The sequence below is a fragment of the Perca flavescens genome, chromosome 6, assembly GCF_004354835.1.
Source record: "Perca flavescens isolate YP-PL-M2 chromosome 6, PFLA_1.0, whole genome shotgun sequence".
Taxonomy (NCBI): Eukaryota; Metazoa; Chordata; class Actinopteri; order Perciformes; family Percidae; genus Perca; species Perca flavescens.
In genome coordinates this window covers 5,874,182-6,018,360 of record NC_041336.1, presented here as the reverse complement: position 1 = coordinate 6,018,360, position 144,179 = coordinate 5,874,182, and the positions used below count along the sequence as shown (strand labels likewise).

The 144,179-nt window shown below is 40.5% G+C and overlaps 6 protein-coding genes and 1 long non-coding RNA gene across 10 annotated transcripts; 4 read left to right on the top strand and 3 right to left on the bottom strand.

The window, feature by feature from the left end:
• Nucleotides 1-4,062: 4,062 nt before the first annotated feature.
• On the top strand, nucleotides 4,063-18,627 carry tp53inp1 (tumor protein p53 inducible nuclear protein 1). The gene is made up of 4 exons (XM_028580616.1): nucleotides 4,063-4,256; nucleotides 8,647-9,037; nucleotides 15,113-15,707; nucleotides 17,929-18,627. The coding sequence occupies exons 2-4, from the start codon at nucleotides 8,803-8,805 to the stop codon at nucleotides 18,149-18,151; spliced, it is 1,053 nt and encodes a 350-aa protein (XP_028436417.1). The 5' UTR covers nucleotides 4,063-4,256; nucleotides 8,647-8,802; the 3' UTR covers nucleotides 18,152-18,627.
• Nucleotides 18,628-26,622: 7,995 nt separating this feature from the next.
• Nucleotides 26,623-40,198, top strand: ccne2 (cyclin E2). 3 transcript variants are annotated; one of them, XM_028580236.1, is made up of 12 exons: nucleotides 26,623-27,082; nucleotides 28,654-28,692; nucleotides 29,188-29,269; nucleotides 29,409-29,462; nucleotides 31,756-31,895; nucleotides 32,853-32,988; nucleotides 34,228-34,374; nucleotides 34,944-35,039; nucleotides 37,076-37,210; nucleotides 37,307-37,418; nucleotides 38,133-38,290; nucleotides 38,830-40,198. In XM_028580236.1, exons 2-12 carry the CDS (start codon nucleotides 28,679-28,681, stop codon nucleotides 38,938-38,940), a joined length of 1,185 nt encoding a protein of 394 aa, XP_028436037.1. In that variant the 5' UTR covers nucleotides 26,623-27,082; nucleotides 28,654-28,678; the 3' UTR covers nucleotides 38,941-40,198. The 3 variants fall into 3 exon arrangements, with proteins under 3 accessions (XP_028436037.1, XP_028436035.1, XP_028436036.1); XM_028580234.1 differs by having other exon boundaries at nucleotides 26,624-27,082; nucleotides 31,753-31,895; XM_028580235.1 differs by having other exon boundaries at nucleotides 27,027-27,082; nucleotides 28,657-28,692; nucleotides 31,753-31,895.
• Nucleotides 40,199-44,215: 4,017 nt separating this feature from the next.
• Nucleotides 44,216-54,292, bottom strand: LOC114556797 (pancreatic secretory granule membrane major glycoprotein GP2). Its single transcript, XM_028579842.1, has 11 exons — nucleotides 54,209-54,292; nucleotides 53,842-53,980; nucleotides 53,466-53,562; nucleotides 52,968-53,030; nucleotides 52,600-52,808; nucleotides 51,955-52,083; nucleotides 50,676-50,863; nucleotides 49,897-50,051; nucleotides 48,523-48,768; nucleotides 46,011-46,173; nucleotides 44,216-44,236 (listed from the first exon to the last, which is right to left on the bottom strand). Exons 1-11 carry the CDS (start codon nucleotides 54,251-54,253, stop codon nucleotides 44,216-44,218), a joined length of 1,455 nt encoding a protein of 484 aa, XP_028435643.1. The 5' UTR covers nucleotides 54,254-54,292.
• A 49-nt stretch (nucleotides 54,293-54,341) lies between these two features.
• Nucleotides 54,342-56,276, bottom strand: LOC114557702 (uncharacterized). The gene is made up of 3 exons (XR_003692827.1): nucleotides 56,258-56,276; nucleotides 55,158-55,225; nucleotides 54,342-54,444 (listed from the first exon to the last, which is right to left on the bottom strand). It is a non-coding gene; the product is annotated as an uncharacterized LOC114557702 (long non-coding RNA).
• Nucleotides 56,277-77,841: 21,565 nt separating this feature from the next.
• si:dkey-22o22.2 (neural-cadherin) lies at nucleotides 77,842-107,576 on the bottom strand. The gene is made up of 15 exons (XM_028579841.1): nucleotides 107,420-107,576; nucleotides 105,600-105,835; nucleotides 101,518-101,795; nucleotides 100,447-100,661; nucleotides 96,466-96,593; nucleotides 95,243-95,370; nucleotides 93,222-93,333; nucleotides 91,722-91,902; nucleotides 90,461-90,627; nucleotides 88,285-88,549; nucleotides 86,134-86,314; nucleotides 84,259-84,509; nucleotides 81,016-81,163; nucleotides 79,815-79,881; nucleotides 77,842-78,489 (listed from the first exon to the last, which is right to left on the bottom strand). The coding sequence occupies exons 1-15, from the start codon at nucleotides 107,574-107,576 to the stop codon at nucleotides 77,842-77,844; spliced, it is 3,162 nt and encodes a 1,053-aa protein (XP_028435642.1).
• Nucleotides 107,577-111,797: 4,221 nt separating this feature from the next.
• Nucleotides 111,798-125,528, top strand: LOC114556619 (pancreatic secretory granule membrane major glycoprotein GP2). The gene is made up of 14 exons (XM_028579613.1): nucleotides 111,798-111,830; nucleotides 112,265-112,332; nucleotides 112,826-113,091; nucleotides 114,653-114,794; nucleotides 115,092-115,188; nucleotides 115,550-115,612; nucleotides 115,772-115,980; nucleotides 116,394-116,522; nucleotides 116,922-117,109; nucleotides 117,732-117,884; nucleotides 118,002-118,246; nucleotides 118,736-118,898; nucleotides 124,608-124,730; nucleotides 124,983-125,528. The coding sequence occupies exons 2-13, from the start codon at nucleotides 112,296-112,298 to the stop codon at nucleotides 124,698-124,700; spliced, it is 1,785 nt and encodes a 594-aa protein (XP_028435414.1). The 5' UTR covers nucleotides 111,798-111,830; nucleotides 112,265-112,295; the 3' UTR covers nucleotides 124,701-124,730; nucleotides 124,983-125,528.
• An 8,626-nt stretch (nucleotides 125,529-134,154) lies between these two features.
• LOC114556618 (uromodulin) lies at nucleotides 134,155-141,334 on the top strand. 2 transcript variants are annotated; one of them, XM_028579612.1, is made up of 14 exons: nucleotides 134,155-134,227; nucleotides 134,696-134,763; nucleotides 134,976-135,238; nucleotides 135,465-135,603; nucleotides 135,907-136,003; nucleotides 136,748-136,810; nucleotides 136,970-137,178; nucleotides 137,571-137,699; nucleotides 138,089-138,273; nucleotides 138,930-139,081; nucleotides 139,171-139,416; nucleotides 139,987-140,140; nucleotides 140,840-140,962; nucleotides 141,195-141,334. In XM_028579612.1, exons 2-13 carry the CDS (start codon nucleotides 134,727-134,729, stop codon nucleotides 140,930-140,932), a joined length of 1,767 nt encoding a protein of 588 aa, XP_028435413.1. In that variant the 5' UTR covers nucleotides 134,155-134,227; nucleotides 134,696-134,726; the 3' UTR covers nucleotides 140,933-140,962; nucleotides 141,195-141,334. The 2 variants fall into 2 exon arrangements, with proteins under 2 accessions (XP_028435413.1, XP_028435412.1); XM_028579611.1 differs by having other exon boundaries at nucleotides 135,907-136,021.
• Nucleotides 141,335-144,179: the final 2,845 nt, after the last annotated feature.

Genomic DNA, 144,179 nt, shown 5'->3' with positions numbered 1-144,179 from the left:
TGACAAGAAAACCCTACAAAAGTCATTAAAAGAGTTCCTTCTGGGGGAATTTCTGAGTCTCAGAGTCGGCAAATCTGCCATATTCTGCTTTGAATATCAGGTAATTGCAGTTTAAAAAAACACATTCCTGTGTTCTTGGTTTGGAGCACAACTAGGTGGGCCAAAAATGTATTGTGAGCCCAAATTGATATACGGCCCGGATCTAAATCTACAAGGGGCCGGGTTTGGCCCGCGGGCCTTGAGTTTGACACATGTGGTCTAGACCACACTCTGTAATTTACAAAGACCCAACAATTCCCCCCCAAGAGCAAGCATTTAGTGCGACAGTGGCGAGGAAAAACTTCCTTTTAGGGAGAAACCTCGGACAGACCCAGGCTGGCCAACCTGCACCACCAAACATAACAAACAGTCTTCTAGCGTTCCAGCCAATAACCGACGAGAAGGATTTGGGGGTGGGGGGAGGGTACGGGATGAGGAGGAGGGAGGGGCGAGCTAGCCTCCGTTTTGTTTGCCAATACTTTGAACGTCAACAAGAAGTGACATCACCCAACATCGCTTAGATCAGTGTTTCTCAAATGGGGGTACATGTCCCACTAGGGGTACTTTAGAGTACTACAGGGGGTACGTGAGATTATTTTTTTTAAATATGTTAATTTAAAAACATCAGTCATGCATAATTCCCTGAACAATTACACAGTAATAGTAAATTAATTTAGTAATGTATTTTAAACATTTGAAGTAGCATTTAAATGTTTTTCAGTTGCAAAGTTGATTAGTCAATCAGACAGGGGTGGTGCAGCGCTGTAATGTACCTCTTTATACAGGCTTTTTTACCCCCCAAAAAATGCTTTGCGCTGGTCAGGGGTTACTTGGCACAGAGAATATTTCATAGGGGGTACATTATTGAAAAAAACCACTGGCTTGGAGCACCTTTAATAATAGATAGATAGATAGATACATACATACATACATACATAGAAATGACTCTGTTACAGCAGTAAGTTACAGGAACATACACACATACTCACTCACACACATACAGGAAATATACTAGAAATAATGGATAAGATAGCAAAAGCAGCACGGTGGCCTCACAGCAAGAAGGTCCTGGGTTGGATCCCTGGTCCTGGTCCCGGGCCTTTCTGTGTGGAGTTTGCATGTTCTCCCCGTGTCTGGTTTTCCCACCACTAAAAACATGTGCCCCTTCCCTCTATATATCTATATATATATATATATATATATATATATATATATATATACACAAGTGGAGAATAAAATGTAAAACCTACATACATAGTATATATAACAAAGTAAAATATGTATAACATTAAATATGTACTAAACAGTGTAGCATCAGAGTGCAATATTGTAAGGTGCGAGGTAATGGCACACAGCTGTGAATTGTTGTACAGGTTTATGGAATGTGACAGGGGTGACTTTTTGAGATGCACTCCGACATGATCTAAATCTGCAGCAGTCTGCATTTCCCTGTAGGCCTTTTGTCTGAAGCTAATGGCCTTTGCTCCAGATTATGGACTGAATGGAGGGCAGTAGGAGGGGGAGGGGTAAAGTGATGGGGAGGGGGGTGGGGTTGGTTGAAGGCTGAGTTCCCTAAAGTCACCCTCTTGATTGTGAAGGGGCCTTTTGAACCCACCACTGACCCAGATATCTGCTCATAGCTTTATCCTCTATAAACAAGATGTTTTTTTTTAAACAGGAGGTCAAACCCATAGGCGGAATTTACAGGGGGATTTTTTTAAAGGGGGACAACCACCCTCCCCCCCCAACATTATGATAATTTCCTTTACATAAATAATGACATTTGCACCATATGTTGATGCAGAAAAGGCACAAATTGTTCCAGAAAAAAATTACCAGAATGCAGGAAATGTCCTACCAGACTCGTGTCCTACAAGACTCTGGTACACTAACCTGGTCCTACCAGACTCTGGTACATTAGCCTGGTCCTACCAGACTCTGGTACATTAGCCTGGTCCTACCAGACTCTGGTACACTAACCTGGTCCTACCAGACTCTGGTACATTAGCCTGGTCCTACTCTGGTACATTAGCCTGGTCCTACTCTGGTACATTAGCCTGGTCCTACCAGACTCTGGTACATTAGCCTGGTCCTACCAGACTCTTGTCCACTAGCCTGGTCCTACTTTGGTACATTAGCCTGGTCCTACCAGACTCTGGTACATTAGCCTGGTCCTACCAGACTCTGGTACACTAACCTGGTCCTACCAGACTCTGGTACATTAGCCTGGTCCTACCAGACTCTGGTACACTAACCTGGTCCTACCAGACTCTGGTACATTAGCCTGGTCCTACCAGACTCTGGTACACTAACCTGGTCCTACCAGACTCTGGTACATTAGCCTGGTCCTACCAGACTCTGGTACACTAGCCTGGTCCTACTCTGGTACATTAGCCTGGTCCTACTCTGGTACATTAGCCTGGTCCTACCAGACTCTGGTACATTAGCCTGGTCCTACCAGACTCTGGTCCACTAGCCTGGTCCTACTCTGGTACATTAGCCTGGTCCTACTCTGGTACATTAGCCTGGTCCTACCAGACTCTGGTCCATTAGCCTGGTCCTACCAGACTCTGGTCCACTAGCCTGGTCCTACCAGACTCTGGTACATTAGCCTGGTCCTACCAGACTCTGGTACACTAACCTGGTCCTACCAGACTCTGGTCCACTAGCCTGGTCCTACCAGACTCTGGTACATTAGCCTGGTCCTACCAAACTCTGGTACACTAACCTGGTCCTACCAGACTCTGGTCCATTTCATTGGTCCAGAGAGTCTGGCCACTCTCCATTGACAAGTGTTAACTTCCTTGAAGTACTCTGTTGAAGTTTAAAACTACTGGATCTGCCCAGAGCCACATTCTTTGTAAAGATTTTTACAAAGGTTTTGGGAGGTTTTGGGCCCGATTGGTGGGATTGTTGTGGACGAAGTACACATGAGGATACACTGGTAAGAGCCAATGAGGTTTAACCATGTATCAGCTCATTTAAATATCTCACGTTACTGTATTGTGTCAACAGGTAACTTCATGTAATATTGCATAAGGTGTTTTCTTTTGTAGGTTTCAAATGTTCCACCAACACAAGTTCCTTCCTGAGACCATTTAGCAGAGCCACCGTCACTGCGTCCGGAGCTTAGCGCTGCCCGAGACGACTGTGATTGGTTGAAAGAAATGCAAAAACAACCCAGAGTGTTTTTTTTTCTGTTCTATCCCAGAATGCATCTGTGTATAGGCAGAACTTACTCCACAGCGCTGTGGAGATAAGAGCTGGCTATGCCGGACTAATAAAGGTGTATCATATTTTATCTTATCTTGTCCAACAAAGTCAAATGGATTTTATCTCTTCGATCTTATCTTTTACTACAGGATCTGAATACTTTCTCTGTATTTTTCCACCAGTTAGTCTACTCCATTTAGGTGTTTCTGTGTGCCTGTGCTATTCGGCAGGGAAAGCAAATTACCAGTAATCGGTGTCATTTTTTTAAATTAACATTTAAAATAACAAATTAAAAGTGTATAACAATCGCTGTAAGGGCACAGCTTGGTTTCAGGACACAAGCTGTCCTGTTAAACAAAAAAACATTAAGCAACTTTCTTTTTTTTTTTTTTACACACTTTTGCTCTATTTTATGACCCCATTATGCAAACTTTTATAAGTGTTCCACTAAATGTTAACATCAGTTGCTGGATGCCCAGAAAACAGGAAGCCCTTCAGCTCAACCCGGATGTTCTGCTTATGTAATATGCGTCTATTTTTTGGGAGGAAAAAAAAAACCCACATTATGTCCTGTTATTCCTCCCAAACATGAGAGAGCTTTGCCCAATCATGCCTTTCTCAGGGGAAGGAGGAGGAGGGAGGTAGCAGTCACAGCCACAGCCTGTAACGCCTCTTGTGATTGGCCGAGCTGCTCTAGGCCCCGGCCCCTCCGATAGGCTGCTCTCGGCGACGTCACTGCGATCAGCTGTTGGAGCTCCATAACAACAACAAAAGAAGGAGCAGTCGGGAGGAAACGGACTGAAGGGAAAAAAGAAAGAGAAAACCGCACTGTGACTCCCGATGTGCAGTCCTTAAGATTAACGTTTTTTTTATATATATATTTTATTTCTTCCGCGAAGAAACCTCCAGTTTTTCTATTTTTCGAAAAGTAACGCGTCTACCTCAGTTTTAAGGATTTTTTTGAACCAACCGTTGGCGTTTACAACCGTTTTCTCTGCCTGCAGGTGAGTTCTTTGTTTTCTTCTCGGCGACCGTTGACGACTCCGGTGCCTCTTATTCTCACGCTAATGGTCTTTTTCACCCACATTACAGTAATGGCACTTTTTACTTTAAGAAACAGAGTTAATATGAAGAAGTTACGTTGCGTTTTTCAACCTTTTACGATGCATTTTTATTCGGCTTACTCTGCAGTGTTATAGCTAAATATTCTAGCCTGTGTAAATGCTGTAGCTAGCTAGCGCTACTCTTCGCTCTGCAGAACTGGGTGATTTTCCACGACTAGCTAAACTAGAGTACGTTATTTGTGTAGTCTGGGAAATATGTTCGCACTTGGCAGTATGTTACAGGAGATAAAAGTTTAACAAGCTACGGTCCGAGCTGCCAAGCTGGTGTAGAGTTACAGCCTCCCCCCCACTTCTCTTTTGTAACCAACAAAACCGTCCGACAGACAAGGCTGCTGCCCTAAATTGGACTCGGTTTGGTTTTTATTTGTCTCTCGGACAGCTTGGTGAATCATATCAGCGCTACCATAGTTAGCCGTGTGATTAGTCCCTCGACATGAGAATCAATCGATAACCAATTTGATAATTGGTCATTTATCAAGTAAAAATGTCAAACGTGCACTATTTTGAGGTTTTTCCAAGTGAGGATTTGCGTCTTTTTTTTTTCTCATGTCGGCTTTTTGGACTGTTGGTCGAGCAAACCCGATACATTTGAAGATGTCACCTTGTTGTGATTGTCATTTTTCACAAATTTGTCATGTTTAAAATAATAATAATAATCGATTAAATAACAAAATAAGAAACAACACTGGAATAAACGTCAGTTGCAGCCCTCGTTTCTATCACCACAATAACTAAAACCTAAAATATTTCAGTTTACTGCTTATTAACCCTGTTTTATAGCATTGTAAGTTAATTATTATGGGATTTTGAGAAAAGACCAGACTTAACGTACATGTATTACTGATCATAATAGTTTACAATGACAAAGTCCTCCATAATCCAATTTACCACATTCAAATTTACTGTCATGTTTGTTTCGGCTTAACAGAAAGACAGACAGGTAGAGGCTATCTATTGTTTTCCACACACAAAAAAGTGTGTAATGTGGGTTTTATCTTCATGAATGTGTGTAATCCTGCAGATTTAAGGGGTTTTAAGCGTCTTTTTTCCACTTGGATGGTTAAATAGGCTGATGTAATGGATGCATTAATTGCCACAGCTAGATCTATGACTCAGTGACCCCTTTAACGGCATTACTCGCATATAAACCCACACCCAGAGCAGCTTTCCTTTTGTGTTCGGTGATTATTATGATGATACATTCATATTTTAGTATTTAGGTGTCCTGGTAGGGTGGAGGAGGAACAGGTGCAGCACATTATCCGCCTATTTCTGCTGTTGTTGAGGCGGTGACAGTCCTTCACTTTAAACCGTATCTCGATGTTTACAGAGGCGGGTTTCCACTTTTTGTTCTGCAGTACCAACAGCGCTCTCGCTCTCTCAAATTCAAATTTCTTTAGAGAGAAAGATAAAGGGTGGTGGAGAAAGAGAGGAAAAGCCTCTGTGACGTAACGGGCTACTGTCTATGGGTTGAAGCCATAAAGCCGAAGCCATGGAACCGTCTATGCCATGGAACTCTGCTGCTGTTGCTACTCCTTCCTTCCTTGGCAACCGTTGTTGGGGCTTAACTTGTTGTTAGCTAGCTAGCTGTTGCCTTCGACTCTGAGCTAGCTTTATTTTATTTAGTATTATCAGTTATTTCAGTGAACAAATGTGTATATATATATATACATATCCTTTTTAGTGTAGTGTCTTTCTGATGTTGCCTCGCTCTCTCTACTAGTCTCTACGTGTAATGAAAATGGCAACCGAGAATAGGACCGCATAGACGGTATATAAGAAGGAAATACCATAGGGAAATACGCGCTGGTACGCTTCGAATCTAGTGTGCGTTCAGGTGCTGGTGGAAATAATCCGACATTTGAGTTTCACCAAATTGTAAACATTTCTTATAAGCGCCTTTCTAGTTACTCGGGCTGTAACTAACGATTTTTTTTAAATTTCTTATTGTCAATTAATTCATCGTTAATTTTCTCGATTAATGGATTAGTTGTCATAAAGTGGTAAAAAAAAATGTGGATTAAAAAGTCCAAGAAAACGTCCTCAAATCTCTTGTTTTGTCAGCAACTCAAAGGTATTCAGTTTGTTGTCACAGAAGAGTGAAGAAACTAGAAAAAAATAAAATGTAACATGCTGACATCAGAGAATTCTTACTTTTTTTATACTGTGTATTTAAAACGTCTTCTTGCAAAAAGAAGCAAAAGCTTTTATTTTGTATTGTTTTAAGTTATTAAACCATCTCAATTGGTATTATTAATGCACTGTGGGTGGGGGGTGAAAGGCCACCGGGGGACACTGCACCCTTGGCTTTAACCCAGTGATATTGTGCCAAAAGGGAGCCTCCTTCCCTTTTTATACAGCAGCTGCAGGGAGACAGTGACACTGATCACTTCTTATTCTGTCCACTAACGCGTTCCTGCCATGAAAGAGTGAACTGAGAGCAGCGGAGCGGCTGCCAGCCAGCTGTGTCTGCACACAGCACATCTCTTTATTTACTGTGGAGTCAAACACAGACAGGACGGCCTCTCTCTCTGCTCCAAACTGCAGCTGCTTGCTCTCCTCCATCAGGCCTGACAGGAAATTCATCCTGCCTCAGCGATTACAGCCCGATTATGTGTTAGGTCTGGGTGTCGATTCCGGTATCGGATACAATCTCTAATAAGCTGAGTTATTGCACAGGGAACAAAGGAGTTTGTTTTTTACTCCTGTTCCTCTTGAACCGAGGTACTCTGACGGCATAAGGGGCGGAGGAGAGTTAAAAAAACAAAGTGATGGGGGAGGTTTGTGCAGTTTAATATAGACCAGAGTACTGGCTGGTCGAAGATAGCTGTCAGGTGGACCCAAACACTCCTTGTGAATCATCATGTTGCTCTGTAACTGCTGGATTTTACAGACTTCATAAGGTGCAAATCTGTGAGATTGTTGATCTGTGTTTATTCTATTAAAAAAAAAAAAGAAATGCTGAGCAAAGCCTCTCTCGTCTGTTTTAATTTGTATCATAAACTGCAACTCTGTTTTCCATCCTGAAGATTTATCTGTGTGGCCCCACCTTGAACCAATCCTCCCTTCTCTTATCTTATCTTTCTACTTTCATGTCATTGAAGTGAAAGGAGCGATTGTTAGAAAATATACCTGTTAACGTGTCTCCTTAAACCTTTTTAGAACATTGTGATCCGAACTGTGCTTCGAGTCACACTTTTGTTTTGTTTTTGGAGATCTCGTAACTGCTTTCAGAATCAACTCCCAGAGGTCCAGCCAGCAGGTGATAGGATACGAACCGCAAAAAAATCAAGATCAGATTTGTTTCTTAAAAAGATTTATTTTTTTCAGCTTGTTTTGCTGCCCACAAGTGGCCAACATCTTAGTTAATGCCGCTTAAAGTCACAAAAAGCAGGACTTGAGACTCAAATTTGAGACATACAGTGCCCAGCGTAAGTGAATACACCCATGCTAAAGTTGACTAAAAAGAGGAATACAAAAATCATCTTTTAGAAATTGATCTTAATGCATTAATTTAAAAAAAAAGAGGAAAAATCCAGCCTTTAAAGACACCAATTTTCTTTGTGAATGAATAATTTATCGTAAATAAATAAATGTTCTTCCTTTTAAAATACAGGGGGCATAAGTACACCCATACTCATGGATCCAGGATACAATGCATACTGATAAAGTTCCCTTGGCCTTTGGAATTAAAATAGCCCCCCCACATCATCACATAGCCTTCACCATACATAGAGATTGGCATGGTTTGATTCCAGTTAGCCTAATAGCTGGTTTGATTTGCATTAAGAGATGATTTTATGCAAAGTACCCCATGCCAATCTCTAGGTATGGTGAAGGGTATGTGATGATGTGGGGGGGCTATTTTAAATCCAAAGGCCAAGGGAACTCTATCAGGATGCATAGTATCCTGGATCCATGAAATAACTGGCCCTTAAAAATAAACATACCTGCCTCTATGGGAATTTAACATAGGGGTGGACTGACTTATGCCCCCTGTATTTTAAGGAAGAACATGTATTTATTTACGATACATTATTCATTCACAAAGAAAATTTGTGTCCTTAAAGGTTGGATTTTTCCTAATGTTTTTTAACTAAGGCATTAAGATCAATTTCCAAAAGATGATTTTTTTTTTTTTTTTTTTTTTTTTTTTTTTCCTCTTTTTAATTAACTTTATCATAGGTGTATTCACTTAAAAAGTAAATGTGTCTTTTCTTTGTTTTTAGCATTATTGATTAAGTCTCTCTCTTTCTTTTCGTCCTCTCAGGGCTTGTTTTGTACCCTTTTTTTGCACTCGTCACAGCGACCCGTTGAGCGATGTCCAGCCAGTGTCTGCTGTCCCGCAGATGATCCATGACCACACCTCATTGATGCACTTTAGCACCTTTCCGACGCCTTCCCCCAGCCGTGAACCCCGCAGCTGATGACCAAAGTGCGCGCCACACCTCTCCGCCGTCGCCCCGAGCCACGCGCCTCCCCCCAGCCCCTCCCTCAGCCTCACGCCCCCGCGGGACGTCCCGGGATGTTCCAGAGGTTCGCCAGCGCTCTGTTCGGGGACGACGCGGAGGAGCTGAGTCGATGCGGCGGGCCTGGAGACGGCCGGGAGGACGAGGAGGAGGAGGACGATGATGAAGACTGGATCCTGGTCAACTACCTGGGTGAGAATATCGCCGCACTCGCACACGTGCTTACCTGCTGTGTTTAAAAAAAAAAAAAAAAAAAAAACCCCAGAGAAATCTGCAGTTCCAGTTGAAATTGGTCTCACATAGCCAGACCTAACTTCACAGCGCTGTGGAGTGAGGTCTGGCTACACCACAGATGCATTCTGGGATAGGAGAAAACTTGTTCTTGTGGAAAATTTGCACCCAGCAAAAGAAAACGCCACATTCAATATTACATGAAGTCAATTGTTCACACAATACAGTAACGTGAGCTGTTTAAATTAGCTGGATGTGGTAATCTACAGATTAATCCACCTCAAATTTGTGCAAAAAAAACACAAAACCAAATGGAATCTGTTCAGTTCAGGGAGAGTGAGCAAAAACCCCAGACCACGAGATCGGTTTAAAACACTCAACATCTGCTTTTCAGCTAGTCTTTCCCAAACTTAAGGCGGAGGACAGTTCCTGCGCGGAGAGAAAATAAACCTACATGCTCCCAGTCCTTTAGAGAGATACTGTATAACTTTAGCCTGGTTTTAATGGCTGCTCAAAGTCCAGCCAAGTTCTCTACATCAAAAAAAGATCCCAGTCAAAACATACACACACACACACACACTCACACACTCTTACAGCAACATAGAAAACACCTATTTTGATTTTGTGATACCGTACATTAGATAAATATTGGTCTTTACATTTTAGATATTGGTACAGCAGTAGATAGATAGATAGATAGATAGATACACACACTGTATACAGATACATGACACGCTGCAGTGACTTCCAGACAGCTTTGGTTTGGTTCACCCGTCGCCGTCCTGACTTGACTTGTCTCAGATTCCACGGCCGTGTGAATATTAAGGGTGGGGGAGGCAGAGGCCGGCCCGGTGGGGGGGGCATCGGGCAGTATATGGTAGTCAACCTGTGAACGTGCCAAACAAAAGCTCCTGGGGAACCAGAGGAGGTAAAAATAGATCCTGGTGGAGCTGGAGCTCCCATTCTGGGGCCTGTGGAGGTGGACATGTATGGGCACAGAGCAGCCTCCAACACCCCCTCCCCAAATAAACCCACTCCATCACACACCTGGATACAGGGTCTGGTTTCTCCCAGGTGCATCATAAAGTTACAGACTTGTTCGTGAAGTCTGGCACAGCTCTGCATCAGGGCTGCAACGAACGATTACTTTTCATTGTCGTTTAATCTGTTGATTCCTGGACGAATGGAGTAGTTGTTCGGTCTTGATGAAAAATGTGGATCAGCGTTTCCCAAATAAAGCCCTAGATGAGGTCCTCAAATGTCTCGTTTTGTCCACAACTCGAAGATATTCAGTTCACTGTCTCAGAGGAGAGCAGAAACTAGAACAATATTCACATTTCACAAGCTGGAACCAGTGAAGTTTGACTTTTTTTTTCCACAAAAGTTTTTATTCTTTCATGATAGCTTATGGTCTAAATATTTGTTGTCGTTGCCAATATAGACTATTTAATGTTGCGAAAGTTCTTGTATGGCTGCGTGTCTTCAGACAAGTCTTAACATTTGAGAGCTTTGGCCTCTTTGTTCAATGGGGAAAAAAAAGAAGAAAATGACACATTTAGAACTGAAACCTACTGAGGCGTCAGCACTAAAAGTCAATATGCAACCCAGCCTTTAAAGGAAACTGAGCCATTTTGCAGTAACTGCATGCAGCCCAGCATGTATGAATATGACCGTGCACACCAGCTGCACGCTTGTGAACGTGTCCGCCTTTATAGACCGACAACAGAAACTGCACGCACCGTGCAAAAGTGTCCAAAATGATTGAGTTAAAATGATCTAAAGTTGGAAATCTCCGCTTGCGTGCTGCCAATTTGGGTGGAACGGCTGATTTGACTGTGACCCATTCATCTTAAATCGGGGTAGTGGGGGGCACCTGGGTAGCACGTTTTAGGCCTTAATCAACAATAAAGGCCTAAAAATGCCAAAAAAAAAACATCCATAACAAAGGTGTGTGTGTGTGTGTGTGTGTGTCTCTGTCTGTCTTTTGTTGAGATGTATAAAATGCCAAAAAAAAGCATCTATAACAAATACAGGTAGGGTGGTGGGTGTAGGTGCAGATTCAACTTTTGTCGAGATCTATTAACGATCTGACGGACAACAGTAATTGTGAAATATAAAGTCTACTCGTGCTACATTTTGGGGTTAAAGAACACAACAGGGGGACCCTCCCACCGCCGCGCAACCCTGCGGCAAAATCGCAGGATCGCCTTTTCTAGTCCGGTTGGAGGTGAAGTCGGCTGCTCGCGTGCAGACTCTGAGCCCGCATGTTTGGTAGAAGGTCAGCCGGTTGGTTCATAATCCACCCTGACCTCGCTAACCCGACACGACAGCCTGTCGATGTCTCCAAAACGCCGTTGGTCCTCGCTAACGGCACCACCGCACTGCTGCCGCGGACACCTGTTGTCCCCCCCCCCCCCCACCCGCACCTGAACCTCCTTGCGGACTCTGGAGGAAGAGATCGGCTGCTGATGGACTCGGACGAGCGAGCGTTTTAGAGGATGAAGTGTGCAGCGGATCAGCTGGCAGGCGCTGAGTCAGCACTCGGCAGCCTCTCAGGCCCGCTGTTGCGTGTAAACAAGGATTCCTCTGTGAACTCGTGGGAGTTTGTGTCCAAGTGGAAGTGAGCTCTCAAAAACTCTGGCTCTCATGCACAGCGACAAGCGAGTTAATTACTGTAAACAGTGGGAGCACAGGGCTCATTTGATGAGGGCAATGAGTTCCCTTTTTGTTAGTTCACTCCTGTGTTCTGTGTTTGTGAGTTTAACTCTCCAACATAGCCAGTGGCGGAAGAAGTATTCAGATCCTTTTACTTAAACCCCCCCCCCCCCAAAAAATGTGAAAGTATGTAAGTGTCATCAGGAAAATGTAAAAATCTAAATCCTCCCATTTTTAGAAAGTGTAAAGGACCCAAACAGTTGTGTGTTTAATGGGCTAATCATGCCAGCCAAAATGGAGGCACTGCATCACTTGTTTTTCTTCAGCATTTAATGTAAAGCATATTAATTCCTGTCCTGTTTCATTACATTGAATACAAATGCTGCGACACATTGTTGTTATCGTCTTCTCCGTACATCATGCTGACTCCGTGTCAGAACAGACAACATCATTCAGGAAGTTACAACATCACTGATCAGGATGTGTGAGAAGCAGAAGTTCACTAAGACTCTCACAGTGGACCAGACGCTCTCATCCAGGACTGCAGCAGGACTTTAAACATTTGTTCAGGATGAAGAGAATAACCACTGGATATATCTGGTAATTCAACATATCCAGTGGTGGAAGAAGTATTCAGATCCTTTACTTCAGTAGAAGTACTAACACCACACTGTAAAAAATACTCTGTTACAAGTTAAAGTCCTGCATTGGAAATGTTACTTCAGTAAAAGTCTGTAAGTCTCACCAGGAAAATGTAACAATCCTCCCATTGTAGTGTGTGTAAAGGATCCAACCAGTGGTGTGTTTAAGGTCTCATCATCTCAGCTGGACTTGTAGTCCGTTATATTGTCGGCTAGTTTACTTTAGAATCAGACACCAGATTTTATAAACTACATGTGCTTAGTGTGCAGAGATCTTAATGTGTAAAGTAACTAGTAACTGAAGCTGGAACAGATGAATGTAGTGGAGTAACTAAAGTAACTAAAACTGGAACAGATTAATGTAGTGGAGTAACTAAAGTAACTAGTAACTAAAGCTGTAACAGATGAATGTAGCGGAGTAACTAAAGTAACTAGTAACTAAAGCTGTAACAGATGAATGTAGCGGAGTAACTAAAGTAACTAGTAACTAAAGCTGTAACAGATGAATGTAGTGGAGTAACTAGTAACTAAAGCTGGAACAGATGAATGTAGCGGAGTAACTAAAGTAACTAGTAACTAAAGCTGTAACAGATGAATGTAGCGGAGTAACTAAAGTAACTAGTAACTAAAGCTGTAACCGATGAATGTAGTGGAGTAACTAAAGTAACTAGTAACTACAGCTGGAACAGATGAATGTAGCGGAGTAACTAAAGTAACTAGTAACTAAAGCTGGAGCAGATGAATGTAGCGGAGTAACTAAAGTAACTAGTAACTAAAGCTGGAACAGATGAATGTAGCGGAGTAACTAAAGTAACTAGTAACTAAAGCTGGAGCAGATGAATGTAGCGGAGTAACTAAAGTAACTAGTAACTAAAGCTTGAACCGATGAATGTAGCGGAGTAAAAAGTCTAATATTTCTCTCTAAAATGTAGCGGAGTAGAAGTACAAAGGGGCATGAAAAGAATACTATCACTACATAATAAAGGGAAAAGCCCCCAAAAAATAATCATTTAAATAAAATAAAAATACATAGTTCGAATAACTTCAAAAATTCCTTTGCATCCATATTGCTTTGTTTTTAAATAGTAAAATTTTATGAAAACACATTTCTGATTTAAAAAAATATATATATTTTTTATTCATGACACAATTCCAATACTTTCTTTTTCAATAATTATGTATTGACCTACATAACCTTTCAGTTTAGGTTGTGCTGTTTTTAGGGATATGAAGCATTTGAAGATCCTCCAAGAAATAATAATAATAATAATAATAAAATGTTTGTTTTGCAGAGTTCCAAGGGTTAAGCCATGAAAATGAGTTATTGTTTATTGTCTGGAGAAAAGCAGCAGGTCCAAATCGAATGGAGAAGCGTTATTTTTAGTTCCCAGTCTGCCAGCTTGAGATCGCGTTTCCTCTCATAACTTCCTTTCGTCTCTGTGAATCATTACGAGCTGATTTTTATTTTTATTTTTATTTTTTTGGCACGCAAATGTCCGTGTTGCATGCGCAGCGGTGCAGGACGTCGGCACGTTGACTGTGCGCGATGATTGAAATCCTCCACCATACCTTTAACCCTAACCCTCACCCTAACCATCACCTAATTCTAACCCTAGTCCTACAACCAAGTCTTAACCCTCAAACAGCCCTTTAACTGTGCAGACCCCACAAATGTACTGTATTCCCCGGTTTTTGGACCCCACGAATATAGTAAAACAAGCCTAAACACACACACACACACACACACACACACATGCGTGCAGGCTGTGGTTTCAGTTGGACATGATGCTGAGCTGTCAGCTTGCCCCACTGTGCTCTCTGCATCCAGAAAATGATTGTTTACATGTGACAGCTGCTGCTGCTGCTGCTGCTGCTGCTCCGACAGGTCACAGTGCCGCCTGCTGGCACACTGAATATATTACACCTCCATCAGCAGAGCAGCAGCTGGTCAAGTAAGTAGCCTGTTGAAAGACATTTAACAATCAAGATATTTCATAATGGAATACTACTACTACTACAGTCGTTCCAATAGCGATAGCAGTATCAGAAATGCCTCCAATTGCCAGCCTAAAATGTTGGTATTGGCGAATACACCAATCTGATACCATGTCATTTAGCCCTGAAAAAAAATCTACTTTTTAAAGTAAATAATAACTTTATTTATGTTCTTTTTCCGTTATGACTGACTGTCAATACAGGGGGCCGCAGTGTTTCCGCGAGGCGTAAACGTATACAAAAGGATATTCGTTTTTAATCCAAAACGTAGCAGTGTAGCTGTCTCCTCCGTCCTAAGGTGATGGGGGGGGAAGAAAAAGTAAAAAACCTGTTATTATCACTAGGGCTGTCCTCGACTAAAGAAGTTCTTAGTCGACTAACACTTATACGATTTTGTCGGCTAATCGATTAGTTGATTTAATTGACAGAGCTGTGCGCTTTGAGAGGTGGTTAAGACTAGAAAAGCACAATATAAATGTAGTTAATTAACCATCTGTAAAACTGAGTTTCTCCACAATTAATCCTGCAAAAGCACCACTTTAAATCTTGTGTTTACCATAAATGTGCTCAGAAGTTTCTTGGAAATAAGTAATTAAGCATGAATATGCATAAAAAATGACTAATCGACTAAAGAAATCTTAGTCGACTAAGACCAAAACTACCGATTAGTCGACTAATCGACTAAGAGGTGGCAGCCCTAGTTATCACTCACACCATGAATTCTTCTCTCTCTCCGTCTCTGCAGCTGAAGCCTGCTCGGCTCAGTGTGGCGACGGCCGCTCTGGATCCACCGTTAGTCCTGAGGAGGAGGAGGAGGAGGAGGAAGACATGGTGATGGTCCCCTCCCCCATGGCCAGCCCCGCCATCCGCTACTCCTCCTGCATCTCCCTCAACTCCACGGCCGACAACGACCCGGACGGAGGGGCAGAGGAGGAGGAGGAGGAGGACGATGAAGAAGAAGAAGGGGACAGCAGCTTCCTCCGTCTGGATGCCGGCTCTCTGGAGGAGAGCTGGTTCGTCACGCCCCCGCCGTGCTTCACCGGGCGCGGCAGCCAGCCGGGCCTCCTGGAGACCAGCCCTCTGGAGAACCTGCTGATCGAGCACCCCAGCATGTCGGTCTACGCCCGCCACAGCACCCCAAGGCTCGCGCTCAGCACCCTGCCGCGCTCCCTGGACCTGGACCTGGGCCTGGGCTTGGGCTTGGACCTGGACCTGGGCTTGGACCTGGACCTGGGCTTGGACCTGGACCTGGGCTTGCTGCCTGAAGACGCGCCTGCCGCCTTGACTCCCTCCGCTGGGAAGGAGAAGGGCAGACGCCTTCTGGACGGCCCTCGTCACCGGTAATTATTACAGGGTTCATACTAGGGCTGGCAAAAAAATCTATTTGATTTAAAAATCGAGTTGGTAGGTCAAATTGATTCATACTTTCAAAAAATTTATTTTTTAAGATTTTCTTTTTTTAATCCAAATACAGTATACATAATTTGGATCTTTGTTGCACACTGCACAGTGACTTTTCACTTAGAGAAAGGGTTTGCCTGTGCAATTTTGTTTATGTTGATGCACTTTAATTTAATTAAATACAATAAATATATATTTTTTAAATATTTACAGTTTGCAGTTATTTTGTTTTAAATGGAATGGGAATTGAATCGTAAATCAAGTTTTTTTTAGGGTAACAAATCGTCCAGCTGTAGTTCATACGCTTTGGAAAAAAAAAGTCAAAGTTATGGAATTTGAAAAATGCAAATTCCATAACAGGCCTGGAAAGTTTTTTTGGAAAAGTCATGGAATTATTTTTTAACACAGCATAATAATATGTGATTAATAAATGTATTTTCACCTCGTCTTAACCTCAACGTTGTATTTGGGGAGCGATATTATGAATCCCACTATGAGCCACATAAATTGTCATTCATTTTATAGTTAAACCTCTTTAAACTTTAACACTGATTTGTATTCTTATTGTATGATGTCGACTGACATTTTCAGGAACACACAGTCGTGGAAATTTGCCAAAAAAGTCATGGAAAAGTGTTAAAATGCGTATGAACCCTGATTATAAATTAAACGTCTTTACTCTAGGGCTGCCACCTCTTAGTCGATTAGTCGACTAATCGGTTGTTTTGGTCTTAGTCGACTAAGATTTCTTTAGTCAATTAGTCATTTTTTAATGCTTATTCATGCTTAATTACTTATTTCCAAGAAACTTCTGAGCACATTTATGGTAAACACAAGATTTAAAGTGGTGCTTTTGCAGGATTAATTGTGGAGAAACTCAGTTTTACAGATGGTTAATTAACTACATTTATATTGTGCTTTTCTAGTCTTAACCACCTCTCAAAGCGCACAGCTCTGTCAATTAAATCAACTAATCGATTAGTCGACAAAATCCTATAAGTGTTAGTTGACTAAGAACTTCTTTAGTCGAGGACAGCCCTACTTTACTCAAAGGGTAACGTTACGTTTTTTCAACCATGGTTTGGTGTCTAAAGCTGCTTTCCGACTGGAGGGATTTTTGCAGTTCCTAGAACCGAACCCTCCTAGAACCCTTTTTTTTTTTTTTTTCTTGTGTTCCGACTGGACCAATTTGGGGATTATTAAGTTCCTCTTCATGTAACTCTTTCAGCTCCTACTTCAGGGCAGGGGAACCTATAGGTCAACAAGGCTCGGGTTTCCGGTACAGACAGACCAACAACGGGACAATTTTCGCCATCTTATTCATCACTAAATTCACTTTTGACAACGTTTTAGTGGAGAAATGAACTGTTTAGATTTCAGATATAGGCAGCCTTGGGAAAATTTATGCCGAATAGACAATTTGCTTCAAAGTTTTCAGAGATGAGGAGCTCCATGAAGTGAGGCGACAGCCGGCAGGCGCCTGCCCCCGCTCTCGTAAATAAGAGGCTTTTATTTCGCCGTTGACGGTTCGTTTGCATCATAAAATTAACGGGAACCTGTGGTTAACTGTCTTTTTTGGAGTTAAACTCCACAAGCGTGGACACACACACACACACACACACACACACACACACACACACACACACACACACACACACACACACCCCTCCGCAGCGCAGCAGGCAGAGTCGTGGGAGAGAGAGATACAAGTTTCTCTTTTCGGTAGACTTGTTTAAATTATTCTTCAAATATGCTATATACATTAGATTTAGTATAAATAATTTTGTATATAGTCCCTATGGCCACTTGGCCAGGGTGAATGCAAATAGCAAAACCGGTTTTGGGGGAGAGTAGTTAGTAGAACTGTTCCTATAACTACGCTCCTGGAACTACTTGGTTCGGAAAGAGGCTAATGTGACTGATGAGAACAACAATCTTTGAAATCGGTCCAGTATTAACAATCTGCAATAACTCCGCAATTGCACACCTTCAGTTTCAGTCCACTAAAAGTGTTTTTACCACTACTGGTTTGGAAATAGTAACGCGTTAGATTACTCGTTACTGAAAAAAGTGGTCAGATTACGTGGCATCACTGGTACTCCGTAATCCTCCCAGCTCCGTCTAACAGCCCTCTCCTTCCGTCTCTGTCTCCCCCTGCAGGCCGGAGGTTGCGGTGGTCCAGCGGCGCTCCAGCCTCCACTCGGCCTGCTACGTTGCGGCGCTCTCCGCCCGGGCCGGCCTCCTGCAGCAGCGCTCGGGTAACGCCACCCAACGCACCCAGCCGCTGTCCCGCAACGCCCTGCGGCGCCTCAACCTGCTGCGCCCGCCGAAGGCCAGCACTAAGCACCTGCACCAGCCCAGCCAGAGACACCTCAACTACTGAGGCGTCCGGATCACCTTCATCATCATCATCATCATCATCATCCTCAACCTCCATCCTGTAAGCATTACGGAAAACTGACACTGGCCACCGCAAGAAATCCACACCAGCAACATGTCTTCAGCCATTAGTCACGCCTCTCCGATCTGTTCTCGCATCTGATTGGACGGTGAAATAGAGAAAGTGGCTGGTGATTTTTATTTTATTTTATCAGCTCATGTGGCCAGTGGGTGCAACGTTTCCCCCTCTTCCTTCTCTTCCTCCATCAATCCTTCCTCCTTCATGTTGATGTTGGGAAGAAAAGAAAAGATGTTATCGTGTGTCCCCCGACATGTCCTCCTCCCATCACCTTTGTTTTATTCTCCTTCCGCTGGACCAGTTTGCGTCCAATCACGAGAGAGGAAGAGATTTCGCAGGGTTGTCCTCTCTTTCTCCTTCCCTTTCTTATTCTCGTCTTCACCCATCCATCCTCCTTCATATTGATGTTGAAAAGAAAAGATTTGTCATCATCATCATGACGTGTCCCCAAACATGTCCTCCTCCTCTGATCCTTGTTTTACTCTCCCTCTATTGGACCAGTTTGCGTCCAATCACAGAGAGGAAGGGCTTTCACGATGTTGTCCATTTCTCTTTCTCCTTCTTTCTCTCTCTTTACTTGATCTTCATGGACAACTGTAATGTGTAGAATCAATGCTGTAGGTCACTTTACTCAGCGGCAGGTTCACAGCGTGGCAGGACGCTCGCTGTGATGTCACGGCCCCGTGTTGCAACTTTTTTGGGCCGACGCGACGGGGAGACATTTCAGATCCCGAATCGCACGAACGTGAACAGTACCGCAGCAGCACAACGGTGCCATTTAATCAGTGCAGCGGAGTTGTGATAGTGTTCCACCGAAAAGTTGCCCGTAGTGAGCGTGGTGCGCGCTAGTTATGAAAGTTATGAAAACAATGAGTCAAAACTGTAAAGGAAAAAATCCCCTCGAATAACCCGACACTGTTATAGTCAGCAATCTGTGGAAGGGCTGAAACTAAGGATTATTTTCACTGTCGATTATTTTCTCGATTAGTTGTTTGGTCTATAAAAGGTCAAAAAATTATGAAAAACTAGAAGAAACTACAAAATATTTCCATTTAAAAAGCTGGAATCGGAGAATAAAATGGAAAAATTTCCATTAACTCTTTCATCTTGCTTTGTTTATTTTTATTCGAGACAGCGCAAGTTCCTACTTCCTACGTTTCCCAGGATGCATTTTCACAACCGCAACAAGAGAACCGGTCAATTAAAGGGACCTTCACGTACTAATGATGAGGAGTACAACTCACAGTTGTATGTAGACGACAGATTTATTTATAACAGAATATCTGTTACAGACCGGGCCTGTGGAGATTGAAAGACGTGGCTCTTTACCCAGGCAGGATTCTAGATTATGTCAAGTTGCATTATGGGAAATGTAGGATCCAGTGTTTTTGGAGTTTGACCCATAGACATGACTCAAAGTTAGGATATCTCTGCCTCTCATGCTTCAGTATCGGCCTTTTTAAAGTACCCTTTTACATATAAAACATTATAAAACCTTTTTGTTTCCAGTTTTTTTAAATTTTTAAGTGATTTTAATTTCTTGTCGTAGTAGAAACTAATACCAGCAGTTTGCAACAAGACATTTACGTTTTGAATACAAACGTTTTGTGACATTTTGGCAAAGTGAAACGTCACACTAACATTCAGCATTCAGAGATTTTTTTTTTTTTTTTTTTTTTTTTTTCTTCTCTGAAACTGGAGGGTTAAGTTACCGAAAACCGAGAGACGGAACAGAGAGTTTCATGAGTCAGTTCTGGCTCAAACCCCAACCTGTACTGTAGCTGCTTTGCCTTTCTGCTCTTGGTGGTCTAAGATGCATCTCCTGGCCATTAGATTGCCTCCTCGACTCTTCCACTTGCCTCCTTTCCTCGCGTCTTAGTCCCTCCCACCGAGTAGGCACGGGACAGATGCGAGGAGAGAGACAACGAGCAGAGTTTTTTTTTTTTTTTTTTTTTTAAGAGGGATGAGATCTCCTTTCCTCGGAAGCGTCACATGAATTCGTCAGCTGTTTGGACGGAGTTAGCAACTCCTGCAGCTGCACGGCTTCCGGGAAGGCTGCTCTCGGTTTCCTCGCCTATAGCTCCTCGATGCTCGGGGCAGAAATAAGAGCTCTGAGACGGCCTTCACCGAGGAGGGACAGAACATCTTACGGTTCAGCCGAGGAGCTATCTGATAAGGGCCATGAGATGCAGCTCATGACGTAGATTTTTGAGTTTCCCTCGCTCCCGAAATCTGCGGAAAGGGACCTCGCGATGCGACCTCATGTTTATACGTAGCCGACATTCACAGTTATTCCGATTATTCCAGTGTTTGTTTGGAGCATTTCGATGAGATTTTCTCTGATGTCCTGCAGCGTCACCTTGTTGTTGTTGTTGTTGTTGTTGTTAAAAGCGCTCGTCCTGCGGCCGCCTGGCTGAACCTGCCTCTGACTTTGTAATTCAGTAACTTTTCACAATGTTTTTTTTTTTTTTTGAGAAAAAAATGAGAAAAAAAAGACTGTAAAAATTACTGGGTTAAATATCACTAAACGCCTTGTTTTAACGGTAGCTTTGAGATAAATAGAAAATGTAAAAAGACAAAATGTATTTAAAAAAAAAAAAAACTTTAAAAAAAAACTTCCAAAATATTTTTTTGAAAAGGAAAAAAAAGAAATAACATATCAGTATGAAGTTGGTATATATGCGTCTATGGTTTCTTGCTTAGGTATGTTTGGTTATGTTAGTGTGCAAACTTGTTGCATGGTTGTAGAGTTGTGTTAGTGTGATGATGGTGGGAAAAAAAAAACCTAGAAAATGGAAAAATAATTTTTATTTTTTTTTTCTTAAAAAAATTGAATCTGCAGTCTACTTCTCAGGGTCACAACCAATCACCTTTTACTCTTTAGAAAAATGCAGATTTACTTGACGGCTGATGATTTCTTTGTGCGTGATCAGACTTCCCTCGTGAAAAATGTTTTGTGAGAAATAATCGACCTATAGTTTAGTTTATCTTGGTCCCAGGGCTGTGAAAACGAAAACTCTTGATGCTCTCAGTCGACTGTTGGAAACCCATCAGGACGGAGAGAAACTGTTTATATTTGACCTAACATGGTTTTTAGAAATGTACTTTATGCTTTTTATCTGTTCTTTTTTCCATGTTAACTTAGTTACAAACCAAAAAAAGTAGCAATGATCTTTTAACCTTTTCACTAGTTTTATAATACTGATTTTTTTGTTGTTGTTGTTGTTTAACTTTTTAAGCGTTTGCTAACTGTTCTCGGCCTCGGTGCTCTGAAACGGTGGACTGTCTAATGTTTAATACGTCTGCTGTTGGGGAAAGTATAGAGCCCGGGCCGAATCGCCACACTGCAAACTGTCCATCTGACCGCTGTGGATTCACGTTTCTGTCCGGAAAAGAAAATAATAGACGAAATGTTTGAATGAATTTTTTTCTTTAAACGCGCAAAGTGAGTAAAAATTACAAGATGGAAAGTCAAAAGTATTACTTTTAAAAGTCTAAATAATGAGATAATGAGCTTGAGAGCCTGTATTTATCTCATCATGACAACTTCTCAACTTATAAATGTGACATTAAAGGCCAAAAAAATTGACTCGCTATCTCAGGATTTTGACTTATCTCAAACTACATATACATTTCCCAAATTTTGACTCACAAAATTTGAATTACTGCATCAACATCAAGGACGTAAAACGAGCCAGATTTGAACCTTCTCTCAAACATTAAACCTTCACATCTCATAATTTTGACTTACTTTGAGTGTTTTTATTTTTCACACATTACTTTCTTTTCTTGGCATGAATGGACTTCCGTACCGAATCTCATGTTGAAACTTTAAATCATAATCTTTCCGAGGATGTGTTGAAAATCTGCTCAAAATGTTATCAAATGATCTCAAAACAGGAGAAAAAGGCTAGACCTTCATATTTGGTCGACTTATTCCCGAGTAATCCATCCTCGGTGATTTCAGAGTCTATTTTTATTGAGTCAAACGTTAAAAAACGAGCGGAATAAAGGCTGTTTTATGAGGTTATTTGCGAGGTGTCTGCCGGCCAGTTTGTTATGTTAGCAAAGCTAACTTTAGCACAACTGCCCACAAAGTACTGCTTGCTGGCCAAGTGCTAATATCAAAACGCTACTGACATATAGACCCTTTACAATCGGTCTCAATGCGAAGTTACACATTTTTGGAGAATCACGTGGAGCGACGGTGGAGGGCTCGGAGGGGGGGGGAGCACTCATCTTGTGGAAATAAGCATTTAAAGACTAATGTGAGACCAATAAGTAGCAACGCTATCTTTAAATAGACCGGCTCTGTTATGAGCTCTATTGTGGGACATTTCAAGCGCTCTTGGGGGCCCCTCTGGTAGCCACGGGGCCCCTAAGCAGCCGCTTAGTTCGCTCATGCGTCGGGCCGGCTCTGGTTCTCGTCGACGCAGAGGGGTCTGCAGAAGCATAAAACAGCCTTTTTAGTGAAGTGATTTATAAAGAAGTTCAGAAAGTGGATCCTGTTTTGAAGAAAGACAAAATCTATACACTTGTGTAGTACAAACGCGCAAGAGAAAAGTTGTTAAAGCTCGGTACAGATCCAGCTGTGATGGAGACTTTTTGCAGTGTGGTTCCTGAAGCTCCGTCTGACTTCAGTTTGTCTCGGTGGTTTCCATGCCGATGGGACAGCAGCATTATTAACGTCCGCACGGTTGGATGTAAATGATCGCATATAGTAATAGTTGAGTGGTTCTCTCTGGTGTGTTTATGCTTCGGTCTTATTTCTCAAATGTCTCTCTCTCTCTCTCTCTCTCTCTCTCTCTCTCTCTCTCTCTCTCTCTCTCTCTCTCTCTCTCTCTCTCTCTCTCTCTGCTATGGAGCTTTTCAATCATAGCCAATGTTAGTTTTTAAAAGGCAAACTTAAAAGACAGAAGGGATCGGAGGAGACAAACATGATGATCGGTCTCCTCCGGCTGTCAGGTGCCTTTTTTTTTTTTTTTTTTTTCTTTTAATTCTCAGTTCATCTCTCCATCATCAAACTAACAGGGATTTGTAATGTTTTTTTGTTCAATGCCTTTTGAAAATTTGTGGATCTCGTGCCTTCCAGGTTAAAATGTTGAAATGACAATGCATCAATGAAGAACTTGAACTCCCTTTTTTTTTCCTATTTTTTTTTATTACGTCCTGAGTGGACATAATCTATCATTTAAAGAAAACACACACACAAACGGACATCAGAAACCAACTATGCACCACTCGGAGGAAGCTTGTTTACTCCGCCTGCCCGCCCGCCCGCCAAGCATTTTATAATGACTCAACAAACCAGACAGAATGATGTAGCAAAACCTCTTTTCTCCTTGTTTATTTAAAAAAGTTAAAAAAAAAAAGTGTGAAGAATATCTGTGGCATTTTTATTTTTCACCATGTGTTTTTTTTCTGTTTTGTTGCTTTTATTTGTGTAGTTTACTGGAATAATACAGCACTTTGCCAAAAAGGAAAAAAAAGGTTGTAGGACTTTTTAGGGTTATCTTTTTATTTATCGACATAACTGGTGTCCATCTTTGTATTTTTGGATGTATGACCGATCAATTCACTCTGTTCTGATGTCAACAAAAAAGCTAATTAAAAAAAGTGGGGTCATCTGTTTTCAGACTGTAATAGTTAATACATGTGATCTCTCTCTCATTAGCCTATAATAAATGTTTTCATACGCAGCTCTCCGGTCTCTGTTGGTTTGTTTGTTCAGCCCTCCATAGAAGACAAAGCAGTCTTAACCCTTGTGTTGTCCTTCTGTATAATAATTCATAATTTTTTACTTTTTTCAAAATGTTGAAAAAAGTGCCAAAAGCATAAAAAAGAGCCAAAAATGCAGAAAAAAAGCACCAAAAACTCTATTTCACTTTTGATCTGGATAGACAACAACTTCATGGTTGAAGGGAAGACGACACAAGGGTTAATAGCGTAGTATTGTATGCACCACAAAAAGGTATTTAGGTCCACCGTACACGTCATTGTAGGCCCAGATTAATATGCAACTTCATTTCATACAATATGTAGTAGGGGGGTCCCTGTTCCGTCTCTCATTCAGCGAAGGGGTCCTTGGCCGAAAAAACATTGAAGACTCCTGGTTTTAAGGGTTAAGAACTAACAAACTAACCACTGTAAGCGATGGAGGCAGCGGTAGGGCAGTCTGGTGGCTTTGAAGAGAGCAGAGATAACTGCTTCAGTTCCCCGTCGTAAAGGGCCGTCTGACAGCAAAGCACAGCGCTGAAAATACTCTTAAAGGTCCCATGGCATGAAAATGTCACTTTATGAGGTTTTTTTAACATTAATATGAGTCCCCCCAGCCTGCCTATGGTCCCCCAGTGGCTAGAAATGGTGATAGGTGTAAACCGAGCCCTGTATCCTGCTCTGCCTTTGAGAAAATGAAAGCTCAGATGGACCAATCAGGAATCTTCTCCTTATGAGGTCATAATGAGCAAGGTTACATCTTACCTTAAGAGACTTCAGATACAGTATTAGGGGACCACTAAGGTCTATATAAAAGAGACTTCAGATACAGTATTAGGGGACCACTAAGGTCTATATAAAAGAGACTTCAGATACAGTATTAGGGGACCACTAAGGTCTATATAAAAGAAACTTCAGATACAGTATTAGGGGACCACTAAGGTCTATATAAAAGAAACTTCAGATACAGTATTAGAGGACCACTAAGGTCTATATAAAAGAGACTTCAGATACAGTATTAGGGGACCACTAAGGTCTATATAAAAGAGACTTCAGATACAGTATTAGAGGACCACTAAGGTCTATATAAAAGAGACTTCAGATACAGTATGAGGGGACCACTAAGGTCTATATAAAAGAGACTTCAGATACAGTATTCGGGGACCACTAAGGTCTATATAAAAGAGACTTCAGATACAGTATTAGGGGACCACTATGGTCTATATAAAAGAGACTTCAGATACAGTATTAGGGGACCACTAAGGTCTATATAAAAGAGACTTCAGATACAGTATTAGGGGACCACTAAGGTTTATATAAAAGAGACTTCAGATACAGTATTAGGGGACCACTAAGGTCTATATAAAAGAGACTTCAGATACAGTATTAGGGGACCACTAAGGTCTATATAAAAGAGACTTCAGATACAGTATTAGGGGACCACTAAGGTCTATATAAAAGAGACTTCAGATACAGTATTAGGGGACCACTAAGGTCTATGTAAAAGCATCCAAAGAGCACCACGTCATGGGACTTTTAACACTGCACTGTATGCGTGTCACATTCTCATTAGGGGCTGAGCCCCCCTGAAGGTCTGATCCTAGAATCGCCCCTACTTCAGATAGATATATACAATATTATTGTCTATAATCATTTGACAGCTGTGGGTTACCTATTACTTTGCAGATTAGGATTTTGAAAACCTAGAACAATCACATACAGCATGTTATATAGTAGGTTAAGCAACTCAAAAGTATACTAACAAAAGGTAGAACTTGTTCTCCAGCCAGGTCAGCTACATTTAAATGCTGCTTTTAGCATCCTCAACTGACAGTAACAATATTAAGAAATGGAAGTATTTAGCTAATAATCCTTACGCACTTTAACTTGAGTAATAATGTAATTGATTAGTTATTGCTACTTTTACTATAGGCTAAGTTAGTATAGGCTTTGAATACTTCTTCTACCTCAAACTCTTACCAATATTTTCAAACACTGTTCATCAAGGGTTAGCACGAGTAAGTTAAAGTGATCATTTTCAGTGTTGATTGGTTGTTTACATGCACATCAGGTCCTTACATTAAATAATTAGGTTATTAGGTTGAGATTAGAATAGCAAACACAGGAGTCAATATTCATCAGCTGTTGGGTTTTCTTATCCACAATAGTTTTGACGCCTTTTTATGTTTTTTTCTTTGTGACGTTTCTGGCGCAGTTGCGACCTTTAAGACGCTTTCGTCGACGTTTGTTGCGCTTTTATCGACCTTTTTGATGCTTTTTCGACGTTTTTGGCGCTTTTCTCGCCAAAGACGTAGTGAAGTAAACCGTATTTACCTCTGAAATGTGGAAGAGTGGCAGTTTAAAAGTAGCATGACATGAAAACACACCATTAAAGTAAAAGTACCTCAAAATGGTGCTTAATACAGCACGCGAGTAACTGCAATTACTTACTTTACCGCCAGATATTGCGTAGTATTTAAATATCTTATTTTTAAGACAAGAGTCTGTTTATAATGTGAAATAAAGCCACACGTCAGCAGCAGTTACTCTCCATCAGCTGTTTGACAGCAGCTCCACGTGCTCTTTCTGTTTACATTCTGCAGAGGAAGCACGCGGCAGTCGCTGCTCCCTCTCCCATTGGCTCGACGTCACGAAGACCCCGCCCACAGGCGGGACTCGTACGCGGAAGCTGTCTCGGTGCCGCGAAAAAGTAGCCAAATAACTACACGGAGAGTGGATATTACCGTACATTTTCGGTGTAAGGTGGTTTCTTTGCCTGTCCGGAGTCGTTAAAGTTTAACCGGAATGAACGGAAAGCGGTTTTTATTTCAAAAAAACCTTCCTTCGTTATGGCGTCCGTTAGAAATGAACGTAAGCTCTGCTGAAACACGGTAAACAAGCCGTTTAATCGCGTTTTAACGCTTCCAATACGATGTTAAATTCAAAAGAGGTGTATGTGAATCACATTTAAACCCTTCGTTGCTGTTCGTTTGTAAAAAATCTCAGCCGAGATCTGAGTATTTAGCGCGTTTCTGTGAACTGGTAACGGGCATGCGCAGTGGGCAGCGGCAAGCCGATGCGGATATAAGGGATTGGCGCCGGCGCCACAGCTGATGCATTCATTCATTGATCACCGAGGAGGTAAGACCCCCCGAGCCCGCAGAGCGCATTAACACTGAAATATGTAGTGTTAAGTCTTAATGTACTCTTGGGGTTTTTTATTGCACATTTCCATCTTAAATATCCTTCTTTCTCGGCGTAGTTTGGTGGTAAACGGATTTAAATCTGGACAAGCGAAGGACTGCAGCCATAACTTAGTCTTACCTTGTATTTCTATGTTATTTTAATGGCTTTTTCTCTACTCGTACCATCGAGTTTACCTCGCTTGAATGTGACGTGATGTCCTAGGAGTGTGTTTAGTGATATTTGGGGTTTTAGTGGCGTTTATTCCTACAAACACTGAGTTCTGCTCCTGTTACTTTAAAACTCTCAGAAAAGATGCTTTTTATAACTTGTCTCTAATTGGCCCCAGTTTTTCTAAACCGGGCAACTATTCAGCTGTTTGCATGCAAAAGCAGAAGGACATCAGTTTATCGTCATATCTGGGTTAGTTGGTTATTGTTGACCTAGTTAGCGGTTGCCCGGCTAAGTTTGCTAATTACTGTAGCTCCCCTCCATAACTTAGCCTCGCGGTGGTCTCGGTTTACTTGGCTTTAACGGCCCTTGTCGACGTTTTAAAACTGCTTGTGTTCACACATGATGTCCCCGTGAGTTTAATCTAGCAATAGAGAGCGGTTTAAAGTCGATATAGCTTCTATTAAGCGGTCATTTTTACTAGTTTCCCCCGCAAACCTGGAGGAGGTTCTGCGGAGGCAGGGCTCAAATCCTCCCGCTTTTGAGCTTCAGAAATTGGCGCGTCTTTGAGTTTCAATCCCCAAATAAAGTCCATATTTTCGCGTTTTCCTGCAAACAACCTACACTAATGTCGTCTACAGATGTTCGTCTATTCACTGTGGATGATAAACGTTGGTTAAAATGCAGCATTTTTGAGCTTTTTTTGTTTGAAATCGAGGGAGCAACCAGCCCCCCTCCTTCTTGGCTGTGCTTAACCACACTAGCTTACAGAGCTAGTCTGGCTCTTTTTATATTAAGTTATAAATGCCTTTACCCGTTTGGCTCTGGTTATCATAATCTTATGTGGAGCTTTAGCTTTCTTAGTCGACCATTACTGCTCCTTGAGCTACTTTTGCCTCCTCTTTTTTTTTTTTTTTTCTTGGTGGTCACAAGCTAACCTGTGTCTTTCATCACAAGCTAACTGCCACCAGGTCCGAACTGAGCGTATAAAATGTGGTCTATTGGGGGTCCTTGTGTGGCTTCTCCAGGACTTTCCAAGAGCCAGTTAGTCTCTTTATAACATTATTTAGTAGTTTTCCTTGGCTCTGGCCTGTTACAGGCTTATACAACCTCATCAGGGTGGCACACACTAGTGACCTCCAACATGTTGTATGTTGGGGCCCAGTGGCTCCTCAACATGGCCACAGAACCCTGTAACAGATCATGAAGTGCTTCCCAGGCGATTTAGAGTAATTATATTTTATAAAATCCCTAATTCCTCATCCTATCTGTAGCCCATGCTGTCACATGTCTGTCTATACTGTATATGTGTACTTTTTTGGATGTAAATCTCACCTGTTCCCTTTTTTTCTTTTCAGCAGAGCCATAAATACACTCGACACAATGTTCAGACGCAGGTAAGCAGCTGGTGTTTGTCCTCAAACTGTGGTGTGGGGGCCAACATGGGGCCTCCATACCAAGAAGGGAAAAGTCCAGTTTTAATAGAGTTGCGGTGTGATTAGGCCAACGTGTGTATCCAAATATTCTTGTAACGTTTCCATTTTCTGATATTGATAAAGACTAATGTATGCATTCTCACAGAACATGGGACAATTCACAGGTCAAGTTTTCAGTTGATCTTGAGCCGAAACACAATTTCAGACAAATTTTAGTGGCATGACAAACGTTAGATCAGTCGCCAGTATGATTTCACTAAACGTCAGTGTTAGAGTTCACTTGCATTTCCTTTTTAAGTCGTGTAAATGTCACCCTGTTTCGATTACAGGAACTTTAGCGAGATGAGACGATTAACCGCTGCGACTTGAAACCCATATTTGATAACCCAGTTGTGTGTGACTGCCGGTGTCCGGACCTAACGCTGTGAAGCTGACTTACTTCATTTTTCATTTCAGCGGTCGCATCACTTTGCAAGCCAGAGATTCCAACACACTCGAGCCGACCGTCAAAGCCCCACTGAAGAAAAGGAAATCGGAGGTTTGTGTGTGTTTTTAATACTCTTATTTGATTCCTAGTGTGTATTTCTTCTAGTAATTTCACCTTCCTGTGAAGTTCGTTGTACTTTTTAGTTTTTTTACCGTACTCACCAGTTAGTTATTTTTATTTTCTTCTCCAGCCCTCCAAGAAAAAGCTACAACCTGCTGCTAAGAAACAAAGCTATGAAATACAGGTCAGTGTGTCCACGTGTCATTAACTCTGAATGTGTGTGTGTGTGTGTGTGTGTGTGTGTGTGTGTGTGTGTGTGTGTGTGTGTGTGTGTGTGTGTGTGTGTGTGTGTGTGTGTGTGTGTGTGTGTGTGTGTGTGTGTGTGTGTGTGTGTGTGTGTGTGTGTGTGTGTGTGTGTGTGTGTGTGTGTGTGTGTGTGTGTGTGTGTGTGTGTGTGTGTGTGTGTGTGTGTGTGTGTGTGTGTGTGTGTGTGTAACTGATAAGAGTTAAAAATGGGATGTGTGGTACTAGTTTATCTGTTTTCCCTCCTTCCCTCCCTCCCAGTGAGCCCTGCCCTGTTTGAAAACTGTGTAGTTGTAATTGGAGTGTATTTTCAGCATATTATTTGCAGTATAACCCTTCTGTAGACAGTCCTCATACTATAGTTTTCTATATTTAGAGCAGCGATTCCCAAACCAGTGGGATATGTACCTTAAGGCCGTTTTGTGGTTCTGCGTCGAATCGCCAGCGTACCCCCGCAGACCCCTTGGCGTCTACACCGTAGCCTGACGTGCACCTCCCGGGAAATGCAACCGCACGTTGCTCGGCCGTGGCTCGGTAGCGTTGCATCTCCTGGTTCTCCTTCTCCATAAACAACCTGAGATCAAGGACAGGGTTAACTTCTCCTGCTCCAGATTTCCCACCGTGGTCAGAGAGAACAGGGGAGACACTTTGTTTCTCTCGCTATGACTCTAGAGTCACTACTCGCTCTGAATCGCCATCGCTCTCTCACTTCTCCCTTGCTCTATCACCCACTCCCCACACACATGCACACACGTATGCCGGCTCAACTCGCCTCAAGTATAAACACCAGGCCACTTACGTAAGCTACGGCGAAAGCTCTGCGTGGAGCCTCTGCAGAACCATAAAACCGACTTCAGGGTGTATGTGGGAAGACCCATTAAGTCAACTAACACCTGAACAATACGTGCTGCAGTTAACTAAGCACCAAAGTTTAGCCGAAGGTAATAAGTGGTAGACATAACTAACGGTTAAATTGAGTAGCTAAAGTAATGGAGAAACTGTTTCAAAATGGCTAGAAGTTGGCTAACGGTTGAAATAGTTGGTGGTTGAAATGGTTGGCTTACTGGCGAAATTAACAGTTGAAATGGCTGTCTAAAAGTAATGTTGATGGATAAATGGTGAAACCTTCAGCTTCACTCCAAGTAGTAGAATCCTTGGAGGTTAGTAGTACGATTGCTGACCTAACAAACCTAAATATTGACTGTTCAATTGTATAAAATGATGAACAATATTCACATATTGCATAATGACAGTGTTATACATTTGGAACACTCATTGGGCGTTGATGAAGGGGTAAGTTCATCTGACAGGGCTTTGGGGGGGTGCCCTGGTTGTGTTTGGGGGGGGGGCACTGATTTAAAGCATCCATTTTGTTGTACTCTAAATAATATAGAATAACTCCTTTTTTATATTTCTTTGCATTTTTCTTTTTTCGCCAGCTTTTGTCCCTGATATGCCCCCTACCCACAATCTATGTACTGAGCGAAGCACCTCAAAGTAGTTACTATTACTTTATGAGATTTATCTTGGTGATGAGAGGTCATGTTAAAGTGACTCGGGAGTTTGTACAGTCACCATGCAGTGCCTTCATTTCACCACAAGGTGTCACCACTGGACTTAACTGGAAAATGAAGTTCACAACGTCAATACTTTAGCGCATGTAATGACACAAATGCATACAGCAACACGTAGTGAGAGATGCACAGACTTGTTAATGCAGGTTATGGAGCAATAAGGTCAATCCCTTGTCGACTCTCTGTACTGTCGACCACTAGGGCTGCACAATGTAGTTTCATTATCGCCATGTCCATATCAACTAGTGCAATATACATATCGCAGAAGGCTGCAACATATCGCGATAGACACTACAAGATTTTTTTTAAATTTTTTTTTGTTAGTTGAAAGGAAATATCAATTAAAAAAAAAAAGCAAATTAAAATGTAACTCATTCTTTTTAAGTAGTGCCTTTTTATGTTCAATTTCAAGAATATGTTAAATGATTTAATTTGTTTTAAATTCAACAAGCAATTTGTTGTATTTTAGAGCAACACTAAAAGCAACAGTCAGTCACTTTTAATATCTGTTTATATATTGCAAGTAATATTTGTTAATATAAGTTATGGAGCGATTAGGTCAATCCCTTGGAGACTCGTACTGTCGACCACACAGCCGGTCTGAATCTTCCTGTTCTTTATTCATCTTCTGCGTCTTGTTTTTTTTTTTTTTCCCAGAAGTGCTGGTCGGAGGACGGAGCGAGTCCATGCGTCCTCATCGAGACTCCCCACAAAGAGCTGGAGCCTGCAGATCCGTCCAGCTTCAAGCAGTACAGATTCAAGAACCTCTTCATCAAGGCCTCCCCCATTCCCTGCCTCAGGTGTGTGTGTGTGGATTCTTTACTGGTCTCACGATTCGGGTTACGATTATCCTGTCAACAAATGGGTTATCATGATGCGTCTTCTCCACACGGTCTGTGTGCTTTTACACCTCCAATGAGGCGGCAATTACTCAACACCTCACGCTGAGCAGCTTAACCCCTTCTCCCCCCCGACTCTGTATTTGGAGTCTACTGCCTTCGTTCAGTTAATTCTGCTTGTAGTTGAGACTTTAACTTCAAATCAGTGCTTAGCTCAAATTGATTAGATGCCCTGAAACTGGATCAATTCACAAACTAACCCTAATAACCCTTTTTCAAAATCTTTTTAACTAGAGCGTCAAAGATCAATTTACATGTCAACTATTAATTTAATCACCAACTATTTAGGTATCGGTTGGGAGACTTTTTTTATGTATTTTTTTTTTTTTTTCCATTTTTTAAAAAATCCTAAATTGAACAAAAGGAGACATTTTAGGATGTCCTCTTGGGCTTTGGAAACACTGGGTCCCCTTTTTTTTTTTTTTTTTTTTTTTTTTTTTTTTTTTTTTTTTTTTTCTGACCTTTTTAAGAGACCAAACAACTCGCACGATAAATAACAAGTAATCGTCAGTTTCAGCCCTACGCATTTTAAGTTAATCAGGTTTTATTGTCAAACGTCTTGGTGTTTGGTGCATAATAAAGTAAAAGAAAGTAGTGCAAGAAACAAATGTACAGAATAGAAATCCTTTGTACATATATTGGTATTAAGTGAGAGAGCTGGACAGTTTTTAAAGACGTTGCCTACATGGAACAAAGAAAAGGGGTCTTCAGATGTAAAACTATTGAGGTTATATTTCTGTCAGATCACCCAACAACAAGTACAATGTTTGCTTTGCATACAGCTGAGAGATTTAAAAACCAAGATAACTGCTCATGAAATGAGTATTAAAAAAACCCCACCCGTTCTTTGTCTTGCAGCTGGGCCAGCTCGGACGACGTGTGGATCAAAATGCTCAACAAGGAGCTGAAGTACGTTCACGACAGGAGCTACCTGCAGCGGCATCCCAAACTGCAGCCCAACATGAGGGCCATCCTGCTCGACTGGCTGTTTGAGGTGAGGACCCGAAATGTTCGCTTACACTTCACTTGAAGGGTGACCTGACGCTGTCATGAAATGTGTCACAAGTCACAAACGTTTATGACTTAACGCTTCTTTTAGTAGGTGTCATGTAGGGTTAGGCTTCATGACAGTGTCATGTCACCCTTATGTCGATACCGTCAAGTGTTGCCAAATATTCTTTTTGATTCCTCTTATTGGTCACAGACCTTAAGATGCAGAATCTCCTGGTAACCATTTTAAGTAGTCAGCCATAAGGGTGTGATAACACTTAGTCCTCGATCCATATATTGATTTTTAAATCTTTCGACGATCCAACGTCATAGCTACAAATGTCGGTGCACGCAACTGGGCTCGTGCATTGGTCACAGGCCCCTGATTCCAATCGGGTCTTTTGCAGACTTTGTGATATCAGTAAATATTGTATCTCTTGTCTGATTTTTGAGCTATCGTATTGTGATTTTACACCCCCTTTTTTATATACGTTTTTAAGTGCAGCCATAGGGGTGTCAACGATTCAATGTATCGATTAACTTAAATGAGCCAATATTATCAATACATATCGTCATTAAGATGAGCCTTTATTTTGAAATTCCCAGTTTATATTAGGGCTGCTCGATTATGGAAAAAATATAATCACGATAATTTCGGTCAATACTGAAATCACGATAATTTAACACCATTACTCGTTGACTTCTGGAAAGATGTTGCAATTATTGAACTTAAAAAACTGGAAAAAGTTAAATCAACAGTTTAAAAAAAAAAAAAAAAAAAAACACAACTGAAATTTGCCTTAATACTTTTCCTATTTAAACTTTATTTTTTCATTCAGAACACGAGAAAATAAGAGTTTACTTGCAAAACGTAATGAGCTAAATAATTGTTTTTCTCGATTATTCTGTTTTTTTGATTATTGGGAGCCGAAATCATGATCACAATTAAATTTCGATTAATTGCACAGTCGTACTTTATATTTTATTTATTTTTATTTAAATGTCTGGAAGACCTCAGTAATTGACGAACCATGTTTTAGTTGCTGTATGTATGGCAGCCCCCTGAATGGAATTTCCTCAATCGTATCGGTGCAGTCTTTCTAATATCGGTAAACATTGTATCGTTGTCCGGTGAATCTATTTATAATATGGTCTGGTGCTAAAACATGTGCTTTACACCCCCCGTCTACGTACATTACTCGTAAAGATTTCTCCGTTGGTAAAGCGCTCTCTGTGCGTGCAGGTGTGCGAGGTGTACGCCCTCCACCGCCAGACGGCCTACCTCGCCCAGGACTTCTTCGACCGCTTCATGCTGACTCAGGAGAACGTCAACAAAGACTACCTGCAGCTCATCGGCATCACGGCGCTCTTCGTCGCCTCCAAGATAGAGGTGGGTCTCCCCTCCGCATCCTCCGGTGCACGCTGACAGAAACCCCAGCGAGTGTTTCATGCATGTTGATGCATAGGCTGCACACATTAATATAAACCAGAATTCAGCACATTTCCAAATGTTACAATGTAGCGCTACAAAGATTAATCAATTAGTTGGCAACTATTTAGATTTATTTTTTGAATAAAGGGGAAATCTTCTCTGATTCCAGCATCTTAAATGTGAATATTGTTCTAGTTTCTTCTCTCCTCTGTGACAGTAAACTGAATATATTTGAATTGTGGACAAAAGAATTTTGAAGACGTCATTTTGGGAAACACTGATCCACATTTTTCACTTTTTTATTTTTTGACATTTTAGAGGCCAAACAGCTAATCCATTAATCAAGAAAATAAACAACATAAATATAATCTTTTGTTGCAGCCTTGGCTACAATTTTATAAATGTGTTTTTTACCTTTTTTTTTTTTTTTATGTGGTAATTAAAGTCCGGACTAAATAGTCATCTAGATGTATAAATTGTAGTTCGAATTGCTGTTTCTGTTAATAACTTGCTTAACTCATCTTCAGGAAATCTACCCTCCTAAAATCTTAGACTTCGCCTACGTCACAGACGGCGCCTGCGATATTTGGGACATCCAGCGCACAGAGCTTCACATACTGAAGGTATGGGTTTTTTTTTTTTTTTTTTTTTAAAAACCCATCAACATCTAGAATACAAAAACAGTTTGACCAAAATGTTGAAAGATGAAAAATGCCAGAACTACTGAAAGATCTCTCTCTCTGTCTCTGTGATATGGAGCTTTTCAATCATAGCCAATCTTATTTAGTTTTTAAAAGGCAAAACGTAAAAGACAGAAGGGATCGGAGGAGACGAACGTGATCGTCTCCTCCGGCTGTCGGGTGCCTATTTTCTTAATTCTCAGTTCATCTCTCCATCATCTCTCTCTCTTGCGTGTAACCAGTGTGCATTCAACAGCCTCTTTGGTTGTTGCTTTTAACACGATGTAAACCTGTGCACTATGTACAGTGCCTTGCGAAAGTATTTGGGCCCCCTTGAACTTTGACCTTTTGCCACATTTCAGGCATCAAACAAAAAGATATAAAACTGTAATTTCTTGTGAAGAATCAACAACAAGTGGGACACAATCATGAAGTGGAATGAAATTTATTTGATATTTCAAACCTTTTTAACAAATAAAACTGAAGAATTGGGCGTGCAAAATTATTCAGCCCCCTTAAGTTAATATTTAGTAGCGCCACCTTTTGCTGCGATTACAGCTGTAAGTCGCTTGGGGTATGTCTCTATCAGTTTTGCACATCAAGACTGACATTTTTGCCCATTCCTCCTCGCAAAACAGCTTGAGCTCAGTGAGGTTGGATGGAGAGCGTTTGTGAACAGCAGTTTTCAGTTCTTTCCACAGATTCTCGATTGGATTCAGGTCTGGACTTTGACTTGGCCAGTCTAACACCTGGATGTGTTCATTTGTGAACCATTCCATTGTAGATTTTGCTTTATGTTTTGGATCATTGTCTTGTTGGAAGACAAATCTCCGTCCCAGTCTCAGGTCTTTTGCAGACTCAATCAGGTTTTCTTCCAGAATGGTCCTGTATTTGGCTCCATCCATCTTCCCATCAATTTTAACCATCTTCCCTGTCCCTGCTGAAGATAAGCAGGCCCAAACTATGATGCTGCCACCACCATGTTTGACAGTGGGGATGGTGAGTTCAGGGTGTTGAGCTGTGTTGGTTTTACACCAAACATAACGTTTTGCATTGTTACCAAAAAGTTCGATTTTGGTTTCATCTGACCAGAGCACCTTCTTCCACATGTTTGGTGTGTCTCCCAGGTGGCTTGTGGCAAACTTTAAACGACACTTTTTATGGATATCTTTAAGAAATGTCTTTCTTCTTGCCACTCTTCCATGAAGGCCAGATTTGTGCAGCATACGACTGATTGTTGTCCTATGGACAGAGTCTCCCACCTCAGCTGTAGATCTCTGCTCTTCATCCAGAGTGATCATGGGCATCTTGGCTGCATCTCTGATCAGTCTTCTCCTTGTATGAGCTGAAAGTTTAGAGGGACGGCCAGGTCTTCGTAGATTTGCAGTGGTCTGATACTCCTTCCATTTCAATATTATCGCTTGCACAGTGCTCCTTGGATGTTTAAAGCTTGGGAAATCTTTTTGTATCCAAATCCGGCTTTAAACTTCTCCACAACAGTATCTCGGACCTGCCTGGTGTGTTCCTTGTTCTTCGTGATGCTCTCTGCGCTTTAAACGGACCTCTGAGACTATCACAGAGCAGGTGCATTTATACGGAGACTTGATTACACACAGGTGGATTCTATTTATCATCATTGGTCATTTAGGTCAACATTGGATCATTCAGAGATCCCCACTGAACTTCTGGAGAGAGTTTGCTGCACTGAAAGTAAAGGGGCTGAATAATTTTGCACGCCCAATTTTTCAGTTTTTTTATTTGTTAAAAAGGTTTGAAATGTCCAATAAATTTCGTTCCACTTCATAACTGAGCCCCACTTGTTGATTCTTCACAAACAATTAGTTTTATATCTTTATGTTTGGAAGCCTGAAATGTGGCAAAAGTTCAAGGGGGCTGAATACTTTCGCAAGGCACTGTGATACGATGGTGCCGTATCAGTCTCGGCTTGTGTTGACCTGTATGTTGTCCTCGTCCTGCAGGCGTTGAACTGGAATCTCTGTCCGGAGACGCCCATCTCCTGGTTGAAGCTGTACGCTCAGGTGGAAGCCCAGAAAGACGGCGAGAACTTCCTGGTGCCGCAGTTCTCCCAGGAAACGTACATCCAGATCACACAGGTACCTTCATACTTGCACAAACCATCCCTGGTTTCTTTATTTTTCTTCTAAAGAACCCCTCATACTGACCTTTTGGTGTGTGTGTGTGTGTTGCAGTTGTTGGACCTGTGTATCCTGGATATCCACTCGTTGGACTACAGCTACAGTGTTCTCGCCGCGGCGGCCTTCTGCCACTTCTCCACGTTTGACGTTGTTCATAAAGTCTCGGGTGAGTTTGGTTTTCCCATCCTGAATGTCTGCTCTTAAAGCTGCTACTTGAACCACAAGTTGTAGCTGTAGTGAACAGATCTTCACTCAATGACAAAACTTGAGTTTCTTTTTTTTTTTTTTTTTTTTTTTTTTTTTTTTTTTTTTATATCTAGAAACTTCATTTTATTTTTTTCCCCAAGAACAAGACAATGAGGTGACTTGCTCGACATGATAAACAGAAAATGAAAATACGATTAGATACTTTATTCATCCCGAGGGAAATTTTAGCCATCCATTAGTTTAGACAACCATAACGCAACAAACACCCATATATCTCACATACATAAAAATCACTCACAGAAATGTTGTTAACAATTTGTAAAGTGGTTACAAAGGTCTGGTATGGACTGACCATGTGATGCAATGACCACGATAAGATGCTGTGGTAGAGTTTATTGCAGTGTGCAGTGTGTGTGTGGGTCCTCGGTGTCCATGATTGTCTTTTGAAATCACAAAGGTCCTTCTGATCCATGACTTAATTCATGAAAAGCCAGGGTATTTTAAGGGGGAAGGATAGTCTTCTACTTTTTACATTTTTCTGTGGGTGTTTGTACTACTTTAGGCTTTATTTTTTTTTTTTTTTTAAATACTGATGCTTTTAATAGCTTTTTCAAATTGAGCTTTACATTTTTATTTGACTCTAAATCCTAACCCGTCGGACTGTGTCTGTCAGGTCTGACGTGGGAGGGCGTGGCTCCTTGTGTCCGGTGGATGAGTCCCTTCATGGACGTCCTGCGATCTCAACCCACACCTCAACTCAAGATCTTCTCCAAAGTCAAACCTGACGCCCGGCACAACATCCAGACACACGTGGCTTATCTGGACCTGCTGGTGAGCAACACACACAGCTTCTCTAATTAAAATCTTTTTATGGAGAGGCAGAAGAGTTATGACTCAAAGTCATAAAAACCCATATCCGAGCACTTAAGGGTGTTTTTTACAAAAATAAAAGGCCTTCAATTAATTTAACACTTAAAAGTACACTAACGCTTGTTGGCTCAGAACTTTAGCCTTTTTCTTTTTTTTCTTTTTTTTTTTTTTTTCTTTAAATCTTCAGTCAGCTGATGTCAATTAATGAAATTCCCAAATCCATCTTTCAATGGTAATATAATGCTAGTTCTTTTTTAAAGTAAAAGATTACTTAGAGTGACCTTTTTGGGGTTCAAGTCTAAAGTTCTATGCACTTGAAAGATACCAAAATAAAAGCAGATGATTGTTTACTGTGTAGGAAACACTAAAATAAAAGCAGCATGATTGTTTACTGTGTAGATTTTCAGTCATTAATGTTCAAAAGTTGACTTATGTGTGAAGCTGTGGATATTTAGGAAACCTTCGCGACTAACGTTAACTTTTTGTTTTCTATCGTGCAGAGAAAATCTCACGACCTTCGGCCTGACAGCCCTGGCTGTCAGATGTCTCCCGTTGCCGTGGGAGCGCTCCTGACTCCGCCCAGCAGCACAGAGAAACCAGCCAATCACTGAGCAGGGCGCACTACCTCTTAGTACAGTTTGACCTGAAGTGACGTCTCTGAACGCATCAGCTCGTCGCCAACCGGACACGATTTTTAGAAAAGCAAATTTTATGTAGCATGTTTATTTTTTTTAAACACTAGATCTGGAACTCATGTCGGCCTTTTTTTTATTAATTTTGGTTTTCTGAAACTTGAGATTGTCAGGAATTGCTGTTCTTTGGACAGTGTGTGACTCTGGTTAACTAATACTGGTTAACGGAGTTTTAGACTGACGCAGCAGCGACTGGAGTCCACTGATGTTAACGATGTGGGATCGCCAAACGCTCTCGTTGCTTGGTTGAGAGAAAACGGAACATTTTAAAGTATTTATCTGGGAGTTTTACTGGTGCTATTCTTGAAATGAAGTGTAAATGCTTCCAGATGGTGCTTCAGTCAGATTCTCAGGAGAATGAAAAGGAGTAATTTCTCGTTTTCTACATTACAATATTTTATTCAACGGTCTGAAATGGGGTTAGGTTGAAATATTATCCCCTCCTAAATCCCCATTCAAATGTATGTAAACTTCCACGCTCCTAATTGCGGAAACAATGTGATTATTCTACGACGATTGTGATTTTATTTTTTTTTGCTGCATGAGCCATACCAATAATCAGACACTTTAATTGCTGTTAACATCCTGAAAACTGCAGGGGTGTTGAACAGACCTGACCGGTTTGTGTGGCTCAATAATTCCCCTCTTCAATCGGGTGATTGTTGCAACCTTGTTGCACATTCTTGTTACATTCCTGAGAAACTTGACTTGCATAGGAAAACTGCAAAGTTTTTGCTTTTCAAAGTGCTTGTATTTATTAAGCCTTCAGTATGTAAAAACAAAATGTCTGTCTATAAGTTAAAAAAAAAAATTTCTGTGATGAATGAGCTCAGTTTGGTCGCTGCCAAAGGCAAAAGCTATTTATGATTTTGCTATGTGACACATTTTTGATGTTTAATTGTAGAAAATGTGCCCTAGCCTGTCCATTCTTAGTGCCTTTTTAAAAAAATATGAACTGTACAGCTACTTTACTTAAGCTGCAGCGAGCTAAAAGTGTGAACAAACCTGTGACTGTAAACCTGAAATCTCTACAGCTCGATCGAGACTGCAGTGAACAAACTATGTAAACTGTAGATGTTAAAGAATTTATGTTTTTTGTAAATACAATAATTCAGAAATGTGTAATTTCTTTTATATTGGAATGTTTTAAATAAATGAAAGGAGTTTGGTATGTTAAGTTTTCTGTCCTGTGTGAATGTATATTGTCTAAAAAGTAATAGTTCAGAAAAGTCTTAAAATAGTTGGAAAATAAGTTGTATAACAATACTTTATTACCACAGTCTTGTCTCATTGCCTTCGGCAGTTTAGGTAACATGCAACTGGCATAAACTAAATGTATGTTGTATAAACGCGCAAACTCTCCACAGTGAGCAGAAAAGACCCTGCCCAAACGTGGCACCGAACAAGGGTGCTAACCACGGGCTCACTATGCCACTTATATTAAACCTAAAACTTTTAAAAGCATTAAAGCATAGTATGTCGAAAGAAAAATGAAGTCCTTAAAGTCATAGTATGTAGAAAAAAAGTCAAAGTGTAGTATGTCGAAAAAAGTCTAGTATGTCAAACAAATTCATAACAAGTCTTAGTATAGTATGTGGAAGGAAATCATAAAAAGTCATATAGTTTATTGGAAAAGTCATTGTATGATGTTAAAAAGTCAGTATAGTATGTAGAAAAGTAGTATGTCAAAGTAATGTCATAGTATGTTGAAAAAAGTTTAAAAAAAGTAATTGTAGAGTATGATGAGAAGTTATAGTATGTAGAAAAAAACTAGTAAAGTCATAGTATTGTATGACAACAAAAGTAGTAAAAAGTCATAGTACAGTATGTCCAAAAGTCATAGGACAGTATGTCAAAGAAAGTCATAGTATGTCTAAAGTCAGTATAGTATGTCAAAGTTTTTAAAGTCATTGTAGAGTATGTTGAGATAAGTCATAAAAAAGTCATAGTATAGTATGTCGAAAAAGTCATAAAAAGTAATTAAGTATGTCGAAAAAACTAATTATAGTACGTCGAAAAAAGTCAGTATATTATTTCTAAAGTCTTAAAAGTAATTTATGTCTGTCATAGTATACTATGTCAAAAAAATTCTTAGTATGTAGAAAAAAGTAAAAAAAACTCATAGTATAGAATGTCAAAAAAGTTATGAAAAACTCATAGTATAATATGTCGACAAAAAATCATAATTGCTCTTTTTAACAAATTTACAGGAGATATTTTAGAACTTTGCAATTCTGATCATAGCAGGTGGATTATGGCTGTTGTAAAAAAAACATATATATATATATATATATAATGGCATATTTAAAGTTTGAATAATTATATTGAATGAAAGTCTGACTATTGAATAAAAGTCAGAATATATTGAATGAAACTTGAATATATTGAATGATCCTTAAATATATTAAATGAAAGTCTGAATATATTGAATAACCTTGAATATATTGAATGAATGTCTGAATATATTGAATAAAAGTCTGAATATATTGAATGAACCTTGAATATATTGAATGGCAGTCTGAATATATTGAATGAAAGTCAGAATATATTGACTGAACCTTGAATATATTGAAATTAATGTCAGAATATATTGACTGAACCTTGAATATATTGAAATTAATGTCAGAATATATTGACTGAAAGTCTGAATATATTATATGAATGTCAGAATATATTGAATGAATGTCAGAATATATTGAGTGGAAGTCTGAATATATTGAATGAAAGGCGTGTTGAGTGAGCCTGATGAAAGGGACCTACCTGACCATTGAGGTTCCTTTCATTCGGTCTTACATGATGAAAAAGTAAATACACTTCTTCATTGGGAGAACGGTACTGGATACGGTTACCATTACTAGTGTTTTGGCCCATACATGCATTCGCCAGTGTGTTAATAATCTCTTCATTGCTTATAATTGCTGACACTAGATTTCTTGCTGATTCGCTCATAGTGTCACGTTTCGGTTAGGATTAATCACAACGAAAACACAAGATGGCGGCAGACAATGATGTTAGATTCCATTTCAACTTTCATTCAACATATTTGGACATTCATTCAATATATTTGGACATTCATTCAATATATTCAGACTTTCATTCAATATATTCAAGGTTCATTCAATATATTTAGACTTTCATTTAATATATTCAGACTTTCATTCAATATATTCAGACTTTCATTCAAATATTCAAGGTTCATTCAATATATTCAGACTTTTATTCCATATATTCAAACTTTCATTCCATATATTCACTTTCATTCAATGTATTCAGACTTTCACTTTCATTGAATATATTCAGACTTTCATTGAATATATTCAAACTTGTGCACGTTTAGGAAAATATATGTATATATATGATTTCCTAAACGGCATGCCATAATATATATATATATATATATATATATATATATATATATATATATATATATATATATATATAAAAATAATGTAAATATAAAGACGCATTCTTGATTAAAGGTGGGGATTTTCCGGAGAGAATATCCTAAAACTCACAGTTTAAAGCTACACGTTGAGAGAAGTTGTCAATAACAGATGCATGTTTTGTTTTTAAACCCAAGCAGTAAGATGAAGAGTTTCCTTGGTGTAATACTAGGTGTACACAGCAATCTAGGATAGATTTATGGTTATTTTGTATGCAATATTTATCCAAAGTCTCACATTGCTATTGCTAGGAGCCTAGTCACTTTAGATAACTTATAAAGATGTTTTTGAGGACATTTCAGACTTAAAAACAATATAATACACTAATTCACTTTAGTGACCATGACGACATAGATGGTGTCTCAACAATGTAAATAAAACCAATAAAGAGCAAGCAAATAGGTTCTGATGCCAAAGATTTGGCTAAAGAATAAAGGACTGAAACTCATGTTTGTTTTCACCCACTCCCTTTATTTAATTTTTATTTTTGTAACAATCGTACCATAATAATTGTACAACAGCATGTCTCAGTGTAATTACAGCCACAGTTTAACTGACAACCTTCATTTGTAGTTCACAACATTCACATCAGTATTTTCCTTCCACTGGATCTCAAAACCTTCTCCCTGCAAAGCTTCTTTTAACTTCACGTCACCAAAACTCAGAAATTCTCTTTCTGCATTCACGAGGTAGCATTTAGGCTGTGTACATCTAAAAGAAAGCGGTTAACATTACATTAAAGAAGAAATATTAGTAGAAATATCTCCTATAATTGGCATGAATCATTGGGTCAAATTCATCAGATTCTGCAGAGTTAATAATTGCCATCTCAGGTGAATTAACGTCAGTGTTATGACATTTATATCACTTTATATCTTGTTTTCACAGCAACGATAACTTCAAACATTCTTTTAAAACCGGTGACATTTCAGGCTCCTTCCACTGGATCTCAAAACCTTCTTGCCGCAAAGCTTTTTTTAACTTCATGTCACTAAATCACAGAAATTCCGTTTTTCTTTTGTCTGTCGGGTAAAAATGCAAACCAATGTCCCAAATGATTGGGGGGAACATGATTTGACAATAACTCAACTAAAGACAAGACATTGCCACTTAGTATACATTAGTATATATTGCATACAGTACCTAAATCCCTTCTTTGATTAGTTTTCCTTCATAACACACTGGCCACAATAATTTTTTTAATTAAAGATTGTTGTTTCATTTAAAAATCACACACAAAATGTGCATGAATCTGTGTACTGAATCAGCATCACACGGATTCTGCAGGAAATAATATCTCAGGTGGATCGAAACGATCACCTTTCAGATGCTCAGTGACATCTCAGGCTCTTTATGGGGACGAAGCTTAAGTCAGGAACCATCTGAGGAGACAGACAAAACTGTGACGAGTCATGATTCATACTTTGTCTCTTGATTCTAGGTTGAAATATCAAATATAACTCTCCTGCTCCTGACAGGATGCAGCCTTTAGATTTTAATCACAGCCCGCAGGACAAACTTTACATTTTTAACTCTGATAAAAGCTGAATTATCCCTATGATCAAAATCCCCTCGGACTTAAAGAAGTAATACATCTGTTAAAGACAAATTTAATTCATACATACCATGTAATCGATCAAAAAGGGGAGCGATCTTTAATTATTCCAGGCCATAGTGATGAGGGCTGGGTTTTCATCTGCTCTTTTAGACCTTAGAGATCTGCGCCTCCTGCTACCTCCGCTGCAGCTCTGTCAGAACGAGAGGATGGGGAGCTGTCAGACTTTACGGAGGTCAAAACTTAAGCTTCAGGTGTATCCTTTAAATATTTATTTTACATTTTTGAAATGCATAATTCTAGGCGTTTGGTGAAATGCCGCATGACGCTCACTTTTTTGGTACTTTAAAGGTCCCATGACATGGTGCTCTTTGGATGCTTTTATATAGGCTTTAGTGGTCCCCTAATACTGTATCTGAAGTCTCTTTTATATAGACCTTAGTGGTCCCCTAATACTGTATCTGAAGTCTCTTTTATATAGACCTTAGTGGTCCCCTAATACTGTATCTGAAGTCTCTTTTATATAGACCTTAGTGGTCCCCTAATACTGTATCTGAAGTCTCTTTTATATAGACCTTAGTGGTCCTCTAATACTGTATCTGGAGTATCTTTTATATAGGCCTTAGTGGTCCCCTAATACTGTATCTGAAGTCTCTTTTATATAGACCTTAGTGGTCCTCTAATACTGTATCTGGAGTATCTTTTATATAGGCCTTAGTGGTCCCCTAATACTGTATCTGAAGTCTCTTTTATATAGACCTTAGTGGTCCCCTAATACTGTATCTGAAGTCTCTTTTATATAGACCTTAGTGGTCCCCTAATACTGTATCTGAAGTCTCTTTTATATAGACCTTAGTGGTCCTCTAATACTGTATCTGAAGTATCTTTTATATAGGCCTTAGTGGTCCCCTAATACTGTATCTGAAGTCTCTTTTATATAGACCTTAGTGGTCCTCTAATACTGTATCTGAAGTCTCTTTTATATAGACCTTAGTGGTCCCCTAATACTGTATTTGAAGTCTCTTTTATATAGACCTTAGTGGTCCCCTAATACTGTATCTGAAGTCTCTTTTATATAGACCTTAGTGGTCCCCTAATACTGTATTTGAAGTCTCTTTTATATAGACCTTAGTGGTCCCCTAATACTGTATCTGAAGTCTCTTTTATATAGACCTTAGTGGTCCCCTAATACTGTATTTGAAGTCTCTTTTATATAGACCTTAGTGGTCCCCTAATACTGTATCTGAAGTCTCTTTTATATAGACCTTAGTGGTCCCCTAATACTGTATTTGAAGTCTCTTTTATATAGACCTTAGTGGTCCCCTAATACTGTATCAGAAGTCTCTTTTATATAGACCTTAGTGGTCCCCTACTGTGTTTCAGAAGTCTCTTTTATATAGACCTTAGTGGTCCCCTAATACTGTATCAGAAGTCTCTTTTATATAGACCTTAGTGGTCCCCTAATACTGTATCTGAAGTCTCTTTTCCGAAATTCAGCCTTGGTGCAGAATTACAGCCACTAGAGCCAGTCCCACGATGAGCTTTCCTTAGGATGTGCCATTTCTGTGTCTGTAGCTATTGAGGAGGAGAGAGCCTTGACCAACTGCCACTTTGCTCGTTTGAAAGCCATGATGTCTCTCTCTCTCATGGGTGGGCCAAATTCTCTGGGCGGGCAAAACAGAGAAAGGGGAGGTAACCTTGCTCCTTATGACCTCATAAGGAGAAGATTCCAGATAAGCCCATCTGAGCTTTCATTTTCTCAAAGGCAGAGCAGGATACCCAGGGCTCGGTTTACATTTATCACCATTTCTAGCCACTGGGGGACCATAGGCAGGCTGGGGGAACTCATATTAACGTAAAAAAAAAAACTCATGAAGTGAAATTTTCATGCCATGGGACCTTTAAGAACAATTTTCTGATGATTCTTCTGTACGTATTACTGGTAGTAAAGTAAAGTAAAGTAAAGGAGTATTTCCTCCACCACTGCTCACCGGAGCGCAGGAGCTGCCATGTTTGGGGCACAGCTCCAGTTGGCAGTGCAGGTAGAGGTCGCCAGCTTTCCCAGAGAACTGGAACATGTTGAAAGAGAAGACGTTGGATGTTCCCAGTCCGTTTCCCTGCACCCTCACCGTGTGGTCAGCGGGGTTCGGGCATCTGCTCAGAAACAGGAAATCAGACATGATAATAAAATGCATTAGCAGCTGATCTTTACCAACCCAGTCTCAAGGCAGTTCGTGAAATGTTCACATAATTTAATCTATTGACTTTTATCTCGTTTTTTTTCGTGATGGTCAGCATGTTTCTTAAACTAATGTATTAAGAGCGACTACAGTAGCAAGTAGTATGAAAGGCCGAAAATCTGCATAGGGAGGTTGGTTGGGATGGTGGACGGGTCAAACAACACAGGACTTTCACCCAGGGCACCGGGAATCGTGTCCCGCGTGTCACATTTCCTAAACCAAAACGTCGCTATCTTCTTTACCTAAACCCAACTGTCCCGTTAATTATTTACCTAAACCCAACCGTCCCGTTAATTATTTACCTAAACCCAACTGTCCCATTATTATTTATCTAAACCCATGTGTCCCGTTCTTCTTTACCTAAACCCAACTGTCCCGTTCTTCTTTACCTAAACCCAACTGTCCCGTTCTTCTTTACCTAAACCCAACCGTCCCGTTCTTCTTTACCTAAACCCAACTGTCCCGTTCTTCTTTACCTAAACCCAACTGTCCCGTTCTTCTTTACCTAAACCCAACTGTCCTGTTCTTCTTTTCCTAAACCCAACTGTCCCGTTCTTCTTTACCTAAACCCAACTGTCCTGTTCTTCTTTACCTAAACCCAACCGTCCCGTTCTTCTTTACCTAAACCCAACCGTCCCGTTCTTCTTTACCTAAACCCAACCGTCCCGTTCTTCTTTACCTAAACCCAACCGTCCCGTTCTTCTTTACCTAAACCCAACTGTCCCGTTCTTCTTTATCTAAACCCAACTGTCCTAAAACCCAACCGTCCCTTTCTTCTTTACCTAAACCCAACTGTCCCGTTCTTCTTTACCTAAACCCAACCGTCCCTTTCTTCTTTACCTAAACCCAACTGTCCCGTTCTTCTTTACCTAAACCCAACTGTCCCGTTCTTCTTTACCTAAACCCAACCGTCCCTTTCTTCTTTACCTAAACCCAACCGTCCCTTTCTTCTTTACCTAAACCCAACTGTCCCGTTCTTCTTTACCTAAACCCAACTGTCCCGTTCTTCTTTACCTAAACCCAACTGTCCTGTTCTTCTTTACCTAAACCCAACTGTCCCGTTCTTCTTTACCTAAACCCAACTGTCCTTTCTTCTTTCCCTAAACCCAACTGTCCTGTTCTTCTTTACCTAAACCCAACCGTCCCGTTCTTCTTTACCTAAACCCAACTGTCCCGTTCTTCTTTACCTAAACCCAACTGTCCCGTTCTTCTTTACCTAAACCCAACTGTCCTGTTCTTCTTTACCTAAACCCAACCGTCCCGTTCTTCTTTACCTAAACCCAACTGTCCTGTTCTTCTTTACCTAAACCCAACTGTCCTGTTCTTCTTTACCTAAACCCAACTGTCCCGTTCTTCTTTACCTAAACCCAACTGTCCCGTTCTTCTTTTACCTAAACCCAACTGTCCCGTTCTTCTTTACCTAAACCCAACTGTCCCGTTCTTCTTTACCTAAACCCAACTGTCCTGTTCTTCTTTACCTAAACCCAACTGTCCCGTTCTTCTTTACCTAAACCCAACTGTCCCGTTCTTCTTTACCTAAACCCAACCGTCCCGTTCTTCTTTACCTAAACCCAACTGTCCCGTTCTTCTTTACCTAAACCCAACCTGGAATTCTTCCGTGGGTCCATCGCAGAATTTTCGGCGATCGTGTTCATTTCACGCCCGACTGGCAGAACGAATTGTGCTGTGATCACAAAAGATGCTTCCCTTTGAAATGCATTAGTTTAGAAAACGTGCTGACCATCATGAAAAAAAATGAGATAAACGCGTCCATGTTCACGAATCAATAGATTAAAAATGACGTGAACATTTCACAAACTGCCGTGAGACTCTGTTGTCCTTACAGCGGACAACGGTGCGTTCACACAGAGGCGGAGCAAATATTGGCGTTCCTTTTATCACAGTGGTGGTGGTGGTGATAAGATAACGTTGCACAGAAACGTTTTTGTACGTTGGAATGAAAGATTATCCTCACAAAAGTTGTTTTTCTCTTTACTGATGTCAGCTCTCTCAAAAGTAATATTCTAAAGGGTGACCATTTTCCAGTAAGATATTTGTACTTTTAATCAAGCATTGCTTTCAAGTACTTTATACAAGACAGATTTTTCAGCATCTGGAAAATTTCTTGCTCAAGTCCAAATGTTTCTACTCACTGCTGCCGCAAATTTGCGTCTTTGCATTGACTTTATATGTCCTGTAATTTCGCCGCACAATCGGGGCGAAAACACCGTGGCCGTGATTGACCCCAAGAGCTTTATCTCACCCGTTGATGATGAGGTCGTATCGCAGACTTGCATTTGGTGACGGCTGGTTGGTCGCCCAGCAGGAGTCGGTCACCAAGGAGACCAAGTTGTAGTCCAGCCCCCCCGTCATCAGCTCCACCCAGACCTTCTGGTCCAGCACCAGCTCAGTGTTTGGCCCGACAAGATTCACGAACTGAGCATCGATGTACGCATTCATCATCAGAGTGTAATTCCAAATTCCAGATACAATCTCCTGCACCACGGAGCTGGAGACACACACACACACACACACACACACACACACACACACACACACACACACACACACACACACACACACATTTCAGCTTTCTTAAACTCAGTGGCAGAAGAAGTGCAGACCCTTTACTTAAGTAAAAGTACTAATACCACACTATAATAATAATAATAATAATGTGTAAAAGTCCTGCATTGAAAATGTTATTCAAGTATAAGTATGTAAGTACCATGAGGAAAATGTAGCCTACTTCATTTAGTAAAGAAATGCCGGAAATCCCACCATTTTAGAAAATGGAAACGATCCAAACAGTTTGTTGTTTAAAGATCTAATCCACGTGTCAAACTCAAGGCCCGTGGGCCAAATCCAGCACCTCGCTAATTCTGATGCGGCCAGCATATCAATCTAGGTTCACAATATATTTTGGCACACCTAGTTGTGGCAAATTTGCAGACTTTGAGACTCAGAAATTCCCACAGAAGCTTTGCTATTTCAGGCTGTGAAAGAGCTTGTTGTGAGTCAACTGGGTGGTAGCCTACTTAGAAAATGTAATCATGGTATTGCTTGATTTGCTAAATTCTAGGATGGCTTTGGAACTTTTTTGCTCACTTTTTCAGGGACTTATGTGGACCCAACTGTAAGTGAGAAGACTATATGAGACATGCAATAATTGAATCAAAGATATTTTACTTTTTCGATTAAATAAAAGCATGTCAATAAACGCTACATGTGTGGCCCTTGATGTGATTCTCTTTTTCCAGTGTGGCCCTTAGTGAAATTGAGTTTGACATCCCTGGTCTAATCATTTCAGCTGGACTTGTAGGCTGTTGGATTTTTGAGATTTGTTTTTTTTAGTTTAATTTCTAATAAAACATTGTGTTTTGTGTGCAAAAACTTTATTTTGTAAGTAACTAAAGCTGTCAGATTAATGTTGTGGAGTAAAAAGTACAGTATTTCTCTCTGAAATGTAGTAAAGTAGTGGTAGAAAGTGGCATGAAAAGAAAAGACCATGTGAAGTACCTCAATATTTGTACTTAAGTTCTTACTCAGTTCTTGAGTAATTGTACGTAGTTACAATCCACTGCTGCTTTAATTTGAACTATAACATGTTAACAACCAGGTGGCGCTCCACACACACCTCTCTTTGATTTTGAAGGACACACTCCTGATGTCTGGCACTGTGTACAAGCAGGAGAAGTCGATGCTGACTTGGTCGTGGCGGGTGATGACGTCCGTGGAGCTGTTCTGCAACGTGATGGTGTTCTTGTAGATGATTTGGCTTGCGTTGTTGCTCTACATTGTGACAGGAACACAGACGGGGTTTGAGTTCATTTAATCACAGCAGTCAGATTCTTTTCATGCTCACCTGTGACATTTACAATCCAGAGAGAGAGAGTCCATATTTGTATCATGCTGTTCATAAATCACATATATCTTTCTATCAGAAATAAAGTAGAAATAACAAGTGGAAAAATACGGGGGATCGGAGTTTGTGTTTAGCGGAAAACACAAGACTTTCACCCAGGAAACAGGTGTATGTGTCCCGGGAGTACTACTTAAAGGGGTCGATGTTTTAATCCAAACCAAAGTCTTTGGCGTTTGAACATAACTGCCGTTTCTGCACAACGGACACCTTTTGTTGGATAAACTTGGCTAAAATGACCTGTCTTGGACTTTACCATCCACTTGAGTTAGATCGACTTTTAACGCTATATATTAACAGTTATTGTTCTTGGTGTGGACGGGCCTTTTGTCTACTTTAAATCTCTGTTTAGTCTCTATCATACCAAACAGGGAAGCCCAAACTATAGAGAAAGTAACAATTTGTGGCCTGGCTGAGACTCCTCATTACTTTGCCGTGAATCTACAGTGAAGTCATCAGCCAAAACAGGAGCAAAACACTAGGAGAGCACCCACCATGACCTCAGTCCCGCAGGTGTTGCTGCTGTCAAAGCTGAAAGTCACCATGTGGGTCTCGTTGTCCAAGTGTCCTTTGCAGCTCTCGTCTAGGAGGCGTAAGGTGGTGTAGTCGATCTTTTTGGCGCTGAGCAGACATTCAGCCAGAGTAAGAGTGGCAGAACTCCCCATGCAGACTGTCGGGTCACCTGAACACCCAAAGGGACAAAGAAGAAGTTACAAAATAAATATGACCACTTCAATATAGATTTACTATAATTAAGTCATATCTAGTTTGTGCTGATGTTGTTTTTCTAAACTCAAATGTATCAGATTCTGAGCTATAATGGAGGCAGACATAGAGCTCAACAGTGGGGTTTCAGAAGTAACAACCCCGTTGATTTTCTCCATAAGGATTTAGATTATCGGCCATAATGTCTAAACCATGCAAGGTAGACTGACCACGAGCTATGGGGTTATGTAACGAAGGTTTCTCCTTCGGTAGAAGCCACAAGTAGTAATAATAATAATAATAAGAACAATACATTTTATGCATTGGCGCCTTTCAGGACACCCAAGGACACCTTACACGCATTAATAAAAACAATAATAGAAGCACAACAAATGTATCAATAGAAAAATCCTGTAGTAAGTAAAAATCAAAGGTATTCAACTATTAAAAACAATGATGTCAGTAAAATCAAGGTGGGTATAGTGAAAGCTATGTTGGGTGATGGCAATCTGAACAGATGTGTTTTAAGTGTGATTTGATGAAGAGAGTTTAGTGCAAGTCTGTGTGAAATGGGATTTTTTTTTTTCGCGATGTCATGGAGAAGTACTACACCACCCACAATCCTAAGCGTAACAGCAATGACTCTGATTGGTGGAGCTCGCTGTTACCATGAAAATGTTAACCGTACCCGCAAACCCGCAAATGGCTATAGTGAGCTGCTACCATTTAAATCTATCGTTTCTGTACACAGTCTTGTTCTTTTGCGCTGAAACAAATGTTTGGCTTGGTTCCAGGCTTAAAACTTTATGTTGGCATTTAATGAAAACATCAATGGAGATATCAAATGGGGAAACCCAAGAAGAGCCATTCTAAAACTAGGCGGTCACTGATGGGCTCCATACATTCAGTTTTTAATTGAACACTAATCAGGTGTCACAGACTCTGCACAAAACCCCACATCCAGAACAGCAGTTCAGCAACAGCAATTTGCATCTTTTACATGTATCACCAGGTGCTTTTTAAAGTTGTAAAATCTTCCATTATCATGCCACATGTGGTGCACTGTACCTAAAGAGTTTGTTGGTGTGTACTTGGCGGCAAAAAGAGCCCGACAGAGGCATTGGGGTTCACCGTTGTTCTCGTCGCAGAACTCGTTATCACTGCAGTACATCTCCATACAGGAGACCTGAGGGACAGCTGCACACACACACACACACACACACACACACACACACACACACACACACACACACACACACACACACACACACACACACACACAAAATAACACTTAAAAAAGTAGATCCACTTGTTTAAACTCTACTCTGTGTTTTATTTGAGTATTTCATGTTTTTATTCAACATACTCAACTTAAGTAAGTCTTTAGAGTCTCAACTTTAGAGCTTCAGACACAAGACTTAAAAAAAAGTATACTAATAAAAAAAATAGATAAAAATATTAAACATTAAATAAATGTCACACATCAATATTAATTCTGTAACTTTTAGTACTTAGTGTCTTTTGCTGACAATACTTGAAATGATTAAGTAGAAGCAAACTAAACAAACCCTGATCCAAATTTGTAAATATATTTTTACTACACTTGTACTGTAGATACTTAATTAGCTCTTAATTTAAAGGTTGTGTACAGTGATTTTAACCCCAATTTACTCTTTTTCTGTCAATAACGGTGAAAGTGAATGACAATCTTACGGCAAACGGTCGGTGACCTCCAGTCGCCCAGTGTGATGTTGGGGTTCAGACCGCAGGTCTTGGCGTAAGAGAAAAAAAACTGGCAGCTGAGAGCGAGGCCTTCCTCGGTCTGGAATTTGCAAGAAGTTTCTGCGCAGGCGGTTATGTAGGGAGCTGGGTCAACTTGGCTGTGGCAATCTGTGAAGGGTGCCTGCATCAGGAGATTACAGCTGTTCCAGCCATGCAGAGAAGAAGAATGAGAGTCAGTGACCAGTTTTCTGAACAGTAGTATCATCCCTGGGCACATGACAGTGTAATCATTGAAATGTAGGATTCCTGTTTTAAGGATGAAAGGAGTGTTCAGTGTGTTTTGATGGGTCTGTTCTTACTGTTCAGTTGTAATGTTGCAGTTGGTCGTATTGTTGGGTGTGTCGCTGTACAGGATCTCGCAGCTAGGGGGTGAAAAATCACAATGTTTATTTACGAAACCTTCCAGGTTGAAAACTGCTGCATCCCGTACGTACAATTTAACGGCACCTTTTTCATCTAACATGCATGTTTGATGCTTTCATATGTCAACACGTTCACTAACGTTAGCTTGGAGAGCTAACGTTCCTACCCCCTAGTTGGATGCACAGGAACGTTTTCTGTCCTCATATCTAAACCAGAGAACGTAACAGTTGCAGTTTTCAACTACTTAGTTATGTTTTAAAACACATTGTGGTTTAGCTTAACTATATATATCACATCTCTGCAATTCAAATCAACGGCCATTTCTCTACCCGGAAGTTGTTTTTGAGTTAGCGCGGAGTCACAGTGATTCAGTCTATACAACATTAATAAGCAGGTGATGTCAGTCTGTGCATCACGTTAAGACTAGGCCGTACCCAGCCACACTGGAGGAAGACTTCTCTGCAGCCAGATTGAAGGTCTGATTTCCGTTGATGGGGTTACCACACAAGCCTTCTGAAGCTGTAGCAAGTCCTGGTGAATGACAAATAAAGACAAGTCAATAGACTTTGAACCAGACAGCATGTCATTCTTAAACTCAACTTTGTGAAAAGTACAGCTGCAAAGAATAATCTGATTAGTTGTGAATTATTAAATTAATCGCCAACTATGTTGATAATCGATTAATCGGTCTGAGTAATCTTTTATGAAATAAGTACAAATTCTCAGATTCCAGCTTCTTAAATGTGATCTACAGACTAATCGACAATGAAAATAAATGTAAGTTGGAGCCCTAGATTTAGTTTTCTGTACCTGCGATTAGTGCAGTGTTGCCATCAAAAAAGATTTGGAGTGAAACACCAGCAAAAATGACTCCATCCTGGTCCTTGTAGAACAGCATACCGTTAATCAGCTGAGCCGTGGCATTGATTGTTTGTGTTTGGCCATTAACCTACATCACAGCAGATGAGTGGAGGAAACACTGACTCAAACATCACAAATACATACATGAATGTAAACAGCTTAGTCAGAATATTGTCTTTTTAGAATAAAGGCAAAAAACTGAATATTATGTGCATGTAAACGTAGTCATTGACTGATCAAACCAGTTTTAAACCAAGTTTTAAACAACCCCATAAATACACTGTTACTTCCTTTTAGATGGATTGTGGCAGCTTACCTGAACTAGTCCCCCTTGTCCAAGATAGATTGTTGAACCTTCCATAGTTATTGTCAAGGAGTCCAAAAATGGCACATCTGAACGGCTTCGCTCCCGGAAACTTGCCAAGAGTTCAAAAGTGCCATTTCCTGTCAGTGTGTATGTACAGCGATCCGGGACCGACTGGATTCTGTTGAAGAAATCGATGACGGTGGAGCCAGTCACAGTGCACACAGGGGATGCAGTGTGGACCACACCTGATGGAGATGGAAACAGACAGAAGGTTTATCCTATGTTAACCCATTCTCATGAGTGGGTTCGTGACCAGACTCCATTTAAATAAACAGTAATTTTACCATCCAAATACGCACTTTATTCAAAGTGGACAGAAAGAAAATAAAACAAAAGCCGTCTTGGTTCATCTTTCCACTGATCCAACAATCGCCACTCTGGTTTGGTTTAAATAAACCCTTAATTCACCCATTTACATGTGGAGATATGCTGGTTCTATACACGCTAAAAGTAGTGATTATTTACATGGAGTCTGGTGGGTTTGGTGTTTTTTCATGTTAAACAAAAATGATCTTACTCTTTAACAAAAAGGTCTATCTCTGTAAGGATCCTTTCCATAATGTTGTCAGACATTAGACTCATGATCTGAGCCTGTCAGTGGCAAAAAGCACCTTGAGTGGACAGAAATTGAAGGTGCGCAATTTTCCATTAAGGTTACATTGCAGTTTGTTTCGCCGCTGCCGACTGAAGCGGTCTTGCTCAGTATTTGACCAATTTGAAAGATTGTTGTTCCCATCAGTCCTTCGACACAAAACATGGGAAAATGTGTCCACGTTGCTAAAAAGAAGAAGTTACCCTTTAAAACCCATGCAGTGGCACCGTGCTATTTCATCAATCACCTTTAAACTGAAGGTTGTGTGTATTCTAAAGCACAGAAAACATTTTAAAGGCTGCTTACCTGCCAGCAGGAGGAGCAATGCAACCGACTTCAACATGATGAAGTAGTAGCAGTAAAGTGGCAGAGACCTGGGAGGGATACAGGTCACATAGTAAGTGGCACATCGCGTTATTCAGTAACCCTCAGGGGCGTAGCACAAAATTCTTCAACCTGTATAATGGCATTCTCTGTGCTTTTTGGGCTCCAGCCCCAAATGTGGCCCCCCGTTTTTCTGATGTTCAGATACATAAAGTATAAGGGATGGTTTTGATGATTGGATTCATATTAATGCCTAAATTATCAAATTTAAACAAAATAAATGTAAAACGAGTGACAAACCAGGTTGTTATAGTAAATATTGTAATTTTTATTAACTAAAACTGAATTAAAAAAAAAAATTATTTAAGAAAAACTAAAAACTAAACTGAAACTACATTTCCAGGTTAAAATAAGATGAAAATATAGTAAAACCAAACAAATGAAATCCAAAAGTCCAAACTCAGCTGATATGAGTTCATTCCACAGTGCTAGAACTAAAAGACAAAATATTTGAAGCTTTTATCAAGATTTGGTGCACAATCAGGCGTCCAAATCTGAAATAATTTGTAGATCGGGCTTTGAAAGGAACCAAAATAAATTTGAAATTCTAAAAATTAACAATTCCATATCATCTGAACAACTAGTGCATTTTATCAAAGTCACTAGAATCTCCAAATGGGTTTTTAATTTGACTTTTTTTCATGGATGAACTGAGTTGCCACGGAAATATCTTTTGGAAACTGCAATAGTGGTGCCTTTTATATTCAATTCAATGCTCAATTTGTTCAGTAAAAGAATGATTTTCTTTAATTTGTTTTAAATGCAACAATCAGTATGTCCTATTTAGAAAGAATACTAAAAGCAGCACAAATGTAGAACTGAGTACAGTGTGATATGTTTATTTATCGCAAATAATGTCGTTAAGGGAATATTCAATCACATTATAGCCCATTTTCCTCATATCGTGCAGCCCTAATCTGGATATAATCAGATAATTGTGCCGTCGCCCTTAAGGAGCGTCACTATGGACAAAGTCTACATGATGCCAGGCAGAGAGAGGAAGAGTGTGCAGAGCATCTTACCGTGTGGTGTTCAGGTATAGCAGCAGGTGGATGGAGCTCTGCAGATGGATGTCGGTGTTGAACCACTCAACTCTCCGTAGGATGTGCCTGCTGTCTCTCTCCGTCTCTTTTTATGCTAGTCCTTCTCGCCCCCGCCCCTGAAGAATGATGTACCTAAAACATTCTCAAAACGGTTTTACTCCCCAAACTGGCTTTTTGTTGCCCTCAGCCATCCACTGCAGTCACTGCCCTTCACTTAGTAGTTTTTTCACAGAGGAATGTGGAAAGAGGACACTCAGCGCCTGTTCCTCCCTCATTACCATCACTGAACCTAACCCTCGAGAAAGGGTGTTAACCACAACCGCTCCAGTGGAGCAGCAGATCAGACTTGTTGTACTGGGCCAACACATTTCCATTAATTTGTTCTCAAGGAATTGCACAATGTATAATTTGTTGTTTGTTACTCTGTGTCACCTCCTACTGTGCAAATATCCAATTTCTTAGTCAGCTGCACCTTATCTCATCTGTATATCGGTATATCACTTTCAGAAATAGACCCTTGAAATAACAGAAAAGGTACTGGCAGCTCTTCACCCGGACTTTGTGCTGTAATTAAAAACGGAAATTATGTGTAGTACCTACAGTTAAAATACAGAACATTTTCTGTTTACTGTTAGGCCTATACAGAAACATTCAGTTACACTTTACTTGAAGGTATCTACATAAGAGTGACATGACACGGTCATGAACGGGTCATAAACACTATTAACTCATAAATCAACTCAATTACCTCATGAATGTTTACGACATAACTCTTCTTTTAGTAAGTGTCATTCGTTTCTTGTCATGACAAGTTATGGTTAGGGTTAGGGGGTTAGGGTTCATGTGTCAGTCACTCTTATGTAGATACCTTTAAGTAAAGTGTTACCAAATACTATCATACAAGGCTGCTCGGTTAGTAAACTTGTGAAAAGATTTTTTTTAATGAATAAAATGTCAGATCAACAGAAGAACATTTAATCAATTATATTAGATTTCTTTCGGGAATAACAATTTAAGGGCATTTTTATAAACCTAAATGATTCGGTGGAGCAGTAAAGGAAAGGAAGGCACTTAAATAACAATTCTAATAAAATGAATATAATGCAGTAAGGCTCTCAGTCGGTCTGTGTTGCTTTAAAATACTGTATGTATTCTTATTTAATGTAAGCTCTGCTGAGTCAACACACATTTAGACATGATGTACTCCCCCGTCCACTTTTGTGTCTTTAGTTTGGGGAAGTACTGTCACCTCTTTTCATTTTTTCTCTAAAGTTCCAAACTTTCTGCTTATTCCAAATAGGCTGTCTATGTTCTGAGATTTGGAGAATAGTCGTAATATTTAGAAAATAAAGTCACAATATTTCAAGAAAAAAATCCACCTGCTGTAAAGTCTCAATAACAAAGTGATGAATGTTCCTGGATTTCAATATATATAGATATTCCAGTTGGGCAGGTTTCCCAGAATGCTGTATGATCGCTCCTCTCTTCACATGTCCGTTACCTTAAAAGTGGTCCAAGTTGAAAATACCAAGTACCTATTATATTAATGAAACGTTTAACCTAAATGCATTATAGGGGCTTTTAACCAGTAACAACTCCTCCTATTCCTTCACCGTACTGACACAAAGGTTTTATAAGCTTCTGGTTCCTTTAATATCAGATTTTTGAATGGTCTGTAAATCCTGAATGCCAAAAATAAGGGCGTAGGTTTTTTATCCAACATTGGTGGGGATGGGACACATATTAGGTTTAAGTGGGGGTCTGGAGGTTCTCCCCCCCCACACATTTTGAGCATTAAATGGAGGCATTAATGGCATGGTTTTATGTGGTTAGCCTAATAGCTGGTTTGATTTGCATTGAGAGATGATTTCATGGAAAGTACCCCATGCCAATTAAATAATATCCTGGATCCATGAAATAACTGGCCTTAAAAAATAAAAATCTGCCTGCCTCTATGGGAATTTAACATAGGGGTGGACTGACTTTTGTTGCCAGCGGTTTAGACATTAATGGCTGTGTGTTGAGTTATTTTGAGGGGACAGCACATTTACACTGTTACACAAGCTGGACACTTAATACTTTACATTGTAGCAAAGTGTCATTTCTTCAGTCTTGTCCCATTAAAAGATATAATGAAATGTTTACTAAAATGTGAGGGGTGTACTCACTTTTGTGAGATACTGTATGTCACGATAAGATATTATTGCGATTTTTCCATTTATTATCTTTTTTTCCAACTTCACATTTTTCCCAATTTCAAATGATGTCCCAAAAGGAAACTTTGTCAACATCTGTTTTATATAAAAATATAAACTTCAAAAATACTGACCAACACATATGTAATAATAATAATAAAAAATCCATACTTGGCGTCTGTGTATCGATACAATGTTGCCACGGAAAATATTGCGATATTATGCTGTATCCATTTCTTCCCCCACCTCTACTGCTCAAGGACAAATTAATTTTAGATCAACAGAAGTACATTTACTCAATTGTATCTGATTTCTTTCGGGAATACCAGTTGGGGCTGAATCAGTAAAGGAAGGCACTGTAAAGAAAAACACAAATAACAATTCAAATATAATGAATATAATGATGTAAAGTATCAGGCAATCTGTATTGCTTTAATATTTATTGTCATTTAAAGTTATCTGCTGAGTCAACACACATTTAGACATGATGTACTCCTCTGTCCTGTGTCTTTAGTTTGGGGAAGTACTGTACCCTCGTTACATTTTTCTCTAATGTTCCAAACTTTCTGCTTATTCAAAATAGGCTGTCTGTGTTCTCTGAGATTTTGAGAATAGTCATAATATTTTGAGAAAAAAGTCACAATATTTAAAAAAAAATCCATAGAGATATTCCAGTTGGGCAGGTTTCCCAGAATGCTGTATGATCTCTCTTATCTTCACATATCCATCACCTTAAAAGTGTTCCAAGCTGAAAATACCAAGTACCTAATATATTAATGACAGATTTGTTTAACCAGTTTGTGACAGATGTCAGGTCAACGACTCTTCCCATTCCTTCACCGTATGTTTACTGACACAAAGGTTTTATAAGTTTCTGGTTCCTTTAAGATCAGATTTTTTAATGGTCTGTAAATCCTGAATGCTAAAAATAAGGGCGTAGGTTTCTTATCCAACATTGGTGGGGACGGGACACATATTAGGTTTAAGTGGGTGGGGGCTGGAGGTTCTCCCCCCACACATTTTGAACATTAACAAGAGTAAAAAATGGTCCTAATGCTATAAATACGGACATAGGTTTTGATCCAACATTGGTCGGGACAGATATTAAACACTAAAAACTTAATTTCCTGCATTCAAGTGAATCTTTCTGGACCAATTGGCTTTTTCTTCATCAAGGTTCAACGTTTGATCTTCTTAACCTGTTAACATCCACCTCTTTTGCCTGATTTTCACCTATTTCTTGTTCCCAAAGGGAAAAGCTTATAACAGAAGAACTGCAAGGCCAAAATGCATGTATGAGGCTTCATTTGAAACCTAAATTATTCTACTCTAGGGACATGTGCTTTATTAGCATGTGATTAAAACACAACATACACTACAGCAGTTCAAACATGGTTCAAAATAGTTATTTTGGTCCTGTCTAAAAAAACGTAATTTTTGAAAAAAAATAACAACAAAATACTTTGTGCCACACTATGCAAAACACAACACATACATTCTAGACCTTGTCAAGAAGACCTCTATAAAGTTTCAGATCTTTAGTCCTAACCTAATGGGAGCTAGGGAGTTTTCAGTATTTGGTATAACAACTGTCACTGCTGAACCAACCTCTCCAAAACTTCTCCAAGTTACCAAATGTTGCTAAATGCTTTTACTCACTTCTATGCTATTAGAAAAAACATACAAAATACTTAAAATTACTTACAAAACCTTTTTACATTCATTCAAACACTGTTGATCATATGTTTTTCTCATAAATCACATGTATGCGCATGCTGGCTCTGGGAGGCGGGGCGTAGGTCTGTTACCCACAAGGGGGTAAGCTTCGCTTAAGAACGCGAACCTCCGATGGCGCCATTTTGTTGCTACAAAGCGATCACCTCTTGTTAGCATTACACTGACCGCCATTTTTTTTTTACGTCACTTGACTGCGAATAACTTTACATCTGAAGCGTTTAAAGACTATATTTGTCCATTGTTTATTTATAAAGAAACACGACAATGTATAAAAGGCTCCATTACCTAGTACCTCACGTTATAGCTCCGTAGCAGATGTTTTTGTAAAAATAAGCTAACGATTGTGTCATAACCAAGTGACTTACTGTCGCATAGTAGAGGAATTACCGTATAGTACAGGAGAAGCTCGCAGGCAGTTTCGACTAACATTAGCTGTTTAGGTTTAATTACTAATGTTAACTAGCATGTTAGTTAGCAATAATTAGCCTGTGCTTATGTTATCTCCTTACATATACCTACAGTCTCCGTCTCTGTAAGATTGGGAATGATTGAGATTTCTCTCGGCACAGCTACCAGAAGACTTACAACTTTCAGACACGTTGCTCACGTCACATTTACGTTGTCTCTGTCAGTTGGAGGCTGCGCAGTAAAGCTAGAGATCATCGGAAAAGTGCTTCTAATAGCCTTCACTGGTCTCCGTCCAGAGCAACGGGGTCTATTGGTCCATTGTATACTGTATATGTCAATGGTTACCCATTCATTTGGACTGGTTCCCATTGGATATTCCTATCATGCTATATACTGTTGAAAAGGGAATGTGATTGGCAACAACTGACATGATTGACATGTTGATAGCCAATGACAGCTTTTTAAGATGGCTGCTCAGAGAGATGACGCGCGTATTGACGCCTCCACAGTGGGAGCGCTTGTTGGGCGTCCGGGCTGTCCCGGGTGAAAACTTAACAGAAAAAGGTGGGGATAATATCAATTTGTAGGCAGCAACCTGAGGAAAACACACATACCCAGCAACACGGTGCAGGGCAAGGAGAAATGTATTATTTCAGACGGAACGAGATCGGCTAATGAAGTTAGCAGACAGTTAGCGGACAATTAGCATGGGTTCTACAGGACAATATTCATAACCTGGATTAATTCTTGTGAAAAAACCTTGTTATCCTTTTGATCTGTGGACACTTAAGGACTAGAGGAATATAAATAAGCCAGGAATGGACGAGGATTGAGCGTTTAGGACAGTGTGCAGGTAGGGAAGCATCATCATTTCTTTTTTTTTTTTTTTTTTCAAATAGCATGAGCACTAAGATCATGAATAATGCTTCGGTGCTTACGATTTCAGTAAAATGAACTGAATGATTCAATTGCAGAGAATTTTACCAATCAAACGATATACAGCATGTCCATATTGACAAAAGTTTTGAACTTTTGTGGTTAAATACTATTATGTAACACATCAGAACACGCCTGTTAACAGGTTAAAAGACTTAGTCGTTGGCGATCAGTGGTGGAATGTAACTAAGTACATTTACTCAAGTTTGGCACTTAAATACAAATGTGAGATTATTGTACTTGAGTCTTTCCTTTTCGTGCCACTTTCTACTTCTACTCCGCTACATTTCAGAGAGAAATATTGTACTTTTTACTCCACTACATTAATCTGTTACAGCTTTAGTTACTAGTTACTTTACTCATTAAGATTCCTGCACACAGAACACATGTAGTTTATAAAATCTGATGTTTTATTCTAAATGAAACTAACCAACAATATAACAGCCTACAAGTCCAGCTGAGATGATGAGACGATTAAACACAACTGGTTGGATCCTTTACACTTTCTACAATGGGAGGAGGGTTCTTTCCTTTTAATACTTTAACTACATTTTCCTGATGATACAGACTTTTACTTAAGTAAAATTTCCAATGCAGGACTGTAATTTGTAACAGAGTATTTTTACAGTGTGGTATTAGTACTTTTACTGAAGTAAAGGATCTGAGTACTTTGTCCACCACTGTTGGTAATAAACATCATAGGCCTCAGGCACCTCCATTGATGCAAGCTAAGATATAGGGCTAAAATATGAGAAATACAATATTTCAAACTTTTAAATATTTATTCTCTTAGATCCAGTTTTTCTTGTATTAATGTAATCTCACACATTTAGGCAGGTTTTACTTTTTTGTCCTGTTCTGTGTCTTCAGTTGGGGGAAGCAAACTCTTTAAATGTGCATGTGGCACCCGTTCACATCAATGATACATTAATGCATTTTAATTCATTTATAAACCCCTGCTTTTAATGTGTTTTAGCAAGACTTTTTCCTCTAATGTTCAAAACATTCTGCACATTCAAAATAGGCTGTCTGTGTTCTGAGATTTGGAGAATGTTTGTAATATTTTGAGAATAAAGTCACAATATATCAAGAAAAATTCCACCTGTCCTAAAGTCTGAATAACAAACTAAATGTTCCAGGGTTTCAAATATTCCAGTTGGGCAGGTTTCCCAGAATGCTGTATGATCTCTCTTATCTTCACATATCCATCACCTTAAAAGTGTTCCAAGCTGAAAATACCAAGTACCTAATATATTAATGACAGATTTGTTTAACCAGTTTGTGACAGATGTCAGGTCAACGACTCTTCCCATTCCTTCACCGTATGTTTACTGACACAAAGGTTTTATAAGTTTCTGGTTCCTTTAAGATCAGATTTTTTAATGGTCTGTAAATCCTGAATGCTAAAAATAAGGGCGTAGGTTTCTTATCCAACATTGGTGGGGACGGGACACATATTAGGTTTAAGTGGGTGGGGGGGCTGGAGGTTCTCCCCCCACACATTTTGAACATTAACAAGAGTAAAAAATGGTCCTAATGCTATAAATACGGACATAGGTTTTGATCCAACATTGGTCGGGACAGATATTAAACACTAAAAACTTAATTTCCTGCATTCAAGTGAATCTTTCTGGACCAATTGGCTTTTTCTTCATCAAGGTTCAACGTTTGATCTTCTTAACCTGTTAACATCCACCTCTTTTGCCTGATTTTCACCTATTTCTCGTTCCCAAAGGGAAAAGCTTATAACAGAAGAACTGCAAGGCCAAAATGCATGTATGAGGCTTCATTTGAAACCTAAATTATTCTACTCTAGGGACATGTGCTTTATTAGCATGTGATTAAAACACAACATACACTACAGCAGTTCAAACATGGTTCAAAATAGTTATTTTGGTCCTGTCTAAAAAAACGTAATTTTTGAAAAAAAATAACAACAAAATACTTTGTGCCACACTATGCAAAACACAACACATACATTCTAGACCTTGTCAAGAAGACCTCTATAAAGTTTCAGAACTTTAGTCCTAACCTAATGGGAGCTAGGGAGTTTTCAGTATTTGGTATAACAACTGTCACTGCTGAACCAACCTCTCCAAAACTTCTCCAAGTTACCAAATGTTGCTAAATGCTTTTACTCACTTCTATGCTATTAGAAAAAACATACAAAATACTTAAAATTACTTACAAAACCTTTTTACATTCATTCAAACACTGTTGATCATATGTTTTTCTCATAAATCACATGTATGCGCATGCTGGCTCTGGGAGGCGGGGCGTAGGTCTGTTACCCACAAGGGGGTAAGCTTCGCTTAAGAACGCGAACCTCCGATGGCGCCATTTTGTTGCTACAAAGCGATCACCTCTTGTTAGCATTACACTGACCGCCATTTTTTTTTTTACGTCACTTGACTGCGAATAACTTTACATCTGAAGCGTTTAAAGACTATATTTGTCCATTGTTTATTTATAAAGAAACACGACAATGTATAAAAGGCTCCATTACCTAGTACCTCACGTTATAGCTCCGTAGCAGATGTTTTTGTAAAAATAAGCTAACGATTGTGTCATAACCAAGTGACTTACTGTCGCATAGTAGAGGAATTACCGTATAGTACAGGAGAAGCTCGCAGGCAGTTTCGACTAACATTAGCTGTTTAGGTTTAATTACTAATGTTAACTAGCATGTTAGTTAGCAATAATTAGCCTGTGCTTATGTTATCTCCTTACATATACCTACAGTCTCCGTCTCTGTAAGATTGGGAATGATTGAGATTTCTCTCGGCACAGCTACCAGAAGACTTACAACTTTCAGACACGTTGCTCACGTCACATTTACGTTGTCTCTGTCAGTTGGAGGCTGCGCAGTAAAGCTAGAGATCATCGGAAAAGTGCTTCTAATAGCCTTCACTGGTCTCCGTCCAGAGCAACGGGGTCTATTGGTCCATTGTATACTGTATATGTCAATGGTTACCCATTCATTTGGACTGGTTCCCATTGGATATTCCTATCATGCTATATACTGTTGAAAAGGGAATGTGATTGGCAACAACTGACATGATTGACATGTTGATAGCCAATGACAGCTTTTTCTAAGATGGCTGCTCAGAGAGATGACGCAGCGTATTGACGCTCCACAGTGGGAGCGCTTGTTGGGCGTCCGGGGCTGTCCCGGGGTGAAAACTTAACAGAAAAAGGTGGGGATAATATCAATTTGTAGGCAGCAACCTGAGGAAAACACACATACCCAGCAACACGGTGCAGGGCAAGGAGAAATATATTATTTCAGACGGAACGAGATCGGCTAATGAAGTTAGCAGACAGTTAGCGGACAATTAGCATGGGTTCTACAGGACAATATTCATAACCTGGATTAATTCTTGTGAAAAAACCTTGTTATCCTTTTGATCTGTGGACACTTAAGGACTAGAGGAATATAAATAAGCCAGGAATGGACGAGGATTGAGCGTTTAGGACAGTGTGCAGGTAGGGAAGCATCATCATTTCTTTTTTTTCTTTTTTTTCAAATAGCATGAGCACTAAGATCATGAATAATGCTTCGGTGCTTACGATTTCAGTAAAATGAACTGAATGATTCAATTGCAGAGAATTTTACCAATCAAACGATATACAGCATGTCCATATTGACAAAAGTTTTGAACTTTTGTGGTTAAATACTATTATGTAACACATCAGAACACGTCTGTTAACAGGTTAAAAGACTTAGTCGTTGGCGATCAGTGGTGGAATGTAACTAAGTACATTTACTCAAGTTTGGCACTTAAATACAAATGTGAGATTATTGTACTTGAGTCTTTCCTTTTCGTGCCACTTTCTACTTCTACTCCGCTACATTTCAGAGAGAAATATTGTACTTTTTACTCCACTACATTAATCTGTTACAGCTTTAGTTACTAGTTACTTTACTCATTAAGATTCCTGCACACAGAACACATGTAGTTTATAAAATCTGATGTTTTATTCTAAATGAAACTAACCAACAATATAACAGCCTACAAGTCCAGCTGAGATGATGAGACGATTAAACACAACTGGTTGGATCCTTTACACTTTCTACAATGGGAGGAGGGTTCTTTCCTTTTAATACTTTAACTACATTTTCCTGATGATACAGACTTTTACTTAAGTAAAATTTCCAATGCAGGACTGTAATTTGTAACAGAGTATTTTTACAGTGTGGTATTAGTACTTTTACTGAAGTAAAGGATCTGAGTACTTTGTCCACCACTGTTGGTAATAAACATCATAGGCCTCAGGCACCTCCATTGATGCAAGCTAAGATATAGGGCTAAAATATGAGAAATACAATATTTCAAACTTTTAAATATTTATTCTCTTAGATCCAGTTTTTCTTGTATTAATGTAATCTCACACATTTAGGCAGGTTTTACTTTTTTGTCCTGTTCTGTGTCTTCAGTTGGGGGAAGCAAACTCTTTAAATGTGCATGTGGCACCCGTTCACATCAATGATACATTAATGCATTTTAATTCATTTATAAACCCCTGCTTTTAATGTGTTTTAGCAAGACTTTTTCCTCTAATGTTCAAAACATTCTGCACATTCAAAATAGGCTGTCTGTGTTCTGAGATTTGGAGAATGTTTGTAATATTTTGAGAATAAAGTCACAATATATCAAGAAAAATTCCACCTGTCCTAAAGTCTGAATAACAAACTAAATGTTCCAGGGTTTCAAATATTCCAGTTGAGCAGGTTTCCCAGATTGCTTTATAATCATTCATCTCTTATCTATCGTGTCCTCCGCCTTCACATGGTCCTCACTGGCCTTAAAATGGCTCAAGGCAGAAAATACCTTCTGTTACCTGAGTGCTTAGGGGTGCTTGTAACAAATTTGTGACAAATGACCGATACCTTTCAACAAGTACAAAGCAGAAGCTTGTTTGTAAGAAAAGATAAGACTTTTTTGTCTCCCTGAGGAGAATGTTGTCTTGTCCAATCGAGAGAACACAGATGACAGCAGATTATATACACACACCACATATCTGAAGAAATGCCAACCAGAACATTAAAAACAGTTAATGTATATTGATTCTTTGTACAACGATAAAATATTAACTCATATCTGCCCCGATAAAATTTCGATTCAATTCAGGGGCCTGCAATTGATACGAGATGATCAGTTACATTTATACATATTTATAAAAAGCAACTGAAATATGATTAGCTCCTTAAGACATTTAAATTAAAACTAAACTACTCTTTTTGACAAAAAGAATAAATATAAAGTGGTAATTTCAAAATAAAGGCGCATCTTAAAGATGTCGTTATGTATCGACATTTTCCCTTTGTATTGATAATATTGGATTGAGGATTTAATCGATATATATCAATCCAGATCGGTGAATTTTTACACTCCCACCACTAGGGCTTAGGCACCGACTAAATTGCCTCTAAAGTATGGAGTATTGGAAACAGCCTTGTCATTCAATACCCAAATTCAATACTTGAGGAGTAAATCTAATGAGAGTCAGTGAGCCAATAAGCATGCAGCATGCTTCTACCAAGATCTAATAATAGTCTGTGATTGGCTCTCTAATGTTACACGTCGTAGAGACACAGGAACAACTCTACTGGGCTGCTCAAGGGAATCCAACAATACACTGAATTAAATGTTACATCAACAGAAGAACCTTTTCTCAATTATATTAGATTTCTTTAGGGAATACCAGTTGAAGGTATTTTAAAAACCTAAATAATTTGGGGCTTTAGAGAAAACATTTGGGGATGGAGCAGTAAAGGAAAGGAAGGCACTGTAAAGGTAAACACAAATAACACATACAATACAGGCCAAAAGTTTGGACACACCTTCTCATTCAATGTGTTTCTTTATTTTCATGACTATTTACTGTATATTGTAGATTCTCACTGAAGGCATCAAAACTATGAATGAACACATATGGAATTATGTACTTAACAAAAAAGTGTGAAATAACTGAAAACATGTCTTATATTTTAGATTCTTCAAAGTATAATATTCCAGCTGAGCAGGTTTCCCAGACTTTGGCAAACACACGTCAAGCACCAAAACAATTTGTTTCAGCTTAAGCGTCAAATTATCTCCTCACACAATGCTCTGGGACAGATTTGGGTCACACTAGACGGAAAGCTGAGTAAAAGCAGGTAATTAGTTGTGAGTGTGACGTCTGCAGTTTCATCTGCCACAGAGAAAGTTGAGAAGACTTCCAGCGTGTGTAAAGAAAAACACTGATGTGTTATTTATGAGCTGCTTTATCTAACATCTAAATTACTGCTTTGTCAAGCAACGTTTTAACCCTTTACCCTATCTTCCCGTCGACCATGCAACTTTTTGTTTTTCTTAAAATTAAAAAAACTTTCTGTTTTGGTCATCTTTGTGACACTTTTGTCACTTTTTTCAATATTTCTGTCACTTTTTTAACATTATTTTATCAATTTTTATCTTCAAATGCTGTGGAATTGAATAAAACACCCAAATCCAATGAAAGTAAAGAACTGATCATTTATTTTACTTGTGAAGAGCGTTGCATGGAACCATCCATGTTAGTTTTTTTATTTTATTTTTATTTGGTTCAAAGAAAACCAAATTTCTGATGAAGAAACTTTTTGAAAATGGGTCAAATTTAACCCGAGGACAACAGGACGGTTAAGACAAAAAACGATCTTCGTCAACACAAGAGTTTTAGCTCCAATAGCAGAACTAAGCTCCGTCCATATTAACACGTCTGACAACACATATCACGTGACCATTCACACACACTGGGCATGTGCGTGCCGGTATAAACAGAAAGCAGATTGTCTGATGATACTCTGTGGTTGAAAATCATGGTTGTACAAATTGAATATACAGAAAATAATTTGGAGAAAGAACAGCAACGGTGAAAAGTGAGAGCAGGGATTTATTATCTTGGAGTGAGGACGAGGTGGAACTGTTACTGAAAGGTCTGTAAGCTACCTAACCAATAACACTGACTGATGTGCATTGTCATTTCCAAATATCTCCGTTTGTGCCCGCCCAGAGTACAAAGCAAGTTTTCAAACCAAATCGGGGGCAGCAGTGTTTCCAAATGTCTCCGCTTTAGGGGCTCAGGAACACCGGAGTATTGTGCGAGACGTTATAGCTAATAGTCATAGCTAAAGATATTAGTTTATTAACCAAAACGTAGTAGTGTAGATGAAGCCTAGAGAGTCAGTGAACACACACATGACAAAAAGTTCAATAGTGACCGTGGCTTTCACCCGAGTGTTTGGCTGCGTGGCATTCCTGTGGACATGTGTGTGTGTGTGTGTGTGTGTGTGTGACATATATAGGGTATCCTGGCGGACCAGAGGCCCCCCTCCATCCATATACATGCACCTCCCCCCCATAGAGTAAGTGTATTGTGTTGGCCTGGGAAAGCGTGGCAGCGTGGCCTCAACCTCCACACACACACACACACACACACACACACACACACACACACACAGAGTTTCTAACTCTGACTTGAACCTAATGTTTACATTAACCCTACAGGGTCTAAAGCTGTTAAAAGAGGTTTTAAAGAGAAGTGAGGACCTTAAAAACATCAAAAGTTTAAAACTCATACTGGTCCCCACAAGGACAGGAGAATGAGAACTCACACACTCACGCACTCACTCACTCACTCACTTACTCACACAGACACACACACACACACACACACACACACACACACACACACACACACATTGGAGCATGATAACCTCCATTCATTGTTTGTAACAATGCATATGCTTCATGTCAACTCAATGTCCAGTCTGTGTTTGTTTTATGAGGGGGGTTGGGGTGGTGGTGCAGTGTGTCAGTAGGAGGTAATTTTCCCAGCAAACTCTGACTCAGTAAAATCCAGTTTTTAAGGCTATATTTGCACTTAAGTCTGGACACACGGCTTTGAATAATGTGTGTATGTATACTTTTTAAAATGTTTATATTTCACTCAACATCCTGCACATTTGCTTGAGTTTAAATGCTGAACCATGAGCACAGTAAGATAAAATGCACTGTCTGAGAGACAAACTGAAGCTGGAGGTTGAGGGTTTCGGGGCCAGAGGTCACAGTCTGGGTCTGAGAGCAGTGGGCGGGACTATTATACTGATCTGACCATCAGACAGGGCATTATATTTACCAGTGTACATAATCTTCCATATACATTAAAAAGCCAAAACACACACAAGGTTTAATGTAAATTAAAGCTACAAACTGTATTTTAATTAAGGAAAAGTACTGTATTTTTACAAGAAGATACATTCAGTTCTTCTTCTGTATTATTTTGGTACCCAAGCTGCAAGAACATAACATTAACAGTGTGGATTCACATTTTCTAGCAAACGGCCCAAAACAACTGTAGGCTTAAAACATTTTTACTAGAACCACTGAATTTAGCAGTGTCTCCTATATTTTCCCTTTTCTCCATTGTTCTTCAAATAAAGGTATTGCACGTTATTTCATCCTTTTGTTTTCACTATTAATGTCTACAAGGACATCGTTTTTTTTTTTTTTACATTTGGGGCTAACGTGTGGGTCTGAAGAAATTGTAAGAGTAACTTTTACTGCATTTCCTGCATTCTGATGAATTTTTATGAACCAATTTATTGAATTCTTTAAGCCAACATGGATGCAAAAGTCCTGAACAGCTACTAAATGGATCTTTTGGTGAGAGATTGTTTTATCAACAACATATTCAATGGTTTTATACAAACAGGAAATCAAATACAAATACATGAGACAATGCAACATAAAACTAAAGCGAACAGATGATATTGCTATTACTTCCTCTGCCACCACCCGGTGCCCTAAAAATCATAAGAAATTATAGAGCTACAGTATACCCGGCTCTTACACATTTTATTTACTGTTGGGAAACAACCATCACACACACATACACACACACACACACACACACACACACACACACACACACACACACACACACACACACACACACACACACACAGTTTCTAACTCAGACTTGAACCTAATGTTAACAGTAACCCTGTTAACATTAAAACAGTTCGAGAAGTGAGGACCTTGAAAACGTCAAAAGTTTAAAACTCACACTGGTCCCCACAAAGACAGAAGAATGAGAACTCATTCACTCACTGTGATGTTATTTGATCCTTTTGTTTCCACTATAAATGTCTACAAGGACGTACAAGGTTGTTTTTTTTTTTAACATTTGTGGCAAAAACAAGCGTGGGGTCTGAAGAAATTGTAAGAGTAACTTTAACTGCATTTCCTGCATTCTCATGCATTTTTGGACCAATTTACGGTGGAAATGTCAGGGCATGTCCTAATTCTTCCTGTTTTATAGCAGTTTGCAACCTTTTCTTTTGAAGTCTCGTTCTAGCAGTTTGCCAAAATAAAAGTCCTCTGCTATTTTCACATTTTTATTTAGGGGGGATATGTGCACGTATTTGTGTCCCCTATGTCCCCCCAAAAATCTATGTCTGTGGAGGAATCTTTTCATATAATTTATACATTTCTGCTGACATCCTTTTTTTGTGTGCAAGTAAGGGGAAAACGGTTTCAAATTATTGTTTATTCTGGAGATTATGTTGCATACTGTATGACATTATTATGAGAACAGCCATGTTCATTTGTGTTCGTGTTTGTGTTCATTTTGCATGTTGAAAGTCTTGTGAAAATTGAGCCAAAAAACTTAAAAATACTGTAAATAACAACAAATCGTCAGTGAGTGATGCAGAAAACCATCCAGTGCTGTGTAATACCACAGTTCGCCACATCGTGGCAGTGTTGCTTCTTAAGAAATATAAAACTTGGATCAATAAACTTCTACAAGTCAGTCAACTTTTTGTATGCAGCATGTTCTAGTCACTGTAAAAAACATACTTAATACATACTATTTCTTTTAATAGTTACTACTTTGTTTTGTTGTTTAGGTCAAGAAGGAACTTAAGGAGCTTGTTTTTATTTCTTCTATTTTATTTAATAAATGTTTTTAATTGCTTTTTAATGTTTTATGTAGGGCACATTGAATTGCATTGTTGCTGATTTGTACTTTATAAATAAACTTTGCCTAAATCACTTGAATTATTTAAGCCAACATGGATGCAAAGTCTGACACACACAGAGACACACACACACACACACACACACACACACACACACACACACCTGGCTCTTACACTATTATTACTGTATTCAATTATTTTTAGACAGCTTTAGTTACTTTACAAATCAAGATTATATAAAGTTTATAAAAGCTGATGTTTATACAAGTACGGCTAAATTAAGTAGTCGAATGACAGAAAGCAATTTTTCAGTGTTTTTTAAACATTTCCTGTTTTTTTCCTTTTATTAATGTTTATAATGTTAATAATATTTAGAAGGAAAGCTGAGGTTTGGTATGTTGTTCGGACAAAACAAACATTGTGAAGGTGTCACTTTGAGGCTTCACTTGTGACGCCATTTCTCATACTTTCACTATTTCTTTCACAAAATAGTTTTCCAACAATCAAATCAAATTATTAATGGAGAAAATAATCAGCAGATGAATCCATAATGATAAAAAATAATCATCAGTTAATAGTTCAAGCTTAACCAACTCTAGCAGTAAAACCCTTTTCATACTTTAACTATATTTTCATGATTATACTTAGACATTTACAGAAGGAACATTAAAAATGCAGTACTTTTACTGTAACATAGTACTTATATTGTGTGGTATTAGTAGTTTTACTTCAGTAAAGTACCTGAATACTTTCTCCAGCAGTGTACTTGTGCTATTTCCCCAAAATGAGCAAACTGTGTACTTCAAACCTCTGAAAAATTAGTATGCAGTACAGAGATCGTCACATTTCTATCTTCACTTCCGCTAAATCACTGTCTTTTAATTCTTACTACTTTGTTTAGTTATTAAGGTCAATAAGGAACTTAAGGATCTTGTTTTTATTTCTTCTATTTTCTTTAATAAATGTTATTTAATTGCTTTTTAATGTTTTATGTAGGGCACATTGAATTGCATTGTTGCTGATATGTACTTAATAAATAAACTTTGCCTAAATCACTTAAATTATTATTAAATCACACACAATTTAAACATAAAAAAGCACCAATTTACAGATCAAACTTTGGGGGAAAAGCCATTTTTATTAAAAGTCATATACAAAAGGAATACTCCATGTTAGGTTACTATAAAACGTCCATATGTACATCATATCATACACATCAACAACACTCTGTCGAAGAAAACACGCGTGAACTCAACACGACATTCACACACTGCTTTTAAAAACACGGGACTTACACAAATGTCCACAGATGTGTCACACGTCAAAACTCACAACATCTGGAGCTGCACATTGGTTTAGAAAAAGACACCTGTGTTATTCCATTTGGATGCATAGCTTTGAGTACAAGTCTTTTTGGGCTCACTTGGTTTTTGTTATTTAGGTACCAGAAGAGAAATGACAACCATCGCATGCAACAATCCCAGGAACTTCGGCGGCAAATGTTATTTTAATTCCTGTATGTATCTTGGGGAATAGTCTCGCTTTGCCAGACCCTCCTCCAAAGCGCCGCGGAAGAGGGTCTGGCTAGTCCACAAAGTATGGGAGAAAAACGTGCTCTGGTTTAATGGCATTTCTTTAAACCAATCTTCATGGGCGGGAAGGAACTTGTTTTGGTGGAAAGTGTGTACGTTCAAAGGTTGTTTTAGTCATGCGAGAGAAAACTAAGATTGGACAGATAGTCTAGCTAGCTGTCTGGATTTACCTTGCAGAGATCTGAGGAGCAGTTAACCATAGTCCTCAGAAATCCACTGGAGGTTAGAACGCCAACACAAAGAAAGAGGAAGGGGACGGACAACCGGCCGAAATAAGTAAAATCTGGCGGATTTTTCAGATCGGCAACAGAGCAATCCTGGAAGTGGAACGTCAAGGATATAGACTGCTTGGGGAACGACTCACGACCTGATGTGCAATCAAAACTAGCGCTGCTGAGATCAATCGATTAGTTGTCAACTATTAAATTAATCGCTATTATGACAATCGATTTGAGTCATTTTTTTTATTGAAAAAAAAAAAGGTAATAATTGTGATGTCAGCTTGTTAAATGTGAACATGTTCTAGTTTCTTCTCTCCTCTGGGACAATAAACTGAATATCTTTGAGTTGTGGACAAAACGAGGGTGGAAAATCTGTGCTTTAACAAAATGTTATTTACACATTGAGATTTTTGATGAATAATCAGAACTGTCGAATTAATATGAAAAGTAAGTGGGTAAAGGCCAAATAATAAAACAGCTAGTAAGTCTGGTAAGTTCAGAAGATGACATAATTTTACTGTAATGCAGCCTTAGGCTATGTTCACACTCAGTGTCTTTTTTGACAAGAAAAAGTTGACTAGGGCGCATTTGTAATAAAAAAAGAAGAAGCTGGCAGCGTTTTGGTTCCAAAAAGCAGCCGAGAGAGTCTTTTGTTGCTATAACAACAGCTGCTGCTACAGTATCCTAGAGCGCTATGTGGAGAGGTGCTAACGTTAGATAAAACATATCGATGGAGCGAGCTAGAGAAAGAACAGAGAGAGAGAGAGAGAGAGAGAGAGAGAGAGAGCGAGAGAGAGGGGTGCTAACGTTAGATAAAACTAAGTGGTGGAGCGAGCTAGAGAAAGAACAGAGACAGAGAGAGAGGTGCTAAAACTACATTCATCAGGCGGTGTGAAGACAACACACAAACACACACACACACACACACACACACACACACACACACACGTTTGTTTCACTATCTTTGTGGGGACCGTCATCGACCTAATGCATTTCCTAGCCCCTTACCCTAACCTTAACCATCACAACTAAATGCCTAACCTTAACCCTTACCCTCACCCTAACATAACCTAATTCTATCCCTAATCCTACAACCAAGTCTTAACCCTCAAACAGCCCTTTAACTGGGTCTGCACAGCCTTGTGGGGCCCAAAATGCTGGACCCCACAAGGCTGTGCAGACCCCACAAGTATACCGTATTCCCCAGTTTTTGGACCCCACGAATATAGTAAAACAAGTCCACACACACACACACACACACACACACACACACACACACACACACACACACACACACACACACACACACACACACACACACATATAACGCTGGCTAAAGTCTGCAGATGCTGATGCATGACCGAAAGGGTCCATGTGTTAAAGATACCGAAGTTCCCCGTTCAGTAAAATCAGGATTTTGTGCTCACACGTTGCTCTGCTAGTTATCTGCGCTCTCCGATCTGAACTTGCAGACGATAAAAAAACTTGAGTTTGTTTTGTGCTTGCTCGACAGTTCGGTCATTAATAAATCTCTGCACACATTCGGCCTTCGCTGTCCCAAAGCTGACCGAGCCCGACGTCTGCCTTCCAGCCAACATTAACGTCTCCGTGTGATTGAGCTGCGCCCTCCTACGTGGCGAGGACGCTGTCAGACAAACTGACCATGAGCCACACAGGGGCGGGGCTAGAAGGGGGGGAGGGGGTGTGGAGGGGTGTCCTGGGGTGGCACCAGCCCCCCCTGAAATATGATTGCCCCCCCCCCCAATCCATTGGGCTAGAGTGCTTTCAATCTGACAGTTGTGATTTCCATTAGATCAGAGTGCTGTCACTCGGCTGCCTGTTCTGAACTTTCCCAGCACTAGGTGAATTGGTCATGTGACAAGTCTTGTCACATGACCCATTCATGTTTCCATGGCGACTATCCAAAATTCTGAGCCAATAGAAAATGTTTATTGTATTCTGATGTACATACAATTTGTTTTAAATGAAAACGAGTAAGATTAATGAATGTGATGTTGTATTTAGGAGAATCACATTGTGTTGCACCATCCTATCCAATAGTTCCTATATTTCTAAGCAGATTGTCTATGCTCTATTAATGATAAAATGACCCCCCCCCCAATGATTATTTGTCCCCTTTGTGCCAAAAATCCTGAAACCGCCCCTGGAGCCACGGCAAATTCACGTCTACTGTCGGCCCCGAACAAGATGACAAACTAGTAAAACAACAGAAGCACCCAAAGTGACGCCATCAAGCATGTTTACGCGATGCACAACCTAACTGAAAGTGGAAAGGAGCTCCTGGAAAGTCTCTACGAGGGAGTAGAAAAATAATCTCTCATTCGAAAACTATCAAATCTTATTTTACATGTTGGAAACTAAGGGATTAAAAGGGGGTTTCACATGGCGCGCTCGCAAGGCTTTTATTTGTCCACGCTTTTGTTTTACTGGCAGACAGATTCCTCGGTGCTGTGTTGAGGACTCTGCAGCATTTGCTAGTGCAACAGGAAGGTAGAAAAGAGAGGATAAAAGCAGTTTTCTTGGGTTCGTTGGAGGTTAATTTGTAGAAAACGCTGACAACAGCGATGGGAATATATGTTTCTTAAAAAGGGGGAGAAAAAAAAAAAAAGGCCTTGGGAGATTTTCTCTGTGGAAATAAAGTTTTTGTTTGCCGGGTGTGGGTTTGTGTGGTAAAGTGTAAACTGCTGGGGCGCAGATAAAAAGATTTAAACGCTACATTAAAATGCCCTAAACAGAAGACTTGCATCAAGACCTTGATGTTGTCAGAGTTAACAAATGAACCAGAAGCATTCTTAAGTCACCCACAACATTTCTGACATAGTTTGATGCTAATATTCCCCCCGGCAAACATTTCATACATTTTTCAAGAATAGAAGCCAGTGACCGAGAAACTGCCGACAAAGGAAATAGACACACCGAACTTGGAAGAAGTGAAATAAATAAAGATGTTTGACACGTTCTTGTGTAAAGCTGCTACATGAACCCATCAAAAGTTCTCCCTGTGCTTCGTTATTTCAAGCCGCTGAACTGAAGACCTCGACCTTCTTCTTCGCGCGGCTGCTTTTCTACATGAAGGAGAAAACATCCGGATGGTGTGATGAACCTGCGGCCCTGAACGTGTCACCCGCTTTACTGCCACCATTCATCAGCGCCAGGGGAGCAGAGCATCTCCCGAAGACACGGGAGGATTTCAAACGGCATTTGTTTCTATTGACGCCGTTTTTGAATATGACACACAAAACTATCTGCGTCTTTGTGTGCAGGATATTAACATTTCTGACGTTGGCAAACTCCCAGCAGAAAGAGCTGAAATGATTTGTCAATTTGTTAGCAAACTATTTTGTGATTCCACAAACCGTGCAAGTAACTTGTCAAGCTATCTGGATAGGATCTGCTCTTTTCTTTATTCTAGATTATAATGAATATCTTTATGACAAAACGAGAAATTTCAAGACAACTTTTTCCACAAATTTCAGACGTTCCAGAGACAATTAATTGAGAAAAGACTTGGCATATTAATAGATGATTCAAATAGTTAGTTGTAGCTCCACTTATATCAAAAAAGTCTCAACATAAAAAGGCAACTACAACATTCTGCTACAGCCACCGAGGGAGTTTTCGACACCAGCAAAAAACAAGCAAACTGGTTCATATTCAAAATATTTGTAATGCACATATACACCAGAAATGAGAAGTGCTTAAAAACAAATTATTTTGAGTGTGAACCAGTTTCTGTTTGATAAAAAGTCTCATTTTCCTACAGTGTGCCCTCAGTTCATTTTGAGCTAAAAACATTTTACTCACATGGCAACTGCCTCTCCTGATTGGTTATAGGGTGAATGGTTGGCCTTGCCTTTAATCAGCACCAGCAGCAAATCAGGACTGAGGATTTTAAGGTGCAGCCAATCAGGGCTACGTTCAACCTCAAAACGGTGTCACCGTTTTTGCCATGGTTTCCTGGTTGAATGGCATGTTTTTGGCTTTGAGATGTGTTTTCTCTCGTTTGGTGGGTGTGTCTCATTGGTGGGTGTGTCAAAAGGTGATAGCCAATCAGCAGAGACGTGTCTGTAAACTTGCGCACACAACAGGCTGTTTCAGTTTTTTTTTTAAACGTGTTGCTACGTGTTGTTGGGGCTGAACGTGGGCCCCAACAACACGCGGCAACACGCCAATAAACGAGAGCTCCTGTGTGTCTCTATGACGTGTAACGTTAGACAGCCAATCACAGGCATTATTAGATCTTGGTAGAAGCATGCTGCATGCTTATTGGCTCACTGACGCTGATGAGATTGACTCCTTTAGGTATTGAAATTTGGTATTGAACGACTTCATACATGATGATTCAGAGGCAATCTGGTTGGTGCCTAAAAAGTCGAATTCGGTACCCAGCCCTACCCGGAACCAGAGCCATGTGCAGTCCCTGGTGTAACTGTCTGTGTACCGCCCCCTAGTGGTGGTGGTGGTGGGGCAGCGGGTCGTGGCTGTGGCTCCGCTGTATGTACACCACGGCGTCCGTGTACGCGAGGGCCCGCTGGGGCCGGTCGTACATCTCGCTCAGAGCCTGGAACTTTGGGCCCCAGCGCGACAGCCTGTCGCAAACAAACCCTCCTTCGCCCTCTTCTTCCTCGTCGGCGTCGTCCCCGGCGACAATGTTTCTGCGAGACGCGGCGGACCCCAGCGAGCTGAGGCTTCCCGCCGACGACCCCGAGCCTTCCACGCACCAGACGTGGTAGGAGTCCGGCGGCAGCACCTCGCCGTCGTGGTCCGCCTCCCAGATGATTCGCGCCACGTAGCTTTTGAAGTCCACGTGAGAGGGCGAACCGTCCCGCGTCTCCGGCGGGACGTCCCTGCCTACGCGAGGGGTGTAGTTGGCGTAGCCGTTGGCGGTGGCGTGCTGGTAGTGGTGGTGGTGGTGGTGGTGGTGGGGATGCGGGATGCTGAGGTAGGGAGCGCCGGAGCTGCAGGAGGAGCCCGACGGGTGGACTTCCTCCTGCGAGCCCGGCGAGGACTTGATGAGCGGCGCGGTGGTGCAAGACGAGGACTGGGACAGGCTGGAGCACAGCGGGCGCTTCAGCTCGGTGATGTCATATCCGTTCTGGAAGAAAAAGGAAGGAAGGCGGGACACACACAGAGTCAGACATAATTTAGGATTAAAGGATTAAAAAAGGGTCTGGCTAGTCAACACAACATATCCAGGATGGGAGAAAAACCTGCTCTGGATTGTTTGCAATTCTTAACCCTTGTTTTGTCCTTCGGGTCCTGGTGACCCGAAGGACAAAACAAAGGTTAATGCAGCACCTTGGTGCTGGTTTGTACAGCATTTTGGTCAGCTTAAACGGTGTTTAAATGTGCTAGGAAACAAACTTTACTTACTTACTTTACAAGAGACAGGGTTTAGAGATCAATTCTCAACAAAATAAACGGAAGTACATCAACCTTGTGTGGTCCTTCGGGTCCCGGTGACCCGAAGGACAAAACAAAGGTTAATGCAGCACCTTGGTGCTCGTTTGTACAGCATTTTGGTCAGCTTAAACAGTGTTTAAATGTGCTAGGAAACAAACTTTACTTACTTACTTTACAAGAGACAGGGTTTAGAGATCAATTCTCAACAAAATAAACGGAAGTACATCAACCTTGTGTGGTCCTTCGGGTTTCCGGTGACCCAAAGGACCATTAAACCAATCACAATCGTCTTGGGCAGCGCTAAGCACCACACGGAGCTGCTGCGAAATAGCCTCGGGAAGGAGCTTGTTTTGGTGGAACATGTGTACGTTCAAAAGTTGTTTTAGTCGTGCAACAGAGAACTCAGATTGGACAGATAGCTAGACTGCTAGCTGTCTGGATTGACCCTGCAGAGATCTGAGGAGCAGTTAACCATAGTCCTCACAAAGGCACCAGAGGTTAGAACGCCAACACAAAGGGGTGGGGGGAAATCAATACAGTATAATATCGCGATATTTTTCGTGGCAATAGTGTATCGATACACAGACGCCAAGTATGGATCTTTAATGATATATGTGTTGGTCAGTCTGTCTGCTTGACAATCCCATATTGCAGCATTTAAAATTGAAGTGAGATGAACAAACAGAGAAAAGTATCTTTTTCGATAAAACAGATGTTGACAACAGTTTTGTCAGGTTATCATGGCCGTTGTCAGGTTTACATGGACTTGTAGTTGGTGTTCATTGACTTTCTGTTTGTTTCCCCATTCACCGTCACCAGCACTCACTCCCCTCATTCTCCAGCACACTCCTACTGATTACACACACCTGCACTGCATCAAGCCACATCATCAGTTCACCAGCTGCCGCTAATCAGTGACTCCCTACTTAAGCAGCACAGACACACACACTCTTTGTCCAGTCTCGTTTCTACACGGCGCTCTGACCACTCACGTATGTCTAGTTCATCCAAGTTTACCTTACCTGTTGTCTGCCTGCTGCTCTGAGCCTGACCTCCTCTGCTGCCGGATTCCTGCCTGTTTTCTCTGTTCTCAGTTTTGGATCATAGAAATAAAGCTCAGTTTAACTATTCCGGTCTGTCTCCTGGTTGTTCCCTGACAATTTTCCTTTGGGGACATCATTTGAAATTGGGAAAAATTTGAAGTTGGAAAAAAGGTAAATACATTGCAATATATATCGCAGAATATTGCAATATGTTTAAAATTGCAATAATATCGTATCGTGAGGCCTCTGGGGATTCCCACCCCTAATATCTGGCGGAATTTCCGAATTTCTTTTTTTTTCAAGAAAAAACTGCAGACAAACTACTGAAAAATATTCTTTTATTTATATAAACTGTGAAAAAAAACTGTGTCCTCTTATGGAAAGTGACACTGAAACGGTATTTTATCTTCTCTCGGAAACTAAATAAAAACAAAAAAAATATAAAAATATCTGAATAAATTGAAAAAAACCCTCTTCAAGTAAATTAACTAAGAAGACGTCTGAAGTCAAATAAGTGAGATCTAAAGTATAGCATAAAGATTTAGGCTACATCAACACTACTATGTTTTCATTTTTAAGCGGCATTTGAGCCGATCATTCAGTTTTGGAGCAATAGGTGAGATGAGACACAAGGGGAGTTCTTTAAATCGTTACCCTAGAACATGCCTGTCTGAAAAGGGAGAAAATTATTTCACACTCCGTGCGGTAAAATCATGGAACGAGCTTCCAACACGCTTGCGTGTCGCGTTACAAATAGATAGTTGGTTCTATTTCTAGCAGGCGCGCGTCCTGAGTGTGTAAGCTCTAACCTGTTACCATGGGAGCCGAGATATAAACGGACACGCCACGCGGCTGACACGCTCGCGCCACGCATCCAGTGTGTAACCGGCCTAACGCAGACAGACGACACAGACAAAGTGGCACCGATGTGTTGTATCTGGGTGTTAGGTTTAGGGCTGATATTTGTTTCACTTTGAATTGTTGTCAACTCTAGGCTCGCTTACTTTAATTCAAATTAAAACTCAACAATCATCAATCAACTCTCATTTTGTTGGACCACACTGACGTTTGTTGGCCAATAAAATGTTCTCGTTTCAAGCTTATATAAAAGTAAGCTGTTATGTAAAAAGTAGACCATCCAGTGTGTGTGTGTGTGTGTGTGTACCTGGTCCTGCTCCCCCCCTCCCTCCTCGTTGTAGTTGAGGATGTTTTCTCGGATGTCCTCCCAGCTCTCGTGTTCAGCGGGGATGTGGTAAACTCCTCGCTTCCTGAACTTGTTGCGGCTGCCTTTCTGGTTCCACACCGTCACTGCCACCAGCACCGCTACACACACACACACACACACACACACACACACACACACACACACACACACACACACACACACACACACAGAGTGAGAGAGGACAGTATTAATATGCGTCTGTGTGTAAATGTGTCTCTGCACCACCGGGACAGGTTTCACTTCCTTCCTGTAAATTTTCAGCAGCAGAAGCTCATTAAAATGGTTATGTGGAGTCATTACACCTCAATATATATATATATATATATATATATATATATATATATATATATATATATATATATATATATATAAAAAAGCAATACATTATTTAGAGACATCGGTAGAATTACTATAATCAGGTGAACAGGAACTGAGCCCATCATGGGGTAATGGGTTCTTTAACTTCATTCACACTGTGAGCAACACGGTCAAATTTAGAAGAAAACAAGTTTCTAAAATCTGTCAACATTAAGTTTTATACCCTCTTTCCACCAAAAATATACAGTATGTACAGTATATTTGGGTTTAGAAGGGGGCAAAACTATTACTAGTAGACAAGTATGTCTGCCTATTGGTTTGTCTGTTTTCCTGGCGTGTCACGTTCGATGTAAACTGGTGTTTTTTTTACTGCTACAGCTTTCCGAAACAAGTATGCAAACTGCAGCTGTACATTCACTGGAGATCAGAGCTGGAGCCGAGAAATACCCGTCGGTACTGAAGAGTCATTTGTCCCAGGAGTGAATGCCGATTGTAACCTTTCCCATCGCAGACAAAAGATAGATGTGAGCTGTTTTTTTGTACAGGGGGAAAGGGTTTTAGCCTGGCTCCGCCCTCCTACGTACTTCTGCTCAATTTTCATTTTCCTTTAGTACCACGTCGGCGGCGGAGAAAGATGCGAACGAAGCCATTCGGTCCGTTGTGGCAATGCTGCCGAATATACAGAAGTTAAAGCCAGAGCAAGAACAAGCTTTGCTGAGTTGTGTTGGGGGACATGATGTCGTCGCCCTCCTCCCCACGGGGTTCAGGAACAGTTTGATTTTCCATATCGCTCCGTTAGCGGTGAAGGAGTTGGCTAAGGCTAACGCTAGCGATGCTAAGCCGACATCACAACCAAACGTTAGTGATTGGTTCTGGCAGATCCAGAGTGGCTCTGGGCAGATCCAATAGTTTTAAACTTCAACAGAGTACCCGCCTTCAAGGAAGTTAACCCTTGTCAACGGAGAGAGGCCAGACTCTCTGGACCAATGAAATGGACCAGAGTCTGGTAAGACCAGGATACTGGACCAGAGCCTGGTAGGACCAGGCTAATGGACCAGAGTCTGGTAGGACCAGGCTAGTGGACCAGAGTCTGGTAGGACCAGGCTAGTGGACCAGAGCCTGGTAGGACCAGGCTAATGGACCAGAGTCTGGTAGGACCAGGCTAGTGTACCAGAGCCTGGTAGGACCAGGCTAATGGACCAGAGTCTGGTAGGACCAGACTAAAATGGTTTTATTGTCATGTGGGAAAACTAATTAAAACTAATCAGTATTAATTAATCAGATGTATCGAGGTCTGAAAAATGACACAAATGTTCTGTGAATGTTACGAAATGTAACTCTGTCGGTAGGCCCATTCATTGATCGATGCAAATGGAAAACCTATTGATCTTTTGTGCACACTGTTACACAACGTTAGAACAAAAGGTCTTTAAAGGACACGGTTCAGATTACATCACATTTAGTCACACACTCATCCTTGTATTTCCTCCTTCATGGGATTCTTGGTTTTGGGAAAATCTGTCGTGACAAGTGTACACTGCTTTAACATTCTGGTCAAAAATGTCAATGTCTGTGTTATTATTAAATGTTTACTGCGAGTAATAGGATAAATACTTAGATTAGGAAACCTGTAGTTCTCACAAAAACTCAAAAGCCTTTTCTAATGTTGGAGTTTTCTTTTTAACTGTACATCTAGTCTCACATTGCCAGCTCTTATCTCCACAGCACTGTGGAGGAAGGTCTGGCTACACCACAGATGCATTCTGGGATAGGAGAAAAAAGCGTTCTGGGTTGTTTGCATTTCTTTGAACCAATCACAATCGTCTTGGGCGACACTAAGCTCTGGACGCAGTGACGGTGGCTCTGCTAAATAGTCTCAGGAAGGAACTTGTTTTGGTGGAACATTTGCACCCCGCAAAAGAAAACACCTCATACTATATTAAATTAAGTTAACTGTTGAAACAATACAGTAACGTGAGATATTTAAATGAGCTGATACATGGTTAAACCTCATTGGCTCTTACCAGTGTATCTCCGTGTGTACTTTGTCCACAGCAATCCCACCAATCGGTCCCAAAATGTCCCAGTTAGAGAGGAAACTCCCTAAATATATTCTTTGTAAATCCTATAAAGCCTGCCTCGTTGCACCATTCAAATCTAAACTTGCTGTTTTCAGTGTGTAGCTTGCTAGCTCGAAGGGGAGCGTGCCTGTGTTCCCACATTTCTAAGATTTCTTTTCAAAATTAAGCCCTATGTTCCCACATTTCCTTTTTCATAAATTTGTATCAGATTTTATCCCCCTTACCCTAACCCTAAAAAATCTTGTGGGAGGATAGGGCTTAAATTGAAAGGAAATGTAGGAACACAAGACCTAATTTTGAAAATGTCCTAGAAATGTGGAAGCATAGGGCCTAATTTTAAGAAAAATCTTAGAAATGTGGGAACATAGGGCTCTGGGACAATTGGGCTGTGGGAACACAACCCCGCTCAAAGTTTGTTGTTGTTTCCCCAAAGAAAACCGTGATGTCAGTCTTTACCCCGGAAATGTGATTGTTGATCCAGACTACAGTAGCCTACATGTTGCTCTTCATTTAGCCTCTTTGCTGAATTATCACAGCTTATGCTAACTAGCTAGTACTGTCTTTACTCCAGAACCAGTGGGTTCATATCACTGCCTGTGATTCAGAAAGAAGCTACGACACATGGAGCATTCAGAACAGCCAGTTTTACATATGGACATAAGTTCAATCTCTGACTGTTTTGATTTGTGTTGCCTAAAGACGAGTGAAGCCAAGATTGTCTAAAAGCTCAGTACGGTTCACCTCAATTCATTCCCTTTTAGACCTACTTGACGAAAAACTCTCTTCTCTCTTACCGAAGAAGACGAGCAGACACATGCTGATGGCCAGGATGGAGCTGGGGCTGAGGGTGGCCAGCCGGTGACCTTTGACCTGCCCCAGCTCACAGCGCTGACCCCTGAACCCGTCCTGACAGCGGCACTGGTACGTGTCGGGCGACAGCGCCTGGCACGTGCCGCCATTGCGGCAGGAAGACGGTCGGCAAGGCGACGGCACGCAGCGCTGCTGCCCGGAGTCATCTGTCACTGTCACCTGACCGCCGGGGCACCTGGGAGATAAGACAGGTAGATAGTTAACCCTTTGAACTCTGCAAAAGAAACGGTCCGCCAGTGCCTGCATTGGTATTTTTGTTCATGTGATGTCATTTCCTGGAGTATCTCCAAATGCTTCATATCCCTAAATCAGCACAATCTACAGTACAGGCCAAAAGTTTGGACACACCTTCTCATTCAATGCGTTTCCTTTTTATTTTCATGACTATTAACATTGTAGATTCTCACTGAAGGCATCAAAACTATGATTGAACACATATGGAATTATGTACTTAACAAAAAAGTGTGAAATAACTGAAAACATGTCTTATATTTTAGATTCTTCAAAGTAGCCACCCTTTGCTTTTTTATTAATAAGGAAACAAATTCCACTATTTAACCCTGACGAGGCACACCTGTGAAGGTAAAACCATTTCAGGTGACTACCTCATGAAGCTCATTGAGAGAACACCAAGGGTTTGCAGAGTTATCAAAAAAAGCAAAGGGTGGCTACTTTGAAGAATCTAAAATATAAGACATGTTTTCAGTTATTTCACACTTTTTTGTTAAGTACATAATTCCATATGTGTTCATTCATAGTTTTGATGCCTTCAGTGAGAATCTACAATGTAAATAGTCATGAAAATAAAGAAACACATTGAATGAGAAGGTGTGTCCAAACTTTTGGCCTGTACTGTATGCTAAAGGGTCATACCAGTCACTAAACCATAATCATTATTAAAAGTAGGAGAATTGTGTCATAAAATAAAACAATTAAAAAAAAATTGGACATGTGTTTTCATCAAATTTACCTAAATAAACACACAAAACATATTGATCCAAAATATTTCTAAGTGCAGAAATGTGAACGAAATATTTTTTAACACTCCAGAAGTTATTAGAACTTTAAGTTCTTGAGATAATGTACATTTTGGAAGAGTGGTTTGATAGTTTCATCTGCAACAGAAATGGTCCGACTGCAGTATCGCTCCGGACGTCCCATAATGGGATGACATCATCATGAGCGTACAACGTGATGGGGTGAAAAACAAAAGCCTTAGCTTCATGCTGCAAGCAGAACGAACGCTCTAGCTGTTATGGTTTTTATTTGACATCGTTTTACACAGGCTCATGTCATGTCTCACGTAAACAATGACCTCCCGCAGATCTCTTGTGGCCGCCGGCGGGCGGTTAGTTCTCTAAGGGTTACTGACATCCAGGGCTGACCGGTAGCATAGTCATATAGGCAAGTGCTAGGGGCGCAGAAAGTCCAAATGAGTAAAGAAAATTTAAGAGATTAAAAAAAAGACTAAAGCGACAAAAACTGTTGAAAAAAGTGATAAATACATTGAAATAGGTGACAAAATGTCAAAAATGCTGGAAACGGAGACAAAATCATTGAAAAAAGTGTCAAAAAGTGACACAAATTTCAGAAAAGCTTCAAAAATTTCAAAAAAAAGTCAAAAATGACAACTAAAACTTCTAAATAAGCGACAAAATCAGCTGAAAACGTGCCTAGGTTAGGGCTGGCTCTTGTGTTATGTTTTATAAAGGTGAACCAGTAGAGAGGGTCTGTTTGGATGTGTGTGTGTGTGTGTGTGTGTGTGTGTGTGTGTGTGTGTGTGTGTGTGTCTGTCTTACTTGCACTGGTGTTTCCGCCACAGGTCGATGCAGCGCAGCGGGCTGAGGCACGGCTGGCTGCTGCAGGCGTCGCTAGAGCACCCCGAGGTGACGCCCCGCCTCTCCAGCACCGTCACCAGGTCCCGGCTCTGCCCGTCCAGAGGCAGGACCTGAGCGTTGAAACGAAGGTCCCGCAGACAGCCTGCGGGAGGAAACGCCCAGTTTATTTTGGTCTGGATTAGAATAATGTGAACAGGATTCAGTCATTTGTCAAATCAGTGTGAACCAGTTAAGAAACAAATCTGGGGCGCCTGGTTAGCTCACCGGGTAGAGCGGGCGCCCGTATATAGAGGTTTACTCCTCCACGCAGCGGCCGCAGGTTCGACTCTGACCTGTGGTCATTCCTCCCTCTCTCTCTCTCCCCTTTAAAGTCTAAACTGTCCTATCCAAATAAAGGTCTCAAAATGCCCAAAAAATAAATCTAAAATAAAAAGCAGTAGAATCCTAGCCTGGTGAGACTGTCCTGATCTGGCAAGCTCCAGTTTTCCACTCACAGATCAGCCTGACATCTAGAGAAAATTTGGAGCCTTTCGCCAAACGACCGACCAATCAGCATTGGTTTTGAGGCGGGTTTAGGTGTAATGCAACGAGAAGCGACTGCTCAGTCTAAAAAACGTGGCAGCTTCCACGGATGAGCTGAGCGTAGCTATCGCAGCAAGTCTTATCCAAATTAGACACTATTACTTCATTGAAAGAAGAGCAAAAAAACAGGCAGCGGAGGCTTTTTCTCGGAGGAAGAGATGTTTTTGCTCTTCTCCCGACTGGTTTCGGCAAGATCTGATTGGTTGATTTGGCCCGTCTATCACCAACTATAGGTGGTGATAGATGGATGGTTTATCCAATAAGCTAACCAGGATTTTTTCGCCCGTTCCCATAAGTTGTCCAACGGAAAGTTCCCCAGATGGATATGCCCAACATGACATCATGACTTTGCGTAAACATACACGTCACCTTCCTAAAGCCAAATGGCGTGTTATCTGTACACATTTTGAGCTAACCACATGTATGTCTACGCTGTGTACAGCAGATGTAAACATACACACCACGTGGCGTCGCCACGTTATCGCGAGAATGCGATGTACTATCGCAAGAACAACGTCACACGCGTGTTAAAAAAAATGTAAAGAAAATGGTTGGGTTTAGAAAAAGAACACTGGGAAAGGCTTTAGTAACACAAAAACGTGACAGAAACAAGGAAAATAACGGCAAAAAGACGCTTAGGAAAACATTAAACGGTTGGGTTTAGGAAAATTAATAAATAAATTGAAAAAAAACAGCTGAAAATCGCCACACGTGGGACACAAACCCAGCTCTCCCAGGTGAAAGTCTTGTGTTTTACCCATCCACCACACCAACCACCCTCCTTACACGGAAATTTTAATCGTAATGTAGGTCAATTGCGGCCGAATTGCGTTGATAAACACACTAAAAAGCAATCATTCGTCTTGATAACACGCCAAAACGGCATATTTTGGCGTGTCATACAGTACAGGCCAAAAGTTTTGGACACACCTTCTCAAATGAGTTACCTTTTTATTTTCATGACTATTTACATTGTAGATTCTCACTGAAGGCATCAAAACTATGAATGAACACATATGGAATTATGTACTTAACAAAAAAGTGTGAAATAACTGAAAACATGTCTTATATTTTAGATTCTTCAAAGTAGCCACCCTTTGCTTTTTTATTAATAAGGGAAATAATTCCACTAATTAACCCTGACAAAGCACACCTGTGAAGGTAAAACCATTTCAGGTGACTACCTCATGAAGCTCAATGAGAGAACACCAAGGGTTTGCAGAGTTATCAAAAAAAGCAAAGGGTGGCTACTTTGAAGAATCTAAAATATAAGACATGTTTTCAGTTATTTCACACTTTTTTGTTAAGTACATAATTCCATATGTGTTCATTCATAGTTTTGATGCCTTCAGTGAGAATCTACAATGTAAATAGTCATGAAAATAAAAAGGAAACACATTGAATGAAAAGGTGTGTCCAAACTTTTGGCCTGTACTGTACATACGCCACTTCATGAGATCGGTCTGATATGCCGAGCAAATGCGAAGCGATCCATCTGGCGGAGTCAGGTCAGTAGAATCCAGGTCTCACCGTGAAAGTCGGCCTGGTCTCCAGCGGTCGGCCCGTTGCCGACCATCACGCTTGCCGGGTGAACCACCATCTCCCTGCGGCTCCCCAGCCGGGCCCGGACCTCCCGCGAGCCCCCGCCTTGCTCCAGCCGCAGGGTGAAGAGGTTGTCATGGCGAACGAGGCCGACCAGGACCCACTGGCCGATGTCCAGCCGCTGGCCGGGCAGCCGCAGGGCGTGGGCGCCGTCGCCCAGGTTGGCCCGAACAGAGAGGTGACCCTCCATGATCTAAAGGAGAGAAGACGAGCTCAGCAACATTTCCCCCCAAAAAAGTCACATAATGCCCATAATGCCTCCTGTCTATATGCTCCTGTGTAAAAATCAGTCCTTCCAGAAAAATGTTTTTTTTTGTGATTGTTGCGGGCAAAAATCCTTGATTATGCGGCACGTTTTCTTAAAAAATGCGAAAAATGTATACAATTTTATGCGATGAAATTTTTTTTTTTTTTTTTTTTTTTTTTTATGAAAAAGAGAAAAAAAAGTGATTTTCCCCCCCCAACACCGTGCTTTTGATGATGTTCACGTTGTGTAATTACGTCACTTCATAACGTTCCCATGGTAACAGAGGAAAATGGCTGCTCTTGTGTGAAGTAAACACAACATTTTTCAACCTTCTGCTAAGATATAACGTGATTATGAAATCAAAAATATTTTTGCCCCCCGACAATTTTTTCAGTATGCACAAAAAATGGCCCCCCATTATGCACACTTTGAATTATGTTGAATTATGCGATCGCATAATCGCGTTTTTCTGGAGGGACTGAAAAAGATTAAATCAGTCTTGAATAAAGTACTTGAAAGCAATAGTTGAGTAAAAGTACAAGTATGTTGACTTTGGTGGAAGTTCAAGTCACCTTTTGGGATATAACAAGTAAAAGTCTTAAAGTATCTGATATTTACTGTACTTAAGTAAAAGTTCAGGTTCAACACCTTTATTTGTCCCGAGGGGCAATTACTTTTGCTGCAGTAGCAAAGTAGTACACAAACAATGCATGACAACAAAAACACATTCAACATCATTAAAATTTACAATACACATCCGACAAATTGATATATTAATACCCCTAACATAAATGTAGATTTCAGTTCAGTGCATATGTTAGCTCTTTTTTTCCAGAATTTATCAAAGCGAAAGCAAAGGGTACAAAGGAGAATTTATATCTATTTGTAAAGTAAAGAAACACTTTGATTATGAACTTTATTGTGGCTTCCGTATAGTGAAGCATACTGTTCAGGGTTTCCACATCTTCTTAAACATCAAGGGTGTTTTAGTCTTATTGTGTGGTTAAAATATTTTAGCGCACAATACTTTGTCTATGTGAGCTACCTTAATGTTAGCCATGTAATATACTGTAATATATAACTTTGTTTTCAAGATATTTCTCTATTTGCTTGGTTTGTTATTGTTTTTATTGTTTTATGTAATTTTTATTTTTAATTTTGTATTATTTAGTTCTGCAAGCAGTATTTATTTTCTTTTCTTCTCTGTATATGTTACTGTTTTAATATAGTCTGATTAAATGTTGTTTTGGACCCCAGGAAGACTAGAGCTAGCTCGTCTAGGCTGTCAGCTAATGGGGATCCTCATAATAAATTAAAAAAATTAAATAAATACAGTCCAGAGACATGTTTTAATTTGTTTAGAATCAGAGCGATGCTCCATTTCAACCAGGTCTTTCGTGTGATTGTAGGCCATCCAGAAGCGTTTTAATCCAACGTGGAATTACAGTGTCTGTGAAATGAATAAATAATAATTAATCCATAAACCGAGTTACGCAATGGTCGATATCTCCGCATCGCTTCAAGCTAGCGTCGCTCTGATTGCTTAGCATGAAAGCTAACATCTGGGCCTTGCCAAAGAGGACTTCTGTGTGATGCTAGCCCTTCCTGAAGTTTAGCATCCAGCCTGGAACTGCAGAGACTTTTTTTTTTTCGATGCACAATAATTTTGTTTACCAGACCCCAACCATCCGGACTCCCAGAATGTTGTCAGGTGAGTGTGTCGACCAATCAGAGGATGTCTTCCTGCCTACTTTCTTCACTTTCCTGACTGGGTTACTTCGCTGCTACATATACTAAATATAGAAGAAAATGGCTTAGACCTGAGAGCGTTAATGACAGGCTGACGGGTGGACTGACCTCCAGGACGATGTACTCGCTGGCATCCCGGGACGTCACGGAGAGCAGGGTGCCCGAGGTGGCTCTGGTTCGGAGGAGCAGCTGGACATTTGTGCGCCGAGAGCTGCCGCCTCCTCTGAGCTGATAACGCACAACGCTGCCTGAGTCGAAGGAGAACTCTGGGACGGCTGAAGGGGGAGATATAAAGTCATGTTCACTCACATTAATCACATTAATAAAAACTCAAATTCACCAGCACTCAAGAGCGCACATAAATGTCTCTTTTGGAATTCCTAGCCTGAAAAAAACATCCAGAGTCCTTTAAATAGAAATCACTCCACAGGTAACAGAGAAAGTTAAGAAAGGTCTCACAAAAATGAATTAATACATGTAAACATACAGAACCTTTTAATAGCTTATGACCCAGTTTGATTTTTGCCTTTGTATCCCGACCCTTGCGGTTCCATTGAAAGGAGATTTTTTTTTTTCGGGGCAGTGCTGTTGTAGCCTGACAAGCCAGACCCACATCCAGATGTTGGGTCTGAGAACTCCCCATTGGCTGGGCTCAATCAGAGGGGCGGGATAAACGGTTGTCTTTCAAATTTCCTCTGCACGTAATAGGATAGCGCTCCAACCAATCAGAGCAACGAAGAAGGTAGCGGAGCTAGTTGATAGATTAAACTTTTGCCATATCCGGTCGGCAAAACTCCGAACACATCTTCCTTTTTTAAGAATGACTTCAGTGCCGTTCTTTGTTCTTTTCTCAAAGAAAAGCTGAACTCCAAGTCTTCCAGAAGACCTCTGTTCACCAGCAGCAGCAGCCATAAGCCCCGCCCACCAGCTCTATACACGATGTGATTGGCCTGATCAGAATTTGGTTTTTCCAGCTCGTAAGCCAACGGAGAGTTGCTAGACTGACCCTGCCTGCTAATTACATTTGCTGCCGCTAGGGTGCGATTTCTAGGCTAATGCTGTTGGTCTGTTGGTTTATTTAGACTTAAACAGATGGCCTAACCCGTCCCATCTCCCTCTGTTTTGAGTTGAATAACTGCCACAACAAGCCGGTCGGTTAAGCCTACAGTTAAACTAGATGGGAGGGGAAAACGGATTGAAAAGGTCACTTTTTGCTTTCGGTGCTAAAATTGTACTACATCAGACTCAAAGACCAGGGGTCTCTTTTGTTCAAACTGGTTTCATAACAAAGATCTAATTTTCCATTCACACACACACACACACACACACACACACACACACACACACACACACAGTCAGGCTCTCTCACCGCTGTCACACTTGTGTCCCTTGTATCCTGGGTGGCACTCGCAGCTGAAGGAGCCCCAGTCGGCGAGGCAGGAGGCGTGAGCGCCACAGGAGGGACCGGCCGCGGTCACACACACCCCGTCGGTCAGCCGGCACCCCGGGGTGCTGTCCACGCTCTCACCTGGAGACGCCAGGTCGTACACCTGAGGGAGGGAGGAGGGAGGCGATTAGCTTGATTCTTTCTCTCTTTCTAATTCTTAATGTTCATGAACCATCGTCCTGTGTGCGCATTACTTTCCGCAGAACCTTTTATAAAAGCGTGCGAACATGATTAAAGGAGTGTTTCCAAATCTTACAGTTTGTCCTCCTTTCAGACCGAATTGCAGTAAGACTGAATTTGACATGCACTAAACGTCTGAACAGGCTGGTTGTTTCCGGCTGGCAGCCGTGCAGCGCTTTCATTCTGTGGCGTGTCAGAAGCACCTTAACGCATTAACTTCAAAATGTGTGTTTTGAATTTCTGAAGCAATCAAGAAAGCGTCTCTGATTACAGAGCAAACAGAAGCATGTTACGGGGGGATTACGTTTCTCTCTCTGTGTTTATTTTTTGTTATAAAACATTTGGCCGTGTGAGAGCTAATTCAATTTCCAAAATCAAAAGGTTTGAACCTCGAGGGAGTGTGAACATTTTGATGATGACGTGGTCATTTTGTCCACAGGATTCATCCTCCGGGAATCGTGAATGTGTTGTATAGTACTAGCCAATCACAGCTTGGAAGGGGCGTAACTTGAAGGGTCTTGCAAGCCGCAGTCGGACTCGCTTGGGTGATTCAGGACAACTTTAAGACGGTTTGGGCAACATTAGTACCATATTAGGGCTGCTTGACTATGGAAAGAAAATCATAATCATGAATATTATGGTCAATATTGAAATCACGAATATTTAACACGATTACTAATTAATTTTTGGAAAGATTATGCAATCTTTGAATAAAAAAAAACAGTGAAAACACCTTGAACTGTGAAATTTCCTCTTAATATTTTTCCCATAAGACTGCAAAACGTAATGTGCAAAATACGTTTTTCTGTTGATTTTTCTGTTTTTGTGATCCTTAAGAGGCCAAAATAATAATTGTGATTCAATTTACATATATATAATATATATGTAATATATATATATATATATATATATATATATATATATATATATATATATATAGTGAATAACATGGAAAATGTGCAGCTGAAAGCTGATTCTAACTCCGCCCTAGCTAACCCCGATCCCAGACACCACAGCCAAGTACAGAAATTAACCCCAAAACACAAGGGATTGTGGGAGACTTTCCTGGGGGAATATTTTGGACCTTTGGGGTTATCTCTGAGCAGCAGGAGAAAATCACAGCAGCTCATTTAGTTTCAGGTTCTTTTCATGTATATCACACACACACAAACACACACACACACACACACACACACACACACACACACACACACACACACACACACACACACACACACGCACCTGACTGTCGACCACCAGGTTTCGGATGCAGCCGGTGAAACTGCGGTAACGCCGATGCGGAGACGTTTCCTTCATTCCTCCCAACTGAAGAGGCTGGAAGACGTTCAGATACCTGTGGAGGAAGAAGAGGAGGAAGAAGACGGGGAAAGGATTTGGGGTAGGGAGAGAAAGAGTAAAAGTAGAAGTGAAAGAGAGGAGGAGGAAGAAAAAGGAAAAGGTGGAGGATAGAAAGGGAGAAAAAGATTGAAAGAGGGTAAACCCATGAGGATGATGGAGATGGAGGAGATTAGAAAAATGGAAATGGGTAGAGGATGAGGAAGAGTAAGAGGATAAGAAAAACAGGAAGAGGAAGGAAGGAAAAGGGGAAAGAGGAGAAGAAGGTGAAAGATAAGGAGTGAGTAGAGGGGAGGAGGAGGCAGTAGAGGGGGAGCAGCATGTCAGATACGGGAAAAGAGACAAAAAGTGGAGGAGAGGTGAGTCTTTATATTATAAATGAACAGTAAATGTCAGTGGTTCTCAAACTTTTTTCAATAATGTACCCCATTTCAATCCAAGTACCCCCTGACCAGCGATAGATATACAAAACAACAGCCATGTAACTGAAAAACATTTAAATGCTGATGAAAAAAGGCAACAAAAACTTAAAAAAAAAAAAACTAAAAACCAAAAAAAGTCAGTAGAAAGAAGGAAGTAAGGCAAGTATAGGTAGAAAATGGTATCAAAAACAGTGAAAAACACAGTAGAAAGGAGGAAGACAAACTTTGAAAACAGTGACAAAAACCTTGAAAAAGGTGGAATGGTTTTTTGAAAAAAAGCTTGAAGAAACTTAAAAAAAAAAAAAAAAAAAAGAAGAGAGTAGAAATTAAGGAAGGAAGGAAGGCAAGAACTGGTCAAAAATAGTGACAACAAGCGACAATTTTTTTTTAAAAGTGACAAACTTCAAATCGACAAAAAAGCACTCCCGTACCCCCTGCAGTCCTCCAAAGTACCCCTTGGGGTACACGTACCCCCATTTGAGAACCACTGGTCTATGTGTACAGTGACGTGGCTCTTTAGTCTCTCCAGGTTTATTCTCTTGTGTGTTACACAGTATGTTTTCCTGTGATTTTTTATTTTTTGGAGATATCAGTCATTTTTTGGCGAACAGGTGAAATATCTGCGAGAACAAGACAAAAGGGACTGCAGTATGCATTTGAGGGATATACAGGGTTCATACGCATTTTTACCAATACTTTTCCATGACTTTTTTATGACTTTTTTATGACTTTTTGGCAAATTTCCATGACTATGTGTTCCTGAAAATGTCAGTCAACATTATACAATAAGAATAAAAATCTGCGTTAAAGTTTAAAGAGGTTTAACTATAAAATGAATGACAATTTATGTGGCTCATAGTGGGATTCATAATATCGCTCCCCGAATACAACGCTGAGGTTAAGACGACGTAAAAATACATTTATTAATGACATATTATTATGCTGTGTTAAAAAAAAATCCCATGACTTTTCCAAAACTTTCTGGGTCTTTTTAGGTTTCCAAAAACCTTTCCAGGCCTGGAATTTTGCATTTTTCAAATTCCATAACTTTTCCAGTTTTTTTTTTAAAAGTATGAACCCTGGATATATCCACGACATAATATGCAACCGATTAGAGAATAATTTCATCAAAATTGAAGCTAAAGCCTTTCGGTCCCAGCCATTGACATATATATATATATATATATATATATATATATATATATATATATATATATATATATATATATATATATATATATATATATATATATATATATATATACACGTTTCCCTCGCTCGGAAGCTTGACAGACTTCCCGTGCCTAGTTACGGTTGCTAAGCCACGATTGGTCTGTGGCGGTTTTTCGGGCGTGGCTTAGCGAAGGGTCAATTGCTTGTTTTTAAATTCTACTGCGTGTACTTCACATCTGTGTGTACATAAACAAACAAACTAACTAAACTAAACTAAACTAATTAAACCACCCTAAACTAGTTTGCTCTCACCTCTGGTTTCCTGGCGTCTCTCCTGCAGCTCTGCAGCCGGACTCGTCCGTCTCCTGAGCGTCCCCGCTGACACCCTCCAACTCGTTCACTGCCGCCCCCCCACACTGGTCCAGGATCAGCTGGACAGCCTGCACACAGAAACAATGACACACACACACACACACGCACACACACACACACACACACACGCACACACACACGCACACACACACCACTGTCAAAAACCTCCATTGAATTATCTTGAATGCCATTACTAAAAGCATCCACATGTACAACATATGTACATATTGCAACACATTATAACCTGTATCTCATGATACGATCATATCAATGACACGAACTTACGTAATCAGGTCATCAGGTCAAAAAAACAAACATTGGAATAGGGCTGCAACTAAACTAACGATGAATTTTATTATCAATCAATCTGTGTATTATTTTCTGGATGAATGTGTGTCATTCCTTCTCTTCGCCCCCAACCCCTTCCTGTCTACCCACTGTCACTGTCGAACAAAGGGGAAATCCCCCCAAAAATAATCTTAAAAAATCTATATACATACAGTACAGGCCAAAAGTTTGGACACACCTTCTCATTCAATGCGTTTCCTTTTTATTTTCATGACTATTTACATTGTAGATTCTCACTGAAGGCATCAAAACTATGAATGAACACATATGGAATTATGTACTTAACAAAAAAGTGTGAAATAACTGAAAACATGTCTTATATTTTAGATTCCTCAAAGTAGCCACCCTTTGCTTTTTTATTAATAAGGGAAATAATTCCACTAATTAACCCTGACAAAGCACACCTGTGAAGGTAAAACCATTTCAGGTGACTACCTCATGAAGCTCATTGAGAGAACACCAAGGGTTTGCAGAGTTATCAAAAAAAGCAAAGGGTGGCTACTTTGAAGAATCTAAAATATAAGACATGTTTTCAGTTATTTCACACTTTTTTGTTAAGTACATAATTCCATATGTGTTCATTCATAGTTTTGATGCCTTCAGTGAGAATCTATAATGTAAATAGTCATGAAAATAAAGAAACACATTGAATGAGAAGGTGTGTCCAAACTTTTGGCCTGTACTGTGTATATATATATATATATATATATACACACACACACACATACACACACACACACACACACACAACAATCTATCTACTGTATCTATTCATCCGTTTATGCATCCGCCCGTCTATCTCTCTATCCAAGTACCTTTCCGTCGCTGATGATGTCGAGGCGGTGCCAGCGGCGGTCGCTGACGGTGGACTTGGGCGGGAGCTGCAGGGTCAGTGTTCCTGATCCGTGGTTTACACTCAGTGCTGGAACACCGTTCCTCAACTCTGGATGGGAGGATGAGAGTCTTAGTTTACTATTCTCCTGTCCACGGTAAAACAACACGCGCCGCCTTGATCTATTAACTACTTGGTGACACTTTAATTGAAGGTACATTACAGGCCAAAAGTTTGGACACACCTTCTCATTCAATGTGTTTCCTTTTTATTTTCATGACTATTTCCATTGTAGATTCTCACTGAAGGCATCAAAACTATGATTGAACACATATGGAATTATGTACTTAACAAAAAAGTGTGAAATAACAGAAAACATGTCTTATATTTTAGATTCTTCAAAGTAGCCACCCTTTGCTTTTTTTGATAACTCTGCAAACCCTTGGTGTTCTCTCAATGAGCTTCATGAGGTAGTCACCTGAAATGGTTTTACCTTCACAGGTTTGCTTTGTCAGAGTTAATTAGTGGAATTATTTCCCTTATTAATAAAAAAGCAAAGGGTGGCTACTTTGAAGAATCTAAAATATAAGACATGTTTTCAGTTATTTCACACTTTTTTGTTAAGTACATAATTCCATATGTGTTCATTCATAGTTTTGATGCCTTCAGTGAGAATCTACAATGTAAATAGTCATGAAAATAAAAAGGAAACGCATTGAATGAGAAGGTGTGTCCAAACTTTTGGACTGTACTGTATCTACATAGGAGTAACATGACACAGTCATGACACATGAACCCTAACCCTAACTCTAACATTTTGTCATTTAAAAGCATTAAACAAGATGTATTAATTCAGTTTGTTTGTGTTCTGCAACATATTGCATGCTGAGGGGGCAGTGCAGTCCTGAGAACGCAAAAAGGTATTGTTAAATCCCACAACTTCCAAATAACTAAAGACAAAATGCTTTAATTGAGCGCAGTGTCTTCACTGGGACTGCAAGTAGCGATTATTTTCTTTGTTGATTAATCTGTCGATTATTTTCTGGATTAACGGATTAGTTGTTTGGCCAAAAAAAAAAAAAAAAATGTGGATCAGTGTTTCCCAAAAGCTCAAGATGACGTCATCAAATGTCTTGTTTTGTCCCCAACTCAAAAATATTCAGTTTACTGTCACAGAGGAGAGAAGTAACTAGAACAATATTCACATTTAACAAAGCTGACATCAGATAAATCTTTACTTTCTTTCATAAAAACGGATTAATCGATTATCAAAATTGTTGGTGATTAATTTAAAACTTGACAACTAATCGGTTAATTGATTTATCTTTACAGCTCTAGTCTTTACTTTATATATTTTTAAAATAATAATAACAATAATAATAACAAATTTTGGTTTAACTGAAAACTATATAATTTAAATCTATATAACATGTTTCTTCCTTTGTTTCTGAAACGGTGACGTGTTGGTGATTCAACATCACTTCTCTGTATCACTTTGTAAGCTGCTGAATCCCATCAACAATAGCAGGAATCCACCCATTCAATTGTGTTTGTGTGTGTGTGTGTGTGTGTGTGTGTGTGTGGGTGTGTGTTGTGCATGTCAGATGTGTGTGTGTCTATGTGAGCGTGACCCGACCAACCCGACCCTTCCATGTACTCAAGCAGCATCAGACCGGGTTCAATAATTGCATAACTTGAATGCCGCGAGATTATGCAAGAAGCATTTGAAAGACCATCCGCGGGCTAATCCGTTAACACCCCATCAGGACCGCCGGGAGCTGACATTAGACTTTATGAAGCTCTTTTGTCCACTGAGAACCTGTCTCGACAGCGCCGGATTGATTCCCCGCTTTGTGTTGGTTGAAAAGGACGAGCGATTGGCAGCACGTTCCCACCAGCACTGCAAGATTAGCGTGTTTGTTAGAGCGCTTAGAAGCTAAAAATAATGTTGACTTTTAGCACAGAGATGCCGCGTTCTTCAGCCGTTCTCTCGAAGCAGCAGAGGAGCCACGGCGAGAGGCATCACACTCATAGGCCAGGGTCAGGACCATTTGTCCCTCCCTTAAACTATCATTAAAAACACACTTTTGTATCACGTTTATTGTAAATAATATAATGATATATACTTAAAATAATTGTGTATGCAGTAAAACAATACAAACACAAACGTGGAAAACGTGTTTTAAATTGAGAATGATTTTTTTCTTGTGATAATTTTTTGGGGATTTAAGCCTTTTATTTTTTTTTCATTTTATTATTTTTTTCATTTATTTATTTATTTGACAGGGACAATGCAGACAGACATAGTGTCAAAACAAAGCTTGTCACTGAGGTGCTGCATAAGAAGTTTATAGCAGATGCTAATTTTCAACTCCAGTCCCTGGTTGGGCTTTTATACACAATAAAATTTACATACTTAACTATCTCAATTCAAAATAAACATAATAAATAAACAACTCCAGTCCTAATACAAATAATATGAACATGATATAAAAACATGCATATCATATACAATTCTTACCTACTTACAATAATTAAAAATGAGTACACTTTTGGTTTGTTTTTAACCAGTTTTTGAGCATAAAAGTAAACACTTTAAAGTCAGTTAAAGTCTTTGTGACAGCTTAGAAATGAAAGGGAAGCGAGAGGGGGAATAACATGCAGAAAAGTGCTGCAGGTTGGAATCGAACCCAAAGCCTCTGCGTTGAGGCTTTATAGGCGCACGCTCTACCACTTTGCCACCCAGGCACCCAGCTCAGAAACATTTAAACGTACGGTATACTAGCCGCATCCAAGGTGGCGCGCGCCACGTCAAAATGACGTAATATCCTGCCAGCGCGTGAGCAGAGGTCGCGCACGGCTCTTTTTTTTTTCAGCTGTGCGCGACAAAGCAGAAACGGGAGCCTGAAAGAGTTCACCGACAACGTGAAGGACTCTCCGAGTGACTGCAGGTCTCTCTGGTAAACTTACCGGGTTAAGATGAGTTCTTTTATGGTGAATGAAAGGCTCGATCCGACCAAGTAGCTCATCCAATCAAATCGAAGCATTGACGGCAACGCTGCTGCCACTTCTGCCGTTGTTTACCTTTTTCTTCTTCTTCCAGTCCGTAGAAAGAGCAACGTCGGTAGCCTTTGCTCATTAGCGCCACCGCTGTTCAGGAGAAGACTGCAGCTAGTGTCGCGACCACCAGCGCGGCTATAAATAGTCACAGAGATTTCGTGACGTCACATATGTGCGCGCCAGCTGGGCTGCGGTTACTGTAAAACACGCTTTAGAGTCCCGCTTTCCTTTGCATCACATTGGCAACACGTATAGACGCTGTGTGATTCAGGGTTGAAGTTGCAACTTTTTTTCATTTGGTTCACACACTGCACTTTGACAACGCGCACCAAAACATTGTGAACAAATGTCGCACGGTGGAAACGGTTGCTGGTCTATTGGACAGGATATCTGAGTGTAACTTCCGGTCTCAGAAATAATGGAGCAACACCAAATTTATAACGTCTTGGGTTTTCTGCTTTGGCTTCAGTGTTTCTAATACTTAAGAAGATGGAGAAAAAAAGTGAGATGATGATGTCACACAAAAGACCAGAGCTGTGTGCTCAGAATAGGTTATGGATCTGAAAGTTATCGTCCCTTAAATCATATAGAAGTCCCTAAATTGACTAATAAAGGCAGTGTTTTTAAGTTTGCTTCCTATATTTGGGTCAGATTGCATTCTCACCTAAAGTGAACCAAACTCTAGAGCACTTGGAAGCAAACCGCGCTCCCCATTTGGTTGTCTGATCCGCACCAGAGCTCGAGTGAGCTTTCACACCAGCCCAAACCAACCAAACTATCCCACGAAACGCTCCAGAGTTCAGTTAAAACGGACCAAACTGCTCAGGAGTGAAAGCAACCTTAATGCCATTGATGAGAAATATATTTTGCACAGTTTAGAGCTTCACCTCAGCAGCAAACTCACCTACGGCGATGAAGTCCTCCTGCTCCCCAGAGTGGGCGGGGCCGAGGGGCCCGTTGTAGAGGAGCAGCCCACTCGCCGCCTCAGCCAGGAACTCCAGGGATATGTGGCTCTGGAAGCAAGGCATGATGGGAGGAAACCAGGCATAGCCCTGGCCACCAAAGCTGTGTTTGGTCTGCTGGCACTCAGGCCCGTCAAACATGGGAGGACACTTACACCTGAAACACGTAAAGACAGTTATTTTATAATTTTACAGGATGATATTACCAACATCTGTATACAAGATGATCATGTTCAAACCTACTCAATTTATTTCAAATTTGAGTTAAGATCAGTATCTTTAAATATCTATTAGAACCAGGGGACATGATCCCTTGTCCTGTGTGACATACAGTACAGGCCAAAAGTTTGGACACACCTTCTCATTCAATGTGTTTCTTTATTTTCATGACTATTTACATTGTAGATTCTCACTGAAGGCATCAAAACTATGAATGAACACATATGGAATTATGTACTTAACAAAAAAGTGTGAAATAACTGAAAACATGTCTTATATTTTAGATTCTTCAAAGTAGCCACCCTTTGCTTTTTTTGATAACTCTGCAAACCCTTGGTGTTCTCTCAATGAGCTTCATGAGGTAGTCACCTGAAATGGTTTTACCTTCACAGGTGTGCTTTGTCAGGGTTCATTAGTGGAATTATTTCCCTTATTAATAAAAAAGCAAAGGGTGGCTACTTTGAAGAATCTAAAATATAAGACATGTTTTCAGTCATTTCACACTTTCTTGTTAAGTACATAATTCCACATGTGTTCATTCATAGTTTTGATGCCTTCAGTGAGAATCTACAATTTAAATAGTCATAAAAATAAAAAGGAAACGCATTTGAATGAGAAGATGTGTCCAAACTTTTGGCCTGTACTGTACCTCCTTACATGGCGCTCTTATACTTCGTTACCTTACTTTCTGCTTTGTTACCATCATAACTACTGCAGCCATTAGAAAACACGGCCATTATAAACGTTTTTTTTTTCGGGGGAGGACACAGTCTGAGACCCGTCCCTGCTCCTACCCGTATCCCAGTGGACCGTCCTGGCAGGTGCCCCCGTTGAGGCAAGGGTTGGTGGGGTAGGCGGCGCAGGGCAGGTGAATCGCCTCACGGCCTCGGCAGCCGCATCGCGCCGTTGATGTGGCGGCCAGCGACACCAGAGAGGTGTTTCCGGCGCTGAGAGCCACCGGGGCCTGGCTGAATGAAACCTCGCTGCTGCAGCCTCCAGACACACTGCAGTCCGTGTAGGGACACTCGTCAACGCCCACCTGAAGGATCGACACGCCCAACATGGCCTCCAACTACAGGGGATGAAATAAGAGATGATACACAGAAAGGTGATGTTAAAATGCAAAAAAATGAAGTGAGAAATGTTTGTACATCAAGCTAAAACCAGTACTGTAACTAATTGAAAGAAAAACTAGGATAAAACTGAAACAAACTGTTAGCATGAAGCTAACCAAACTAAAGCTAGCCTGAAACTAAAATGGAAGTTAAAGGAAAGTAAATTAACCAATAACTAAAAAAACTAGCATGAAGCTAACTAAAACTAGATGACACAACAGGAAAGAAAGGTCGCAGGTCGGAATTCTACGTTAACCTTACAATAAAAGACAAAAATCGTCTTTCCAAAATTGTCAAAAAAGGCCAGTATGATAATTGACATACAGCAGCTCTCTCTCCCAAAGATCTTTGATGGACATGTTTTTCAGAAGACACAGTAAATCTTGTCAAGCTCTGCGTGACCACCCAATTTCGGAGGAACTGAAACACTGAAAACGGGTCCCACACCTTACAAGGGTTAAAAATGTTACTTACGTAAAAGTATGCAAGTATCATCAGGAAAATGTACTGTATTAAAAGTAAAAATCCTCCCATTGTAGAAAGTGTAAAGGATCCAACCAGTTGTGTGTTTTAATGGTCTCGTCATCTCAGCTGGACTTGTAGTCCGTTATATTGTCGGCTAGTTTACTTTAGAATCCATCATCAGATTTTATAAACTACATGTGTTTAGTGTGCAAAAATCTAAATTTGAAAAGTAACTAAAGCTGTCTGATGAATGTAGTGGATTAAAAAGTACAATATTTCTCTCTGAAATGTACCGGAGTAGAAGGAGAAATGAAAAGAAAGTAAAGTAGCTCAACATTTGTACTTAAGTACAGTACTTGAGTAAATGTATTTAGCTACATTCGCCCACTGAGCTGGGTGAATATAAAGGAAACTAAAACTAACACCAAACTAACAAACTTCTTATTGAAGTTGTGAGCTCTGTTTGAACTTAATCGAGAATGACAGCAGCTCTCTTTGAACTAATGTCTACCTGCATCAATGGTATCTGAATTTACTCGCTTCCCCTTAATGTTAGTTATTCACTTTGGTGTGTTTCTCCGTCATTTAAAGTTTGGCTGTCATTCGCTTTCTGTTGCCAAAATTCACGCGTTTCCCGGCTTGTCATCTCGACTCCTTTTCTCTCGTTTTGTCATTATGGGTGAGAGGTTTTCATCAGAGTCCCTCAGGGCTTCCCGTCTCTCTCCAACTGTGTGTATTTCTTTTGGAGTTCAGTTATTCAGCTGACACTCATCCTCAGCGACTTACACTCCCCAGGCGCGGGGATACTTATTATGTATTCATCCGACATTCTTGTTCTAAATCAGCCGAGATACTTTTCCTTTTAACCTGCGATAATTAAAGACACTTTCCTTTCTTCTGCAGCACTTGATCCTCCAGTTATTTTTAAACCACACTGTGTGTGCTTTCTACTGGTATGTTGTTATGGGGGCTATTTTTATGGGTTTTGATGGCACCACAGAATGAGATGTGCTGAACTGAAGCTGTCCCGACACTCTTGACAGGACATGTGCCGGCTGCGGGAACTGAACTTGTAACCTGGTGCTTAATAATGCAGATTTTTAGTGTTTTAGCATTTATATTTCTGCTTTTAATGGACAGGAGAGCTGGGTGAGAGAGGGGGAGAAGACATGCAGGAAATCGTCACAGGTCGGACTCGAACTCTGGACCGAGGCATAAACCTCTACGTATAATGTGCGCCTGCTCTACCCGCTGAGCCAACCCGGCCGCGTGTCTTTATTCTTTAATTAGCTTGGTTTATTTTTATTTGTGCTTTGCCGTTTCTTTTTCTTCTCCCTTTCATGAATCCTTTGGCAGTCTTATCAACAAAAACCCAGCTGATAGTTTTGATATTACTTGCTCTGTTGTCTGCGCGTGTGTGTGTGTGTGTGTGTGTGTGTGTGTGCTTTACATGTGCATTTACACGGTTCACTGACTGTCATCCCATTCCTGCCTCTTACAGTTACTGACCTCAGGTCAGCAGCTGCTCTTAAGCTTTTAATGGCTCTAAAATATTCATAAAAATGTTTACATTGAGTGTATCACACGGGCAGCCGCTACGTCGAGTGACATGTCCTCTTTTCAGTGTTTAACCCGTATTTTACCGCTCCTTGCACGTGTGTTCATATGTGTGTGAAACAGAGTGTTAAGTGTCTCTAAGTGATACTACCGATTATAACGTAATGTTTAATTGATTGGGTGGATTGTGTGTGCACTCAGTTCATCTCCTCTCTGCTTTCATAGTTCACTGTGACTCAAATGTTTCTTAGAGTTCCTCTGGTTACTTACACTGTACAACACATGTGCCAACCTCAAGGCCCGCGGGGCCAAATCCGGCCCCTCGCAAGTTTTGATCCGGCCCGCGTATCAATTTAGGTTCACAATAGATTTTGGCCTGCCTAGTTGTGCGCAGAAACCAAAAAGACGGGAAACTCTTTTTAAACTGTAATTATGCAACACTCAGAGCAGAATTTGGCAGATTTGCCGACTTTAAGACTCAGGAATTCCCACAGAAGTGGAGAGTTTTCATATTTAGTGAATCAGGTTGCTGTAAAAAAATGTAATCATTCTTTTGAAAAAAAAAAAAAAAAAAGTGAAGTTGAGTTCGACACTCCTGCTGTACAAGGATAACACACTAGACAAAAAAAAGCCGGTACAAGAGACACTGTAAGCTTTTTTTTTTGTACCGTAGAACAAAAAATTAGAATTGGTTGGTCCATTTTGAGGCTTGTAGCCTTCAAAACTGTCTGTTCAGCCTCTGTAGTGTTTGGTTTAAAGTGCCCATATTATGAAAAAAATCCCCTTTTCTGCAATTTGGGGTGTTATTTTGTGTCTCTGGTGCTTCCACATGCATACAAACTCGGAAAAAAACCCATCCATGCTGTTTAGAGTGAGATACGGTTGCTGAATGTGTCCTGCCTTCAGTCTCCGTGTGAGCTGGTCAGAATTGGCAAGGCCATCTACATCACTAGCCGAAACATTGGGTGTGTGCTAACCACTTTAGCTAATACCACATCAGCTAGCTGTTTCTCCAACTTCGGCTTGTACAAAGCAGGATTAGACTTCTTCTAAACGAGGGCACACTTCACTCTAAATCAAACACAACTAAGAATATATATATATATATATATATATATATATATATATATATATATATATATATATGTATGTGTATGTATGAGCTAAATGTTGTCATGCCTCCTAATATTGCAATATGTATTATACACAAACTTTTTTTCGACAAGGAGTCGGTGGGGTGGGCGAGATGGGATAAGGGAGAGCTCTAGCGAGTGTGAATGTACAGTACATGTGCTGCATTTTCCTTGTCTTAAGTCTCAAAACCCCCTCGAAAACGAGATGCTTCATCTCAAGGGGTTATCCTTTTAACAATTTCAATAAACAATAAAAAATACACTTTTGATGAAGTGGACACATCACAGCTGTTGTTTTGCCCAGTTTAAAGAAATAAAAGAATATTCTTCAGTCATTTGTCTGCAGCTCGTTCTGTGAGGAAAATTAAATCGGCAATTTAAAATCGGGAATGGTATCGAATCGTGAGTTGATTATATTGTTACACACCTACTTTACAAGTTGAAAAAGTCTGTGTATTCTAAACATTTCACCGCCTTCGTCAAGATTCAAAAATCCTTTATTAGTCACAAGATGCACAAGATACTCTAAACTTAAAATAAACAAACGATACATAAATATAAAGAAAGAGAACAGTTAAGAGGGTCAGGCTCTAACTCTCTCCTCACCTTGGCTGTGTTTGCCGCCACGTAGCCGTGCAGCTTCTCTGCCTTGTAGTACGGCGAGCCGTGAGCAGCAAACCACACGTTGAGCGCCTTCACGCCGCGCTGCCCGGCGTCGCCTGCAGAGAAGATCTGGACGTTTCCCGGCAACGTCTCCAGGAGTTCGGCTAACATCCGACCCAGATGGGAGTATCGACTCTCCTCACCTCCTCTGCTGCTGAAAAACTCCTCCACCGTCAGATCTGGAGGAAGAGAAGAAGGGCCCACATGTTTATTTAATAGAAGTAATGTGTATATATATATTACTTCAGGGGAAATTATCAGCAGGGCAGATGAAGACATAATAAGATAACTGAAAAGGTGAAAAAGACAAAAAAAGAAACAAAGAAGAGAAAGAGAAAGAATAGAAGAGAGAAGGAAAGAAAGAAAAAAAGAACAAAAAATATAAGGAAAGAAACAAACAAAGAAAGAAATAAAGAAAGGGGCACAAGAAGAGACAAGAGAAGACATGAAAAGAACTGGGAGTTATTACCCACCATGCATCTCTGTCTGTTTCTGTTGATCATGCATCAGTGTGTATCAGTGTGTATCATCAAAGTTGTTACCCATCATGCATCAGTGTGTATCATCAGAGTTGTTACCCATCACGCATCAGTGTGTATCAGTGTGTCTCATCAGAGTTGTTATCCATCATGCATCAGTGTGTAGCAGTGTGTATCATCAGAGTTGTTACCCATCATGCATCAGTGTTTATCATCAGAGTTGTTACCGATCATCAGAGTTGCATCCTGCATAGTGTGTATCAGTGTGTCTCATCAGAGTTGTTATCCATCATGCATCAGTGTCACGCATTAGTGTGTATAATCAGAGTTGTTACCCATCATGCATCAGTGTGTATCATCAGAGTTGTTACCCATCATGCATCAGTGTTTATCATCAGAGTTGTTACCGATCATGCATCAGAGTGTATCATCAGAGTTGCTACCCATCCTGCATCAGTGTGTATCAGTGTGTATCATCAGAGTTGTTACCCATCATGCATCAGAGTGTATCATCAGAGTTGTTACCCATCACGCATTAGTGTGTATAATCAGAGTTGTTACCCATCATGCATCAGTATGTATCATCAGAGTTGTTACCCATCATGCATCAGTATGTATCATCAGAGTTGTTATCCATCATGCATCAGTGTGTAGCAGTGTGTATCATCAGAGTTGTTACCCATCATGCATCAGTGTGTAGCAGTGTGTATCATCAGAGTTGTTACCCATCATGCATCAGTATGTATCATCAGAGTTGTTACCCATCATGCATCAGTATGTATCATCAGAGTTGTTACCCATCATGCATCAGTGTGTAGCAGTGTGTATCATCAGAGTTGTTACCCATCATGCATCAGAGTGTATCATCAGAGTTGTTACCCATCACGCATTAGTGTGTATAATCAGAGTTGTTACCCATCATGCATCAGTATGTATCATCAGAGTTGTTACCCATCATGCATCAGTATGTATCATCAGAGTTGTTATCCATCATGCATCAGTGTGTAGCAGTGTGTATCATCAGAGTTGTTACCCATCATGCATCAGTGTGTAGCAGTGTGTATCATCAGAGTTGTTACCCATCATGCATCAGTATGTATCATCAGAGTTGTTACCCATCATGCATCAGTATGTATCATCAGAGTTGTTACCCATCATGCATCAGTGTGTAGCAGTGTGTATCATCAGAGTTGTTATCCATAATGCATCAGTGTGTAGCAGTGTGTATCATCAGAGTTGTTACCCATCATGCATCAGTGTGTATCAGTGGACTGTGGGACTCACTGTTGATGCGGAGGGAGGCGGTGTTCGTCAGGGCGTCCTGCTGCAGCTGCCTGACCTCTACCTGAGCCGTGGAGGTGGCGTCGGGCCAGGTGCGGTCCGACACGCGCACCTGCAGCTGGTAGGACCCCGGGGGAGCCCCCTCCCTGATGCTGAGCATCCCGGAGCTCTGGTTCAGACCGAACCACCTGAGACCGGCAGAGAGAGAGAGAGATGCTTTATGTTTTAGGTGCCTCCTTGGTGCTTCTTCTGTATTGATTAGATCTAGGTATAGTTAGATACCAGTTCCAATACCAATAACGTGACATTGATCCCGGTTACCTGAACTTTTTTTTATACCAATTTTATAAAAACCATTAAAAAAACAACAATAACAACATTACACATTAAGGCTAAAATCTTTGTATTTTTTTTCAGCTCCTACTACTTCTTTTTTATTTTATTGGTTTATTTGATAGGGACCGTGCATATTTATGAACATTGTTGTATTTAAAAAAAACATGTAAATATGCCACAATTAGTAAAAATAACTATTTTTCATCTGCAGTCCCTAGGCAGATCACATAGGACTAACATAACACACAAGACAGCCAGCAGTCATAGAGCATTCATTCACTATAAATTAAAAGGTACACATAATGGTGACATACAGTATACATTGACAAAAATAACAAACAACACAAAAATAAATGATGACAAAGGCATTGTTCATCCACCTCTATACTGCATTCAATTTAACAGCGAGCCCCGTCTCTGTGTAACAATTTTCCTGCGTGGTCTCTACGACGTGTAACGTTAGACAGCCAATCACAGATATTATTAGATCTGGGTAGAAGCATGCTGCGTCCTTATTGGCTCACTGATTCTGATTAGATTTACTCCTCAAGTATTGAATTTGGGTTTTTCAATACTCCATACTTTAGAGGCAATTCGGTCGGTGCCTAAAAAGTATTGAATTCAGTACCCAGCCCTAGTGGTGGGAGTGTAACACTACACCAATCTGGATCGATATATATATCGATTAAATCCTCAATCCAATATTATCGATACAAAGGGAAAATATCAATACATATCGTCATCTTTAAGATGCGCCTTTATTTTGAAATTCCCACTTCATATTTATTCTTTTTATCAAAAAGAGTAGTTAAGTTTTAATTTAAATGTCTTAAGGAGCTTGGCAATTAAAGTGACTAATCATATTTCAGTTGCTTTTTATAAATATGTATAAATGTAACTGATTATCTCGTATTGATCGCAGGCCCCTGAATTGAATCAAAATCGTATCGGGGCAGACTTTGAGATATCAGTTTATATTTTTATCGTTGTACAAAGAATCAATATACATTAACTGTTTTTTTACAATCTGGTTTGCATTTCTTCAGATATGTGGTGTGTGTATATAATCTGCTGTCACCTATGTTCTCTCGATTGGACAAGACAACATTCTCCTCAGGGAGACAACAAAGTCTTATCTTTTCTTACAAACAAGCTTCTGCTTTGTACCTTTTGAAAGGTATTGGTCATTTGTCACAAATTTGTTACAAGCACCCAAGCTCTCAGGTTAAACATGTTATAAAACAGAAGGTATTTTCTGCCTTGAGCCATTTTAAGGCCAGTGAGGACCATGTGAAGGCGGAGGACACGATAGATGAAAGAGATGAGTGATCTGGGAAACCTGCACAACTGGAATATTTGAAACCCTGTAACATTGTGTGAGATTACATTAAAACAAGAAAAACTTCATCCATGTGAATCAATATTTTAAAGGTCCCATGGCATGAAAATTTCACTTTATGAGGTTTTTTAACATTAATAAGCATTCCCCCAGCCTGCCTATGGTCCCTCAGTGGCTAGAAACGGTGATAGGTGGAAACAGAGCCCTGGGTATCCTGCTCTGCCTTTGAGAAAATTAAGATACAGTATTAGGGACCACTAAGGTCTATATAAAAGAGACTTCAGATACAGTATTAGGGGACCACTAAGGTCTATATAAAAGAGACTTCAGATACAGTATTAGAGGACCACTAAGGTCTATATAAAAGAGACTTCAGATACAGTATTAGGGGACCACTAAGGTCTATATAAAAGAGACTTCCTATACAGTATTAGGGGACCACTAAGGTCTATATAAAAGAGACTTCAGATACAGTATAAGGTCTATATAAAAGAGACTTCAGATACAGTATTAGGGAACCACTAAGCTCTATATAAAAGAGACTTCAGATACAGTATAAGGTCTATATAAAAGCATCCAAACAGCACCTTGTCATAGGACCTTTAAAAGTTTGAAATATTTGATTTCTCATATTTTCGCCCCACATCAATAGAGGTGCCGATGCCTACTATGTTTATCTCCAACAGTGGTGGAAGAAGTATTCAGATCCTTTACTTCAGTAAAAGTACTAATACCACACTGTAAAAATACGCTGTTCATGTCTTTATTTACTTTTTGTCAAAAAGAAAACTCAATGGCAAACGTTGGACTCCTCAGCTGTGAACCGCTCTTGGCGTGCACCCATGGATGTATTAAGAGTGTGCGCCTAGCAAATCCGCCAATACAATGGCAATCTGCCATGGAACAAGCGAGCCTGCTTTTAAAGGGAATGTGAGATAACGCTCTGATTGGTTTCTTGCACGTTACGCCTAAATCACACCTATGAGAAATGTAGCTACTTCAGACCAACCCATTTTAGATTTGCGTCAGGCGCAAGAGTCATTTATCCCGCCGGTATAATAGCAACAGCGCCATGGATCCGCCCACAAAGCTACTTGCGTTTGGCATTTCATATCGTTAAAATAGGGCCCTTACTGCATTATATTCATTTCATTAAAGTTGTTAATTATGGTTTCCTTTACAGTGCCATCCTTTCTTTTACTGCTGAGCAATCCCAATTTGTTAACATTAACAATAAACCCTCCAAGTACGCTAAAGTTAGCCAATAGCTTTCCACAAGGCTCAGCGCTTGGACCAATTGTATTCTCCTTATATATGCTTCCTCTAGGCAATATCATTAGGAAACACTCAATTAACTTTCACTGTTACGCAGACGACACCCAATTATATCTATCAATTAAGCCAGATGAAAGTGGTCAGTTAGCTAAACTTCAAGCGTGCATTAAAGATATAAAATCATGGATGACCTACAATTTCCTGATGTTAAACTCAAACAAAACTGAAGTTATTGTGCTGGGCTCTAAACACCTCCGAACCTCATTATCTAAAGACATAGCTACTCTGGATGGTATTGCCCTGGCTCCCACCACCGCTCATTTTTGATCAGGATATATCCTTTAACGCCCACTTAAAACAAACCTCAAGAACAGCCTTTTTCCATCTTCGTAACATTGCCAAAATTAGGAATATCCTTTCTCAAAATGATGCTGAAAAACTAGTACATGCATTCGTTCCTTCCAGGCTAGACTACTCAGGTTGCTCAAATAAGTCCCTTAAGACTCTCCAGCTGATCCAGAACGCTGCAGCACGTGTTCTGACAAGAACTAAGAGAAGAGATCATATTTCTCCTGTATTAGCTTCTCTGCACTGGCTTCCAGTGAAATCTAGGATCGAATTTAAAAACCTCCTTCTGACTTACATAGCTCTAAATGGTCAAGCACCATCCTATCTAGAACAGCTCTTAGTACCTTATTGTCCCACTAGAGCACTGCGCTCCCAGAATGCAGAGTTACTGGTGGTACCTAGAATCTCTAAAAGTTGAATGGGAGCAAAAGCCTTCAGTTATCAGGCTCCTCTCCTATGGAACCAGCTCCCAGTCTGGGTTCGAGGGGAAGACACCGTCACCAAATTTAAGAGTAAACTGAAAACTCTCCTCTTGGATAAAGCTTATAGTTAAGAAGTGAGGAGTTGCAGCGTCCGCCTAACCCAGCCCACCTGCTTCTCTTTGTAGTCATTAGATTTATTTATCATATAATCAATAATATAGTGTGAGTAGAGGGAAGCAGGCTGGAACCTGCTCAACAGAAAGCAGGTTTTACTCAGATCAACCCATCTTTCTTCATGTGGTAAATATATAATGTCTCAGACGCATGTACGTGCATACAAATCATATACAAACAAAATAAATAGATAATTTTGTGCTACGCCCCTGAGGGTTACTGAATAACGCGTTTTGCCACTTACTATGTGACCTGTATCTGTTATGGTTGCGTTTGTTTCGGTTTCCTGTTTTATTTTGGTAGTCTAGTTGTCTGTCTTGTCTGGTTTTACTTCCTGTCCTGTGTTTTCCCGCCTTTTTTGATTGTTCTGCACAGCCCTAATGTGTTTCACCTGTTTCCCTCTCCTTGTGTCAGCTGTCTCTCGTTACCTCATTACCCTCTGTATTTAGTCTCTGTCTTTCCCTTGTTAGGTCATTGTCTTTTTTTTTTTTTTTTTTTCCCATTTTGGAGTGTCTGCTTTGTGAGTTACCAGTTTAGCCTCGCTGTTTTTGGTTTCTCGTATTTTGGATTTTTTCTTTACCTGCTGTTTGGCTGTACACATTTTGTTTGTATTCTATTATTCATCAATATCTACTCTGCCTGCTGCCTCTGCTTTGGGTTGCTTTTTTTTCCTTCTAGTTTACTATAACAACCCTGGTTTGTCATTCGTTTTACATGTTCCTATTTGTTGTTTCAATTTGATTTAGGCATTAGTAAGAATAAAATCATCAAAACTATCCCTTACACGTTATGTATTTGAATATCCGAAAAATAGGGGCCACATTCGGGGCTGGAGCCCAAAAAGCACAGAGAATGCCATTGTACAGGTTGAAGAATTTTGTGCTACGCCCCTGAGGGTTATTGAAGGGATTAAATGTGTTTTGCCACTTACTATGTGACCTGTTTCCCTCCCAGGTCTCTGCCACTTTACTGCTACTATTTCATCATGTTGAAGCCGGTTGCATTGCTCCTCCTGCTGGCAGGTAAGCAGCCTTTAAAATGTTTTCTGTGCTTTAGAATACTTCAGTTTAAAGGTGATTGAAGTAGCATGGTGTCACTGCATTGGTTTTAAAGGGTAACTTCTTCTTTTTAGTGACCTGGACAGGCTCGGTTTATGATTCTAAGTGTCTGACAACATTATGGAAAGGATCCCCACAGAGCGAGACCTTTTTGTTAAAGAGTAAGATCCTTTTAGTTTAAATCCCCATCACCAAACCCACTTTTAGTGTGTATAGAGCCAGCATATCTCATGTAAATGGGTCAATTAAGGGTTTATTTCAACCAAACCAGAGTGGCGATTGTTGGAACAGTGGAAAGATGAACCATGATGGCTTTTGCTTTTTTCTTTCTGTCCACTTTAAACTGTGTATTTGGATGGTAAAATAACTGTTTATTTAAATGGAGTCTGGTCACAAACCCGTTCATGAGAATGGGTTGACATAGGATAAACCTTCTGTCTGTTTCCATCTCCATCAGGTGTGGTCCACACTGCCTCCCCTGTGTGCACTGTGACTGGCTCCACCGTCATCGACTTCTTCAACAGAATCCAGTCGGTCCCGGATCGCTGTACTTACACACTGACAGGAGATGGCACTGTTGTACTATTGGCGAGTTTCCGGGAGCGAAGCCGTACAGATGTGCCATTTTTGGACTCCTTGACAATAATTGCGGTAGTTTCAACATCTTCCTTGGACGTCTATCGATATCTATCAATCTATCTTGCACAAGGGGGACTAATTAAGGTAAGGTGCCACAATTCATCTGAAAGGAAGTAACCATGTAGTTATGTGGTTGTTTAAAACTTTATCTTAGATTGTCTTGGTGTGATCAGTCAGTTACTGTTTACATGCACATAATATTCAGTTTTTGCCTTTATTCTAAAAAGACAATATTCTGACTAAGCTGTTTACATGCATGTATGTACAATACAGGCCAAAAGTTTGGACACACCTTCTCATTCAATGTGTTTTCTTTATTTTATGACTATTTACATGTAGATTCTCACTGAAGGCATCAAAACTATGAATGAACACACATGGAATTATGTACTTAACAAAGTGTGAAATGACAAACCTGTCTTATATTTTAGATTTCTCAAAGTAGCCACCCTTTGCTTTTTTGAAAGCGCTACAAACCCTTGATGTTCTCTCAATGAGCTTCATGAGGTAGTCACCTGAAATGGTTTTCACTTCACAGGTGTGCTTTGTCAGGGTTAATTAGTGGAATTTTTTTCCCTCATTAATGGGGTTGGGACCATCCGTTGTGTGTGTGTGTGGAGGATAAGTTCATCCGAGTCACCAGCCTCAGAAATCGCAAGTTAACAGCAGCTCAGATTAGAGACCAGATGACTGCCACACAGAGTTCTAGCAGCAGACACATCTCTAGAACAACTGTTGTGGAAACTGTGCGAATTCATGGTCAAGTAGCTGCTAGGAAACTACTGCTAAGGAGAGGCAACAAGCAGAAGAGATTTGTTTGGGCCAAGAAACACAAGGAATGGACATTAGACCAGTGGAAATCTGTGCTTTGGTCTGAGTCCAAATTTGAGATCTTTGGTTCCAAACGTCGTGTCTTTTGTGCGATGCAGAAAAGGTGAACGGATGGATTCTACATGCCTGGTTCCCACTGTGAAGCATGGAGGAGGAGGTGTGGGGGTGCTTTGCTGGTGACACTGTTGGGGATTTATTCAAAACTGAAGGCCTACTGAACCAGCATGGCTACCACAGCGTCCTGCAGCGACATGCCATCCCATCCGGTTTGCGTTTAGTTGGACCATAATTTATTTTTCAACGGGACAATGACCCCAAATGCACCTCCAGGCTGTGTAAGGGCTATTTCTCCAAGGAGGAGAGTGATGGAGTGCTGCGCCAGATGACCTGGCCTCCACAGTCACCAGACATGAACCCAATCAAGATGGTTTGGGGTGAGCTGGACCGCAGAGTGAAGGCAAAAGGGCCATCAAGTGCTCAGCACCTCTGGGACTGTTGGAAAACCATTTCAGGTGACTACCTCTTGAAGCTCATCAAGAGAATGCCAAGAATGTGCAAAGCAGTAATCTGAGCAAAGGGTGGCTACTTTTGAAGAGAATATAAGACATTTTTTCAGTTATTTCACACTTTTTTAAGTACATAATTCCATATGTGTTCATTCATAGTTTTGATGCCTTCAGTGAGAAGCTACAATGTAAATAGTCATGAAAATAAAGGAAATGCATTGAATGAGAAGGTGTGTCCAAACTTTTGGCCTGTACTGTATTTGTGATGTTTGAGTCAGTGTTTCATCCACTCATCTGCTGTGATGTAGGTTGATGGCCAAACACTAACTCTCAATGCCACGGCTCAGCTGATCAATGGTGTGGAGTTCTCCAAAGACCAGAATGGAGTTACTGTCCGGATGGGTTCTTTGCTCACAATCTCTTTTGATGGCAACACTGCAGTAATCACAGGTACAGAAAACTAAATCTTGGGCTCCAATTTACATTAATTTTCACTATTAGTCTGTAGATTATTTTCAGAGGAGTTAAGAAACCAGTAAATATTGTTGTAGAAGTTGGAATCAGAATTTTGCCCTTATTTCATAAAAAATTATCAGACTAATTAATTGATTATCAACATAGTTGGCGATTTAATAATTCACAACTAATTGACTATTCTTTGCAGCTGTACTTTTCACAAAGTTGAATTTAAGAATTACATGCTTTCTGGTTAAGTCTACTGACTTGTCTTTATTTGTCATTCACCAGGAGCTACTACAGCGGCAGAAGGCTTGTGTGGTAAGCCCATGAACCCCAGTCAGACCTTCATCCTGGCTACTGAGAAGTCTTCCTCCAGTGTGGCTGGGTACAACCTAGTCTTAACGTGATGCACAGACTGAAATCACCTGCTTATTAATGTTGTATAGACTGGATCACAGTGACTCTGCACAAAAACTGTGTTTAACTAAATAGTTGAGAACCGCAACTGTTACGTTATCTGGTTTAGATATGAGGAAAGAAAATGTTCCTGTGCATCATAGGGCATAGGAACGTTGGCTCTCCAAGCAAACGTTGTTAAACGTGTTTACATATGAAAGCATCAAACATGCATGTTAGATGAATGAGGTTAAAGTATATCCAGTTGTTCCTTGTCACGGTTAAATTTTATGTATGGCATGCAGCGGTTTTCTACCTGGAAGGTTTCGTAAATTTTTTTCACCCCCTAGCTGCCAGGTCCTGTACAGCGACACACCCAACAATACGACCAACTGCAACATTACAACTGAACAGTAAGAACAGACCCATCAAAACACACTGAACACTCCTTTAATCCTTAAAACAGGAATCCTACATTTCAATGATTACACTGTCATGTGCCCAGGGATGATACTACTGTTCAGAAAACTGGTCACTGACTCTCATTCTTCTTCTCTGCATGGCTGGAACAGCTGTAATCTCCTGATGCAGGCACCCTTCACAGATTGCCACAGCCAAGTTGACCCAGCTCCCTACATAACCGCCTGTGCAGAAACTTCGTGCAAATTCCCGACCGAGGAAGGCCTCGCTCTCAGCTGCCAGTTTTTTGACGCTTACGCAAAGACCTGCGGTCTGAACCCCAACATCACACTGGGCGACTGGAGGTCACCGACAGTTTGCCGTAAGATTGTCATTCACTGTTATTGACAGAAAAATAGTTAATTGGGGTTAAAATCACTGTACACAACTTTTTAAATAAAGAGCTAATTATGTATCTACAGTACAAGTGTAGTAAAAATATATCTACAAATTTGGATCAGGGTTTGTTTAGTTTGATTCTACTTAATCATTTCAAGTATTGTCAGCAAAAGACTAAGTACTAAAAGTTACAGAATTTACATTGATGTGACATTTATGTTTAATGTTGATCTAGTTTTGTTCATTAGTATACTTGCGTCTGATGCTCTAAAGTTGAGACTGTAAAGACTTAAGTTAATGATGTTGAATAAAATCATTAAATACTCAAAACACTGTTCCAGGAGTAGTAGAGTTTAAACAAATGGATCTACTTTAAGTTATATTGTGTGTGTGCAGCTGTCCCTCTGGTCTCCTGTATGGAGATGTACTGCAGCCATAATGAGTTCTGCGACGAGAACAACGGTGAACCCCATTGCCTCTGTCGGGCTCTTTTTGCCGCCAAGTACACACCAACAAACTCTTTAGGTACAGTGCAACACACGTGGCATGATAATGGAAGATTATACAACTTTAAAAAGCACCTGGTGAAACACACAAAAGATGCAAGTTGCTGAATTGCTGTTCTGGATGTGTGGTTTTGAGCACAGTCTGACACCTGATTGGTGTTAAATTTAAAAACTAGGTATGGAGCCCATCAGTGACTGCCTAGTTTTAGAATGACTCTGGTTCCGGTAGTGAGTTTCCCCATTTGGTATCTCATTGATGTTTTCATAAAATGCCAACAAAAGTTTTAAGCCTGGAACCAAGCCAAACATTTGATTTGGCACAAGACTGTAACAAACATCAGCACAAACTAGATGTGATGTAATTATAGTAAATCTATACTGAAGTGGTCATATTTCTTTTGTCCCGTTGGGTGTTCAGGCAACCCGGCAGTCTGCATGGGGAGCTCTGCCACTCTTACTCTGGCTGGATGTCTGCTCAGCGCCAAAAACATCGACTACACCACCTTACACCTCCTAGACGAGAGCTGCAAAGGACACATGGACAACGAGACCCACATGGTGACTTTCAGCTTTGACTGCAGCAACACCTGTGGGACCGAGATCATGGTGGGTGCTCTCCTAGTGTTTTGCTCCTGTTTTTGCTGATCACTTCGCTCTAGATTAGCAGCAAAGTAATGCAGAGTCTCAGCCAGGCCATGAATTATTTTCTCTACAGTTTGGGCTTCCCTGTTGTGTATGGAAGTGACTTCACAGAGTAAAAGTAGACTAATGCCGGTCTACGCCAAGAACGATAACTGTTAAAAGTCGATCTAACCCTTAAGTAGTTCTCCCTGGACACCAACTGCAGTTTCCTGGGTGAAGGTCTTGTGTTTTCCACTAAACTTATTCTGGGACACAAATTCCACTCCTGTGCTTAAAAACCCTGTGTTTTAGGACCCAACCATCCACCACGCTACGCAGATCTTTGAACCCTTATACAACTGCAGTCCATGTGGTGCTGACAGTAATAAATACAAGGAATAGGTACAAATTACAGCGCAGTTCTTATTGTAGTTATATGCTTGACATTTTTCCACTTGATAGTAAGATGCATGTGATTTATGAACAGCATGATACAAATATGGACTCGCTCTCTCTGGATTGTAAATGTCACAGGTGAGCATGACAAGAATCTGACTGCTGTGATTAAATGAACTCAAACCCCGTCATTGTTCCTGTCTCAATGTAGAGCATCAACGGAAGCCAAATCATCTACCAGAACACCATCACGATGCAGAACGGCTCCGCGGACATAATCACCCGCCAAAAACAAGTCATTATCGACTTCTCCTGCTTGTACACAGTGCCAGACCTCACGAGTGTGTCCTTCAAAATCGAAGAGGTGTGTGTGTGTGTGGTGTGTGTGTGTGTGTGTGTGTGTGTGTGTGTAGCGCCACCTGGTTGTTAACGTGCGATATAGTTGAAATTTAAGACTGCTGAAAATTTTATGCGTGTCTCCAGCTCGGTGGTGCGGGAGATTGCATCTGGAATTTGGAGTTACACTCTGATGATGAATGCATACACCGACGGCGAATTCAGGACCCCTGTCGGACCGGACACTGAGCTGGTGCTGGACCAGGAGGTCTGGGTGACGCTGATGACTGAGGGGCTGAACAACATGGTCTCCATAGTGACCGACTCCTGCTGGGCGACCAACCAGCCATCACCAAATGCAAGTCTGCGATACGACCTCATCATCAACGGGTGAGATAAAGCTCTTGGGGTCAATCACGGCCACGGTGTTTTCGTTTTGATTCTGCAGCGAAATTACAGGATTCTGCAATGCAAAGATCAAATTTGCAGGACCTTGAAACTCAAAGAAAAGATGCTGAAAAATCTGTCTTGTATACTTGAAAGCAATGCTTAACATCGGTTTATTGCCAAAAAACATTCAGATGTAATTTTTTAAATATCTGGAGATTTAATTAATTCAGACATTAAGCGCTTTGTGGGTTTTTTTTTTTTTTTTTTCCCCCCCCCCCCCCAACATATCTGCAGCAGTAGTGGGTATTTCAGCCATATTGACGGAAATAACATTGCTGGTGCCTACAGTTCTACAACCGCAGGTGGCAAGGAGAGTAGCACAATTAAACGCAAATATTCACTCCAGCTCTAAGTGAATGCGCCGTTGTCCACTGTAAGGATCAGCTGCTAATGCATTTCATTATCATGTGATTTCCTGTTTCTGAGCAGATGCCCGAACCCCGCTGACCAGACAGTGAGTATGCAGGGAAACGGACTGGGAACATTCAACGTCTTCTCTTTCAACATGTTCCAGTTCTCTGGGAAAGCTGGTGACATCTACCTGCACTGCCAACTGGTGCTGTGCCCCAAACACGGCAACTCCTGCGCTCCGGTGAGCAGTGGTGGAGGAAATAATTGAATTTTTTTATTTATAGTATCAAATTATAACCAGTTATGTAAAGACACTTTACAGATAAGAGTGTGGTCTAGACCTACTCTATAAATTCCAAAACTCCAACAATTACAGTAATTCCCTCAAGAGCAGGCATTAGTAGTGGCTGTTGCAACAGTGGCGAGGGAAAACTCCCTTTTTAGGAAGAAACCTCAGCAGACCCAGACTCTTGGTAGGCGGTGTCTGACGGGGCCGGTTGGGGATGTGATGGACAGTGGCAAACAATCATCCCATTAAAGATGATGGAACAGTGACTTCGAAGGTAGTCGTGGAAGTTCATGGTATAGCAGGGCACCAGTGTCGCCCCAGTTACTTTACAGGTTACTTGATATCAAAAGTAACAAAGTAAGTTAAAAGCCTGGTCTGATTAGGAGAGACGGCATTCATTCCACCTGGGACGGAGCTGCTCTCGTATCAAAAAATAGGAGTTTATCAGTCATAAACCATGACACCCCAAGTTTGATATTAGTTATCGGAGGTGCAGTGATATGCGCCCCTCTATGCTTCCGTTGGAGCAGTCGCCCACTCAGTCTAATAAGCACGGTGTCTGTCCCCCGGATCAGATCGGTTAAATCAAAGGTAAACAAAAGATGTGCTATACTTAACAACCTAATTGGAATTAAAACGACTGCAACGATAGAACAAAATGGGAAAATTAGATGTGGACTATTAAATATTAGATCGGTCTTCTAAAGCAGTATTGGTAAACAATTTGATATCAGATAATAAAATTGATTTATTTTTTCTTACTGAAACGTGGCTGGGCCATGAAGAATGTTAGTCTAAATGAAGCGACTCCTCCCAGTCATTAATACTCAAATTCCTAGTGGCTCAGGCCGAGGAGGGGGAGTTGCAGCCATCTTTGATTCAAGCCTGTTAATTAATCCTAAACTAAATTATAACTAGTTTGAAAGTTTTGTTCTTAATCTTCAACATCCAAAATGGAAAACATTACAGCCAATTATATTCATTACTTACAGGGCTCCAGGTCCATATTCTGAATTTTTATCTGAATTCTCAGTTTTTATCATGTTTAGTCCTTAAATCAGACAAAGTACTTATTGTAGGTGATTTTAATATGCATGTGGACGTTGACAATGAGAGCCTTAGTACTGCTTTCAACTCATTACTGGATTCAATCTGTTTCAGTCAGTGTGCACAAGGTGACGCACTGTTTTAACCACACCCTCGACCTTGTGCTGGCATATGGTATTGAAATTGAGGATTTAATATTTCCACAGAATTCGGTATTATCAGATCATTTAATTACTCTCAAATTCTTTCTACCTGACTATACTAAATTGGATAAAACTTCTACACTAGATGCCTATCTGACAGTGCTATAGCTAAATTTAAGGAAGATATTCCAACAGCATTTGACTCTGTCATGCCTTAATATAACAGAGGACCTATGTTAACCTTAGTCCCTCTCAAATTGATACATTTATAGACAGTGCTACAACCTGCCTACGAATGACTTTAGACTCTGTTGCTCCCCTCCAAATGAAGATGAGGAAGAAAAGGAAATTAGCACCTTGGTATACCTCGCAAATTAAAACAAATCTCTCAACCTTGAAAGTAAATGGTGTTCCACCAAAGTGGAAAAATCTCGTTTGGATTGGCAAGAGTCTCAAAATCTATAGGAAGGCCCTAAGAAAGGCCAGATCAGACTATTACTCATCGCTAATAGAAGAAAATAAGAACAACCCAAGGTTTCTTTTCAGCACTGTAGCCAGGCTGACAGATAGCCACAGCTCTACTGAGCCATCTATTCCTCTAGCTCTGAGTAGTGATGACTTCATGAGCTTCTTTAATGATAAAATTATAACCGTTAGAGATAAAATTAATCACCTTTTGCCCTTAACTTTTAACGGTTCACCTTTTTAAACGCAGGACCGCTAGAATGACTAGTCCTGACATATACTTAGACTTCTTTTATCCTATAGACCTTCAACAATTAAGGTTAAATATATCTTTAGCTAAGCCATCTACCTGTCTCTTAGACCCCATCCCAACGAGATTACTCAAAGAAGCATTACCCGTGGTAAACACTTCATTACTAGATATGATCAATATATCCTTATTAACAGGTCATGTACCGCAGTCATTTAAAGTAGCTGTGATAAAACCTCTTCTGAAAAACCCACCCTCGATCCTAAAGTCTTAGCAAACTATAGACTTATATCTAACCTTCCCTTTCTATCAAAGATCCTTGAGAAGGTAGTTGCCAATCAGTTATGTGATTTTTCTACATGGCAACATTTTTTTTGATGACTTTCAATCAGGATTTAGAAAGCATCATAGCACAGAGACGGCACTGGTCAAAATGACTAATGACCTTCTAACTGCTGCAGACAAAGGACTTGTCTCATTCTTTTACTAGATCTTCGTGCTGCATTTGACAATACTGACCATACAATCCTGTTACAGAGATTGAAACACTTAGTTGGCATTAAAGGAATCTCTCTAAGCTGGTTTAAGTCCTATTTCTCTGAGCGATCTCAATTTGTTAATGATAAATTCTCTAAGTACGCTAAAGTTAGCCATGGCGTTCCTCAAGGCTCAGTGCTTGGACCAATTCTATTCTCCTTATGTTTCCTCTTGGTAATATTATTAGGAAACACTTAACTTTCACTGTTATGCGGATGATACCCAATTATGCTTGTCAATCAAGCCAAACAAAACCAGTCAGCTAGCTAAACTTCAAGCGTGCATTAAAGATATACAATTCTGGATGACCTATAATTTTCTGATAAACTAACAAAAGTGAAGTTATTGTGCTGGGCCCTAAACACCTCCAAACCTCATTATCTAAAGATATAGCTACTCTGGATGGTGTTGCCCTGGCCTCCAGCACTACTGTCAGAGATCTAGGAGTTATTTTTGATCAGGATATATCCTTCAACACCAATCTTAAACAAACTTCAAGAACAGCCTTTTTTCATCTTCGTAACATTGCCAAAATTAGGAATATCCTGTTTCAAAACTATGATGAAAAACTAGTCCATGCATTCGTTACTTATTGTAATTCTCTACTGTCAGGTTGCTCAAATAAGTCCCTTAAGACTCTCCAGCTGATCCAGAATGCTGCAGCGCGTGTTCTCACAAGAACTAAAAAGAGGTCATATTTCTCCTGTATTAGCTCTCTGCACTGGCTTCCAGTAAAATCCAGGATTGAATTTAAAATCCTTCTCTTGACCTACAAAGCTCTAAATGGTCAAGCACCATCATATCTAGAAGAGCTCCTAATACATTATTGTCCCACTAGAGCACTGCGCTCCCAGAATGCAGAGTTACTGGTGGTACCTAGAGTCTCTAAAAGTAGAATGGGAGCCAGAAACTGTAATCGCATTCAAGAATGAACTTAAAACTCTTCTATTTGATAAAGCTTATAGTTAGGGAGTGAGGAGTTGCAGCGTCCGCCTAACCAGGCCCACCTGCTTCTCTTCATAATTGTCAGATTAATAATATAACAAGTAGAGGGAGACAGTCCAGCACATCCCGATCCGGCAGGGGAGAGTTCTAAGCCCGAAAAAGCTACCTCTCCCTATGACCTGTCTCGTTATAGTTACGCTGTTATAGTTCTAGACTGCCGGGGAATGCCTTCCTTTGACACACTGAGCTGCTCTCTCCTCTCCCTTTCTATTACCATTTGTGTGCATCCCATCCCAGAAATGCTTGTTATTAATCCTAGCATCTGGGGAGTTTACTCCCCGGAGTCCTTATGTTTTTTCACCCAGCGTATTTCCTTGGAGAACGATTGCACCAAGATCTTGGTTGCAGCTGTCGCCGTGGTCCTGCTGAGTTCTACAGTGCCCTGCAATGTCATGCTGTGTCCTGCTGAACTCTGCTGCTTCCTGCTACGTCCATCCATGCTCTGCTGGGCCACGCTACATCCTGTAACGCCCTGCAGCGCACTGATATTACATGAACTACTACGACTACCATTTGAAGTCACGGTTCCATTATTAATGTGACTATTATTGCCACTGTTCATCACATCCCCAACCGGCACCGTCAGACACTGCCTACCAAGAGCCTGGGTCTGTCTGAGGTTTCTTCCCAAGAGGGAGTTTTTCTTCGCCACTGTCGCACTGCTTGCTCTTGAGGGAATTACTGTAATTGTTGGGGCTTTGTAAATTAGTGTGGTCAAGACCTACTCTATTAAGTGTCTCAATAACTCGTGTTATGATTTGATACAATAAATAAAATTGAATAGATTACAAGTTACTTTATTAGTTACATTCAGCAACTTCCGACAACACTCCCACAGCCTCAACATAAAAATGACAACCGGTTTACTGTGAGGCAGTTCAGCGTTGCAGTAGTAGGGATCTTGTTTATTTTGGCACGAAAGAGATTAAACAGTGTTTAAGGGCAGCATTTCCTCTACAACATACTGCCCGACCAACTTCTTCAACTCTCCCCAGTTACTGGTTTTGCACTGAAGTCCAGCTTTTGTTGTTTGGGGGGGGGCCTTCCTGCTCTCTGCTTTGCACCACTTGCTGGGACTTGCTCTGTAAGTTTGACTGCAGTGCTGCGACTCCAAATGGTTCTTCAAATTTAATGTAGTGTTTTTGTAGCTAGATAGCACTTTGTCACCACCAGCACAGAGTGTACAACCAACCTTAATATTGCAGTCTTTAGCTGGCACAAACTAAAAATGGTGACTGTATTTCCATCTCTTTCCTCACTCACATTGTTTTACGTTTGTGTCGCTGCGTGGTACACGTGACCTGTCCACATACTGAAAACATGACCTGTCCTCATGCTGAAAACATGACTTGTCGCATATATGACTTAACTCCCCGAGACGCAAGAAGAAAGCAAATTATAGGCTATATATTTTTACTAAGGAAAATGACAAATGGTAACGCACAGTGACTTGGATAAGTAACTTTAATATGATTACTGGTTTGGAAAGAGTAACGCGTTAGATCACTCGTTACTGAAAAAAAGTTGTCAGATTAGAGTAACTCGTTACTGGCATCACTGCAGGGCACATCGTTTCCTACGGAGTAGTGAAGTCTCCAATACCGGATCCTGACCACATACAGTTCATACTGTGCGTATGAACATCACAGCAGGGCGTTGTGGATGTAACGTGGCACTGCACAGCATGGGTGGATGCAGAAGGACGCGACCGGGCATTGCAGGAAAAACATAAGGACTCCAGGGTAAACTCCCCACAGTACTTTTTGTGTTACTAAAGCCTTTCCCAATGTTCTTTTCCTAAACCCACCCCCCTTTTTTTTTTTAATACACGCGTGACGTTCTTGCGACAGTAAGTCACGTTCTTGCAATAAAACGCGATGTCACGTGGTGTGTATGTTTACATCAGCTGTATACAGCGTAGACATACATGTGGATAGCTCAAAATGCGTACGGATAACGCGCCACTTTCGTAAAGCGAAAGTCTTGTGATTTCCCTGTGACTCCCCAGCTTGAAAGCGCTGTTATAGGAGCCGTACGTCCACCCTGACCTCCTTCCTACGAGGTCCACAGTGCTCTTATACAACAGCAGTCAATGTGGTGTGTGTTCAGCAATAAATGTTAAATACATTTGAATTACAGTGCTTGTCAGAAACAATATGTAGGACTGGTTCATGAGAACAGCCTGCTAAATCACATGAGGTCTGTCTGTCACAGAGCTGCAGCGGAGGTGGCAGGAGGCGCAGATCTCTAAGCTCTAAAAGAGCAGATAAAAACCCAGCCCTCATCACTATGGCCTGGAATAATTAAAGACCGCTCCCCTTTTTGCTCGATTACATGGTATGTATGAATTTAATTTATCCTGAATAGATGTATTTCTTTAAGTCCGAGGGGATTTGATCATAGGGATAATTCAGCCTTTCTCAGTTAAAAATGTAAAGTTTGTATTTCGGGCGGTCATTAAAATTTAAAGGCTGCATCCTGTCAGGAGCAGGAATGTGATCAGGAGAGTTATATTTGATATTTGAACCTAGAATCAAGAGACAAGTATGAATCGTGACTCGTCACAGTTTTGTCTGGTTGTCTCCTCAGATGGTTCCTGACTTAAGCTTCGTCCCCATAAAGAGCCTGAGATGTCACTGAGCATCTGAAAGGTGATTGTTGATCTTAGCGCTGTGCTTGTTTATGTGGGTTCTGATTAATAAATGTATTCCAGAATAGGCTATAGATCATGATTTATTGGGAGAAACCAAGCAATTCTATGTAGAATCAGACACTCAGACCCCATATAGACCGGGGAATGGTCCTCTGTTTCATAACATTTTCCATTGGCAGTCAAAGTGACTTAACGTTAACAGACTCCTTGAAATGTACACAGCCTAAATGCTACCTCGTGAATGCAGAAACAGAATTTCAGAGTTTTGGTGAAGTTAAAAGAAGCTTTGCGGCGAGAAGGTTTTGAGATCCAGTGGAAGGAAAATACTGATGTGAATGTCAACATTAAAATAGAAGATTGAAGTTCCTAAAAATGAAGGTTGTCAGTTAAACTGGCTGTAATTGCACTAAGACATGCTGTTGTACCATTATTATGGTATGACTGTTACAAAAATAAAAATGATGGGGGGGGAAAAACCATGAGTTTCAGTCCTTTTATTAATTTGTCTTTTCTCTTTAACTTTAACCAAATCGTTGGCATCAGAACCTATTTGCTTGCACATTATTGTTTTTATTTACATTGTTTAGACCAGGGGTTGTCAACTACATTTCCAAGGGCCAGAATTTTTCTAAGCAGACACTCTGGGGGGCCGGACTTTCAAATAAAGAGAATAAAATTAATTTATCCCTAATACGCCTATTCTTGTTCACAATTTCCACTTTCTTACTGAATTAATGCTATTTTTTTTTTTTTACATGCATTAGTGTGAGCAAACTCATACATACTGATAACTGGCTCTTTAACTAGAAAATGATCTCAGACTAGGAGGCAGTTCACTGAGGAGTGATGGTTAAAGTCTGTGATTATGGAAACATTATTTTAGTATGCAGCATCCTGATTGGTGGAAAATGCTTGCAGAAAGAAATGTCTGTCAGGTAAACATGTCACTGTGCATTTTAAGTATCTGTCCACATGTATCTGTTTTTACTAGATTTACCGCTCAAGCGGAGAGTTTGGTTTGTTCAGCCGGCAGTGAGGTTTACAAGAATTTGTCCACATTTCCAGATTCCCGGCAAACTAAGAAACTAGGTACACTAAACAGCTTTTGTTTTAGCTTGTTTGTAAAAATTGCAGAGTAGAGCTGCGTTTGTGTAAAACAGCGCGGTGGACTGAGCAGACAGAGCAGATTGAAATATTCCTTTCTACGTGTTTATGCCGGTCTACACAGGTGAGTGCATTGATAAGTATTGACTTTTAACTCCTTAACGCAGACTGTTGCTAATTTGCATCAAACCCCTTCCATTCCAACTGCAGGCGAGATAGCGTGTGTGTGTTCCCCCAATGCCGGTTTGTTTACGTTCAATACATACCTAGGAACCTTTTGCAAGCACTGGTTTCTCGTAGGACCGGCCGGAGTGGGAACTACATCCAGTTCACGGAAGCGAGATTAACCCTAAAAAGGCTACTGTCAATGTTGGGGAGTAGAAGTGTTTTCTTTCTTGCTGTTAAGATTCATTTGTCAATTACATTGTGACATGAATAAAATCTACATATCTGAGATGGGAAAATGCGTTTTATTAATTTTACCATTTTGTAAAGAATTTTACCAAGAATGCCTGTTGTCGCTAATTTGCATCATACCTAAATTTATATCTATTCTATATGCTATAGACAAATTAACAATCTCAACTTAATTTAGCATCAGCTTGGAGCCAGAAACACACATAATAATTGTGAATAAATTCAGGTGTCACAGAGTTAACTCACGAAGGTTTTATTGTAGCCTACTTACAGAAAAGAGACCAGCGTGAGTTCATCTGCCCCAGCGGCCGTATCGTTCCCAGTCAGGTGCTGCGTGTTTTAACGCACACACATGCCGGCTCAGCAGTGTGTGTGGAGCTCGGGCATCGCTGCACAAAATCCCGGCATGTGAATAGAGATGTAAATACAGGGGGCTGGGTTTTTGCTCTAAATGCTTGAAATGATAAATAAAAGAACGCATTTTTTCCTCTTTACATTTTGTGAATTCATGATTATTCTGCGGGCCAGACTTAAAGCTTTGGCGGGCCGGATGTGGCCCGCAGGCCACCAGTTGACGTTGACTGGTTTAGACCGTCCACCATGGTCAATATACTATATTGTTTTTTTTCAGTCTGAAATGTCTAAACGTAATCTGAAGTGACTAGGCCCCTAAGAAAGAGAGCAGGTAACAATTTCTTCCACATCTTGAGGCTAACTGCTGTGGAGTCTAAATTGTATTACTTTATTACGCTTGCAGTTATTTTTGTCGCATTCCCTCGAGTATAAAATCACCCCATCAATCTCCAACGACCTATCGGAGCCTTAACTTCCTGTGAATCCACATCACAGCTCCGACATATGTGACTTATGCAGGAATGGAAGGAGTACTACAATATCAAGTAATTTAAAGAAGTTTAACACAAGAAAAACGTACTTCTGTGAAAATGTACGGCGATAAAAGTGCATGAACAAGAGCTGTTATTTCCAAACCAAAAAAAAAAAATCCATATGCTTTATTCACACACGCCATGAGGCTTGGTGGGTAACTGCCATGGTAGTCTTGCATTGCCACACCCCCCTCCGCGGCGCTGCAACAGGAGGGTCTGGCTAGTCCACATAGCATTCGGGGATGGGAGAAAAACGTGCTCTGGTTTATTGGCATTTCTTTAAACCAATTACAATTGTCTTGGGCAGCGGACACAATGACGGTGCCACTGCAAAATAGCCTCGGGAAGGAACTTGTTTTGGTGGAATATGTGTACATTCAAAAGTAGTCTTAGTTGTGCGAGAGAAAACTCAGATTGGACAGATGGTCTAGCTAGCTGTCTGGATTTACCCTGCAGAGATCTGAGGAGCAGTTAACCATAGTCCTCAGAAAACAACGGGATTTAAAATGCCAACAAAGAAAGCAGAAGGTAACAGACATCCGGCTAAATTTCCGGCGGCACCGGAGCAATCTCAGAAATGAAATGTCGTCGATATGGACTACCATCATAGTAACCCATTGGCAACTGTTTCTGATATTATATCAGCCTCATAGATATTGGTCAGACGAAGCCTCCAAAGCCCAATATGACGTCCTCAAATGTTGTTTTGTCCCACAACTCAAAGATATTCAGTTTACTGTCCCAGAGGAGAGAAGAAACTAGAACAATATTCACATTTAACACAGCTGGAATCAGAAGGTTGACTTTTTCTTCATTAAAAAAATGACTCAAATGGATTTATCACTTATCATAAATAGTTGGCCATTAATTTAATAGTTGACCACTAATCTATGAATTGTTAACCGATTTGCAGCTCTACGGTTGACCGAACCAATCAGCGTCCTGTGAGGAACTACTGGCAGCTACAGGCGTGGTTTAGGTGTGTGTGACGGCCGAGACTGTTCAAAATAACATTGGCGGACGTGATAGACAGGTGGTTCATCCAATCACCCGCCAGGTATTTTTTTCCAAGTGCCTGCCCTTTTCCAAACCGTTTCCGATGACGGCTTCTCAGATGTTTGTGTTACAGTTTTGGCCCGTTGCTTGAACACTATAGACACATGCTTAAACCAAAGTAACATAACTTTAACCATACCTTAAACAAAAGCGCTGCTTTGCACTTTAGTTGCAATTCTGTAACACACTTGCTCCTTTCTGCAACACACTTGCTCCTAGACACTACACACTATTTCATACATAAGACACTTCAAAAATTCAATGAGTTCAAAAATTAAATCTCAGGGTACCATTGGGAAAACACATCTATTCAAAATACAACACACATTGGTTAATTGAAAAGATGTAAACACACACCACAAAAAAATTCTTTACAAAACTGAACACCAATCAGCCAGCTACAAAAAGGCCTCAGTTAAGCCATTTTGAGAACTTTGCAAGCATGGAGGCAGGGAGAGCTAGAGGAAGACAGAGAGAGAGGGGAGGACGTGGTCGAAGAGACCACGCAAGGACCATTATTTCGGATGACAGAGCAACTTTGGTGGACCATTTCATAAAGCATGGCCTGACTATGAGGGAAGCTGGGCAGAGAGTCCATCCTTATCTAAGCAGTTTCACAGTTTCATCCATAATAAGGACATTCCGACTGGAAAACAGGTACGTTTTGTGAAACATACCGTGATAACGTGTTGAGATGTTTCAGTACTGTATATGGTAAATACAGTAAAGTTCAGTATACACAGTACTGTAAAAAAAGAAGCAAACAAGAACAATTTGTGGTTATATTTTTCTACAGAATGGCTAGAAGACCTACTGGGGGTGGACGCCAACGCCTGTTCACCCAACAGCAGGAACTTGCCATAGTGAGCCTAGTCAGAGCAAACAATGCAATCCAAATTGCAATGCAAATACTTGCAGATAGGCAAGTATTCAACAACATAAATCAAGTAAGCATTACAATTATCAGACGCATCTTGGTAAAGCACTACATGACCATGAAGCAATTGTACAGGGTCCCATTTGAGAGGAACAGTGTGAGGGTCAAAGAACTTCAACATGAATATGTACAGGTAAGTGATTCAGTCTTTTACATTTACAATAAAGAATGGGTGCAGTCCAGTAACAGATGAATATGTACCACTGGATTAGTACCACATAGATACAATCATAAAATTCAAAGCTACACAAGTACCTGTGTGGTATTGGGGTTTGTGGTTTTGGTTTAAGCTGTATGTGTAGTAGTGTAGGTGTGTGCTTTGAGTAAAGCCATCCACAATGTGTATTTTTTGTTACAGAGAATCTTGGACATGGATGCAGTTGCCCAGCCGCATGAATGTATTTACATTGACCCACCTCCTGCAGGCTGGATTCAACCTTTTAGCAAAAAATCCAGGTCGACGGCCACCCCAGAACCTTGATGACGTAATAAACAATTGGCCAAATGGCAGAATTCCACGATACATGGCCCCGTGCACGCCCCCCCAAAGCATGATGTTGCAACCATGCTTGACGGGGGGATATCACTTTGTGTGCTGCCAAACACGACGAGTCTTCGAGGGCTACTGCACCATCATGCCAAACTGGGTACCTATAATGCGCAAAACATAATCACATTTCTATATGCATTTCACTATGCAGTTGTACAGGATGGACCAGAGCAGCCCAGGTTTGTTGTTGTCTGGGATAATGTTAGTTTCCATCAGGCTGCTCTGGTCCAGAACTGGTTCACCAACCATGATCAATTTGAAGTTGTGTACTTGCCCCTTACTTCATATGATGTGATTTTCTGGAATTTTCTTTGGATTCTGTCTTTCCATTTCTAAATCCTATAGAGGAATTTTTTTTCCCCCACTTTGAGATGGAATTGAAAAAAAAAAAAAATTGTTGTGCACGTCCCGGGGCAACGCGGGGAAATATCACATATAGTGACCGCCAACCACATGCCCGTATGCCTTATCTGCAGGCAATGGAACAGGCCTGCCCAGGTTTGTTGTTGTCGACATTGAGGTCCAGAGGTCAATCAATTTGATGGATTCGCACAAATCCTGTAAGGGGATATTTTCCCCAATGCTTAGCGAGAGAAGACATTGCTTGTGATGTTGATGAGATCCTGTGGCAAGATCCCAACAGACGGCCGGATCCATTAGCCCACTTGCGCACAATTGTGTTTTTCTGTGTTTACAGTAGTGTATTGTTTGTTTTATTTTTGATTTAACTCAATTCACTGTACTGTCAAATACACTACTGTAATGTAATGATTTGAATTCAGTATTTAATTTGTTGGTTGTTGTGAAAACATGCCCTCTGTGGAACTGAATAAAAACATTGAAAACAAAAGACTGTAGTTTTTTATATAAAGTAGACTAGTTTGTTGCTGCTGATTTGAAAGTGTATTCATATGATGCAAGTGGGTATCATTTTGTCATCAGAGTGACATTTTGACAAAGGATTGTTAGGTTTTGATAGAGTTTCAATTTGACATCGATGTGAATGGTTTATTTCCCAGTGTTGTGTCTTATTTGCTTGTGTGTAGAGTTTTGACACAATGAGACAAGTTTTGCAAAACGTGTTCAAGCAACGGGCAAAAACTGTAATAAACCATCTGGCGTGTCAGGTTACTGGAGCGTGGAGAAACCTAAACGCCAAGGGTTAAGAGGGAGAAAATGTCCAACAGGCAGAAGTTCTTTCTGCGAGAGGAATGAAATGAAGTCTGGCCTGATGAGCTCTTACTCATGATCAGATGGGATTCCTCAGATCAAACTCGGAGCAGACGGAGGTCTGTGGATGAACGTGGATCCATAGAGGGGGATTAGGGTTCTTGATCTGGAAAACCTTTGGCGCTCTCTGCTCTGCTGCACCGAAAGAGTCTATTCCATCCAGGTTCTGTGGCCCGGGTCGAAACCTGGTCCTGAAAACGTGCCATCAGGCTCGTGTTACCGTTTAACCTCTTCACACAGACAGCGCCAACTTTCAGAGCTCAGAACCAGACGGATAAATTAGCGGCGACCGAATCGAGGCCAAAACGCATCCGGTAGCTGCGCTGCTGTTGCTGCTGCGGCAAGGGAGGCTGTTTCATACCTGTACCTTCTCCTAGATATATGTCACGCTATAAAGATTTCAAACCCTGCAACACTATGCGTGTATGGTCCTGGCAGGCTTAAATTGACTTAACAGCGCCACCTGCTGTTGTGGAGTGCGAATTACAGGACATTTGTTAGAAAGTTTACTGCCATTTGTGTGTGGATCAGCAAGGCGGAAAGTTAGTGCCAGTTAGTGACGGGGTCACGTGCCTTTTTTCGTACTTGTAGTATTTTGATTTGTACTTGAAGGATTTTTTTTTATTTGAACTTGAAAGATTTTCGTTTGTACTTGGAGGATATTTTTTGTCATTGAAGAAATATGTTTCTTTGTATGTGTAAAACATACTGTATTTGTTTGGTAGGTAGGTTTCTTATTTGCAGAACAAAATGCATTAGTTTGTGAATGATGTTTTGTATTTGCAAACCACACTGAGTTTGTTTGTGAATCCTTGGGCGTGAGTAAAACACGTTTTGCGTGTGTGTGAGGTTCTGGCATGATTCTATCTCAATACAAACCACACCTATGAGCAAAGTAGCTACTTCAGACCAACCCATTTTAGATTTGCGTCGGGCACAAGAGTCATTTATCCCGCCGGTATATTAGCAACAGCGCCATGGATCCGCCCACAAAGCTATTTGCGTTTGGCGTTTTATATCGTTAAAATAGGGCCCTTACTGCGTTACATTCATTTCATTAAAGTTGTTATTTATGGTTTCCTTTACAGTGCCATCCTTTCCTTTACTGCTCCATCCCTGAATGTTTTCTCTAAAGCCCCGAATCATTTAGGTTTATAAAAATGACCTTCAACTGGTATTCCCTAAAGAAATCTCATATAATTGATTAAATGTTCTTCTGTTGATCTAACATTTAATTCAGAGTATTGTAGACCACATTTACTTGGCATTGCTGGTGGATCCTTGATGATTTACAGTCAGATTATGTTAGGAAACTTAACAATAGTAACTCATCAGATCATTTTTGCCTCTTTTTAGGTGTCTGGAGTGAAAATTAGTCATCTTAAATATTGGTTGTGTTCTGGTTTCAGCATGATGAAGACAGTTGGAGAACAATTAGATAGAAAACAGGATGTTGACTCAACAGGACGATTATTTTTCTTGGCAAGTATCATGTTTTTCCCCAAATGATGTACAGATTTTGGGCATTCAATTATCAAGTGGCTTGAAAAATAGTGCATATAGCAAACAAAATCTTCCTGGACCGGTTAAGACTTATTTTATTTGATTAAGACGTTGCACATTAATTGACATCTCTGTAAATGCACCAGTGTTAGCCAGTTGGCTAATTTTCAACTGTCGTCCTAGTTGCATGCATGTCTTTATGGTGGGAAGAAACCAGAAGAAACCAGAGCACCCAGAGGAAACCCACGCAAGCACAAGGAGAACATGCAAACTCCGCGCAGAAAGGCCTGGGACAAACTGGCCTCGAACCCAGAACCTTCCTGTTGTGTTGAAGAAGCGCTGCCTGCCAGTCTAGATTTGGACTGAGAATATTTACAACATCTGGCTTTGTCCCTGATTTCCAATTTAAATGGATACAGAAAAAGCTGAAAATTGGTGCAGAAAGATTCACCAGAATGCAGGAAATGAAGTGCTCAAAATGTGTGAGGCAGAACCTCCAGACCCCCCGTTACACTTAATATCTGTCAGGACCGATGTATCAATACAGCCTTGGTTTCACCATTCAGGATTTACAAAGCCATAAAAAATTCTGAAATTAAAGGAAAAACGGAGGCTAATACAACTTTGTGTCAAGTACCATACAGTGGAAGGTATGGGGGGAGTCTTTGGGCCCATATCTGTTGTTTCTCACAAAAGTGGTTAAAAGCACCTGAAGCTCTCAGTTAATTATCATTTTGGATAAAACGCTGAGGAACCTGCTCAATGATTTGGAAATGTTCATTTTAAGTTTATTTTGGAAACTTTTAAAGTCTGACGCACATCTTGTCTCTGATCGTATACGCCTGATTCTGCAACGAATGTTGTTAAAAAGCTTCATAGCTTTTATCTTTTGGAACACTGTGGAATAAACTCAGATCAGCTGAATTTTGACTTTTGGATTTCATTTTAGTAATTTATATTTAGGAATTTAGTTTTTTTTTGTTAGGGTATAATGTCTCAACGCATGTACCATATACAAAACATAAACACCAATAAATGGATGGCGAAGCCTTGATGTTTAATGTTTAGTCTTTGCGCTACTTTAGTGTCTGATGTGAAGCAGTTACGGCGCCATCTCAGGTCAAGTCTGTCCAGTTTCTGTGGTTTAATGTCACAACAAATGCCATTGTACAGGTTGAAGAATTTTGTGCTACGCCCCTGAGAGTTACTGAATAACGTGTTTTGCCCCTCACTATGTGACCTGTATCTGTTATGGTTGCGTTTGTTTCGGTTTCCTGTTTTATTTTGGTAGTCCAGTTTTCTGTCTTGTCTGGTTTTACTTCCTGTCCTGTGTTTTCCCGCCTTTTTTGATTGTCCTGCCCAGCCCTAATGTGTTTCACCTGTTTCCCTCTCCTTGTGTCAGCTTGTCTCTCGTTACCTCATTACCCTCTGTATTTAGTCTCTGTCTTTCCCTTGTTGGGTCATTGTTTTGGTTTTCTGTTTTGGAGTGTCTGCTTTGTGAGTTACCTGTTTATCCTCTGTGTTTTTTGTTTCGGTTATTCCTGTTTGTACTTTCTCCTATTTTGGATTTTTTCTTTATCTGCTGTTTGGCTGTACACCTTTGTTTGTATTCTATTATTTATTAAGATCTGCTCTGCCTCTGCTTTAGGGTCTGCCATACTCCACAACTTAACGGTTGCTTATTTTCTTTCTAGTTTACTATAACAACCTAGTTTGTCATTTGTTTTACATGTTTCTATTTATGTTTCAATTTGATGATTTAGGCATTAATAAGAATCAAATCATCAAAACCATCCCTTATACATTATGTCAGAAAAATGGGGGGCCACCTTTGGGGCTGGAGCCCAAAAAGCACAGAGAATGCCATTGTACAGGTTGAAGAATTTTGTGCTACGCCCCTGAGGATTATTGAAAGGATTAAATAATGTGTTTTGCCACTTACTATGTGACCTGTATCCCTCCCAGGTCTCCGACACTTTACTGCTACTACTTCATCATGTTGAAGCCGGTTGCATTGCTCCTCCTGCTGGCAGGTAAGCAGCCTTTAAAATGTTTTCTGTACTTTAGAATACACACAACCTTCAGTTTAAAAAGGTGTTTGATGAAATGGCACGGTGTCACTGCATGGGTTTTAAAGGGTAACGTCTTTTTAGCAACATGGACACTCCCCCAGTCTGGTCACGAACCCGTTCATGAGAATGGGTTGACATAGGATAAACCTTCTGTCTGTTTCCATCTCCCTCAGGTGTGGTCCACACTGTGCCCCCCCCTGTGTGCACTGTGACTGGCTCCACCGTCATCGATTTCTTCAACAGAATCCAGTCGGTCCCGGATCGCTGTACTTACACACTAATAAGAGATGACACTATTGTACTAGAGGCGTGGTTCCATGAGCGAAGCCATACAGATGTGCCATTTTTGGACTCGTTGCAAATAATTGTAATTTTATCTGCCTTGGACGTCTATCAATATGTATCAATCTATCTTGGACAAGGAGGACTAGTTCAGGTAAGCTGCCTCTATCCATCTAAAAGGAAGTAACTGTATTTATGGGGTTGTTTTTAAAAATGTATCGTAGATTGTCTTGGTTTGATCAGTCAATGACTACGTTTACATGCATGCAATCAGTTTTTTTTTTTTTTTTTGCCTTGGTTCTAAAGACATTATTCTGACTAAGCTGTTTTACATTGATGTATTTGATGTTTGAGTCAGTGTTTCATCTGCTGTGATGTAGGTTGAGGCCCAAACACTGACGCTCAATGCCACGACTCAGCTGATTAACGGTATGGAGTTCTCCAAGGACCAGACTGGAGTCACTGTTACTGGTCCTTCGCTCACCATCTCTTTTGATGGCAACACTGCAGTAATCACAGGTACAGAAAACTAAATCTTGGGCTCCAACTTACATTAATTTTCACTATTAGTCTGTAGATTATTTTCAGAGGAGTGAAGAAACCAGTAAATATTTGCATTTAAGAAGCTGGAATCAGAATTTTTACTTATTTCATAAAAAATTTGCTCAGACTCATCGATTATCAACATAGTTGGCAATTTAATTTAATAGTTCACAACTAAATCAGGTTATTCTTTCAGCTGTACTTTTCAGAGTTGAATTTATGAATGACATGCTGTTTGGTTCAAAGTCTATTGACTTGTCTTTATTTGTCATTCACCAGGAGTTGCTAAAGCTTCAGAAGGCTTGTGTGGCAACCCCCTCAACGCCAGCCAGACCTTCAATCTGGCTGCAGAGAAGACTTTCGCAAGTGTGGCTGGGTACTGCCTAGTCTTAATGTGATGCACAGACTGACCTCACCTGCTTATTAATGTTGTATAGAGTGGATCACCATGACTCTGCTAACTCAAACGAGAGGTGTTTAGATAAGGGGACAGAAAACATTACGGTGTCCTACTAGGGGGTAGGAACATTAACTCCAAGCTAATGTTAGAGAATGTTTTGACATACACATGGGGTACTTTCCATAAGCTCGTCTCTCAAAGCAAATCAACCAATTATTAGGCTAACTGAAATAAAACCATGCCAATCTCTAAGTATGGTGAAGGGTATGTGATGTGGGGGGCGTGGTTATTTTAATTCCAAAGGCCAAGGGAACTTCATCAGGATGCATAGTATCCTGGATCCATGAAATAACTGGCCTTTAAAACTAAATATCTGCCTGCCCCTATGGGAATTTAACATAGGGGTGGACTCACTTTTGTTGCCAGCGGTTTAGACATTAATGGTTATTTTTAGGGGACAGCACATTTACACGGTTAATCAAGCTGTACACTTAATACTTTGTAGCAAAGTGTAATGTCCCATTAAAATTTTATAATGAAATATTTAATAAAATGTGAGGGTTGTACTCACTTTTGTAAGATACAACATGCATGTTAGATGAATGAGGTGAAAGTAAATGGTTGTATATCGTCGTAAATTGTACGTACGGGATGCAGCAGTTTTCTACCTGGAAGGTTTTGTAAATAAACTTTTTTTTTTTTTTTTTTTTTTACCCCTAGCTGCGAGGTCCTGTACAGCGACACACCCAACAATATGACCAACTGCAACATTACAACTGAACAGTAAGAACCGACCCCTCAAAATGCACTGAACACTCCTTTCATCCTTAAAACAGGAATCCTACATTTCAATGATTACACTGTCATGTGCCCAGGGATGATACTACTGTTCAGAAAACTGGTCACTGACTCTCATTCTTCTTCTCTGCATGGCTGGAACAGCTGTAATCTCCTGATGCAGGCACCCTTCACAGATTGCCACAGCCAAGTTGACCCAGCTCCCTACATAACCGCCTGCGCAGAAACTTCGTGCAAATTCCCGACCGAGGAAGGCCTCGCTCTCAGCTGCCAGTTTTTTGACGCTTACGCAAAGACCTGCGGTCTGAACCCCAACATCACACTGGGCGACTGGAGGTCACTGACAGTTTGCCGTAAGATTGTCATTCACTGTTATTGACTGATTAAATCACTGTACACAACCTTTTTTTTAAATCAAGAGCTAATTAAGTATCTACAGTAAAAGTGTAGTAAAAATATCTACAAATTTGGATCAGGGTTTGTTTAGTTTGCTTCTACTTAATCAAGTATTGTCAGCAAAAGACTAAGTACTAAAAGTTACAGAAGTTACATTGATGTGACATTTATGTTTAATATTTATCTAGTTTTGTTCATTAGTATACTTGTGTCTGATGCTCTAAATTTGAGACTGTGAAGACTTAAGTTAAGTATGTTGAATAAAATCATTAAATACTCAAAACACTGTTCCAGGAGTAGTAGAGTTTAAACAAATGGATCTACTTTAAGTTATATTGTGTGTGTGCAGCTGTCCCTCTGGTCTCCTGTATGGAGATGTACTGCAGTGATAACGAGTTCTGCGACGAGAACAACGGTGAACCCCAATGCCTCTGTCGGGCTCTTTTTGCCGCCAAGTACGCACCAACAAACTCTTTAGGTACAGTGCAACACACGTGGCATGATAATGGAAGATTTTACAACTTTAAGAAGCACCTGGTGATACACGTAAAAGATGCAAATTGCTGTTGCTGAATTGCTGTTCTGGATGTGTGGTTTTGAGCACAGTCTGACACCTGATTGGTGTTAAATTTAAAAACTAGGTATGGAGCCCATCAGTGACTGCCTAGTTTTAGAATGACTCTGGTTCCGGTATTGATGTTTTCATTAAATGCCAACATACAAAGTTTTAAGCCTGGAACCAAGCCAAACATTTGATTTGGCGCAAAAGAACAAGACTAACAAACATCCGCACAATCTAGATGTGATGTAATTATAGTAAATCTATACTGAAGTGGTCATATTTCTTTTGTCCCGTTGGGTGTTCAGGCGACCCGACAGTCTGCATGGGGAGCTCTGCCACTCTTACTCTGGCTGGATGTCTGCTCAGTGCCAAAAACATTGACTACACCACCTTACACCTCCTAGACGAGAGCTGCAAAGGACACATGGACAACGAGTCCCACATGGTGACATTCAGCTTTTACGGCAACACCTGCGGGACTGAGGTCATGGTGGGTGCTCTCCTCTAGTGTTTTGCTCCTGTTTTGGCTGATCACTCCACTCTAGATTCACAGCAAAGTAATGAGGAGTCTCAGCCAGGCCATTAATTATTTTCTCTACAGTTTGGGCTTCCCTGTTGTGTGTGTGTGTGTGTATATAAGTGACTACACGGAGTAAAAGTAGACTAAGGCCGGTCTACGCCAAGAACGATTACTTAAAAGTCAATCTAACCCATAAGTAGTTCTCCCTGGACACAAACTGCAGTTTCCTGGGTGAAGGTCTTGTTTTCCATGGAACTTATTCTGGGACACAAATTCCACTCCTGTGCTTAAAAACCCTGTGTTTTAGGACCCAACCATCCACCACGCTATGCAGATCTTTGAACCCTTATACAACCGCAGTCCATGTGGTGCTGACAGTAATGAATACAAGGAATAGGTACAAATTGCAGCGCGGTTCTTATTGTAGTTATATGCTTGACATTTTTCCACTTGATAGTAAGATGCATGTGATTTATGAACTGCATGATACAAATATGGACTCGAAACCCCAATAACAATTGGTACTTCTCTCTCTGGATTGTAAATGTCACAGGTGAGCATGAAAAGAATCTGACTGCTGTGATTAAATGAACTCCAACCCGGTCTGTGTTCCTGTCACAATGTAGAACAACGGAAGCCAAATCCTCTACAAGAACACAATCACGATGCAGAACCGCTCCACCGACGTCATCACCCACCAGGACAAAGTCAGCATCGACTTCTCCTGCTTGTACACAGTGCCAGACCTCACAAGTGTGTCCTTCAAAATCAAAAAGAGGTTTGTGTGTAGAGCACCACCTGGTTGTTAACATGCACCCTGATGTAGTTGAAATTTAAGACTGCTGAAAATTGTATGCGTGTCTCCAGCTCTGTGGTGCAGGAGATTGTATCTGGAATTTGGAATTACACTCTGATGACGAATGCATACATCGACGGCGAATTCAGGACCCCTATCGGGCCAGACACTGAGCTGGTGCTGGGCCAGGAGGTCTGGGTGACGCTGATGACTGAGGGGCTAAATGACACTATGGTCTCCATAGTGACCGACTCCTGCTGGGCGACTAACCAGCCATCACCAAATGCAAGTCTGCGACACGACCTCGTCATCAACAGGTGAGATAAAGCTCTAAGTTCTACCCCGATTCTGCGGCGAAATTACAGTACATATAAAATCAATGCAAAGACGCAAATTTGCAGCAGTGAGAGTTGAAACATTTGGACTTGCCCAAGAAATTTTCAAGATGCTAAAAAATCTGTCTTGTATAAAGTACTTTAAAGCAATGCTTGACATCCATTTTTATTGCCAAAAAACATTCCGACATAATGTTTAACTATCTGGAGAAGCTAGTAGAAATTACTAAGCTTTTTGCTCCTCTGGATATATTCAGACATTAAGCTCTTTGTTTTAGATTTTTTCCAACATATCTGCAGCAGTAGTGGGTATTTCAGCTATATTGATGACGAAAATAACGTTGCTGGTGCCTACAGTTCTACACCCGCGGGTGGCAAGGAGAGTAGCACGATTTAACGCAGATGATTCCCATCTGATCCTGTCTTCAAACGCATTGAAGCTACGCAAATATTCACTCCAGCTCTAAGTGAACGCGCCGTCGTCCACTGTAAGGATCAGCTGCTAATGCATGTTTAATTCATTATCATGTCTGATTTCCTGTTTCTGAGCAGATGCCCGAACCCCGCTGACCAGACAGTGAGTATGCAGGGAAACGGACTGGGAACATTCAACGTCTTCTCTTTCAACATGTTCCAGTTCTCTGGGAAAGCTGGCGACATCTACCTGCACTGCCAACTGGTGCTGTGCCCCAGCACCTGCCCTCCGGTGAGCGACGGTGGAGGAAATGCTCCTTTACTTCAGTAAAAGTAGTGATACAACAATGTAAAAATGAATTTCTGGACTGAACTATATTTTGCATTTAAAATAATTTCAACCAGTTATGATTTTTACTTTGAATCACCTTGCACCTAGTCAGTAAATTCAAAGTCCAGTAAAAGTCAAAGTGTCATGCAGCAAAGACAGTCTAAGCACCAAAAGGCTTGGATAAGTTTAAGAAAACCCAGATCTCATGAAGTGGCGTATGTATGACACGCTTTTTTTTTTTTTTTTTTTTTTTCTTTTATTTAAAAGCCCTCCCTTTCCTAAACCCAGTCGTTGTTTTCTTAAGCGTGTGATGTTGGTCAGTCGTTTTTTGCAGATAAATCATGGTTTGGATTAAAACAGTCCCCAGACACAAACCCTCGTTTCCTGGGTTAGGATTAAAACAGTCCCGGGACACAAACACTCGTTTCCTGGGTTAAAGTCTTGATTTTCCCCCGGGAAAATGTCTTGTATAAAATTTCATATTCTTATCCAAAACCTTCTTATACGACTGTTTCATGAGAACAGCCTGCTAAATCACATGAGGTCTAACGAGAGAAATATGCATGTCAAAAATGTAAAATATACATTTAATGGATACACCGGAAGCTAAAGTTTTGACCTCCATAAAGTCTGACCGCTCCCATCCTCTCATTCTGACAGACCTGCAGCAGAGGTGGCAGGAGGCGCAGATCTCCAAGGTCTAAAAGAGCAGATGAAAACCCAGCCCTCATCACTATGGCCTGGAATAATTAAAGATCGCTCCCCTTTTTGATCGATTACATGGTAGGTATGAATTTAATTTGTCTTTAATAGATGTATTAAGTCTGAGGGGATTTGATCATACGGATAATTCAGCTTTTCTCAGAGTTAAAAATGTAAAGTTTGTATTGCGGGCGGTCATTAAAATCTAAAGGCTGCATCCTGTCAAGAGCAGGAGAGTTATATTTGATATTTGAACCTAGAATCAAGAGACAAAGTATGAATCGTGACTCATCAGTTTTGTTTGTCTCCTCAGATGGTTCCTGATTTAAGCTTTGTCCCCATAAAGAGCCTGAGATGTCACTGAGCATATGAAAGTTGATCGTTTATCTTAGTGCTGTGCTTGTGCTATGTTTGTGGGTTCTCTGATTAATAAATGTATTCAAGAATAGGCTATAGATCATGATTTATTGGGAGAAACCAAGCAATTCTATGTAGAATCAGACACTCAGACCCCATATAGACCGGGGAATGGTCCTTTGTTTCATAACCACATTTTCCATTGGCAAACGTCTAAGTGACTTAATGTTAACTGACTCCTTGAAATGTACACAGCCTAAATGCTACCTCGAGAAGGCAGAAACAGAATTTCAGTTTTGTTAAAGTCAAAAGAAGCTTTGCGGTGAGAAGGTTTTGAGATCCAGTGGAAGGAAAATACTGATGTGAATGTCAACATGTAAATACAGTGAAGTTACTACAAATGAAGGTTGTCAGTTACTGTGGCTATAATTGCACTGAGACATGCTGTTGTACCATTATTATGGTAGGACTGTTACAAAAATAAAATGATGAGGGGGGAAAAAAAAGAGTTTCAGTCCTTTTATTCACTGGTCTCTTTAACTTTAGCCAAATCTTTGGTATCAGAACCTATTTGATTGCTCTTTATTGGTTTAATTTACAGTGTTTAGACCATCCATCTGGTCCACCATGATCACTATACAATAAACAATTTTCAGTCTAAATGTAATCTGAAGTGACAAGGCCCCTAAGAAAGAGAGCAGGTAACCATTTCTTCCACATCTTGAGGCTAACTGCTGTGGAGTCTAAATTGTATTACTTTATTACGCTTGAAGTTATTTTTCTCTCATTCCCTCGAGTATAAAATCACCATCAATCTCCACCGACCTATCGGAGCCTTCGCTTCCTGTGAATCCACATCACAGCTCCGACATATGTGACTTATGCAGGAATGGAAGGAGTACTACAATATCAAGTACTTTAAAGAAGTTTAACACAAGAACAATGTACTTCTGTGAAAATGTCCTGAGACAAAAGTGCATGAACAAGAGCTCTTATTTCAAAACCAACAAAAAAATCCATATGCTTTACTCACACATGCCATGAGGCTTGGTGGGTAACTGCCATGGTGGTCTTGCATTGCCACACTCTCCTCCGCAGTGCTGTAAAGGAGGGTCTGGCTAGTCCACATAGCATTCGGGGATGGGAGAAAAAATGCGCTCTGGTTTGACATTTCTTTAAACCAATCGCCTTGGCGGCGCCGGACACAATGACGGGGCCTCTGCAAAATAGCCTCGGGAAGGAACTTGTTTTGGTGGAACGTGTACATTCAAAAGTAGTCTTAGTGGTGCGAGAGAAAACTCAGATTGGACAGATGGTCTAGCTAGCTGTCTAGATTTACTCTGCAGAGATCTGAGGAGCAGTTAACCATAGTCCTCAGAAAACAACGGGATTTAAAATGCCAACAAAGAAAGCAGAAGGTAACAGACATCCGGCTAAATTTCCGCCGGCACCGGAGCAATCTCGGAAATGAAATGTCGATATGGACTACCGCCATGGTAACCCATTGGCAACTGTTTCGGATGTTATCACCCTATTGAATGGGCATTATCAGCCTCATAGATATTAGTCAAACGAAGCCTCCAAAGCCCAGTATGATGTCCTCAAATATGTTTTGTCCCACAACTCAGATATTCAGTTTACGGTCCCAGAGAAGAGAAGAAACTAGAACAATATTCACATTCACATTTTTACAATTCCTTGTCGGTCTGGTTTTATTTTCTAAAAAAGCTTGTAAAACCTCAACCCTGTTGTCTATAGTCAATCAATGTACATCATATTTTTCAGGAAAAACATATCTGTGCTGTAGTAAAGTCACTTGAATGTAAAAAAGGTATGACCTCAAAGACAAATAAATAAATAAAATGGAAAGTTAATCTCAGATATTTTATTGATATCTCACACAGAGCAATAAAAGCTAAGCCAATCTCCTGTCTAAATCAGTTCCCATATGTATTGGGTGTCAAACTGTGAAGAAATAAACATAACTTATACAGTTTACAAAATATATACATTAAACATATCCAGACGCTTTTGCCAATAGTCTAAATGTCCTATTAATTGATGTCACACACAGCAATGCTACACAAGCATTTGTGTTGTCTAAAACAGTTCTGCTATATATTTGGAGTCATCCAGTGCAAAAATAAACATAATGAGCATTATAACTCATATAAATGACAAACTATATTTCTTCAAAAAAGGCCCAAATGTATCCCAAATATACAGTGACTCCATTCTAATACTAATAGACCAGAATTATCTCTCTTTTTCACTTTACTCTTTGTTCTCGCTTGGATTCTCTGCAGTCAGTGAATTATCTTTCCACTACATAGTCTTTGTGTGACAGACCTGCCTTCCCATTGGTTGAAAAAACGTAAACACACTCTTGCAAAGCATCATGGGAGATTTATACTAGACGGTAGCACAGAGCTACGGGCAGAAATGGCCGAAAACGTGATCATTTATGGACATAGCGTGGATAAATCTTGGATGTAAGAGTTTGGATTTATTGCTGAACAACTCCAAAAAGAGGCACAAGTTCCAGGCTGGATATAAAACCTTCTGTAAAGGCTACAAAGACACCGAAGACACCACCGTGATGGCTAACTTCTTAGCTTTTAGCAGGAAGAGACAGTAAGCAGCTACAATAAACCGTTAGGAAATTATCTAAATATTAATCGGAGGTCACGTCGTCGACGACGTCATAGGGCTCAAGCTGGAATCAGAAGTTTGACTTTTTCTTCCTAAAATGTTATCATAAATAGTTGGCCATTAATTTAATAGTTGACAACAAATCTATGAATTTTTAACCGATTTACACCTCTACGGTTGACCGAACCAATCAGCGTCCTGTGAGGAACTACTGGCAGCTACAGGCGTGGTTTAGGTGTGTGTGACGGCCGAGACTGTTCAAAATAACATTGGCGGACGTGATAGACAG

Bases quoted from the DNA above. Each gene is read 5' to 3' on its own strand.
- LOC114556619 (XM_028579613.1), top strand. From the start codon at position 112,296: ATGTTGAAGCCGGTTGCATTGCTCCTCCTGCTGGCAG. The intron at 114,795-115,091 runs GTACAGAAAACT...GTCATTCACCAG, and splicing joins CAACACTGCAGTAATCACAG to GAGCTACTACAGCGGCAGAA. The intron at 118,899-124,607 runs GTGAGCAGTGGT...TGTCTGTCACAG, and splicing joins ACGGCAACTCCTGCGCTCCG to AGCTGCAGCGGAGGTGGCAG.
- LOC114556618 (XM_028579611.1), top strand. From the start codon at position 134,727: ATGTTGAAGCCGGTTGCATTGCTCCTCCTGCTGGCAG. The intron at 135,239-135,464 runs GTAAGCTGCCTC...GCTGTGATGTAG, and splicing joins GACAAGGAGGACTAGTTCAG to GTTGAGGCCCAAACACTGAC. The intron at 136,022-136,747 runs GTGATGCACAGA...TTTTACCCCTAG, and splicing joins GGGTACTGCCTAGTCTTAAT to CTGCGAGGTCCTGTACAGCG.
- ccne2 (XM_028580234.1), top strand. The intron at 29,270-29,408 runs GTTTGTGTGTGT...TTTCTTCTCCAG, and splicing joins TGAAGAAAAGGAAATCGGAG to CCCTCCAAGAAAAAGCTACA. The intron at 35,040-37,075 runs GTATGGGTTTTT...CTCGTCCTGCAG, and splicing joins CAGAGCTTCACATACTGAAG to GCGTTGAACTGGAATCTCTG.
- tp53inp1 (XM_028580616.1), top strand. From the start codon at position 8,803: ATGACCAAAGTGCGCGCCACACCTCTCCGCCGTCGCCCCGAGCCACGC. The intron at 9,038-15,112 runs GTGAGAATATCG...CCGTCTCTGCAG, and splicing joins GATCCTGGTCAACTACCTGG to CTGAAGCCTGCTCGGCTCAG. The intron at 15,708-17,928 runs GTAATTATTACA...CTCCCCCTGCAG, and splicing joins CTGGACGGCCCTCGTCACCG to GCCGGAGGTTGCGGTGGTCC.
- LOC114556797 (XM_028579842.1), bottom strand. From the start codon at position 54,253: ATGGAAGGTTCAACAATCTATCTTGGACAAGGGGGACTAGTTCAG. The intron at 53,031-53,465 runs GTACGGCCTAGT...TTCACCCCCTAG, and splicing joins TCTTCCTCCAGTGTGGCTGG to CTGCGAGATCCTGTACAGCG. The intron at 48,769-49,896 runs GTGTGTGTGGAG...GTGTGTCTCCAG, and splicing joins TCCTTCAAAATCAAAGAGAG to CTCCGTGGTGCAGGAGATTG.
- si:dkey-22o22.2 (XM_028579841.1), bottom strand. From the start codon at position 107,576: ATGCTCAGCATCAGGGAGGGGGCTCCCCCGGGGTCCTACCAGCTGCAG. The intron at 105,836-107,419 runs GTGAGTCCCACA...CTCTTCCTCCAG, and splicing joins CGCCTCCCTCCGCATCAACA to ATCTGACGGTGGAGGAGTTT. The intron at 100,662-101,517 runs GTAGGAGCAGGG...TACGTGTTTCAG, and splicing joins GACGGTCCACTGGGATACGG to GTGTAAGTGTCCTCCCATGT.